The 143,803-nt window shown below is 46.9% G+C and overlaps 8 protein-coding genes across 8 annotated transcripts; 3 read left to right on the top strand and 5 right to left on the bottom strand.

The window, feature by feature from the left end:
* Nucleotides 1-26,654: 26,654 nt before the first annotated feature.
* Nucleotides 26,655-28,413, bottom strand: PtA15_7A794 (uncharacterized protein; the record flags this gene model as incomplete). Its single annotated transcript, XM_053171438.1, has 2 exons — nucleotides 26,655-26,986; nucleotides 28,392-28,413. 2 exons carry the CDS (start codon nucleotides 28,411-28,413, stop codon nucleotides 26,655-26,657), a joined length of 354 nt encoding a protein of 117 aa, XP_053022620.1.
* Nucleotides 28,414-38,112: 9,699 nt separating this feature from the next.
* PtA15_7A793 (uncharacterized protein) lies at nucleotides 38,113-40,487 on the bottom strand (the record flags this gene model as incomplete). The annotated part of the gene is made up of 8 exons (XM_053171437.1): nucleotides 38,113-38,429; nucleotides 38,524-38,650; nucleotides 38,743-38,814; nucleotides 38,971-39,116; nucleotides 39,212-39,410; nucleotides 39,510-39,824; nucleotides 39,894-40,098; nucleotides 40,171-40,487. 8 exons carry the CDS (start codon nucleotides 40,485-40,487, stop codon nucleotides 38,113-38,115), a joined length of 1,698 nt encoding a protein of 565 aa, XP_053022619.1.
* A 20,720-nt stretch (nucleotides 40,488-61,207) lies between these two features.
* On the bottom strand, nucleotides 61,208-61,405 carry PtA15_7A792 (uncharacterized protein; the record flags this gene model as incomplete). The annotated part of the gene is made up of 1 exon (XM_053171436.1): nucleotides 61,208-61,405. One exon carries the CDS (start codon nucleotides 61,403-61,405, stop codon nucleotides 61,208-61,210), a length of 198 nt encoding a protein of 65 aa, XP_053022618.1.
* Nucleotides 61,406-77,056: 15,651 nt separating this feature from the next.
* On the bottom strand, nucleotides 77,057-80,355 carry PtA15_7A791 (uncharacterized protein; the record flags this gene model as incomplete). The annotated part of the gene is made up of 6 exons (XM_053171435.1): nucleotides 77,057-77,123; nucleotides 78,165-78,377; nucleotides 79,364-79,492; nucleotides 79,590-79,721; nucleotides 80,001-80,121; nucleotides 80,247-80,355. 6 exons carry the CDS (start codon nucleotides 80,353-80,355, stop codon nucleotides 77,057-77,059), a joined length of 771 nt encoding a protein of 256 aa, XP_053022617.1.
* A 23,267-nt stretch (nucleotides 80,356-103,622) lies between these two features.
* PtA15_7A790 (uncharacterized protein) lies at nucleotides 103,623-104,441 on the bottom strand (the record flags this gene model as incomplete). Its single annotated transcript, XM_053171434.1, has 4 exons — nucleotides 103,623-103,629; nucleotides 103,706-103,860; nucleotides 103,946-104,111; nucleotides 104,293-104,441. The coding sequence occupies 4 exons, from the start codon at nucleotides 104,439-104,441 to the stop codon at nucleotides 103,623-103,625; spliced, it is 477 nt and encodes a 158-aa protein (XP_053022616.1).
* A 1,018-nt stretch (nucleotides 104,442-105,459) lies between these two features.
* Nucleotides 105,460-106,919, top strand: PtA15_7A789 (uncharacterized protein; the record flags this gene model as incomplete). The annotated part of the gene is made up of 6 exons (XM_053171432.1): nucleotides 105,460-105,935; nucleotides 106,005-106,032; nucleotides 106,103-106,226; nucleotides 106,291-106,374; nucleotides 106,441-106,526; nucleotides 106,593-106,919. 6 exons carry the CDS (start codon nucleotides 105,460-105,462, stop codon nucleotides 106,917-106,919), a joined length of 1,125 nt encoding a protein of 374 aa, XP_053022615.1.
* Nucleotides 106,920-129,640: 22,721 nt separating this feature from the next.
* PtA15_7A788 (uncharacterized protein) lies at nucleotides 129,641-130,314 on the top strand (the record flags this gene model as incomplete). The annotated part of the gene is made up of 3 exons (XM_053171431.1): nucleotides 129,641-129,903; nucleotides 129,992-130,191; nucleotides 130,271-130,314. 3 exons carry the CDS (start codon nucleotides 129,641-129,643, stop codon nucleotides 130,312-130,314), a joined length of 507 nt encoding a protein of 168 aa, XP_053022614.1.
* Nucleotides 130,315-130,651: 337 nt separating this feature from the next.
* On the top strand, nucleotides 130,652-130,976 carry PtA15_7A787 (uncharacterized protein; the record flags this gene model as incomplete). The annotated part of the gene is made up of 2 exons (XM_053171430.1): nucleotides 130,652-130,840; nucleotides 130,962-130,976. The coding sequence occupies 2 exons, from the start codon at nucleotides 130,652-130,654 to the stop codon at nucleotides 130,974-130,976; spliced, it is 204 nt and encodes a 67-aa protein (XP_053022613.1).
* Between the last annotated feature and the right edge of the window lie 12,827 nt (nucleotides 130,977-143,803).

Below are 143,803 nucleotides of genomic sequence, written 5' to 3'. Positions count from 1 at the left end.
CTTCTGAATACAGCCATCCTACTGGTCCAAAGTTTACAACTTTGAGTCTTTCTTCTGTTATCTTAGTGGTTTCCTGGAATTCCGGTGGAAATGGAGTAAGTGGTGTTTTGTACGGGTCTCTTGAGAGTGGTGGGCGTTTGAGGGGCGGGTTTATTGCTTGTGGCATTGGTTTGTTTACGGGTTTGACTTTTTTTCCTACTGGTTTGTATTTAGTCATACACCATACTTGTCCGTGCTGCCAGTTTTTGCATATTTCTGCCTGTGCATTAGCTCCAAGACCCCTTCCAAGTAAGTTTTTGAAACTTTTGTCAGATCCAGAGCCTTGGAACTTTTCTTTTATTTCTTGTTTTAGTACATTTCCAAAGGAAAGGAGGCTGCTGAAACAACTGAATTGATTAGTAGTTTTATCTTCTGTTTTTGTTAATTTTTGCTTTGTAGAAATATATAGAGAAGCTAATTTGGATGAAATTTTGTGTTTCCAACCTTGGCAAGCAGGTACTCCAGAATTAATCTCAATGGTTGGTATTGAGCTTAATTCTTTTAAGGGAGCACCTTTATTTATGAAAAAGGCTGACTCTTGAGTTTCTCAAGAGCGTCACAGGCTGTCTCACTAAATTTACTCGAAATTTCACCTTTAGTTTGAGGATTTTCCAATTTGAAAAGACAGCTGGCGGTCAGGGGTTCGTCAAGACACTGTTTCCTCTTTTCCCACCCATATCCTTCAAATGCCTTTGCCAAATTGATTTTCACTCTTCTTTCCTTATGACCTTGGAAGGTGAGTACCTCTCCTTGTGAATGATACTCCAGCTGACATTTATTGTCAAACAAAAAAGGTCTTCCAAGAATAGGCAAAGTTGCCTTAATTGCTGTAAAGAGGTGGATTGGGCCTGAAAAGCTCCCAATGGTTATTGGGCAGAATTCCACAACTCATTGCACTGTTCTCCTCCTACAACAGACAAAGGAATCTCTATGTGAGTAATTTCTAGACCTAAATGAAACGCCAAACCTTCTGGGATCATGTTGACCATGGAATACAAATCGACCAAGAAATTTATATCCTGGTTGCCTAATTTGGTGTTGATGAAGCCCAGGGCGCAACTGTAAAAACTGGAACCATCAAGTCCCTGTTTATCCTCATTTAGCTTCATGGATGCGGACAAAAGGTTTTTTTCTGCTTCTGTTTGGGGTTCTGAAGATAGATAGGTTGTAGCACCAGCTTTTTGTGGTAGCCTTTCTGATAGTTGTTTGATCATTTCCTCTGTAAATCTAGGTGCTATATTACTGAGCTGGGAAAATGTGACTGAAAGCTGTGCATTGTCAAATTCATTAGCAATTGTATTTTCATTTTTGGGTGCCCCTGATTTTGCTTTGGGCTTTTTGGCCGCTATTTCAGGAGGTTCCATCCGGTCTATGTCCATTCGGTTATCTTCCTTAACCTTTGTCAAAATTTCAAAGGGTCCCACAGGTTTAGAAAGTGTGTCAGACTCGCGACGTCCAGAGAATCCTCCACCTCGGCTTTGTACCCCATTTGAACTTAAAGGAAGCTTGTGAGCCTGAGTCTCTATAGTGACAACAGGACACAAGAAGTGGGGGGGCAATAGTTGGATTTCTTGGGATAAAGAAACTAAAACTGTAAGAGAAAAAGAGAAAGAGAGAGAGAAACCAAGCAGGATAAGGAAAAAGAGAAGTACTAGGTTATTCTAGTGGGAATGCACGTCCACTGGCAATGCTACTCTTCAGAAGAGTGCTGGTAATCTGTGCTAGAAGTGCTACAGCTTCCTCTCAGGGATTGGATAAGCTTAATCCAGCCACAATTTTTTAGCTTCCTTCTGGATAGTCAAGGTTCTTAAAGGGAAACCTGAGGGACAGCCCTGTAACCTAGATTTGAGGCAAAGGCCAAGTGATAATAAGGGACAGCCCTGTGATCAAGATAGAGGCAAAGGCCTGTGGATTTGGAGGGACAGCCCTGTGATCAAGAAGGAGGTAAAACCAGAAGAAAGAGCAGATCAAGCAAGACACAGAGTTGTACCTCTGAGATAAAGAGGGTTCAGTGAAAGAGGTTACTTACTGTCAATATCCTAGGCGCCTGTGACGGTAGGTATACTGGGAGTATAGTAGGCTCTTTGGTGGTGATCCTGGAGTTATCTGGGTGGTGGTTCTGGTGTGCTGAAGTCTGTAGATCCGCCTCAGGCAAGGGGGATCCTGACTACGAAAATTTTCACAGTTTGCTTATGTAATTTACATATGTACATGTGGTTTGGCGCGCCTGGTAGCGCTGACACGTCACAACTGCGCAAGCGCGCCACAACTCAATAACTCAGGGAAGGAGTATAGTTACAATGAATTAATAAGTTGTAACTAGGGTTAAAATTGCATGAGGAAACAGAATATGAAGTCAAAACAAGGTTATCTCTTAAGATGAAAAAGATATAAAGTAATTTATATGTAACAAAGGCAGAACAGGCAGCTTTTAGGTCAGCTGTGATGACTCTAAGGCTGACAAAGCTGGCTTATGAAGTTTTTGGCTCCGGTGGTAGGTGCTTTCCAGTTTTTCCAGTGAATCATCCCTACAGAGGACACAACGTCTTGAGAAGGTTGGGCTTCTTTTTCCTTCTTTAATATTGTTTTAGCTTCGGGTACCGGAATGTTATTTGGAAAAGTGGCTGGTCCAAAGGAGGCTAGCTGAGCAGATAATTGCTTCATTTTTGGGTCAAATGAAGAACCGGCAACTACTGTTCGGATGGGGCGAGCTGGGTCATATGGAATTTTGTCCCCGTTTGGTAAGTGGAAATTGTGTCCAATTCGCCGTACCAGCCCTTGTTTTTCATCCTCTGCTAATAAGAAACATTTTGGAAGTGTGTGCCCTTCTTTGCTACAGTAATAGCAAATGGGAGACCTAGATTCATATAAGGCTTTTCCGGATGGTCCCGCATCTCGATTGAATTCTCTGCCGGCAGTTGTTGGAATTTTCCCCAGTTTCTGGGCTAGAGATAGGATACCCTTGGCAATATCTTCAACCTTTTATTCCAGAGCACCAGCAGGGCTCTCTGAAATCATCTTCTGACAGAGCATTTTGCCTTTCTTGGATCCTTTCTTTGCATCTAGTGACTTTTGCATTACACAATTGGCTTCCGTAAAGGCGCCTCCGTATCCAAATGTGTCCTGGGACCTGGCCTTCATTTCCATTTCACTGAAGTTGATGAGATCCTTAAGCTCTGGTGGTTTGCAGTAACCGTCCTTCCCGTATGTGATCTTGTTTCCCTTGATTAATTCTCGCTTGATGTTTGTTTGTGATTCTGTGGAGAAAGCTGCCAGAAACAAATAGACTACATCTTTTTGTGAGGTAATATGTTCATTCGTCACAAGGTATTTCACAATCATCATGAATTTTGAAACAAATTCCCTGTATTTGTGTAAGTCTTTTAATCCTCCTTTCTTGGCAAGTTCTTCAGACAGGGTGCGGAGGTCATGTATGGTATACTTAATTTGGACGTAAAAGTCGCCCCAAACTTCCTTCATACTTTCCTTCAGCTGTTCCCAATCACGCTCAACGTAGCTGTCCAGGTTTTCCAGTTCCTCTTTGAGTTCCTCGCCAACCACAAACTTGTCAATTTGCATCACCATGTCCCAGTCGCTGGCACCACATGCTTCTGCTGTCCTCTTGTAACGTGATAAGAAAGTTTTTAGTTTTTCTCCTTCAAATTTGAGGGTGTCATTCTCAATCTTGACAACTTTTGTCTTCTTTTCACGCGTAATGTTGGGTTGACTTATTTCCGGTGTTTTGAGTTCAGTTTGTGTCTGGGGTTTTATGCAATATCTTGTGGGTGTGATTGTCTTGAATAATCTTTCTGCCATGTCTGCAGCCGAGGTTGAAGGTGCTCCGGATCCTGACGCAAAAGCTGTTCCTCTTGCCTTTCCAGGTACTGATGTACTTCTATGTTTGTTAGTCTGCATAAAATGTGGCTGGTCTATTGTCATACTAGTGTTTCCTTGGTCTGCCATAATTCCATCCAAATCTCCTGGTATAGTATAACACATTGTTCTTTAAAATAAGAGGTTCCTGTAAAAAATATAAAAAAAGTATTTTTGGTTTATAATAGAAGTTGATGTAGACTGCTAGACAATATCAAAGATCCTAATGATCAAAAAAAATATAATAAACTGATAGTCTCTGGTTCTCTTTAACCAGGGCAAATCTGATTTATCCTTAAATAGTATAAAATCTAGCTTATTCCCCAGTACTCACTGCAAAGGAATAGCTAGCCTGAAACAAATGGTTTGTCTAGAGAGTACTACAAAAAGCTTTTAGTATATCCAAATATATCTAATTTTATATGTTTTTAGAGTCGCTCTTTTTTTGTAATTCAATGATCTTTAAAAAATACAAGGTTTTCTGTAATGAAAGTCTGGTTTTCAAAGTAATAATATAACAACTGATAATACCAATTTATGCGTGAAGAGAATATTCAACTAACTAGGCCACTGTTGGGACACCAGTTGTGAGACTCCAAAGTGGTTTGCACCTCTTATGGCTGAATTTAGAGAAGTATGTGTGGGGAAACCCCTGCTTCTCTGAAAGACAAAGACTGACAACACCCCCAGCTAGGCTGGAAGCAAGAAGACAGTGGTCTAGTTTAGTTGAATACTTTTCTCACAAGTGGCTCACAATGGACTGTGTATTTCAAAATATAAAGCTAGTATTTTATTATGTGGCAGAGAGTGTGAGGGTGACAATTTATTTGAATCTCGTGGGGGGGATGATCTCCTTGATTGGATGGGGGGAAAAGGAAGAGAGAGCCCCTCCTTATATAGGAAAATGTGAGGCATTTATGCTGGTGGTCTATGTACATGAGGGGTTTTGGCTGGTGTGCCTTTACAAATGCTGTGCAAATACAGCTATGTACAGTGTGGCAGTGTATACATGAGCAAATTTAGCTGGTGATCTAGTTACAAGTGTGGCTTACAAAGCCCTCTGGTTGCTATGGAGTCTTCTCAAGTGACCTGCACAGCTTCCTGTATTGCTGTGTAGTCTGCTTAAATGACTTGCACAGCCCCATGGTTACTATGCCGCTTTATTCATGTGGCTTGTGGTTGCTAGGTTACTGTAATTAGTGGCTTGTGGTTGCTACACAGTCACATCTGAGGCTGGCTGGTTGCTACCTAGCCGCATATATACACACATATATATGTAAAAGGGTAGTATGTAAGCTATATACATGCAGTTTTGTAAAACTGTGTATGTGAGCTGAAGGGAGTGTGTGTATCACTAGATGGTGTAATGTAACACTACATATGTAAACTAGAAATTTTTGAATTTTTCCATCCAGAACTAAAGCGTCTACCACAGCGGTTACTTTCACAAAGCTGGATCGGCGGAACGCTTACGGGAACTTAAGGGTAGCCAAAGGGGACAAAGAAAAACTTGCCTTTATCTGTAAAGCAGGCCAGTTTGCACCATTGAAAATGCTTTTCGGCCCGACTGGAGCTTAGCCAACAATGGTCCAAAGCTGAGCATCATCTTGGAAAAGGCTTGTGCAGAGCTTAGGATCAGCTGGGACAATACTTTTCCAAAGATTAACACCAGCTGGGCCAAAAGTTTTCAAAAGCTGAGCATTGGCTGAGCCAATGCTGGTACAAAGCTGAGCATTGGCTGAGTCAGGGCTGTTCCAAAGCTGAGTATCAGATTTTTTGAGACTATTCAAAAGATTAATATCACCTGAGCCAAGGCTGTTCCACAGCTGAGCATCAGCTGAGCCAAGGCTGGTCCACAGCTGAGCATCAGCTGAGCCAAGGCTGGTCCACAGCTGAGCATCAGCTGAGCCAAGGCTGGTCCACAGCTGAGCATTGTCTTAGCCAAGGTTGGTCCACAGCTGAGCATCAGCTGAGCCAAGGCTGGTCCACAGATGAGCATAAGTTGTTACAGGAGTGGTCAGACTCAGAATCTGAGCATTGGCTGGGCCAAGATTTATCCAAAGCTGAAAATCAGCTGAGCCAATACTGGTCCAAAGCTGAGAATTGGCTGGGCCAATGATATTCCTAATCTGAGTCTAAGCTGAGCCATGACTGGAATGAAGCTGAAAATAAGCTGGGACAGGACTGGTTCTGATCTGGGCAACAAAGCTGAGCATGAGCTGGGCACCAAAGCTGATCATAAGCTGGGAGCTAAAGCTGAGTATCAGCTGACAAGAAATGGGGATCAGTGGTGCCCAGCAAAAACTGAGGATCTCCTGTGGAAATTCTGAAACTGGTTAGATGGTGGGTAGATGGTGGGTAGATGATGGGTAGATGGTGGGTAGATGGTGGGTAGCGCGCTGGAGCTGGAATGATGTCACTTGTCATCAAGTGACTATTTTTTTTTTCCTGGTGATATGGCGTTTGACTTGCTGAAAACGGCTTTCACCACAGCACCCGTTCTAAGAATTGCCAATCCGTACCAACCCTTTGTACTAGAGTGTGATTGTTTCGACTTCGCACTAGGGGCGGTGCTGTCACAAGTATGTGACAAAGACCACAAACTTAACCCCGTTGCGTATTTGTCCCGTTCCCTCATCCAGGCCAAATGTAATTATGAAATATTTGACAAGGAACGTTTGGCAATAGTAGCTTCATTTAAGGAATGGCGTCATTACCTGGAAGGCAAACCCAAAAGACTCAAGGCAATCATCTAGACCAATCACTGCAACTTAGAAAGCTTTATGACAACTAAAAAGCTTACGCGCCGACAGGCACAATGGGTGGTGTGGAACTTCTACGCAAGGCGTGATCTGAGCTTGGAAGGGAATAATAGCAAAACTAAGTAAGTTTAAACTATAAGGTGCTTGAAGGGCTGCCTTCCTTAATTAACCTCTGGGAGAAATTTACACCAAGAATTTCAGTGTGGCGCAATCTGCTGAAGTATTCTAATATCTAGCTATTTCAGAACCTAAGAACCAGGTTTTGTGCGCATAAAGAGAGATGTTATAATTTGACGTGATTGAGTTTGTTATTAAGGGCAAGTTGTATTTATCAATTTCTAAATTTATGATCTAAATCTTAACTATGATTATCTAACTATAATAATGTGATGAATGCGGAAGTAATCTCTTAATATTACTATTTAGTGCAAGCATGGGGAAAAAGGAAACAGGAAGGGGCAAGGAAGGCCTCCTTTTATAGATGAAAACTCGTCTGAGAGCGGTTTTTGTGATGTGCAATAATGTATGTAGTGTGAAATAATAAATCAGAGTGTGAAAAAGAAATTAATATAGCGTGAAAAGGAATTAATGTATTGTGAAATAAAAATGGCTACTTTGGGAAAGATGATCACGTCTAAGATGAGATTTACCAAACATGTGAATGCAAATCATTGATGGGAAATATGTGTGAAAACAAAACAGACTGAAGTGGCTGTGCGCCCAGTATGAGTATGAATCTTAGTGTGAATCTGATGATTTACTGTGTTAATTTGTGGCGTGATTGATTCCTGCTGAGTGGACTATCACAGGTTTTCTGGGTGATAAAAAGACGTGAAATCTGAGTGAAAAGATTTAATGTAAAGTATTTGTACTAGAGATATTTAATATGTAGTTTGTATTGTACTTTATTATATAAAACTATACCAATTTGGCGCTGTTGATGGTTGATTGATCTCACCACAGCGGAGACAATGGGATGTTTTGATTTCAACATTGTGTTCAGGCCCGGCGGACAATCAACAAAACCTGACGCGCTGTCACGACGCCCGGATTTAGCGCCGCCACGGGAGGATAAGCTCACATTTGGCCAGCTGCTCCGGCCGGATAACATCACACCCAAGACGTTTGCGGAGGTGGCCAAGATAGACAAATGGTTCCTCAACAAGTCCATCAAACTGGACGATGCCAGCCGTTGGTTTGAAATCGATATCCTGGGAATTGCCAAGGTAGAAGGGGACGGACAGGTCATATCAGACACAGAGCTGATAAGTCTTATCCGTGAGGCTACACAAACCAACAAGAGACTGTCCAAACTGATTGATGCATGTCGACATGAACCAGCCAACCAGGAGCAGGAATCTCCCGGCTTGTTAGTGCACAATGGTGTCCTGTATGACAAGGGGTTTGTTCAAGTTCCGGCAGATAATTTCATCAAGACTGGAATTCTACGCAGCCGCCATGACTGTAGATTGGCGGGAAACCCAGGAAGATTCAAGACCCTATCTTTAGTCCGACGCTGCTTCAACTGGCCAGGGGCGAAAAAATTTGTCAACAACTATGTTGAAGGATGCGGGTCGTGCCAGAGAGTCAAGCCGTCTACGCAGAAGCCTTTCGGAACACTTGCCCCATTACCTATACCAGCAGGTCCATGGACCAACATCATGTACGATCTAATCACCAATCTACCATTGTCAAATAACTGCAACAGTATTTTGACAGTGGTAGACCAACTGACCAAAATGTGCCATTTTGTGGCCTGTCGGAAGGACATGACGGCGAACGGCTTAGCGGATCTAATACTTAGGTTTGTATGGCGGTTACACGGCACACCCAAAACCATCGTGTCAGATAGGGGCAGTATTTTCATCTCACAAGTGAAACAAGAGCTGAGCAAACGACTGGGAATTTGGCTATGCGCGTCAACTGCATTTGTCAGCCGGGCTACTATAATAAGTTAGAGCCCGGCTAACTATTGTAGCATAACAAAAATTATATGTAATAATAGCGGCGCAGAGCTCCGCGTACAAAATATAGTTCTTTCTTGTAAAAAGACCTAGCTGCGGCGCAGAGCGCCGCGTACATAATAGTAAAGGTTCCTTAGACGAGTAAGGAAAACTAAGCTCCGGCCAAAGAATCGGCAAGAGAAAGAACATTAGTTCAAACCCGTTCTCAAGCCAAGAGAACGGGTCATCAGACACTCTCAAGAGACTACTAAACAGAGAGTAGTCTCTACGAGAAATAGAAGCCCTTCGGTCGGGGAGGAGAGAAACAGAATTATACTACTCCTCCTCCCCCGGCCGAAAATAGAACATAAAAACCACGCTATTCCTCGCACTGAGGAATAGCAAATAGATCATATGACAAATAAGAAATGAACGGGAGTGAAGGGACTAATAGAATCCCCCTTCACTCCTGTCACCCTTGTCAGAAGCACGCTTCCTCCGGCCGAGAAACCGAGGAAGCCTGTGCAATAAGAGCTACAACCCTACCGGTCGTAGCTCGAATATATAAACGAGGGCCTTCGGGCGAAGGAAGGCCCCTCAGATACCTTTATAACCAGTCCGACGCCTCGCCAGTCTCGCCACTCGTCTCTTCGACCAGTTTGCCAGCCTGACCTCGCCTCGACTTCGGTTTTTTGGATCGATTGTGTTTTTTTGCCGCAGACTTCCTTTTACAAGTAAGTCTGCGTTTTTTTCCTTTCTACTGGGATTTTTATCCCCTATATCTCCTGGGAGCGTCTCAACGCGCAAATACCCCCTTTGTTAAGGGCCCCAGACGTCACAGGTCACAAACACCCCTGCGCATCCCGTGCGCAGGCCCTGTAAGAACTGCGGAGGGCACTAAAACACCCCAGGCGCCCCTGGCCCCTCCGTTAACCCCTTTTTTGGGTTCATTAGAAATAGCTTCTTTAGCTATTTCGCACTTCTTACCGCGCTTTTGCTGCGCGCGCTACTGTACCGTGCTCTGTCGCCGGCGTAGCTAGAAGAGCACGTGCTCTTGGCATCACCGAGCCTGACAATTGGGGGTCTGGCCGGGAATTTACCCTTATAAACCCATAAAACCATAAAAACTAAGTTTTTTCGTTTATCCAACGATTAAAACCTGACCAAACCTACTCTTAAGCTTACTTAAGCTTACTTAACTTTTACGTTAAGTCTAAACCCCCGCGCTTCGAGCGCAGTAGGCAATATTGCCCCTTAAAACTTAATTTATTAAGTTTATTACCGCTCCCTACCCGCTCTCGATAGCGCACCACCCGCGCTACCTAACGCTAACCTTAGCCGCTACTTAGCGCAACCCATCCTGCGCACTTACGCGCTCTTTACCTGCTCTCTGTAGCGTACCTCCTGCGCTACCTCGCGCAAACTAACCCAGCGCTCTCCATAGCGCCACCGAAACCGCCTTTTCGCGCGTATCTTCAGAAGCCACAATCCTTCTGCATAAAAAACTTGACCTCAGAAAAACCTCGAACTTTTCTGACGTTTTCTTTTTTCTTGTTTTGTTTTTTTCAGTGGAGCTACAGAAAAACGCCGAGCTGATTGAATATTACCTTCGTTACCTTAAGGATAAAAAAGAAGAACGAGCCCGAAACCACGTCCCTACCGCGTGGGAGCTGCTTTCTTACGAAGAGCAACTCAAAATCGCCACCGATCGAATCGAGCGCGAGCAAAAAGCGAGCCTAGAAGCCCGAATCCGATTTCAACTCTTCTTGCGCGAACATTACGCCCGGAAAGCCCAGGCTCGCCAAGAAAGAAAGAGTAAGTTAATCTTTTTTTTTACCTTATTGTGGGCTGGTAAACAAACTTAACTTTGGTTCCTTTACATCTAGTGGTCCGAAAGACTCAGTCAGAAAGGAACTTGTCAACCTCTACCGCGCCGAAACCCGAGGTAGACACCCCATTGAAGAAACCAACGAGTAAGCGTTAATTCCTTTCTCTCTTCCCAAAAAACCTCCATAGCGCTGACAAAATCGCGCTCCTGTACATAGTGCCGACTTCTAAACCCAACTACGTCGCCGGTACTATCCGCCAACCAAGAGATACGCGTTAGTAACTCTTTTTTCTGCGAAATCACTCGCTTAAACTTCATTACTGACTAATTTCTCATTATTCCGCAGCTGAGATAGAATTAGCTCCTGCCGATGACCTCGCGGACATCGACATAAGCAACTCTGAACCAGAAATCAACGGTTAGTCAATTTTTTTCTTTCCTTATCAAAATCTATAATAAACTTATAGAACATGTCCACTAGATCTTCCAGACCCGACCTCGAAGGTCCTCTCCCTACTCCGAAACGAGCCAGCCGCAAAGGGTCCGGCCTTGGAAGCCCTGTCCTCGGAGGACCAATTAGCGGAGGATCCGACCGAAGCGGAGGTAACCATCCCTCTTTGGTTCAAGAAGAAGACCCCCGCTCCGAGCACTTCGAAAGCCCGAGCTCTGAAAAAGACTCCAGAAGAGCTGGAGGAGGAACAGATCCAACTCATCAAGGATCTGGTGTACGCTCACCGGGTGAACTGGAGAAATTGCGTAGCCCTCCAAGCGCGCGGGGTTCCAAAAGAGGAGCTCCTAGCCGCACTGCGCAAAGCGCAAGAGACTCAAAAAGCGGCTCAGAAATATCTAACTCGACCAGAGCTAGAATTCTTGGTCAACAGGTGGAATCCCTGGACGGTGATGAAGCAAATCAACCCTCTGGCGAAGAATTCGAAAAAACGAAAGAATCCTCCCACCCATCAATCCAACAATCTCCGCAAAGACCGCGGCAGATGGGCTCAAGTCATGAAGGCAGCAAACACCTTGAAACAAGCCTACAATCAGATGTAGATAGAGATTTCATTTTCCACATGTTTGATAATTTGTATGGAAATTTGTCTACTTTGCATAGTAACTCTAGTAACCAATATAAATTTACAAACTCTAAAATTGTGGAATGTCATACTTCTATTATTAACACCCTTGAATCTGCTGTGAGTTGTGCAATAAAAATGTCTCAAGAATACTTTGTTAAAATTCCTGAGTTTCGCCAAGACATTGGAGAACTTAAGAATAACCTCATAATGTAACAACAAACCTAGAAACTCAGGCTGAGAGTAATCAGAGTCTTCAAGACAAAATTACTGATATTGATATTGGTATGGCGGACTTTAAAAGTCAATTGTTAACCACTTTGAAAACTGAGGTTATCAAAGAAAACAGAGAGCGTGGAGACCACCAATCCGCCCAGTTACAAATCTTGATAGATTTAGTAAGCCATCAAGAGGATAACATGAAAGAGATGGTGAATAAAATCAATATCTCTACTGCGGAGCAAATTAGCTCTCTAAAACAAGAGATAAAAACTCTTAAACAAAATGTAGCGGGAATACAAACTCCCCTGCACCTGACTCGTGACCCTGAAACTTCTCAGACGGAGGAGGTCATCTTCAACAATCCTCTATTAAATACCAGAAGTAGAGTGTTTCAACACCAAGAAAGATCTTTACCTCCCAAAGAAGAGGAATCCACTGCTCCGCCCAGGCAAAATGCTGCTAGCAATTCTCAACCGTATCAAGAGCAACCGAGACAGACCACTTCTTTTCTGAACAGTTTGGATGCAGTAACTAAATGCAAACTAATGCCGCCAATGAAAGAATGGCCTAAGTTTTCCGGAGAAGGGGAATATGATCATATCTACTTCATGGATTATGTAGATCATCTCCTTGAATGTTACGAAGCTACTGATGAAGTAGTAACCTCCAGATTGCCAAGGTTGTTTGAAGGCGTAGCTTTAGACTGGTTCATCAGAAAAAAGAAATCTGTCGGAAAATTAAGCTGGGAAGCATGGAAAAAATTGATCCACAAACAGTTTGGTACAGATGTCTGGGAGGATAAAATGCTAGCTGCATATGAGAATGATTTCTTTGACCCTACTAAAGATGATCCATACAAATGGTGTCTGAGTCAGAAGAAAAGGATTGATTGTATCTATAATCAACCAGCTCAGAAATTTGTCACTAAGAAAATCTTGAAAAAGTGCCCTAATCACTTACACCAGGAAAATAAAATAGTCAGTTGATGACAAGTGACATTACACCAGCTCCAGCCAGCTACCCACCATCTATCCAATATCTATCCACTATCTACCCCAATCTCCCAACCATCTCCTCAACTTCCAAAATTTACCAAGGAGGTCCTGTTCAGTTTTTGATGAGCCCAACTGATCCTCAGTTCTTTCCAGCTGATACTCAGCTTTGGTACCCAGCTCATACTCAGCTTTTCTGCCCAGCTCATACGCTTTTTCACGCAGCTCACTCTCAGAATTGAAAAAAAGCCGTTTGACCATTCCTTGCCCAGGTGATGCTCAGCTTTGTACTAGTCCTGGCGCAGCTGATGCTCAGCTTTGTACCAGTCCTTGCTTAGCCTTCTCCTAGTCCTGTCCCAGCTGATGCTCAGCTTTGGCCCAGTCCTGGGCCAGCTGACCAGCTGATGCTCAGCTTGCTGAGCATCAGCTGAGCCAGACCAGGGAAAAAGATGGGAATCAGCTTGGACAGGACCAGAGCTGAAAATCAGCTAGGCTAGGGACAAAGCTGAGCATCAGCTGAGCCATGGACAAGGCTGAGCATCAGCTGTGCCATGGACAAGGCTGAGCATCAGCTGTGCCAGGGCCAAAGATGATCATCAGGTGGCCAGTTCCAAAGCTGAGAATCAGCTGGGCCAGGGGAAAAACTGAGCATCAGCTGAGCCAGGGTAAAAGCTGAGCATCAGCTGGGCCAGGGCCAAAGCTGAGCATCATCTGGTTTTTTCACATTGAGTGCTTTGATCCTGACACCTATCATGTGAGCCCTAGATGTGCTGGTGGAGAGGAGCAGCATTGGAGCAGTGTTGGAGCTGAAAACAAAGCTGTGTCATGTCACTTGCCATCAAGTGACTACTTTTTTTTCCTGGTGTTAGAACATGATGTAATGTGCAGGTTGAAAGATGCAGACGTTGACTTGTCTGAATTAGTAGCCACAATAGAAATAATTATTGTGGCCAAGAAATTAGACAGGAAACCCAAAACGTACGAAGAAAGGCGTAATCTAGCTCCTAAAGAGAACATGGCCACAGACAAAAAGAATACAGAAATGCCTCCCAGGAAAACAGCTGGTATTAAGTGCTATAATTGCGGAGAGAAAGGCCATAAGAGACCTGATTGCCCTAAACCCCGTAAACAAATCAACAATATTGAAGTGGAGTCAGAAGAAGACGATTTATCCAATACTGGCTCCCAATTCAACATTGTCAGTATGGAACCTGAGATCAGAGATTGCTTGGATGAACCTGAAATTAATGCCAAATGCAATGTGATACAAGCTGATCTGGGTGATCCCTTGCATATCACTGTAATCCAAGGAGATTCCAATTTGCCACAGAAATGGAACTCCTCGCTAGGAATCGGTCACGTATCAGATGCAAAACTGATGACAAATAAGCCAGAGGAAGGCATGAGTTATACTCTAGGAAAAACTAGCTATACAACAGTTATCTTTGATGGAAAAGAAGTTAGAGCTCTTTTAGACATTGGAGCATTTTGTTCTTGTACTAGTACCAATTTACTGGACTCTTGTTACCCTGACTGGAGGAAGAACCTTCTACCCACGCCCAAAGCTAAATTTAGCAGTTGTAACTCAGCCCTCAAACCAATAGGGATAGTTAAGTTACCTCTTATTTTCCCGCACACAAAAGGATCTTTGAGACTACACGTTGAATTTGTAGTCCTAGAAGATGCTGTGTGTGAGTACCTCATTATTGGAAATGATACATTCTGCTTGTACGGAATAGATGTAATCCAAAGTAAAAGCAGATACTACACAATAGGTGGTGATTGGAAACGAAAGTTTGAGATATGTAACATCAGCTTTCAGAATTCTCCGAGACAAGACCAGGAAGACAAAGAATTGAGGAAGTTCCGACAAGATTATATGTCTCAAGCTGCCATTAGTAGTAACCTGACCGCGGAGCAACAATCAGCTGTGTTAAAAGTCTGCTTTGAGCATGAAGAAGCTTTCTGTACAAAAGAAGAACCCATAGGGAATATCTCAGGACACGATATTGAGATAGAACTTACGTGTCAACCCTTACCCTCCTGCGTTACGGAGAGCAGCTTATCCTTTGAGCCCTAAGTCTCGTGAAGCTTGAGAAATTCACATCAAAGAACTATTAGAGCTTAAAGTCCTGAGAAAAGTAGGCCACAACGAACAAATGGAAATAACTACGCCAGTAATTATAGCATGGCATAACGAAAAGTCCCGTATGGTAGGAGACTTCCGAGCCCTCAATAATTACACCAAGGCAGATAATTATCCTATCCCAAGGATAGATCATTCACTCCATAATTTGGCGAAAGCTAAATACATTACCACAATGGATGTATTTAAAGGATTCCATCAAATACCCATTAAAGAGGAAAGCAGACAATTTATGCGTATAATCTGTTACCTAGGATTTTATGAATATTTAAGAATGCCATTTGGTATCAAAAATGCTCCTTCGCACTTCCAGCGTATGATGGACACAATATTTGGATCCTTTATTAGACAGAGTTGGATGATGATATACATAGATGACATTATCATCTATTCTACCGACTGGGAGGATCATTTAGAAAAAATAAGTCTGGTCCTCCATAAAGCTATCACAGCAGGCTTGAAAATGTCAATCAAGAAATGTAATTTTGGTTTTCAAGAACTCAAAGCTTTAGGTCATATAGTCTCCGGATTATCTTTAGCCATAGATCAGAACAGAGTAGCCGCAGTTCTGCTTAAACCTATGCCGCAGACAATGACAGAAATGCAGTCATTTCTAGGATTTTGTAGTTATTACAGACAGCACATACCTAAATTTGCAAACATCTCAAAAAGCCTATACGAGTTATGTAGCAAAGACGTCTTCTTTGAAATGACGTACGGAAGAGTAGAGCAATATGAACAATTAAAAAGGCTCATTACTACAGCCCCCGTACTAGCGCAACCAGACTACTCTTTGCCATTTATACTATACATAGATGCTTGCTTTGAAGGTATAGGAGCGGCTTTACATCAGGAATTCATAATTGATGGAATTCCAGTGGAAAAACTAGTCCTGTTTATTTCTAGACAAGTCCGGAAAACAGAAATGAGATATGAAGCCAGTCAAATGCAATGTTTATGTCTTGTATGGGCCTTGGAGAAACTACACTACTACCTAGAAGGTTGTAAAATCATTGTAGTTACAGATTGTGTAGCAGTGCCGACTTTAATGAACATGAAGACGCCTAACCGTCACATGCTCAGATGGCAGATTGCAATACAACAGTACAGAGGACATATGACCATCATCCATAGGGCTGGCGCCAAGCATACTAATGCCGATGGATTGAGTAGGTGGGCTTTGCCTAATACGCCAGATAATCCTGCCTATGATCCAGAAGACAAGGATGTATTCCCCATTTTAGGAATCCATTTATGTGATATTGACGACGCATTCTTTGAAGAAGTCAGAATCAGCTACAGTGAAGATTTGGAACTTCTCAAGTTGATCAACATCCTGGATTATGAAAACAGTGCTCCAGAATTAATTGCTAGCTTACCAGAATACTTATTGACCCCTTACAAGGCAGGACAGTTTACTCTGTTAGATGGCATAATATACTTTAGACATAGACATTCCAGTGTGATAGTCCTGAGTAAAGAAAATCACATTAAGAATATGCTGCATGAATGCCATGACAATGCTGGCGCAGGTCACTTCTCCGAGGATAGGACCTTGGAAAGGATCAAACAGACAGCCTGGTGGGTTGATTGGAAAAATCAAACTAAAGCATATGTCAAATCGTGTGAAACATGCCAAAAAGCCAATAAGCAAACTGGAAAAAGATTTGGATTATTGCAGACAATAGCAGAACCCAAGACTAGGTGGGAAATCATTAACATGGACTTCGTGACAGGACTACCACCGGGAGGAGCCTTCTCTTATAACTCCGTCCTAGTGGTAGTAGACAGATTTTCTAAGAGAGCTAGGTTTATACCACATCACAAAGATGATACCGCTATGGAGGTAGCTATGTTATTCTGGAACAGAATTATGGCTGAGGTGGGTATCCCAAAAATTATTATCAGCAACAGAGATCCAAAATTTACGTCAGAATTCTGGAGAAATCTTCATGATATGTTGGGTACCAAATTAGCCTTCTCAACCGCGTATCACCCACAAACGGACGGTCTAGCAGAAAGAATGATACAGACACTAGAAGATCTTCTAAGAAGGTTTTGCGCCTTTGGGCTAGAATTTAAAAATAGTGACGGGTATACACATGACTGGGTTAATTTACTCCCCGCCCTAGAAATGGCCTACAATAGCAGTAAACACTCTACTACTAAAGAAGCGCCGTATATCTTAGAAAGGGGTTGGATTCCCAGACTACCTAAAGATACTCTTAATGACAAATTGCCACTAGCACATCCTACAGCTTTAGACTTTAAACAAATGCTGGAGGCTGCAAATAAACATGCTGCTAAATGCGTTCAAGAAGCGGCTGAGTACAGTAAGATGCGGTGGGACAAGAGTCACAAAGAACCAGAATTCCGTATAGGAGAAAAAGTCCTTCTTTCAACAGTAAATTTTAACAATTTGGGCGGTTGTAGAAAACTCAAACCCGCCTTTGTAGGACCATTTGTAATCAAAAACTTACACGGTAAAAATGCAGTGGAAGTAATCCTTACAGAGGAATTCAGCAGGAAACATCCCGTTTTTCCAGTGAGCCTCATAAAAAGATATGTTCACAGAGAAAATGAACCAGCCCCTAAACCTCTGCCCGTTGTGGTGGCCCCTCTCGTGGCCAGCTAGTCAGGAACAACACCGCCGCCAGCAAGAGCATCAAGGTCCCTCTCTCATCAGGATTTCACTTCAAGATCCTCAAGACCTCAAGAATTCACCTCTCCCCATCTCTCCTCATCTTCCAACCTCCTTCAAGATATTTCCCCCTTTCTTCCTTCTTCCTCCTTTCCACCTTTCCATCTCCTCTTCCCTTCCCAAATCCCCCTTCTCCTCAGTCTCCATCCCTGTTTCATCTTTCTTGGTCCTAACACAGCATCTGCTGTGGGTTTATTCCCTGTTTTTGTTTCTGGCTCTTTCTCTTTTGTTTGATTTTTGTCTGTCTTGAGTGTTTCTTTCTCCTCTGTTCTCTTTCCCTTTCTGCTCTCTGGTTCTTCTCCCTCTGTCTCATCTCACTGTGATTTCCTCATTTCTTTGTGTTGTGTTTTCTTTTTTTTCCTGCTTCTGTTGTCTGTTGTGTGTGCGCGCGCGTGTAGCGCGCGGAGGAGATGATGAAATAAATGTGACATGTGGCTCTCCCGGAGTGCAAGTTCGCTGAACTTGGATGATGGGAGAGGCATGGCATTCTGATCCCCAGAATACGGACCATCACTGAGCTTATAGATCATACCTTCAGAGTTTCAACTTACGGGCTCCGCCCGCCGATCATCTTTCATCCAGAATTCCAGATCCCTTTTCCTTCCCCTCTTTAAGATCACTTCTCATCCCATCAACAACAAAAACAACCGCCGCCGAGGATCCAAAAAAAAAAACCCGGCAAACCTCTCAAAACCACCCCAACCAAAAGGCTATCCCAGATCCCTCCCATTTCAGCGCTCAATCCTGACGGACCACCCACCTTGAGGGCAGCCTAAACAGCACCCATCCCCTCACACGACTGCCTCCGCTTGTACGGACAGGAGTCCCTCACCGTACCAATAGAGGAGCCACCTACAAAAGAGCAACTTAAAGTACATAAAATCCTCAAAGATAAAAAAGAGATAATTTTAGGTAAAGATACAAGGTTATACCTAGTCAGGTATAGAAACCAGTCAGCAGATAAAGATGAATGGCTACCTGAGAATAATATTCCGGATGGAGCAATTCACCTGCGTGATTACAGAGTTTCTAAGCGTAAATAGCTCAGCTAAGTTACGAGTAACTTATCTTGGTGAGAGGGAATGTCAGCCGGGCTACTATAATAAGTTAGAGCCCGGCTAACTATTGTAGCATAACAAAAATTATATGTAATAATAGCGGCGCAGAGCGCCGCGTACAAAATATAGTTCTTTCTTGTAAAAAGACCTAGCTGCGGCGCAGAGCGCCGCGTACATAATAGTAAAGGTTCCTTAGACGAGTAAGGAAAACTAAGCTCCGGCCGAAGAATCGGCAAGAGAAAGAACATTAGTTCAAACCCGTTCTCAAGCCAAGAGAACGGGTCATCAGACACTCTCAAGAGACTACTAAACAGAGAGTAGTCTCTACGAGAAATAGAAGCCCTTCGGTCGGGGAGGAGAGAAACAGAATTATACTACTCCTCCTCCCCCGGCCAAGAATAGAAAATAAAAACCACGCTATTCCTCGCACTGAGGAATAGCAAATAGATCATATGACAAATAAGAAATGAACGGGAGTGAAGGGACTAATAGAATCCCCCTTCACTCCTGTCACCCTTGTCAGAAGCACGCTTCCTCCGGCCGAGAAACCGAGGAAGCCTGTGCAATAAGAGCTACAACCCTACCGGTCGTAGCTCGAATATATAAACGAGGGCCTTCGGGCAAAGGAAGGCCCCTCAGATACCTTTATAACCAGTCCGACGCCTCGCCAGTCTCGCCACTCGTCTTTTCGACCAGTTTGCCAGCCTGACCTCGCCTCGACTTCGGTTTTTTGGATCGATTGTGTTTTTTTGCCGCAGACTTCCTTTTACAAGTAAGTCTGCGTTTTTTTCCTTTCCACTGGGATTTTTATCCCCTATATCTCCTGGGAGCGTCTCAACGCGCAAATACCCCCTTTGTTAAGGGCCCCAGACGTCACAGGTCACAAACACCCCTGCGCATCCCGTGCGCAGGCCCTGTAAGAACTGCGGAGGGCACTAAAACACCCCAGGCGCCCCTGGCCCCTCCGTTAACCCCTTTTTTGGGTTCATTAGAAATAGCTTCTTTAGCTATTTCGCACTTCTTACCGCGCTTTTGCTGCGCGCGCTACTGTACCGTGCTCTGTCGCCGGCGTAGCTAGAAGAGCACTCGTGCTCTTGGCATCACCGAGCCTGACAGCATATCACCCCCGCACTGAAAGCCAGTCAGAAATTGTCAACAAGGCGGTCAAACAATTTTTACAACACTTTTTCGGGTACCAGTAAGACAATTGGGAACCTCTCTTGGCAATGGCAGAATTTGCCTACAACAACAACACTCATATATCAACCGGCATATTGCCTTTCCGGGCAAATTACGGGTTTGACTTGACTTATGGCGGGATACCTTCAGCGGATCAGTGCGTGCCAGCTGTGGAGGAGCGATTGAAGAAAATTGATCAGGTCCAGGAAGAATTGAAGGCAGCCCTTGAGGAAGCGCAAACCACGATGAAAGCCCAATTTGACAAAGGCGTAAGAGAAACATCAGACTGGAAGCCGGGGGACGCGGTTTGGCTAAACAGCAAGCACATCTCCACGACGCGACCTAGCCCAAAGTTATCCCACAAATGGCTAGGACCATTTTTTATCTCTGACCAAATATCGCTGTCAGTGTATAAGCTGACACTCCCTCTTTCAATGCAGGGAGTACACCCCGTATTCCACGTGTCAGTCCTTAGAAAACAAAAACCGGATACAATAACTGGATGTGGCACGGAAAAGCCAAAGGCAGTCGTCGTGGAAGGAGAGGAGGAATGGGAGGTGGACAAGATCCTGGATTGCAGGCGGAGGGGGAAGAAGACCAAATATCTCATCGCGTGGAAGGGCTGTGGACCGGAGGACAACTCTTGGGAACCAGAGGGCAATTTTGGCCATTGCAAGGAGCTGCTTGAGGGGTTTTTGCAAAGGTTTCCGGGAGCGGTGCAACGGCACAAAAGGAAAAGGAGGTTTAAATGAAGGGTTAAGCTTTTTTACCCACGTGGTTTTTTTAATGCTACCCAGGGGAGGGCGCAGAGCCGGGGGCTTGGGCGTTAAGGGCGGGGTAATGTTATGAGCTGTGAGGACGCGCCATAGCTTACTTCAGGGACATGTTACATTGTACTCACATGTCACAGATCCCATAGTCATAGGGGAGCCGGGGAAAGATCATTAGCCTTTCCCCATTCAGCAATCTACATACTCATTGGACAAGACCCAGACAGCGCCTTCTTCCCCATCACAACCATTACACTTTATAACTATGGATTTACTTAGCGCATGGCGTAAAACTTGTTGCGCACAGGAATCCCTGTTGACTCAACGTTGCCTGAAGACAAGCCCCCCTCTGTGCGCACCACAAGCTTCGCCCAAAAACACTTTGCACACAGGGTCCCCCATAACAATAATTTCCTGTGCGCAGGTGATTGTGGCCCGGTATCACTTTGCGCACCTGACTAGTAAAGAGAATTTTTTCCAGACTTGTCCATCAAAACATCCAAAGACAACCAGCCAATCCAAAAATGACCAACCAGAACGAAACACCAACCCCAGCCCCTCTAGAAACCCCACCAGCAATTTCAACCAATCTGAACCCAACAGCTGTTGCAGAGACTCCCATGGCAGTTCTGGCTGCCGCAATTGAGGATAACATACAAGATACATTTCCGATCATTGCTCCTCCTCCCAAACAGACCTCCCAAAGCAAGGAAGAGCTGAATCCAATCCTCTGCTACCGTTCCGCATAGGGTTGAGCTGAGTACTGGGATGGTACTCAGCTTGTGTGGGTTTCTCTTTGCAGCCCTTTGTTGCTTAGGGTTGCCTAGGTGACCCGGGAGTTGTTTCTCCAACTCCCCAAGCCGCCTGAGTGTGGGAAGGGTTCTCTCTCATCTCTCCGGCGGTTTTGCCGCGCTTCTCCCCTCCATGATGGAGGGCGTGGCACAATGGACAGATGAGCTGGAGGAGTGGCTACTGCTCCTTGCGGAGTGTGGCCTCTCCTCGCCTATGAGCACTAAGATGTGGGGGTCTGAGCCCGAACCGCTACTCCAGGTGGCCTGGAGCCTGCTCATACCCAACACTCCAGGAAACCTGGACCTAGTGAAGGCTAGGTGCCTTCCCCTTCCCCCCATATTGCAATAAAACCTGGATTCATTGCAGTTGCAGACCGCCCCTCTTTGCCCCAACCATGCCGCCTACATAACTTTACACCTCTGTTACCTGCTCCATTAGTTCCTCTAGATCATAGGGGACCTTGACCCGTAACTGATAGCGGTTCCGATGATTCCGCCTGATCCCCCTGGATAGCTCGTTGGCCCAATTCTCGGCCGAGGTGACGCGCTTTGCCACAAGATTGATCTGGTTCTCAATCAGTGTTGCTTGGATCTTTTTCCATTAGGCGTTGACAAACCAATCCTTGGATTTTTGCTTGGTGATGACGCTCTCTGTTGTAGTGTTGTTGGTCCAGACAATGAAAGTCTTCCCTCCCCTTGCCCCAAGTTTGATTAACATCAGCAGCCCTAGCCGCACCGCTATGTTTTCAAGCCTTGAAATCCTTTCCTCCTTTCTTCTCCTTGTCAATGTTCCTATCCAGCTCCGCCATTGATTGCAGGTGGAATTGTGCCCACCTTTTACCAATGAGTACCCCCACCCCAAATCCGGTTGACGCGTTGCCGACCCATCCTACCTTTGTCGGTTCCTGTCTTGCGATCAGCCTTGTTGGTTTGAAGTTGGACAGTGTTGTGAGCCACGTGTGCAGGTCCTCTTTGGCGTCTGGGGGTAGCGGGCGGGATGTCTCTTGGTGCACCCAGTCTTTGAGTCACCCATACAGACTACACAAGTAGCATCTTAGTTGCGGTAAGATGTATGCTACGTGGTTCAACCTTCCGGCAATGACCTCCACGTCGTTGTACGTGAAAGTTGCGCCTATCTCTAGGAAGTCCCGGATCTGGTTGATCCTCTTGGCTAGCTTCGCCTCCGGGAGCCGTACGGTCCTGTTGGTTCCGTTCCAAATGAACCCAACGAACTTCTGCTCTTCTAGAAAGGGCGAGTACTTCTCTATATTTGTTTTTAATCCCAGCTTGTCAGATCTCTTCACAATGTCGGCCATTAGGGTTGCTGAGCTCGGTCTTTTGACAAACAAGTTATCGTCGACCCATCAAAATATGTTTAAAGCATCGAATTCGGAGATCATGAGTTCCTTTCACGCGTCTGCCGGCCGGCCAAAGGACCCGCAGCCCGCTACTCCTCCAAAAGTTATCCGGGTATCTGACAGGAGCATTTTGTCGAAGTCCCGCACCATGAGGTACGGCCATTGACTTGGCGCGGTTGGGATCTGGCTGTAGGCCTTTTCCCAATTGAATAGAGCCAACAGGACCGGTTCCTTTTTCTCTTTGAGGAAGCTGGCGACCGCGTTGAAATCATCCCACGACGTTTTGAATTCATCCGCGTCAATGAAGGAGTTCACGGAAGCGATTTGCATCTCTCCGTGCGGGAACAAAAGATCGTTGATTGGCTGGAGGGAGCCGTTGCTGTTAATCACTGCTCCCAAAGGATTTGTCCTAAAGAAGCTGAACCGCTCTTGGACTTGGTCATACGTGAACGGCCCAAACATCCTACCGGCATCTAGTTCCTTGCGGATGGAGGCCTCTATCTTGCTCTTTGCCAACAGCGCGGAGGTGTGATTAGGGGGTGTGAGATAGGGTAAGTCCCTCAACAGCTCGTGCTCTGGGATTCCTTGGTTGAAACCGTCTTGGAAGCCGTCTAGAACGTCTTGGAATCTTGGGAGGAGGTCCGCCTTCCATAGCGCGACCTCCCAGGCGTTGATATTCATCTCGCAGGAGACTCCTGTTGGCCAATTTACCTTGCCTGACCAACGGTTTCCGGTCCCCTCCTGCATGTGCCTTGGGCGTGTATTCTGGCCCTTTGGCTTACCGTTTGCCATGTAGCTGTCTAGGTTCTTGCTCTCAACGCTTCTCACAGAGGGTCATAACAGCGGTGGGCAGATACGTTACCCATCTGGGTAACGCTGCCCGTAACGTAACTAATTACGTTACGTTATCGCCTAGTTACGGATAACTGGGGGAGCGAGTACGTTACCCAATTCAAATATGGGGGTAACGCAGGACCAGTTACGATAACGGGTATCGTAACTGCACTACTTATTCGTTATCCAGTGCCTTGAACAATGTGATATAGTCGAGTCAGCAGGGGTCAGTCTGGTGCCTGCTGCCTCTGCTGCGCTCCGCGCGTTCAATTCCCCGCTTTGTCGCTCATTAATCAAGGTTTTTTGGACCCCGGTTCCCACCAGGACCATAAAAGCGCTGTATTTTAAGTTACGGGTATTGTAACGCGCCAAATTTAAGTTACGGGTGCAGTAATCACCACACCGGTACGTTATTGGGGCTGTAAAAACTGGCATGGGAAATTTAGTTACAGTACGTTACTTTACTTGCATAGTGGGGTTACGTTATCCAAAACAAAGCAAATTGGATATTCAAAAAAGTTACGGTATCCAAAATGACCACCGTAACGTACCGTAACGTATCTGCCCACCACTGGTCATAAAGAGATCCAAAGTCAGGTTATGTTCTACCTCAATGTAATTAATTTCCATGTAAAACAATAATGGCACCACCCCCCCGGGCTTGGTGCTGAGCGTGCATGAAGGCGTGGTTGTGGTTTATCAATTTTTTTTTTAAAAAAACGCTAAATAATAACCTTTCCCCTTCCCATAACCGCCTCCTGTCCCTCCTCCTCCCCCACCGCCGCTGCCCGCGCCTCCCCGTCACGGTCGTAGCCGGGCGCCCATTTGCTTCCTTTGAAGCCACCATCCTTGCCGCCTGTCCCTCTCTGGTTGCTAGGGCCTCTCGGGGTTTCTGGCCCGGGTTTGTTGGCGGGGTTGATTGCCTTACCTGGTTGCTGTAAGTGGAGCGGGGTCTTTTTTACCTGTTCTTCCTTCTTCCGGTTGGTTGTCCAGTCGTGGGGTTCCAACCAAACCGGCAGCCTCCAGCAGCGTAGGGGTTGTCGGTGAACTCAGTCTCGCCAAACCTGACCGTCATGGTGTGGACTTCTTGTACAATTTTGGTTTGGAAAATCAAGATATTTGCAACGGAGAGTTGCCCCCCTGGTACCGGTACCCAATGGCACAAGGTGTTCATCCGTACATGGATGTCATACCAAAGTGCGGTCATGAAGCACTCCCTCCGTATGATGCCATCTGCGTTCCTCTTGTGTATTACCAGCCAGTGTGCCAGGTTCGTGTGTGAGGGTATCTTGCTGACTGCCCAAAGAAATCCTTGGTGGTTGACTGACCATTCCTGGTACGTCTGGAGGTACTTGCTTGGATACGGGAAGCCCGTGTAGCACAACCGATCCCCGCTAGCGTCGTCGGATTTGTTCCTCTTCTTGGCGTAATGGAGGAACGCTTGTTCTTGCCACCACTCGTTGAAAATTGTCAAGGGTAAGGGGGCCCGGTGTGGAACTACTCAAAGGGGAGAATAGAGCTTGGAAGGGAGATGGATAGCAACAATAGTACTAATGTAAGCTATGCAAGGGTGCTGATGAGGCTGCCTTCCTGACTAATGCTGAGGGGATGAGAGTAACACTAAGAAAAAGAAGAAAAGGTGTGGCTGATTTCTGCTTGATCTTAGGAGCTAGTACTATGAGCTTAACTACTGACTACTGAGGGTAAGAGAGTTAGAGCAATGGTTGAAAGGGGGGGAAAGCAATGGGCAATGGTTCAATGGCAATGGGTTGATGAGAATGGGCACTTATAATTTCTGTATCTAAAATTATCTATAAATTCTGCATGAGGTACAAGTGAGGGGGGGTGAAGACAGTTCTTATAGTAAGGAGGGATGAGCACAGACAGTGGAGGCATTCTGGCTATGGGAATAAAGGAATGTACAAATGGGGAAGAGTGATGTGAAATAGTAACAGTATGTAATGATGAGCAATGCTGAAAGGGGAATGCTGGTTATGGGAATAAAAGAATGTACTAATGGGGAAGAGTGATGAGAACATAGTAACTACTTGTAATGATGAGCACTACTGAAAGAGGTAAGCACAGATCTAATGATGTAATGTGTACAATAGGTATAGTACATAATGAGAAATGTATGTAAAGGGTTTAGGATGTGAAAATAATTATGTAAAAGTAATGTACTGTAATGATTTGAGTAAGTTACTAATGAATTGAGTATTCTAACTAATGAAGACTGTAGGTTGTCTGTAAGTCTTATATCCTCTATAACTACTGAACCATTGAAGATAAGGGTATACTATGCATGAGTGACTATATGTGAAATTTAATGTAGAATCTGAATATGAAATAATAATGAGGTATTTGTGAAGGGTTATGGGGAAATGTTCAATGTAATGATGAATATATGTAAAGGAAAGCAATAAAATACTACTTATGGTTTGGAATGGAGCACCACACCGGAACCCTATGAGATTCTTCACAAAAAATTTGGGAAGGCCGATGTTGTTGTTGTTTGGGATTGCGGCGTCATTGTAAAGGACTGCCACCTCCCGCCGAGTGGATCCGACCATCTCGTTGTAATCTCTGACCCTTGGGGTGACTGCCGACGCTGGAGTTGGCACTTTGAACCCGTGGAGTTGGTTAGAGGTGGCTGGGTTGAATGGGGTTGTGGCTGGCAATGCGAAAGAGGGTGTGGTGATTGACCGAGTTAGAGTCGTGGGTATCTGAGCCGCTAGGGTCGGGGGTTGTGGTACTGGGGTCGCCGGGTTGCCCGCAATGGTGTTACCCAAGCCTTTGCAGATTTGAAGAGCATCGTTGCTTTGCCTGACTGCCCTGCCGCCTTGGCCGCTAACGCCCTCCCAATAACCTCCAGCATTGTACCCTGTAGGTCCACCTTCCCCCTTTCCCCTCCTATGACCCAAATCTCCTCCTCTGCGTCGAACAGATTATCAGCTAAGCAAAATAAAGCGCCGCAATCCGTTAGTCCTGACCCTCTACCCCTAGCCGTACCCAGCCCCTCCTGTCCCCATCTCTTTGCTTACCAGTTCCCTTGTACCCCAATAACCTTCCCTACCAACTCCCTGAATTACTCCAGCCCTGTCCCCCTTTCCTCCTTGTGATCCTCCCCGCCCCTTTGGTCGTCGTCCCTCTCCTGCTCTCCTGGCCTCTTCAAAGCCGCCCGGGTTGACCTTCTCACTGGTGCATTCACGGTGCCCTTTTTCAGTTTCTTTGGAGGGGCCGGTGCTGGTTCGTCGGCTGCGCCTCCGCCGGCTCGTTCTTCCTCTGGTGGTGCTGGCGCCTCCGATTGGTCTTGCGTCCCCGTGACCCCTTGCGACTGGCCACTCGCCTCCCCATCCACTTGTCTGCCTGTGTTGCCTGTTGACAAGCCTGCCGCCATTTTCACCGCCAAGTTCGCTGCTGCGATCAAGTTGAACATTGAAATTAGCGTGATTTGATATCAATCAGAAATGACTTAATTTGGCGAAATTTCCAGGAAAGTTTCGGCGCTGTAGTGCTTGGCGTGTCGTGCTCTGTTGCTGGTTCCGGGTGCTAGGTCTTGGCCGGTACCGGTTGCTCCTTGACCAACTAGGTTTGGTCTGTCCTGGCGCGCCTCGGCTGCGCGCTGCAGGTGCCTTTGCGCACGCGCCACGCAGGTGCTCCACAGCCGCCCTCCTTGGACTCGGCCCACCGACCGCTGCGCTCCCAGTAAGCGCACAGGAAAGTATACAGAACTGGGCCTTTCACCACAGCTTTGCGATTGCAACCGCTAACTCTGCTTTTTCTCGAGGCAAGATGAAAATTATGTTCCAATGTGATCGCTCTGGAAAGTACTGTGGTCACCGCGCCAACGTTTGTGCAAAGTGAAAGATTTAGAGCAACTAAAATAGATTTCTTTGTCTTAATAACTCTTCTGTATATACACGTATTTTCTGGATAAGAAAAGTAAAGTTATTAGAGAGGAAGTTTACCTAAAAGCAGCACTAGGTTATGCTGGATTCTGGATAAAGCTTCCTGGTTGCTTGCGCTGATGCTTTGCTTGTGTGTGACGAGTTTAACGGGTCTGGAGCGATAGAATGCGCATCTGTCAGAGACATCTCCAGACTGGTTTTGCTGCACTTTTTCTGTTTCTTTTAACTCACCGATGCAGGGACTAGTTATATGAATAACTTAGTCTTTTCCTGTCTGTACGGGTGGTCTTGGTCTGGGTCTGTAGCAAGAAGCATGATTGGCTTCGCTTTAGTTCTATTGCTTTCTTTGTTTGCTAGATCTCCAGAATGGGATCTGCTCACCTTGGTCGGTGCTGGCCGTGATCCTGGCTAGGAGTGAGTTCTGCGCCTTGTTCCGAATACGCCGCGCGAGGTTTCTGTCGAGTATAAAGTTGGTCAGCTTTGTCTGCATATCAACTTTATCTCTTCTCGGCTACGTACCCGGAGGCGTGTTCTATTTTACCTTTTTCCTCTGCGGTTGCCGTTGCGAGTGCCGTGTCTGCAAAGGACCGTGCGACTTGCGTCAGCTAAAGCTTTGGTTTAGGGTTTGGCTTGACTGCTAGAGGGGCTTACCTCTTTGCGCAGCTGGGTTGTGGTTTGGGTCTGTCCGCGCGAGCTCTCTGAAAGATTGCTGCGGGTGGTCTGGGTTCTGGTCTAACCGCGCTAACTTCTGCGGGGGTCGTTGCTGGTCTGGGGCTATAATCTCACACAAAGGCCCAAACTACAAGTTCCACGAAGATCGGCTGTCCTTTCAGATTGACTGCAACTCTAGAATTGTCTGGCTTGTTGGCCTTGAAAGTGAAGAACCCCCAGCAAAACCACGGTCCTTCTGATACCCCTGGTGCCCATCAAATGCATTGCCGTTACACCAAAGATCAGGCCTTGGAGATATCAAAGCTTACCGCCGCCGGTGTCAGGCCTTTGAAAATACAGACCGCTCTTCATAACAGCAGCTCAACTCCGTTTCACGTCCCCTTGACCGCAATCTATAACAAGAATTATTGCGACAATAAAGTATCTCTTGGAGGTAAACCTGCAATGGAATCTGTGATCGAGTGCCTCAAGAAAAAGGAGTCCAAATACCAAGTCAAAGCTGATAAAGACGGGCACCTCAATGCACTCTTATTTGCGCTTCCGGGATCAATTGAGCTCGCCAAGATTCAGAAGCATCCCTGGATGATCCAAATGGACGCGAAATATAAAAAAAAACAGGTACAAGATGCCTTTGTTACATATTGTGGGAATCAACTCTTCAAATAAATCCTTTACATTTGCTTTCTGCTTTGTTTCCCGAGAGCAAGAAGACGATCATCACTGGGCTATGCAGCAGCTGAAGATTTCCCTGGCGCCGCATACCCTGTCCGTTATTCTGACCAACAAAGAACAAGCATTGATGACTGCAATTCAAGATGTATTCCCTACCGCGAGGAACCTCCTTTGTCAGTGGCACATCGGAAAGAACCTGCAAGCAAACTGTCAGTCGAAACTTGGTGATGAAGTTTACCCGGCATTCACCAAAGCCTGGAACTTTCTACTTGCGTCAAAATCAGCGGCCCAGTATCAACATAACTTTGCCAATCTGGCAAAGCTATGTCCTCCCGAGTTCATGGACTACTTGACCAAGAATTGGATCCCCTTGAAGAATTGTTTTGTGTGATATCTTCTCAATGATACTCTTTACTTTGGAAACCTGAACACTTCCCAATGCAAAAGTCTCCATGCAGCCATCAAGAGATTCCTCCAAGGTTCAACACAAAATGTGAACAACAATCTCTGATATGTACAATGCGGTGTGGTGAGCAAAATGGTACAGACAGTCCATGGTTCAAGATCCAGATGAAGACTCAAGATTCAAGTGACCAGTTATCAAGATCAAGACTTCAAGATTCTCCATCTCAAATCTCAAGCTCAAGATTCAAGATGTTATTATTGATATTGATGATTGTTGTTGATTTTTCTCTCTGTTCTTTTTGATACATTGCACCCATTCTCTTATGTTACTCTCCTCATTTTTCTATGTATGTGGTTGATCTTTCTTTGTGTGTGTTTTTTTTTGTTTGTGTTGTGCAGAGCTTGTTTGTAGTTAGGGATGTGATGAACATGTCTGTGACATGTTCACTTCCTGGAGTCTGAGTTCAAAGTTTGGACTCAGATGAGGGGGAGGCATGGCAGTCTTCTGATCCACGAAATACACCATCAAGATTCTCAGATCCTTATCCTCATCACCTCATCAGATCCTTATCAACCCTCAAGATCCTCATCAGCATCCCTTTCCAGATCCCCAACCCCCAAACCTGCCAACAAGTCTCACTGACATTGTTGTTCAACCCCCTTTCTCTGGTTTTCCTCAGATCTCATTCATCCTAGGACCTCACAGGAAGGCAGGCTCATCACCACTTTCCCTTCCAAGCACTGCCTACCGCCTGGCACGGTAGGAGTTCCACAGCGGTTTGACACCAACTTCATGAAATGTTAATCAGCACTGCCACACAGAAGAACGTCTACCTCAACAACCTGCCTAATGTGTTAGGCCAACTCTTGGGCCAGATATTGCATCACGCATTGAAGGAAGACCTATGCAACTATCTCTCGCCAACGAAGACAAATGAGTGTGTCAACTGCAGTTACGAGTCATACATGGGAATCCCCTGTGTCCACAAGCTGAAAGCGCTGGAAGCAGCTGGTGATTTTGTAAAGAAAGAAGACTTCCACCTCCAGTGGCACCTAATTGATCTTCTGGTAAGCTTTGTTTGAAGTTCATTTTTTGTTTCAGACAGTTAATAATTGGCAATTCCTTGTTTTTGTTCTTCTAGGGGATTGAACCTCTGCCGCAATTAACCTCACCGGACCTAAGCAAGCCCTGTGATGAAGATTATGAGACTGAGTTTCTCGGCACGGTTTTTGAACGATTCCAGAAGCTCCCCACAAGCGAGAAAGCTCTTTACATTTCAATGTTTGGCAAGCTGCTTGATCAGAGCCATGTTCTCAAGCGACTTGAAGATCCGGTAAAAAAACCTCACAAGGGACGTCCCAAAGGAAGTAAAAACAAACCAAAACAGCCCAAAAAGTCTATGAAGCGCGATCCCTCGGCATGGGAGCATCAACTACCCCCGAAGAAACAAGGTCTTCCTGCAAAGTCTGAGGCAGTTAACCCTCTTTCCAAAAAGAAGAGAGGTAGGCCTGCAAAGGTTCCGGTGAAGCAAAACCCAAAGGTGAAGTCTGTTTGTTAGCTATTCTACAGGGTTGTCTCTCTATCGCCACTGACCTGTTGTATCTGCGAATATAGAGAACCACAAAGACAAAGGTTCAGATTGATACATACGAGGACAAAAGCACCTCGGAATCTACTGACTATGGCTCTGATGCAAGTCTCACGGATCTAGACAACCTTATAACCAAGCAAGCCACCTCCATCACTGCCAGCATAATTGGCTGGGTTGAGGTTATCCCAGTTAAACTGGGATGCACTCAACCAATTTAGACTTGGGCAATCTCAACTGATGAAATATAACTCCAAGGTACCCCCCTTGGGTTTATATTAAATTGGTTGAGATCAACCAAGTATAAATTGGTTGAGTGCATCCCAGTTAAACTGGGATGCCTTCAACCCAGCCAAATATGCTGGCAGTGCATCAAAAAGGAGGTCTCACCGGCCCCAATTGAAAAGGATGGATCACCGGTCCCGTTCAAGGGGAATCCTGACATCCAGCCTTGTGATGCTGAAGGAGATCTAGAAAAAAGCTCTGGATTTGAATGGATGATATTCAATCAGGTATGAATTTCTTTCTAACATTGTAAATCAATGTGATCTTCACTGATGCTTTTGTAACTTTTTTTAGGCATACAGACACTGGAGAATCATTCCAGCCCCAGTAAGACAACTAATAGAGAAAACACACAATGTCAATGGTGATGGACACTGCGGTTTTTGAGCAGCAGCAATAAGCATGGGCCGCAAGAGTGGCGATTGGTGCGATATTTGACTTGAAATGATAATCAAGATGGAAAACCAGCCAATCTATAATAATTCAAAATACCTCAATTTGATTGCTGATGGGATCTCTCACAAAAAACTGAAGGATAAGCTGAACTTCTTGGAGTCGCCGGCACCAGTCCCTTATTGGATGACCTTCCCGCAACATGGAGATCTCATGGCAGATACTTTTTGCCGGCCGGTAATCCACATCTCTCATCAGATGAAAGTAACTTTCCTTCCACTCTCACATCCCCCGACTACAAATCCCCCAATCTTTATGCTGTTCTTAGAAGAAGAAGCACAATATAATACATTTATATTCAACGGCAGTATCTATCCAGCTCCTGACATAGCGACTTCGTGGCATAAGTACAGATTAAAGGGTGGGAAGAGGTAATCCAAATCAACCGCAAGCAATGGATCACAAAGGTACCCAGGAGAACTACCAGAAAGACGGTCATTGATTTAGAATAGTACATTAATAAATTTTGAGTCATTCTCAGCTTGTTTTTTTTTTTACTTTCTTTTCAGATACACAATTGTTCCTTCATTTTTTGAGATATCTTTTTTCTCAGAGCTCACGGCCTTCCAACCGTCAATTTCTGCCAAAAAAATGCAATACATTGCAGTGCAACATTTTATATTTTTTCAATGCACGGATTAGGCAATTGTTTCTTTGTTTTTTTGCAAGAACTTATTTTACCAGAGCCCACAAGGCCCCAGCTGTTAATTACATGAAGAGAATCCAAGATGAATCCAGGCAGAACTGCCCGTGCGCGAACAGGATAAGTGGTTGTATCCTGCTTGTGCACGGAGGGGGGTTCAATGTCAGGCGACGTCGAGTCAACGGGGATTCCCGTGCGCAACGAGTTTTACGCCGTGCGCAAAGTAAATCCAAAAAATATATTATTGGAGGACTTCCCGTCAATCTGGGAACCCAGATTTTTCCAGATTTTGCGGGGAAATCTGGGCTCGATCTTCCCAGATTTCCCTGCGAAATCTGGGAAAATCTGGGTTTCCAGATTGGCGGGAAGTCCTCCACTGGCAGTTATTTCAATCCTCTGGTTCTTCACCACACAGGACCGCCGAACCGATGCCCTAAGCTCCCCGACTCCCTCGACGGCCACACAGGACCAACAAGACAATCTCACGACCCCCCTCGACCCTCTCAACCTCTAGCTCTCGTTGTGGCCCTCCTCGTCGCCCTCCAAAGACTTCATTGCCTCGCCGACGACCTCTGGGACCCGCCAATGGCTTGCCAGACCCGCCGATGGCTTCAAGGACCCGCCGATGGCTTCACGGACCCGCCGATAGCTTCCTGGACCCGCTGATGGCTTCACGGACCCGCCGATGGCTGCCTTGACCTCTCAACGAATTCCCTGCCCTCCCCAATGACTTCACTGACCTCCTACCTACCTCGCCCATCCAAATAACCACCTCCATTCCTTTTTCATCTTCATCAATCACCACCTCCATTCCTTTTTCATCTTCATCATACTGAACACCAAAAACCAACTGAACACTGAACCCCACTGAACAAAAAACCCACTGAACACTGAACCCCACTGAACAAAAAACCCACTGAAAACTGAACCCCACTGAACACTGAACCCCACTGAACACTGAACCCCACTGAACACTGAACCCCACTGAACACTGAACCCCACTGAACAAAAAACTGATTTTACCACTATCTATAATCTTCCCATTTGATAACCTTTCTCCTGCCCTTTTTCTTTTATAGGAGGGGAGACTGTAAGCCCCCTCCTTTGGGGTCTCACAAAGCTGTCACAATTATCATTGTTAGATTACATAATCCACCGGTACTTAGTCTCAGCCTGTTCCTTCCCTAGCTCAGCAGAGATCCCTGTAGACTGACAGATCTCTCTGAGCTAGGTAAGCCATTCACCCCTTTCACTTTATCCACTCTTTCTCTCTTCTCACCAGTTTTATAGAGCAGAGATCCCTGTAGACTGACACATCTCTCTGAGCTAGCTCCCGCTCATCTTGAAATACAGTCCTTGGTCATAGAATCCGTGCCTTTGTGCTCCTCTTGAGCCACTTCATCAGTGAAGGAGATTCCACTCCTTACACCCTGGTTGTTGAAATAAATAAGGTTAAAACATGTCAAATGGGGCTCTCTACTCTATCAACCCATTGTGAAAAGTTTCTTTTTTAGATACTAGTACCGGTGTGGTGATTTATATGGGCATGCCTGGTAGAATGTCCACTTGGGGATAGCGCGGGCGGGAATGCACAGAGCGGCTCAGGCAGAGTGCATTGCTGTGAAATAAGCACTAAGGATGATGTCAGAAAAGCACACTAAGAAAGCTTACGGAAAGTTGCGCATGGATGGAATGCACGGATTGCGGACCGCGGATTTTGGATTGAGTATTTGGAACGGAGCAGAAAGACAGGGCTGGACTGTGGCGGACTACACACGTGGACTGGTAGCAGCGGCGCGTCATCAGGTGAGCCACAGCTGCTGAAGCGGGTGGAACTGGGGCAGAGGTGGTGGCAAGAGACTGACTGGCGGTGTGGTAACCCTGCTCCTGTTCATACCACCACTTCCATATAACCTAAACACTTCATAAATACCTCATTATTATTTCATATTCAGATTCTACACCCCATTTTACCCCTAGTCACCCACTCATTTCACCTAGGATTTCCAAATGGATCAGAGGTTATTGGCATGTATAGTTTTGGCAGGTATTTTCTTCATACATATCTTTAGCATTATTATATACATCATTCATTTATGGTGTTCAAAATTGCATAAGATTTTTTTACATAAAATTATGAACTGCAATTTTGGCTGGGAGATGTGACTTTCAGTTTTATGCACGCTGACATCTCCCAGCCAAAATTGGCTTTATGATTTTATGTAAGCCGTGACATATGCAATTTTGAACACCATAATTAGTATCATAGCTACATAGGACTGCAGATCTTACATAACTTCATTACTCATTTTCCCCTTCATATGAATCAGCAGTACATTCCTTCATAGCTCTTGTAGTTATTATCAAATGCTCATCTTCATTATGTACATTCTTACTTCTGCTCATCATGATTTCATCTTCTACATAGTTACCTTTCATGTACACTCCTTGGTCATTGCACCTTCATCATTACTGCTCATCTTCAGATATTGTTACTATGTGCTCATCATGTATCACCCCCTGTTGGGATTTCAACTTTTTGCCGGCAAGGAGAAAGAGAAGAGCTCTTGAGGGTGCTTGAGAAAAGGGGCGGTGATGATGGATGAATCACCGGATGCGGCTCAGAGGTGGAGCGGAAAAAGAAGGAGAGAACCAATGAGTTGATTACTCTGGAATAGGCTATGGTTATATAGACTATGTACATGGCATCAACTTGTGGGTGAGAGAAAAATGAATAAAAAATGATAATGAATAAGAAACTTCTCAACTCATTGTAACATGTCAAAAGGTACATCAATATCCCCAGCAGAGAGTGCGCACACAAGAGGATAAGAAGGATTTGGGAAAGTTTGACAAACTAATCTAGGCAAGGAGCAAAGTCAACAAGGCTAGTACGGTGAGCAAACATGACCACTAAATACAAGCAGACCATAATATGTGGACTCATAAGTGTAGAATATCTTTGATCTGAAAACAAGCCCGTAGAGGAGGATAAAGTAGGTGGAGATGGTGTGAGGAGAAAGTGAAGGGGTTTTAGGGATGTGTGGAAAGACAGAAATCCAACACCCCCCTGTACTACTCCTCACATATATAAACAGCCCTCTAGATGTTGTATCCCCATCATGCACTTTCAGTCACTACACTTTGTATGAACCTTTCCCCACATACACTCTGTAGCTACCCTTTTACACACCCCACTTAGATACCCTTTCACCCCATTGAAATATATCTCCCAGCATATATCTCTTTAACCTTTACCTCAAGAGCTTTGAACCACCTCCCAGTGTCTCAAGAGCTTCTGCTTTTTCCCCTCATCTCACTTCTCCTCTCTCACTCAGTAGGGTTGATACACCTCAAACCCATTAGTTTTAAAGCCATCTAAGTCAAAGAGAATCATCAGCCACACCCTTTTCTTTTTCTTAGTGTAACCCTCTCTCCATCAGCATTAGTCAAGAGGGCAGCCTCACCAGCACTTGTAGCCTCTTCTACATTATTAGCAGTGTAGTTGACTATTTCCCCTCACAGCTCTTTCCTGATCTTTTAGGAGTTCCACAGCGCTCAACAGAGGAAGGTGGGAGGTCAAGCGTTGAAGAGGAGCGGAGTCTGGGACAATGACGTGCGGAAAGCAGGCAGAGCTGAAGGAATAGTGCGGGAAAGTGTTGGATCTGCGGGATGGGGTGGGAACGGCAATGTGTGTTGTGGTGTTCCATATATGCAACAATGCCAAAAGCACATTGCAGAGGTATTTAAGGTGTTCAAAGTTGAAATCATAAAATTTTCAATACATAAAATCATAAAATAATAAAACTTTCAAGTGATGATTGCATATGTACCATTCTAGAAATGTTGGTGTAATTTGAGTGTTTGGGTGGTACATATTTTTTTCAGTTTAGAATTTTATGATTTTATGGTGTTATTATTTTATGCAAGTCAACTTTGAACACCCTAATTATAGTATAGGGAGTGGGTAATACGGTGCAGGGGAAGAAGGGAGGAGAGGCCTTGACCCCCAACATTGGGAATGGAACAGGCTAGACAGTAGATGCAGAGTGTGTGGAAGAGGATGGAAGGTGGCTTGGTTGCATAGCAACACATGACATCATGCAGCGCAGTACATGCATGAAAGTGCTGTGTAGCTTAAGCGCCTCATGCAGCAAATATCCCCCATTGTTTGTACATATAGTACAGCATATTCAGGTAGATAAGCTGTACAGGAAGTGTCTCCTGCAGCATAAATCCCTCATTTTTTCCACATGTAGCACAGCATATGCAGGTAGATAAGATGTACAGGAGGTGTCTCCTGCAGCATAAATCCCACATTGTTTGTAAGGCAGTGCAGTACAGGCATGCAGATGCTGTGTAGCTGAATGTCTCCTGCAGCATAAACCCCTCATTGTTTGTACATGCAGCGCAGTACATGCATGAGAGTGCTGTGTAGTTGAGATCCCCTGCAGCAATAATCCCTTGTGAGCAGCTTACCGGGAGCAAAAATCCCTCACCCTTCAATATACAAGACTTTCCCCCATCAGCCTACAGAGGTTTGGTCACATATGGTAGTTTAGTCTGCAGTGCGGTTATTAGCGGTATTAGTGGTTAGTACAAGTAGCGTAGAAGTTTAGTAGCAGTATTAGTGTTTTGGAAGTAGTAGAACCAAGCATAACACAACAAAAAATTTGAGTTAAACAGCATATTAGTAACATGTAGTACAAGTATAACAAAGTAAGTATATTGCCTGCGTGCAAAGAAGTTATAACAGATTTGCTAGCCTGTTGAATACAGTGATCTAGGTCTGATAGAGATTACTATATGAAAGTAAGATCTATCTTGGAATCAGCCATATCCTTATAAATATTGATTACAAGACTCTTAGGTATTTGCATAGTATTATTAGAGGGGCAGGTCTTTCAAGCCACCCGCAAGTTGTAATAGTCTTTCAACCTATTAAGCAATTTATTTCCCCCTCAGCGGATATTTCACCAAATTATATTTAGTTTCCCACACAAGTCCTACGGCGTGGAGGGAAGGATGGGAGGGGAGGCTCACGGTTTCTCTTCTCTATTCTTTTCTATCATCTTACGGACTACTCATCATTGTACTTACACTTACGGACATACTAGAGTATTAGGAGAGTTTTGTGTGACCTTATCTTTACTTACGGAGTTACTTGCGGATTCTGTGCTTGCGGAGTGCAGAGCTTTATTCACTTGCGGATTATTAAGCTATAGATCAGGCTCAGAGAGGAGTACTGAAGGCTAGCGGAAAGTAGCAGTGCGGAATTCTTGAAGAGGGCGGTTAGCAGACATTTCTACCAACATACCAGCCTTTATTCTCACACCAGTCAAGTACCAGTGATTATAAAAACAGATTTACTATACTGCAAGGGCCCAGTTACAGTAAAGTAAAGGCCCACTGTTGCCCCTATGTCAGCTATCCATGACGCCTTGAAAAATACATTGCAGATGAGAGATCTGGAAATCCCTGTGAAAGTTGGGTACAGCCCATCCCCTCTCCGCTCAAGGTGTTCTCAATCTTCCTTATTTCAGTCTTCATGAAAAGACTGAGGACTTCTTCTAGTTGATAGTAAGCTGTCCATTTGTGACTCTACTAGATGAAGATCACCACAGCTTGGGTAAGAATTGAACTCCTAGGCAGTATGCGCTACATCATACTGGTAATTTTCAAACCATGATTGATAAAGTCACTGTGAAAAATACTCAAGAAACTTCTGCCAGTTGACATGCAATATTGCAAAAACTGGCTGCAGTTTCTTGAGTTTTTTTTTACAGTGAAGTAGGTATAACAATGGCATCAGTGGATGCAGCAGAGGTGTGAAGTAACATTCTAACAAAGTATATAGAAAGATACATAGCTTTGTGGTATACATAGCTTTAGGGTATGCATGCATGCACACATTATTCAAGAAAATAAGTCAAGCTGTGATTTCAAGCTATCAACAAGTTTGAGATCGTTAAAGATCATGATTCCATCCCCATCGTGGCAATCATCATCCGAACCCAGTGGTGTTAGTGCCTTTTTTCTTGTTGATGATCCACCGACTACCCATGAATCAGGCGACAAAACTCTAACTGAGCTATGCGGCCAGTCGTTCAAGAAATCCATGACGTTTCGGATTAATATGTTTCCAGATCGTTCCTCGACCTGTGCTGCAACTGGGGATGCTGGAAGTGGTGGTGGAGTGAAAACCAAGACCCAAATCGCATCATACCCTCCAGCTGCCCCAAGTTACGGACAAGAAATTATTTAGAATCTCAGAGTGCAGATTTGGACTTGATTACAAGAAGCGAAGTAGATTCAACTGGGTCTTACCACCGGGTACTCCACTACCAACAACACCTTGGCGTCTTTCGCATTCGTCAAGCAGGTGAGTTTGACTATCTGGCTCGATTGGGACATTAGATTTGCTTCCCATTTTTTTCATCAACTGACGAATCGCCTAGAGGAACACATTGAGATGAAATCGGTCAGGCCTAATTTGATTTCTTGGACGCCCGCCTCTTTTCTTCTGAGAAGACCAACTGTACACGCCTTGCTTATAGAGGAAACTTTAATAAATAATGTTCGAACATCATCCGTTTCCGTTACCGGGCTAGGATCTTGCTAATGATATTCATCACCAAAACCAAAGAAATTAGTCTGTACTGTTAATGAAGTGTTAAAAATACAATGCTTGAGTGGGGGTATTCGGCCAGAGAAAGATGTGGCTTGTTCTTCTTGTTTCTGATTCTTGCTTTGTTAAAATACTTTCATATTTACCTGTAGATGAAAGCCTGAGTCGATCGACAATTTGAGTACTTCGGACAAATAATTCTTTTCATCCATGTTGGAAAGGCTGGTTAATCTTGCGAATGCTACTTTTATTTGGTTATTCTGTATTGACAGTTCATTCCATATTTGACCGGCTAGGTAATGAGTAAAAGCACAAAAGAAATGGTTGAGTTTGTAGTTATATTTGAAACAGGCACATCCGCAATGGTTATACTTTCACCTAACTTACCAATTTCGGTTTCGCTGTTTTTCCACTTAAAAACCTTGCCAACCATGCTAGGAGTATGACTTCCCGCATCCACATCGGCGAGCAAGAGAGTTGTGAACTTAGGAATCGAAAATCGTTCGATTGCCCCTGCTGTCGATGGATCTACCCAACTAGGATTGATTTTTGGATCAAGAGCCTTCCGAAGTTGTTCTGGTGCCAGCTTTTTTAGGAGGTGAATGTAAACAAGAGAAAACCAACTTGAGTACCCTTGAGTACGAAATCTATGTGAGAAATGCAGATGAGTATAGTGATTGCTGACATCTACTTGGTCCCCAGAGGAGGCTAATAGCCCATCCAAACAAGAAGGAGAGAATCGCCGGTAGACATGAGTTCCATAAACAGCGGCGCTCACATCGAACCCGGACCCGACTTTTCCTTGGGCAAGAGAATGGACATATTGCGATAAATTATGGAGCAGCAGTTTTGTCGATCGGGATTGAGGGTCGACGGAGGGGGAGAAATGGACCAAGATCGCTGAGCAGAGGGAGGTCACCATGGCGGCAGATGATCCGAGACCGGTCTTGTGGACATCTTTCAAGGTGGTGTTCAATCGATTAAAGGGTGCAACACGAGCCTGACCAAGAAGAATCATCATTCAATATTTTTTATTTCCCTTTCTGACATCAAATCCGGCTATCCTTACATCATCGTGCCGTGGTTGGGAATAAAAATCGTTGTCGCCCAGTATGGTGATGGTCATAGGGTATGGCTGGTTCACCGAGCGTCCATTTTGATCAGATTTTCCGAGTGGTCTATGGAGAATGAATTGATCAAGGGTCTGTAGGGCCAAGGATAGTTTGAGCGACTCCCGAACAGCCAATTCGACAAAGGTATTTTGCGAAGATGATCTACAGCGGAGAGAGAAGGGTCAGTATTGGGCTGAGAAAGAACGTCAATTGGTTTCGAAATACAACACTAACGTGTCTGGCTCAACAATTAAGTGGTCTTGAGCAGAAAGACTTATGAGATAGGACCATTCCGCATTAATGAATTGGGGTGATCGAATCGAAAGCCTGATCTGTGGATACTTCAAATCGGCTTGTTCTAGAGATTCATCTGGGAGTAACGGGGCAGGCTTGATGACAGTGTAAAACCTTGAGGAAGTTCCAACGACGATTCCAGGGTAGGCCCTATCGAGAACCAGGTATCCACCAGCGATTAGAACTTTTCCTGGACACGAAACGATTGTCTCTCGAGAGTGAAACATCTGTTTCCGAGTCAGCATTTGGGGGTTCATGTCAATCCTGGAGGAAAGTTCTTAATAATCTGACCTCGAAGCCGACGCGCAGCCAGCCAGTATCGGCTCGATAGCTAACACATATTTATTGGGAGTTACTGGCGCGCAGCAGAAGGGGCTAAGGTCCATGTTAGGCGCCCCCCTCCCCACTCCACAGCTAGGTGGACACTCATACGAACCCATGAGACCGGACACCTAGCCGAACTACAACCCATGATATGCGCACGTACGACAAAGCGGAGTTACGCGATACGACCTCGGACTGGGTACCGCGGAGGATCCCACAAGCGGGCTAGAGGACCGACCACAGTGACACCCAAAGGCGCGCCAGGGAAGACAGATGAGTATTTAAGCCACTGGTACGAGTCACGACCAGCAGCTTCCACCCCACCAGTCCCACTCAGTCCTTTGTTCCCATCTCAGAGCGCGTATCACTCATCACCGTTGCCCTTTTCTTTCAATTTTCTTGTTCTCCATCAGAAGTTGACCGCTTTCCTTTGAACCCTACAACTCCACTAGCCCAATCACTTTCCCCTTCTGAAACTTGACTTCATCACCCTCAGAAACACCGACCCAACCTCGTTCCACTGACTTCAATCACACGCCAAACCATGTCCCAATCCCTCTCCAAGAATTCAGTTCCCAAGGCTTCAGGAGACAAGCTCTCAGACCTCCCTACCTTTGCCGGAGGGATGGCAAATCCAACAACTGCAGCCATGACTCAACCCCTGTTGACCGGTGATGACTTACCTCTCACGTCTGCTGGGGAGGCTTTGCAGGTAAAAGCACAGAGTATTGCGGAATTTCTTGTCCCCCAGGGTAAGCTAAAAATTCATGACTTGAATCTGCTCCCTTACTGGACTGCATATCAGATATTCCAGTAGTTGAACCCATAACCAGTCCTGCTAAGAACACTAGAGCCAAAGTAAATCCTGCAACAAAGCAGAAGAAGTCGGCAAAGAAACAGCCAGATCAATCTGAGAAGCAGGCCATCCCTAGAGCCCCCAGACTCCCTGCCAACGACCAGGCTGACAATCCGGAGCAAGAGATCATGGAGTTGCTTGGAGAAAAGATTGTCAGATTGCCGCATGTCCTCCCCCAATAATAGAAACCCCTCCAGTCAAGAAGTCGGGCACTCGGAATGACAACAGAGATGCGATATGGCTGAAGGCTATTGAAGCTGACAATGACGGCGACGTAGAGCGGGCCAATTTTTTCTACAACATGTACGCTTCTATTATTAACAATAGCAAGACCCCATCAGCTGTCATCAACAACACAACCGTCAGACCATCCCCCTTGTTGAGCCTCATTGCAACCAACCCGTGTAAGACTCCTAAATAGGGGTCTTCACTGATGGGTCAAAAGGAGGCACAAGGGATAGGCTGAAGAGCCTGGAAGTGATTCTAGTGCCAACATATACTGGATTTCAGGGACTAGCCAGTAGAGAGAAGGGATCCAAGGTTCTCTGTAAGTACAACTAGAGTGATGAGAGAGGAGAAGGAAAAGGCTTACCTAGCCAGTAGAGAGAAGGGATCCAAGGTTCTCTACTGGACTAGGGAAGAGAGGAACTGAGACTAAGTACAATAGGCTTATGTAATCTTGTGAAAGGCTATGTGAAAGTCTTGTGAGAGGATCCTGTGAGACCCCCAAAGGTGGGGCTCACAACCCGTCCCCTATCTTAGCCCCTCCGCTAACCACTTCCAATCCCATCTTGGTTGAACAGTCAGAGACCAAGTCAAAGCAGAAGGGCCTCTCCTTTAAGATAGGATGTGCAAATCAGCACATCAGTGTTGGTTTCACTCCATTTTTTGACAAGAATCTCAAAAAGCTCAAAGCCCCGATCCCGCTCACCATCTTCAACCGGAAGTGGCAAGCCAATGCAATGTCATACTACGCTTTCAACCAATCCAGGTTGGAAGAGAACAGCTCCAAGAAAGGATTGGGATCCTTTGGTTTCCCCTATCCAAGCAAATGGTCCTTGTTGTTAGGCGCTTGGACGGTTGCTCACAGGGAGTTCCATGTCTGCATTTGGGACATCTACGGTTTCAAGATCTTTGCTGAATGGCTTTTAGCTCACAAAGCTAACTGTGATAGGATTCATTTGAATGTGTGTTTCCTTGCAGCCCTCTGCTACAACATCCAGATGCGAGCCAACACTTTTGCCCATCACATCACTGTTGGAGAAGAAACTTTTGTTCCCAACATCTCCGTCTTCCGTCAAGACATCGCCAACCAGTGCTACAACAATGTGAGGAAGAAGAGCGAGCTGGGGTTTGAAGACAACCCATACAGTGCTGGGGGAGAGCGCAGCGGCTGGGACCCTGCGACAGGCGCTTGGAAGGGCCGATCAGACTTCACCCAGTCAAGTTTGGTTCAAGGATTGTCCCGCAAGGGTTTTTCAAGGCCAAGAGGCAGGCGCTTGAGAGGTTACTTTGGAGGAGACCAGGCATTCTACAACCCTTTGGGAGGAAGATCCAACGCCCCTGTGAACTTCAGAGGCCGGCAAAGCGGACCTCCTCAGAGCAACCTGTTGAAACTCCACATCTCTCTCTCCCGTTTTCTCTCCCTTTCGCCCATATGTCACTCCCTTCTCTCCCTTCATATGAATATGCAGTTCCACCTTCTGCCCACAACCTGGCCCCTAGTTGTAATATTCATATAGTGTGCACATCCTGACAATGAAACATCATCAGTTCCTGCGCCTGTTCCCTGAGACCTGAGAGTCTCTTGTAGTGAAGGGCCTTTTTCCCCTTCACAGCTAAGCAGCTTAGCCCCTTTGTGGGCTTCCTTGTTTTTGTTCTCGGCCTTGAGCTTTCCTCCTCAGGCCTGTTTTTCCCTCGTGTTTCCCCAGCCTCTGCTGAAAATTCATCACAACCCAGCCCCCTTGTAGGCCTGCAATAGTTTTTCCGTTTCCCTGTTTTTGTCACCTACCCTTGCTACACACTTTTGTTTTTGTACTACATGTTATATATAGACACCCCCCCTTCTTTTTGCATCTTTATGTACTTTCTTCCTATCCAATCCTAATAATTTTTTCCACACGCTTGTTTTTGGTTGCTTACGAATGTCTCTCTTTCTCATGTATGACATTGTATGGAACTATCTGTTTAAATGAATCATGACAGGCCCGTTCCACTAAGCAAAGAAAGTGCCACCCAGTGCAAAAACAGTGCCCCTAAGAATAAGAATATGGACAGGAAAATTATGGAGAAGAGAGAAGTAGGTCATCTCGGTAAGTTTTTTTTATTATTTTTAAAAAGGGGGTTACTAAAAATACCCAGTTTTTCCGCATTTGTACCCGGTTTTTTTATACCCCCTTTTCCGCATTCACAACCAGATTTTTTCTACTCATTTCTACGCAACACAAATAGGCTTAAAATCCAAGTTTATTAAAATCACAGAAACACAGAAGGCAAGATCAAAGTTTTTGCCTCTGCTCATTAGCAAAAATCCCATAAAAGTTTAAATTAATCCCCAAACACCCCAGAGGGCACCTTGGATTGACCCTTAAGCCCATGCCGGAGCAACAGGCAAAAAAACGTCAGTCAAAAATGTAATCAAGGAGGCCCTAATCAAGTGATTAGTGGGCTCCAGGGAGGGGGTGGGACAAAACCAGATCCCCTGGGGGGACAAACAGCTTCCCTCACACCCTTCAAGTATCCAACCCAGCTGCACAAGACCCGGGTCCTCATGCTTTGCACCCTGAGCACCTCAACTTTGGTTGCCAGGGCCCTGCGCCTGGGCAGACACAATGCTGGCCTGTACACACTTGTCGAGTGGTTACAGGTCAGCTTGAGGGTAAAGAGGGGACTCAGTCGTCAGTACATATGCAGTACAGTTATGTCTATGACTGATCTGGACCGGTCATTGAGGGGACTCACATCTCCACTTGATGACTGGTCTGTACCGGTCATCGGGACTCACATCTCCTCTCCATGACTGGCCTTTGCCGGTCATCAAGGTGACTCACATCTCTGGATGACCGGTCAGACCGGTCATCAAGGGGACTTGCATCTCTTGATGACCGGTCTTTGCCGGTCATCAAGGGGACTCACATCTCCTCTTGATTACCGGTGTGGAGCTCCTACCGTGCCAGGCGGTAGGCAGAGCGTCGAGGGGAAAGGTGCTGTTGAGGCTGCCCTCGTGGTGGTCCGGATGAAGAGCAATGAGGATCAGAAAGTGATAGCGTTGGGGGGGGATTTTTGATAGACGACGGGGATGGAATACCGTCGGCGGTGGTTGGTTTGTTAAGGATCAGATGATGATAAAGGATCAGGATCAGAGATAAAGGATCAAGAATAGTGCTGGGGATACTGCCAGCGGATCAGAAAAGGGTGATGGAATTTCTCTTGGATCAGAGCAAGTCCCATGCCGTCCCATCCTCCAAGTTTGAACTCGAACTTGGACTCTGGGGAGTGACATGTCACAGGACATGTCATCACATCCCTAACTACAAACATCAAACAGGAAAAGAGAAAAAAGAAGAAAGAGAAGAAAACACCACAACAATCAAAGATAAAGCAACACCAATGAGAATAAGGAAGAAAAGAAGCACACAATCAAATAATAAAGAATCTAAAAAAAAAAGAAAACAAAACAAAACAAGACAAAAGAAACAAAATAAAACCCACATGACTCATGTGTTAGGACCAAGAAAGGAAAAGAAAGAATCTGGGAGGGATTTAGAATCTTGAGGAAGTGAGAAAGTGAGGGAGGGGATCATCTTGAGGATGAATCTTGAGGATCTTGAGGCTGAAGGGTCTTGAGAGGCTGGATAATTCTTCTCTTGAGGATTTTCTGATGAGTGATCTAAAATCTTGAAATCTTGATCTTGAGGCCCTGTACCAGTTTGACCACCACATCCACCCACCATTTGCAGTCTGTCCCTAGACTGCGCCACGCATTCCTAGATCAAGAGAAGACAAAAGGGGAAGAACCCGGGGGCCGCTCACGAATGTGGCAAATTGTAGAGTTTTTGACAAAGCGGTAGAAACTACCCGAGAGGTGCATACTTTGGGAGGACTTACTTTTATACTCCTATGCCTCCGCAGAAAACCCAAACAACACGGAACTAGTTTACCCTCATTGCGGAGGTGGACTTGAGGAGAGCAGAGACATTCTGCAGGATCAGGATCGGCTAGTTTATTCTCATTGCGGAGACGGATCTGAGTTCGAAAGAAAGGTTGTTGATTGGTGGAATCAGAGGAGGATCGGGAAGCTAGTTTAACCTCATCTCGGAGGCGGATCGGAGACGGTGAAGATAGTTTAACCTCATCTCGGAGGCGGATCGGAGACGGTGAAGATAGTTTAACCTCATCTCGGAGGCGGATCGGAGACGGTGAAGATAGTTTAACCTCATCTCGGAGGCGGATCGGAGACGGTGAAGATAGTTTAACCTCATCTCGGAGGCGGATCGGAGATGGGGAAGCAGATCTGGAGAGGCTGGATTTAGGAGAGGATTGAAGATGGATTTGAGATGAGAAGTATGGTTGAGGATCATGAATGTCCGCCTTCGAGCGGAGCTGGCCAGTAGAATTGTGATAAGGATCAGAAGGTAGTTTAACCTCATTGCGGAGGCGGATCGGAGTCGTAGAACTAGATTGGAGCTGAATCGGGATCGAAGATAGTTTTACCTCTTCTCGGAGGCCGTTGGAACCAGGAATGGCAAAAGATAGTTTAACCTCATTTCGGAGGAGAGGAGCTGGGATCGGATTCTCCGTTGATGTGCGGAGCTGGAAAATTTGTTTATCCTGACTCGAGCCAGAACATGAGAAAGCCTTTGAATCCGGGGCTTGAGGGTGAGAACATTCAACTAGCTTCCCAGGCACTGCCGCGGACGGAGCGACGGCAGCGGATGCAGCTGTTGATGAATTCTTCTTCGCAATCTTGGACGCAGACAGACCAGGGCCTAGCATCTCGGAAATCTTCTTCAGGACGGGATCTACTGCCTGCGCAGACGGAGTACAACGTGGCAGGGACACCGAATCGGATAAAGAAACTTCAGATTGACTTGACTTGCGGATCGGGCGGCAAAGATGAGTCTGGGACTCCAAGATATGCGGCATTGGAATAGCTACGCAACTTGATCTATACGGCGCATCAGCTGGACTAGCAGGGGATCTTGAAGCTTGAAACAACGCCACCACACTATTTATTGGGCGACTAGGGTCAAACGGAATCAAAGCACCGCTCGGAAGGAAATAATTTTGCCCCTTCTGATGAACGAGGCGGCCTTCTTTGTCCTTCCGAAGCGCATCACAGCGGGCCGTCCCGTGGCCTTCCCAATGACAGTAATAACAGATCACCCGCGGTCGACCGGCGGAGTGACAAGAAAGGAGCTTCTTCAGCCTCTGCTCCAAAGACTCGAGCTTCTGCAGACGGTCGTCCAACAACCGCATCATCTTTGAGACTTCATCCACGATAGGAGACGATTGAGTGGGAAGGGTTTCCAGAACAGGGCCAGGGTCTCGAGGAGATTTGACAGTCGGGGCAATCTGGCCTAGCAAAGCTTCCTCCGCCGCCGCGCGGATGTCCTCAAAAGGCGGGAATTTGAAAGACTTTTCACTGACAAAGATCAGCTTGTTGCGCTTGAAAAGGATTAACTGGATCTTGTCTTGACATCTTGATGAAAAAGCCTGATAAAAACACGAGCGGATCTCGTCAACCGTTTTGATAAGCTCTTCCCGCAGCATACCAGCCTGAATCGGATCCCAAACTCTCCGGAATGCTTCATATTCCACGGCATCGGAGATTCCACCTTTCCGCACCCAAGACTGGACTACCGCGTCCAGATCGCACCATGAAACCATCTTTAAGAAGAGAATCTCCCCCTGATCCTCGAGATTGCAGAGGCGGAGACGGATTCGGGGACAATGACACTAAAAAGAAAGACCGTAACGTTCCTCGCGGCTCACGTATGTGGCAAAAGTAATGCTTCGACGGTATGTAGAAGAGCCTCGGAGGTGCAACTGAAAAGGATGAGGCTTACTTTTGTCCTCTTCTGCCTCGCCAGTAATCTAAACAATCCTCCCCAGAAGAGCTCGCGTAAGGAAACCTGAAATTGATTGCGTTTCAATCACGATCGCGATCCTGAAAGAGGACTAGCCCTGTTCCTGACTTGGGTGACTAGAACTAAGAAAGACAGAGACGGCCGGAAGACCAGGCTGGCGTCCGATTGCTCGTCTGCAGATCAGAAAGAAATGGCCCGACGGCCGTTCGGGTCCCTAGAGATCAGAACAAGGAAAGGGAGGCCGGTATGACGCTACAGAGATCGATGGGGGGGCTCGGCAGTGCTTGGTCTGAGAACAAAAGGAGGAAGGATCGGTTGACTTCGTAGATGTCTTCGAACCGTCAGACAGCAATATTTCTCCCCAGGGAGGTATGCAAGCTGGCGAGGTGGGTAGATGATCTTGGGCTCGGTCGAGCGCCCGAGGACGAAGGAAGAAAAAAGGAGGGGCGCCGGACGTTCGTTTGGCCAATTGATCGAGTACGAGAGGGCCGATTGAAGGAATGCAAAGGGTCCGCTGAAAGAGATCCCCAAGAACCAGCCGTCTCAAAATCCTGAGGCGAGACTGTAAATCTTGAGGTCGCTGGTTCGATCCCGGCTCGGGGGACCAAATGTGGAGCTCCTACCGTGCCAGGCGGTAGGCAGAGCGTCGAGGGGAAAGGTGCTGTTGAGGCTGCCCTCGTGGTGGTCCGGATGAAGAGCAATGAGGATCAGAAAGTGATAGCGTTGGGGGGGGATTTTTGAGAGACGACGGGGATGGAATACCGTCGGCGGTGGTTGGTTTGTTAAGGATCAGATGATGATAAAGGATCAGGATCAGAGATAAAGGATCAAGAATAGTGCTGGGGATACTGCCAGCGGATCAGAAAAGGGTGATGGAATTTCTCTTGGATCAGAGCAAGTCCCATGCCGTCCCATCCTCCAAGTTTGAACTCAAACTTGGACTCTGGGGAGTGACATGTCACAGGACATGTCATCACATCCCTAACTACAAACATCAAACAGGAAAAGAGAAAAAAGAAGAAAGAGAAGAAAACACCACAACAATCAAAGATAAAGCAACACCAATGAGAATAAGGAAGAAAAGAAGCACACAATCAAATAATAAAGAATCTAAAAAAAAAAGAAAACAAAACAAAACAAGACAAAAGAAACAAAATAAAACCCACATGACTCATGTGTTAGGACCAAGAAAGGAAAAGAAAGAATCTGGGAGGGATTTAGAATCTTGAGGAAGTGAGAAAGTGAGGGAGGGGATCATCTTGAGGATGAATCTTGAGGATCTTGAGGCTGAAGGGTCTTGAGAGGCTGGATAATTCTTCTCTTGAGGATTTTCTGATGAGTGATCTAAAATCTTGAAATCTTGATCTTGAGGCCCTGTACCAGTTTGACCACCACACCGGTCTGTGCCGGTCATTGAGGGGACTCACATCTCCACTTGATGACCGGTCAGACCGGTCATCAAGGGGACTCACATCTCTTGATGACCGGTCAGACCGGTCATTGAAGGGACACACATCCCTTGATGACTGGTCTGTGCCGGTCATCGAGGGGACTCACATCTCCGCTCAATGACCGGTCTGTGCCGGTCATCAAGGGGACTCACATCTCCTCTTGGTGACCGGTCTGTGCCGGTCATCAAGGGGACTCACATCTCCTCTCAAGACCGGTCTTTGCTGGTCATTGAAGGGACTCACATCTCCTCTCAATGACCGCTCTGTGCCGTTCATTGAGGGGACTCACATCTCCGCTCAATGACGGGTCTTTGCCGGTCATTGAGGGGACTCACATCTCCTCTCGATGACCGGTCAGACCGGTCATCGAGGGGACCCACATCTCCTCTCGATGACCGGTCAGACCGGTCATTGAGGGGACTCACCACCTCTTGATGACCAGTCAGACCGGTCATCAAGGGGACTCACCACCTCTCGAGGGGACTCACCACCTCTTGATGACCAGTCAGACCGGTCATCAAGGGGACTCACCACCTCTCGAGGGGACTCACCACCTCTTGATGACCAGTCAGACCGGTCATCAAGGGGACTCACCACCTCTCGATGACCAGTCAGACCGGTCATTGAGGGGACTCACCACCTCTCAATGACCCGTCAGACCGGTCATCGAGGGGACTCACTACCTCTCAATGAACGGTCTCACCACCTCTTGATGACCAGTCAGACCGGTCATCAAGAGTAGATGTGAGAATTTGACTCCCCCACCCTGCCATACTGCTCACGAGTCAAAGGCCCCCTCCCAAACTTGGCTACAAAACTCCCTCCTGGGCGCTTCACGCCCGCCTCCAAAGGGGGGACTTCTCAATCAGTGAACATTTTTGGTGTGACGAGTTTTTCAGATTTTGCAGAGAAAATCCTAAGTCTACAATAACTTTTTCAAAACAGAAGCTATTGTGGCACTGTAAAGACCATGATTGTCAGCTCCGGTCTCTTATGTGACACGGAGTTGATGGGATTTTGGATACACGCTGTAGCGGCCAATGAAGCGGCCAGCGGAAAAAAGGCCACACTATAACCTTAAAGGCCAATGGGAATAAACCACGCCTCGACGCTGGACAGCGGAGGGGATAGCACCCTTATGTAATAAGGGGACGCGGCGAGTTTACTCGAGCCGGGCGCCGTGGCTACACAAGGAATGAGCCTCCTGTCTTCTAGGATACAGGTGTTATAACACCCACCTGTACCTAGGGGAAAAATACACGAAGGAGGAAAAAGCTGTGAAGTAAAAAGGTTAGTAGATTATATAAAACCCCACTCACTTTATGTTTCAAAGTAAGGTTAGCAGGTTTGTATGTGTAATAATCTTAGGGGGGGAAATCTCTCCAGGGGAAAGATCCCCCCTTTTATATTACAGGATCAGCTCCCTCCTTCGAGTCAAGGTCCTGAGGGATCCTTAACTCCAAGGAGGAGTGAACACGGAATTCAGAAGGGGATTTACACAAATAGGTATGTAATCACCCTATTTGTACATATATTAAGCTTAATCAGGATAAATACACAGAGAGATAAGATTATCTCTCTCTGTATAAACAGATATGTAATCAATGTGAAATAAGCTTAATTACATACTCAAAAGAGTGTGAAATATGTATTAAATACATAATAATAGTACATTGAAATAAAAGGTACATAATTAATGTAATGACAGGAAATTGAACTCTTGACTTTATGTACATGAGTCAACCATTAAAGAAGTCTTTAACCATTAGGCTATAAGACATGTACTCTGCATTGTAGACACATGGAGTTAGTGTCTCAGTGTCTGACAATGATGAAGGTCCACACTTGGCCTACAACCTCACAAAATTTTGGGGATGTACCACCCCTACTTCAACAAAAAATCAGCATCAGAAGATGACCTGTGAGAAACTCCGCCAGGTACCCCAATACAGTGAAGTACACACAGTTCCTTTGAGGCAAAAAAGTGACACATCTGTCTGTTTTTTTCCATAGCTCTGACAGGTGTATGTACAGAGGATGAAAAGCAATTTTGCTTTTTTTTGATGACACTGACATCAAATGGATTGCAATCTGTGAGACAATGCTCCTAGGGACCCCTGTCTGACCCATTATGGGGCTTTCTTTCTAGCTGATTTCTTAACAATTAGGGTGGGGTGCTATATAAAAAAAGAAATACTGATAGATGTGCAGGCTTCTTGCCTGTTGATGTGCATACATTGAGCAAACCTGTCATGCCAAAAAGAAAAGAAAACTCTTTTTTTTAAGTCCCTCCTTTGGAGGCGGAGGAGGGACTTAGTTAGGTTCAGCCCACTCCGACAAAACCCTCTTCCCCTGCGCAGGTGGTACTTGCACAGACCAACTTGCAAGTGTCAATGGCAATCCCTGCCGCCCCCAATCCCAATGCTTCTCCCTGGGGCCCTCCTCCCGGCAACATTGATCAAACTCCAGACAGACAGGGTCACACAAGAATAGTGGGGATCATGGACAGAGCTTGCTTGGATATGGAGGAGTATGAAGTGATTAGATGAATCATAACTAAAGTGTCCTTGGATTTTTTTAAATTGTTTTTGCTATATATTAAGCAGTCCCACAGAAACATCAGGGCTTGACTTATTCAGATTAATTAAAGACTTGTGCAATCCAATTTCTTTGCATGGAATTGATTTGAATGAGAAATATATATTTGTTACATGCATGGGATGCAATGGAGTGTGTGTTCCTTAGCAGGGAATGGCAGATGCTTCACAACAGCCTACTTAGCCAAATTTAAAATCATTTTTGCCTGTCTAATATGGCTAGCCTGTCAAGGGAGGGGGGGGGGGGTAATTGAAAGAGGCAGGATGGCCATTGAATTTGCAGCAGCGGCAAAGCCGCCTTGGCCTCTAGTTCATTACAAAGACATGGTTGTACTTGGTTACAAGTTTCTGTCTTCACATGTAGTAAATATTTGGAGTGCATGAAGCCGGCCCCCTTTTTTAGGGGGTCGAGAAATCAACTCCCACAAATTACAAAATTCACTCCCAAATGGAGTTTACGTTGCGCAGAGCGCTTTGAGACATCTCCCCTGGGTCCTCATGACTAAATTTTGACCCAGGGGTGTTTTTGCAGTCGGAATTTTAATTCCGCAATCCCCAACAGGAGTCGGGATTTCAATTTTACAAAAGATCCCACAAAATAAAGAAATATTCACATCTCCTCACTGGAGCACCCAAACACTCCCAAAATTTTACAGCCATGAAGATACACTTTCTATACAATAGGGGGTTTCAAACATGGTGCAGGTCCCAGTTCAGGAACGCCAATTCAGGAAAACAAACTTCCTGCAAAATGAATTTTCAAATTATTTCTGTATGTTTTTTGGGTAAAATTGGGTGGGTGTGTTGCAGGTGCCCTGATTTTGTGAATTGGGGGTTCCTGAAACAGGAACTGCACCATGTTTGAAACCCCCTAATATTTTAAGATTGACAGCAGTAGAAAACATCAGGAAGGCCTTGTGGGACAGGGGGTTAATTTGGCAGATTTCCTTAATAGGAAATCCCCCAAAACCTTAGCTACAATGCTCCAAACATTCCAAAAGATTTTCTTCATTAATAATACACTGTCTAGAGCATAATTTAACCTGGTGTAGCCGGGGGCTGATTTGGCTGATTTCCTACTAAGGCAAACCCCTGAAACCTTATCTACAATGCTCCAAACAGCCCCAAGTTTTTCTGCCATAAGAATACACTTTTTAAAACATATGTTAAGCTTCACAGAGTTAGAACACCTCAGGGACACCTTGTGTAGGCAGGGGCTGATTTGGCAGACTTCCTACAAAGGCAATCCACCAAATCCTTTATAGCTACAGTGCTCCAAACACCCCCAGATTTTTTCTGCCATACGAATACACTCTCTAGAAAATATACTCAGCTTCAAAGAGGTATTGCACATCAGGAAAACCTTCTATTAATTTGATTTCCTACTAAGGAACTGCACCAAACCCTTAGCTACATTGCTCCAAATAACCCCAGATTTTTTCTGCCATATGAATACACTCTCTAGAAAATTCATTCAGCTCCAAGGAGGTATTACAAATCAGGAACACCTTGTATAAGCGGGGGCTAATTTGATTTCCTACTAAGGAACTGCACCAAATCCTTAGCTACAGTGCTCCAAACACCCCCAGATTTTTTCTGCCATATGAATACACTCTCTAGAAAATATGCTGAGCTTCAAGGAGGTATTGCACATCAGGAATGCCTTCTATAAAGCACTGTGGATAAGGATTTGGTGCAGTTCCTTAGTTGGAAATCAAATTAGCCCCCCACTGTGAGAATAAAGGTTAATCAGTGGGTAGAAATGTCCACTATCCACCTTCTTCAAGAATATATGTGTCCGGGCTGAGTGATTATTGGTGTCTTGGATCCGCACTGCTATTATCCGCTAACCTTCAGCGCTCCTTGATGAGGCTGATCTATAGCGTAAGAATCCACAGATGAATGAAGCTCTGCACTCCACAAGCACAGAATCTGAAAGTAATCGCGTAAGTAAAGATAAGGTCACGTAAAACTCTTCCAATACACTTGTACCTCCGTAAGTGTAAGTACAATAATGAGTAGTAAGTCTGATGATAGAAAAGAAGAGAGAAGAGAAACCGTGAACCTCCACCCCCGTCCTTCCCTCCACGCACATTGCCATTCCCACCCAATCCCACAGATCTGACACTTTTCCATACTAGTGCTTCAGCTCCGCCCGCTTTCCTGCATGTCATTGTCCCAGACTCCACTCCTCCCCAACGCTTGACCTCCCACGCCCTCTGTCTAGCCCCCATCAGTCAGTCTCTCGCCACCGCCTCCGCCCCAGTTCCCCCCGCTGGTGGAACCCGCTTTGGCTGCCGTGGCTCACCTACCAACGCGCCCCTGCTACCAGTCCACAAGTGTAGTCCGCCACAGTCCAGCCCTGTCTTTCCGCTCCAGCACTGCCAGAATATTTGGCTAGGATGAAGTCATACCAGTTTAACTGGGATGCACTCAACCAATCTTGAATGGGTTGATCTCAACCAATGAAATATAAAACCAAGGGGGGCCCCTTGGATTTGTATTTCATCAGTTGAGATCAACCAAATTCAAATTGGTTGAGTGCATCCCAGTTTAACTGGGATAACCTCAGCCCAGCTAATTATGCGGGCAGTGCAGTTCAAATATCCAATCCAACATCTGTGATCCGCAATCCGTGATCCGTGATCCGTGCATTCCATCCGCGCGCGACTTTCCGTAAGCTTTCTTAACTTGCTTTATGAAATTATCCTCAGTCCTTATATGACTGGAATGCATTCTGCCTCAGCCGCTCTGTGCATTCCCTCCCGCGCTATCTCTGAGTGGAAATTCTACCACACATGCCTATATAAATCACCACATCACTTATAGAAGGTTTTCCTGATGTGTAATCACCAGGGGAGATATGTTCCCACTCCCCAGGGAGTGCCTTACCGTAAATTTTTTCCATAACTGTGCTGGAGGCCTTTGGTAAAGCAATATTGAATAGGTATGAACAAGACTGGAAGTCAGCGTGGAAATCAGTTGGAAATCATCCTGAAATAAACCATAACTTGCCAAAAAATCACCCAGAACTCATCTATAATTCATCCAGAACTCATCTATAATTCATCCAGAACTCATCCAGAATATAGCCCCTTCTTGGCTCCATGACCAGTGTGTCCTTTCCATGGAGATGTGAAAGGCCCAGCCTGTGATTTTTTCCCCCTCATGTACTCGCGTACATCAGGGGGACAATTGGTGTCTCAAAACAAATTTTTTACTTTTCATGTGGCTGTGAAAGGCCCATCCTGTGATATTTCCACCTCAATGTACGCGCGTACATCAGGGTGACTATTAGCAAAGTGCAAAAAGGTTAACTTGCATGTGCACATGTGAATTTTGAAAAGCAAAAAAATACAAAATTCACTAGATCATTTTTGTGAGGAGGACAGGATATATGGCCAAAGTGAATTGGCACCGCAATCCAACCTTGACTTAACTCAGACTTTCACCCTATTAAAACAGTTTTTTGTGATTTTTATCAGCCAAATTCAAATTAATTCCCGCATTTCCAAGAAAATGGGTTTCAATTTCAATGACTGCAACATTAACACATTCCAAAAATCTAAACCCAATAATACCAAGTCGACTTTTAGTTTAATTTTGTACATCAGGGCATATAATGTGAATTACAAGAAACCCATTTTTTTGGAGGAATTACTTTTGAGAATGGACGTAATTTTGCTTTGCTATCCTTAAAAATCAGTAGACAGGAGCAATTGATGATTTGGACTTTGGTGAAATATCATTTCATCATATTTCTTCCTACAGTTGTACATAGAAAACAAAAGAATTCTACACAACATTGTGTTGACTTCCAAATCAATTGTGACTGACTTTTCACTAACTTCTCCATCCAATTTACTATTTTGGGGATGAGTTACTAATCCACATCAGGATCACATCCTACCAAAACTCACATAAAATTCAGCTCTGGCACTCCCTGGGGAGTGGGAACATATCTCCCCTGGTGAATCCCTCCTTAGAGTTCAACATATTTTCTAGAGAGTGTATTCATATGGCATAATAAATCTGGGGGTTTTTCAAGCACCGTAGCTGTAAGGGTCCGATGGGCCCTCACTGGATAGTGGCTCAAAAAGGTCACAAAGACAATGGGTGATACGCCTAAGAGCTCCTAGGTCCAAACTTGGTGGGGGATGGATTGCACGACTAGCCAGGAGAGAGGAAGAACTCTCTCTGTCAGTTCTAAATACATGAGGAAAGAAGGAAAATGAAACAGGATTGAACTTACCTAGCTGGGAGAGAGGAAGAAATCTATGCCAGACTAGGGAAGTGGGCAGCTCAGACTAAATATTCAGTGCACGGGGGTCAAGTTATCCCGTGTCCCTTTGCATGGAGCCCCGTTATCAAGGGGGGATTCACAGTCTCCCCTCCTGAATGAAGATTAAGATAGGGGGCAGATAAAGTTGAATAACGTCGCGGTCTGAAGGGAGATGGAGGTCAATAGCACGGAGCAAGAGAGCAAGAAGTATTGATGGAAGAAACGTGAGTATATTGGAATTAATAACCGAGAAATCAAGGGATTTCAGTCTTGATAGTGGAAAAATTGTGAAGATCTGTTGCTGTAATGAGTGTTGACTTGTGTTTTTGACTTTGAGGGGGCTGCGCATGCTGCACAATAACCAGTTGATTTGAATTCAATACAATTGTTGGGTCAGGGTTGGTGGGGAGGGAGCTTGGGCAGGCCAGGAAGGCGGGGACAGTTGAATGAAGAGGGATGAAGAAAAAAGGGATTGTTGGATTGTTCAAAATAACAATGTTGCTAGTACTGGGCTTTGGCAAAGGTGGATGGCAATAGGGAGGTGGGATCTTAGGGCCTACAAGTGGGGGTCCACGTAAGCATCAGCCCACATGGGCGCGGTGGAGTACCCTTGACACTGCAAGGATAATTAAATTTCCCAAAACAAACACTGTAGGGGAAACATAAACGTCAGTCGGCGTCTCTTCTGCACATGTCTCCTCGTCCTCGGGGAACCAGGTGTCCAAAATTGAACCTGCTTCAGTCTCAAAAGTATTGATATTGATGAGGTGGGCGGTTTCGCTTGGCAATTTTGGAAGTAGAGGAGCTTCCTTGGTGTCTGAATGTGGGGCCAAATCTTCCTCCCGTTGAATTTCATCGAGGGGGTCGTTGTACTCAAGGACCATAGCTTCTACTTGTCCATCAATAGCGGAAACAAGGGAGACTTGGGACTCTCCAAACGCGGGAGCAGCCTCATCAATTCCTGCTACTCCTGCTGGTTTTACAATGGGTCTGCCTGCCAAGGATTAATTGGGTTGTTGATTTGGGCCGGTCCAAGCTCTGGGTGCGACGTAATTAGCTGGTTTCGGCGGGATTGGGAAGGAAGGGGGAATTTCAACACGACTATAATTGGGTGGCCCGGGGCAAGACCCGGCGGGGTGTCCGCAATGCTTCTTACAGAAGTGACATTTCCCGACAGAGTTGAGATAAGCATGCATTTTCCAAAGATATAGGTTGTGATTGAGTTGGTTCAAGCCTCCAGGGACAGAGTTTGTGTTGCTGCGGTTTGATGGGGCGCGGTATCATTGCATATCGATGTAGAACCCATTCACCAGGGGGGAATGTGTGGCACTCTCTAGAGAGTGCCAGACCGTAATTTTATCCTTCAAATGGTGTGATGTGAGTTCAATTTCAACTGTAACCCTTTGCTCAACTTTCTTCTCAATCCAAGCGTAACTTTAGGTGAAGTTGTTTCCAACTGATCTCCCTCAACGCCAACACATGAAAATCTCTCTTGTGAAATTGTTTTTCTGGTCAATCTGGATCACATTCTGGATGTTAAATTCAATGCACAAGATGTGGTGCCAAGAATTTGACTATACTTATGCTAAAAATATCCTTGACTAAGTGAAAAGGAATATTTTGGAGAGCTGATTTCTTTCATTCAAAACACATGTAAAATGAGATTGTGGAAAAAAAATTGTAAAATTTAGCAACTCCAAATTCTCAACCAAGTGGTAGATGAATCCTTCCGGCATGTTTCTGTCATGCCTATTCCTGTGAAAAATCGGGAGGTAAGTGATGTTAAAACCAAATGTCTATTCTTTGAGTATCAAACAGTGCCAAAGCTGGGAAAAGCTGTGTAACTTATAACTTTCCACATTGCAATGCCATGAAATGTGAACAATGACAGGGGCTGTTTTCCCTACCATGTTTAACAAAGGATGGAATACTCATGAAAGGTAAAGTTTGAAGTGTCATCAGCTGTTATTTTTGTACTACACCTGGCATATGAGAATACACATTGCAAAATTTTCGTAGTTTTACCGCCACCTGACTACAAAATGTGGCTAGTTGTGAAATTAATCAAGTTTCTCAAGAGAAGGTGGGTAGATTGGTGGATATCAACAGGTTCATCAATATTTCAGGGATCCTGGAACCAGCAAACAAAAAATTTCAGAAACTGGTCTGAGAAATCCAAGGTGAACAGTGAATTCTGAAATGCCCATGCATATCCCAGCATTGGTAAAACCTTTTGTCTTGTAGATTGAGTATCTTCACATCTTTTCCCTGAAATTTTCCGCCAATTTGTTCCTACAGGTAGCATGCTTTCATCACAGGTACCATCATGTTGATGGGCATTGTGCAATAACATGGTGTTGATTGCTATTATGACATGGTACGTAGTTGCCAAGTTCTTAGATAACACTTATGCACTTTGTAGTAGTACCTGCTTTAACCAGATCAATCAACATAATTCACATTGGAGGAGGAGCATTTGCACCCATGTATATGTGGTGAAAAGCACCAAAAAAATTAGGGAGTTTCAAGGTGGGCATAAGTCAACAGCAGCTGCCGAGGGACAACAGAGATCAGCCCTGCATCCCCGTGTGCCCCCGGGGAGTGTTGATTTTTTTCTGCAATGTCCACCGTCATGTTTGGCCAAACATCAGGGAGGACATTTGCAAGGTGCCAATGTACCCAGACTCACCGAGCCCTGCTTGCTATCATCGAGCTGGGAAAGCCCCCACCCTCAACAGTAAAACACATACTGGTCATTGAGCCTGGCTTTCCCAGCCCCCATGACCAGTATGTGCTGCCTACAGAGCTCGGAAAACCCAAGATCAATGACCAGTATGCTCTGGTCATCGATCTAGGCCTCCTCAAACTTGATGGCCAGCACAAACTGGTCATTGAGTGGGTAGAGGCCGCGCTTGATGGCTATAATGCCCCAGTAATCAATCTGCGGCGTCTCCGAACTCAAAGACAATGGCCAGCACCTGGTCATCAATCTAGGGAAGCCTTAGCCTGATGACCAGCACATTCTGGTCATCAAGCCAACCTTTCCGAGCATGGTAGGCATATATACTAGCCACCTAGCTCAGAAAAGCGCAGCCGGATGGACGGTATGTACTGCTCATTGAGCCTGGACTCTCCCAGCGCAATGTACAGCATGTACCTCTCCGTCAAACATGGAAAGGTAAGGCACAATGACTCCCATGTAGTGCTGGTCATTGAGGCGGGTTATTCCCACCCCAGTATTGGAGGGTGTCTCCGCTCAATGGCTGGTAGACACCAATCACCTAGTGGAGAACCCCTCCACTCAATGTCCGGTACACACCAGTCATTGAGTGGAGAATCCCTCCACTCAATGGCATTCACCACCAGTCATCAAGTGCAGTATGTCTTCACTTGATATGCAGCTGGTAATGTGCATATGTTAATTGAGTGGACACACCCTCCACTCAATGGTTGTCCAACAGTCATAAATTGGAGGGTATCTCCACTCAATGGCTGTACACCCCAATCATTGAGCGGAGGGTGTCTCACCTTGATGGCTGATACACACCAGTAAGTGTAGAATCCAAGAGTTTACCAAGCATCAAGTGGAGGTACCCTCCACTGAATTGCCAGTGTGTACACCATGGAGTGAATCTATGATCAGCCTTAATTGAACATAAGTTCAACATATTTGAAGCCTGCATCACACATGCTCACACAGTTGAAATCAATCAGCTTTCCCAAAGAAACATACGGCTTGGCACTCTTTAGAGAGTGCCACACATGTGTTCCCCCCTGGTGATTGGTGCGGTTCTCAAAAGTGCCATATTTGAATGGTTTCTGCAGGGGGAGTTGGAAGTCTCTTACCTTACTCTGAAGAGTTTGAGGCAACCCAAGGACGACAAATTTGTCAAGATCAAGATAATCAAAAACATCCTTTTCAAAATTAACTAGTGTCTGTAGAGTAAGTGCTTGGCTGCTGTATTGGAGGAAGGATTCAGAGCTGTTCATTTCAAGGCCGACTATCCATTTTCAAAGGTCCACTCGCCAGTCTTCTGGAAGGCAGAATTCAAAAGTCTTTCTCGGAATTCTTCCCACGACTTGCCAGCAAATTTAGGACTCTTGACCCGGTAGAAGGTGGGCAGGTTTGTGTCTGCAATTAGGGAACCAAGAATGAGACTTTTGTTGTCAGCATGGGTGACTACTTTTGTCAAAAAGAAGATCGTGACAGCCTGAATCCATGTCAGAAAATTTTTGGCATTTTGAAGGGGACCCTTAAATTGGGGTCCATTGGAGATGAAAAAGTTGGAGCAACTGAAAAATTTTCTTTGTCTTAATTCATGTGTATTTACAATTTCATAAATTAAGAAAAAGAAAGTGCGACTGGAGAAGAATGTCTTTTACCTGAAAGCAGAGCAAGATGTTGCCTGGCTTTGGTGAAATTCTTCTTGGTTGCTTCTGAGTTCTGAAGCGGCAACGGTCAATGCTCAAGACTAACAAAGGATCTTCTAAAGAAAACACCTTTGTCAGCTTTGATCTTGGCTACGCTTCTGGTCTGGTCTTTTACCGGGCTCACCAATGCAGGAACCAGCTATCTAAGAAGCTTGGTCTTTTCCTGTCTGAACAAGTGAGCTGAGTCGGTATTTGCTGGTCAAACATTGTTTGTACACAGTCAGTCTTACAAGCTGTTTCTACCAATCCTTGAAGAGGACGGTCTACTCACCTTGAGCGGCGGTTGATGCAATCCTGTTGGTTCTGGCTGTTCTGGTTACCGATGTGGTCTGCAAGGTTTCTACAAGAGTTAAGTAGGTTAGCTGTTGCTCCGACTTTAACTCTCCTTGAGGTACGTACTCAGACACTGAGTTTAACTCTAATCTTGCCGTTGCGGTTCCCGATGTGGTTGCCGTATCTGCAAGTGATTGAGCAGAGCTCGTGTAAGCGCTTCACTAGACAAGGTCAAGGGGTGAGGACAAGGGCACAAGGGACGAAGGGCAGCTTTTCTAGAACCACTGTTTATTATATTGCAGGGGGAAGAGCTAGCTCAGGGAAGTCTCAGTACTTCCCTCTATATACAACTTTGGGGGAGAGAGAGAGAGAAGGGAAAAAGGGAAGAGGAGAAAGGAGAAAGGATGGTTGCTCACCTAGCTCGGGGGAAGTCTCAGTACTTGCCTGCCAAGCTAGGAGCGGCGGGACTGGGGGGACTTATAAGTAGGGCACTTGGTGTCGGTCCGTGATACACTTGTGATACTTGCTGTGAGGCCGCGGGGGCCGCGGCTCACATACCTCCCCCCTATAAAAAAATTCTTTTTGGGGGGGGGGGGGGGGGGGGGGTGTCGCCAATGGTGGTGACAGTGTGGGTCGGTGTTGTGGGTGCCGTTGTGATGTGTTGATTCCTGGTATTAATGCGGCTCCGGGGTGAGATCCGGGATTGGGTCGGCGGGTAGGAAAAGTGGATGTTGGTCAAACAGGTGGATTGTTGGGGTTTGGGGCGGTGTGGCTATTGGGAGAGAGTGATGGCGGTCCGGTACGTTGGGAAGCGCGGCGGGTTTTGTCGGGACATTTGAAAGGGACTTTGTCGGGACATTTGACAGGGACATGATTGTCGGGGATGGACAGAAAAACATGGGCGTAGTCGGGAGTGTGGAGTGGGATAAGAATGTGGGATTGCGCAAGACTGAAAAGCTGCGCTACGCTGCAGAAAGCGGCAATTTTAGCACAGAGGAGCGGGCGTCGCTAACTACCCAGCCCAAAAAGCTGAAGCAGTAGCGTCACCGCGCTGCGCTACCGCTTTCTGCAGCGAAAAATCGCTATTTCCCTAGATGACATAGCGTAAGCGCAGCTGAAAAAGCGGCGCTTTCGCTGCGGGAAAGCGCAGCGATAGCGGTGTGCGCTTTCAAGCGCTACTGGGGCGCTTTTGCGCGCTGCATCAATTTTTAGCTGATACTTATTCCGCACTTTTGGCGCTGCGCAGTTAATTCAGCTCAAAAAGCGAAGTCTTGGCCCCCGCTTTCCTTGCTCCGCCTCCGGATCAGTCCCACAAGCGCAGCAAAAGCTGCGCTTGTGGGACTGAATGTGCCAATTTTTTTGCTCCGGCAGTCACCGACTGCTTTGTCTCATCCCAATTGCAGATTTCCCAGGACCCACATCACCCACCCAACTCAGTTTAAATTTCCAAATTCTATTTCCATAACCTTTTTTACCATCTATCCGGATAACCTTATTAATATACAAGCTTCATTTTACAACCAAGACTCAGGGGGTATAGTTCACTTTTTTAGTTTCTTTTTGAGTTGATTTTCTCTCTATTGCCGCTAACATGCAGTAACATTAGCTATGCTGCACTCATAAAGTGCTAAAAGCGGAAAAGCGCAAAAAGCGGGAACCCAGATTATAAAAGCGGGATCTGCCGCTGCAAATCCCACTTTTTTAGCGAAGTGCCACTGCGCTGCGCTACCACGCAGCGGCTTTGCGCTTTTGAGGCGCTTTTTTGGTCCGCTAAAAAAAAGAAATTTTCCCTCCATTTTCAAAAAGCTGAAGCGGTAGCGGAAAATCGCTATAAAAAATTGCAGCGCAGCGAGCCCATTTCCGCTGCGCTGCACTACTTTTAGTGCAGCGGTTTCAGCCTTGGATTGCGGACTGATCTGGGCGTAGGGGCGTTGGCGTTGCTGTTTGTCAGCTATGTTTATGAAACTCAGGGTAAAAACCCGTCAGAAATAAGGGTTCTTGCCCTAGTACTATAACTGTACTGAAATAAAACACTGGCAATAATGTGCCAAACTTGTTACGTGGTATTTGACCACTACAAGGGTTTAAACACTCTTATATACACCAGGAAAAAAAAGTATTCACTTGATGGCAAGTGACATGACACAGCTTTGTTTTCAGCTCCAACACTGCTCCAATGATGCTATTCTCCACCAGAACATCTCAGGCACACATTACAGGTTTCAGGATCAAAGCACTCAATGTGACAAAACCAGATGATGCTCAGCTTTGGCCCTGGCCCAGCTGATGTTCAGCTTTTACCCTGGCTCAGCTAATGCTCAGTTGTTTCCCTGGCCCAGCTGATGCTCATCTTTAGCACCGGCCACCTGATGATCATCTTTGGCCCTGGCACAGCTGATGCTCAGCCTTGGCTGTGGCTCAGCTGATGCTCAGATTTGGCCCTAGCCTAGCTGATTTTCAGCTCTGGTTCTGTCCAAGCTGATTCCCATCTTTTTCTCTGGCCTGGCTCAGCTGAAACTCAGAAAGCTGAGCATTAGCTGGCCAGCTGGCCCAGGATGAGCATCAGCTGGGACAGGAATAGGAAAAGGCTGAGCAAGGACTGCTACAAAGCTGAGCGTCAGCTGTGCCAGGACTAGTACAAAGCTGAGCATCACCTGGGCAAGGACTAGTCAAAAGGCTTTATTCCAATTCTGAGAGTGAGCTGCCTGAAAAAGCTGAGTATGAGCTGGGCGAAAAAGCTGAGTATGAGCTGGGTACCAAAGGACAGAACTGAGGATCAGTTGGGCTCATCAAAAACTGAACAGGACCTCCTTGGTAAATTTTGGAAGTTGAGGAGATGGCTGGGAAATTGGGGTAGTTAGTGGATAGATATTAGATAGATGCTGGGTAGCTGGCTGGAGCTGGTGTGATGTCACTTGTCATCAACTGAATATTTTATTTTCCTGGTGATAAGAGGAGGATATTTGTAATTAATAAGGTTTACTTATTAATAACAGGGATATATAAGGTTTTGACGTAGAAATAGCTGGTAAGCGCTTAAACTGATTGGCTGCGCGTCAGAGGCGGGAGTCTTACAGCAACTATTTATAAAGATTTAACTGTAATAAATGCTTATAAGGGATGTTGGCAATTTTAGAGTTAAGATCTAGTGGGTTTTGTGCCAAAAAGGGCAGAAATAAAGGAAGTGGTGGCTTTAATAAGCCAGAGGAGAATTTTCACGAGTTAACTTACAGGTTAATGGGTGGTGAAATGTCTGGGGGGCCAATTCCAGTGGATCAATTACCTCCTTAAATACTGGAGAGGTCTTTGAGGGCGCCGAAATATTCTCATTGGTTTTGGCTATGGGTAAATGCCAAGAGTAGACGTGTAATCTGCTTTGGTTATGGGTATTTTATTTGTACAACTAGAGGCCAAGCGGCTGCGCAGCCGTGGGTCTGCCCCGCACCTCACGTCAAAACCCGTTACCCCCTCGCATTTCACCTTGGCCCGCCCACAGCCAGGTCCCGATACGCCACCCACCCAATCGACCACGCGGCAAACACAGGCGAAATCCACCGCCCCGCTACCGACTACCCGCGCAAACCGTCCGCCCCCACCAGGGCGCCCACGCGCATCATCAGACGACTCGCTAGACCAATCAGCCCGAGCCCGATCAGCCGCGCTTACCACGACCAACAGGCGAGTATCGCCACCCCAGGCCAAGATGATTGCGGCTCGCCACGATGACCAACCTGGACGCGACCAGCCCAGCTACTATTCGAAGGGCTGCATGGCGGCAAACCCGAGATCCAGCCTGCCACCGGAAGGTATAAATTCAACCCGTTATCCCAACAGTAACCTCAAACCTCTAAGCACCAATCCCAACCCCCTCGCTGCCCCCCTACACAACAAAATTAAACCCCAATCACACAGTTTCCCAACAACCATGCCCCAGGCCAATAGAACAATTCAGACCACCCCTCAAGACACCCAAATGGCTGATAGGGTTGAAGTCCGCGGGGGAATATACGTTCAAGAATGCATGAGTCCAACCACCCCTGCAACTGAGCCGCGATATGTCCCACGCTGCCCCAGCTTACGCACCAGCACTTTGGTCAGAACAACTCGCCAACCAATTGCCTCCCCGCACGCCCGTCAGCCGGCCCTTATTTTTTCCCCATCAACCTCAGAACAGGTTCCTCCCTCGGAGCAACCCACCAAATCCAGGGAGCACATTGTGGTGCTCCATTGGCGTGACAATGCCAAAAAGCACATTGCAGAGGTATTGGGACAGCATAGATACAGCTATCATTCATTATAAGAGGAGGAAGTTATATATAATACAAGCAGTGTATGTGTACATGTGAGGGATGGAGTCATTACAGACGGATGGATAATGGATAGCCTTATCACGGATGGAACGGCAGACTAGGATTATGTAGGATGGATGGTGTGATCAGGGATGGAATGGAGGACCATGACTAGGTAAGATGGCAGGGAGGTGGAAGGATGTTATCAATAGAAGAGGTGGAAGGTATTGGGAGCACATGTCTCAACAGGGAAGGAAGAAAGGAAGGAACAGGAGGCAGAGGAGGAGAGCCCCAGACCCCCATAATTCTGGACAGGAAAGGGTACTTGCATTCTAGGAAGGTTTGGTCATGGAACCATTTCTCAGGAGGCTGTGTTGTTTGGGAGGTGGAGATAGAAGGTATCTAACACAGGCTGCACAGCGTCTTTGGCTGGAGTCTTTGTATTTGTTTGTTCAGGGAAGATTCTATCAGAAGGCTGTGTTGTTTGGAGGTGGAGTTAGAAGGTATCTATCAGGAGGCTGTGTTGTTTGGAGTTGGAGTTAGAAGGTATCTATCTGAAGGCTGTGTATTTGTTTGTTAGTTTGTATATCATAGATGTTTGGCTGTGGATTTAAAGTGTATCTAGCACAGCAAAGCTGTGTTGTTTGTATTTGTGGCTGTGTAGAAAGGCTGTGTAGGTGAGAACCTCTGCAGCAGAAATCCCTCACAAGGAGCTTCCTGCAGCAGAAATCCGTCATCCTCCAACATAAAAGGAGGGCCTCTCCCCACTATAATTTTCTTTTTCCCCATCAGCCTATAGAGGTTTGGTCACTGTGGTTAGTTTTAGTTTGTAGCAGCCTAGGAAGTTCTGTTTTATTGTGGTTATTAGTAGTGGATTAGTGTAGAGAACTGTAGTGTGTGTTAAGAACAGTAGTAGAACCAACAACCAACCAACCAACAACCAACATCCAACCCATATATATATATATTTACTTTGTAACAGATTATTTATAACAACATAGTGTCAGCAATTTAACATCACAAATTCTTACAACATATATCAAACTTTATCGCACCCACCACATTAAACCAAGTTACAAAAGATTCACCTCAACTATTGATGCAAGTGATCTAGGTCAGATAGAGATTACTATACAAAAGTAAGAGCTATATTTGGAATCAGCCACACCAATTTAAATATTGATTACAAGACTCTTGGTTATTTGCATAGTACCATCAGAGGGGCAGGTCTTTCAAACCACCCGTAAATTGTAATAGGTTTTCAACCTATTCACAACTTATCTCCCCCTCAACGGAACTTCGATTACCACTCATCCATCCCTTTGGAGTCCCTACAACATACTATCAGAGGATCAATTCTTGGGCTGAGTGCCGACAGCCGCCTCGAAATGAACTTTACGTGTGGGACGACCAATGAGCGCCGACCGCGCAAGCTCTTGAACGAAGAAGCACCACTACTAGTCAATGCAGTTGGGACCATCTGCGAGCTGTCAATCACAAATATATTAAGTGGCGAACCAACTTGCGCCATAACACTCGAACACAAAACCCCAGTGAGTCGCACCACCAACACTGATTCCAAACAGTTGGCTAATTCTCCGCACCAGAACCTTCCGTCAAAGCTCGTCATCGACTACTTAATACCCGCGGAGATAGCCTCCATATTCGCCCTAGATGCAGATCACATTGGTCTTTGTGCGTGGTTTTACGGCAATTTGGCGGGGGTCAATGCTACAAAAGGTCAAGCTATCGTCCAGGTACGCAATCACAGTCATTCTCATTTCCTGCCCAACCTGACCCTTCCATTACTCGCTAGGTTATTTCGGGCAGAGTCTTTGGCGTGAAAAAGTGACCCTCATGGTCAGCCTTTGTTACAGACCATTATCCACCCGCCGAATTGCCATGCGCACATTCACAGCTTGACTTCAATAAATGAACAATCTTGCCAGCAATTAACCTTGTGACAATAATACAGTTGAAAAATTATTAACCCAAAAGCCACTGTACACCATTCCTCCATAACAATCAGGCATCATTAGCTTAGACAACCAGTAATTTTCCTTAGCCTTGACCCGAGCGCAAGTTATTTCATGGTGATGCACGCCAAAGTAGGAAACAAATCGCAATTCTCTGTCCCGTCATGAAAGCTTGCACCAATATCCCCTCGTGATCCACGCAGATGAGCAATTTCAGGCGAGGATCTGAGTTCCAAACGACAAACAGTTTGACACTCATTAGCATTCGCGACACGAGCTACATCCAACAGGTGATCTGACCATCATTTTTTTTCACAAATAAACGCGTCCCTGCCCTACTAAGGGTTCAATTCACGCCCGACCCGCGTCTCTGGGCCAATTGCCTGTGAGTTAGGTCTACGCTTGTCAGAGCCATGACCCAAAGCTCCTACCTGAGCCCGATAGTTCCAGTGCACACAACCACAGGCAGAGCAATCATTGGGACACGACATGATGACAGAAGGAAGCTTGTAATTGAAGGGCCGGCCTATCATTGCCATCCAATTACGCCTCGTATACTCTATCATACTTTCGCGCGTTTCAGCCATGCCGTTATGTTTGTTGCTCGTCTTCTTCAAACCAATGCACAGACCTTGAAACATATCAAGCAATAATGGAGAAGATATGAGGTTAGTACCAAACAAATCTGTCATCATACGCATAAGATTTATACGGCCATGGACGTCACGTTTAAATCGTTAAAGCGTTCCTGGGGCGACAGGACTCGCTAACAGAGCAGCTATCCACTTGAGGTTCAACGAACAGTATACAATACGATAAAAACACATGCAATTAGTGAGATTCATCACACGACGCGCAGACGAGCCTAGTCCCGCGGGTACGTGATTATTAAGGCCCTTCGCCGTTTGGGAGCTAATAGTACTACGGATCGGACCAATGCTTACGCGTGATGCTATTAATTGTCTGATTTAAGACCAAGTGATGATTTTGACCCCAAACACACAGCTTTGGTCGATTAACGTACAAAGATGGCCTAAGATGAGTGAATGATTTCGAAATCTTGAGACCCTTATTATAATGGCGCGGGCGCAAGCAGATACAACACAGTTGGCGGGGAGAGTCACCACGGATGGAAAAGAATGAGGGCTTTCCCCATTCCCGCTGATTTAAGACCAAGTGATGATTTTGACCCCAAACACACAGCTTTGGTCAATTAACGTACAAAGATGGCCTAAGATGAGTGAATGATTTCGAAATCTCGAGACCCTTATTATAATGGCGCGGGCGCAAGCAGATACAACGCAGTTGGCGGGGAGAGTCACCACGGATGGAAAAGAATGAGGGCTTTCCCCATTCCCGGCCTGCGAATAGCTCGCGGATTAAACCACTCTGGCGGTTTCCAGCAGGGGTACCTCTCGATTAAGGGACCAACTCAATGACAAAGTAGTTTCATTAATACAGAAATCCACTAATAGGTCACTTGTTGAGCCTAGTGCCGTGCACTCGAAGACTAAACCTCAACCAAAATCCGTTTATTGCGCGAGTCAATGGGCAGCCTTTGTGCCATCAACCCGACGTCGCAGTTCAAGATCGGGACCGAGGTATGCCAATCTGTATTTGCCAGCAATCACCATAAACGCTAACCCCAGTTGACATCAGACTATTTAAACAAAATCATTTGCATACCCGGGTGGCAGTCACCGGAACAAAAACACAGGCTAGTCGCGCTGATATTTAGCATAAACAAGCAAACGTAACAACAGGCCAGTTATCAAACAAGGAAAACACAGATGTATGACAGATCCATATGACTATTATTCGCCAGCGCCGTGATCCCGCGCGCTCCCGGACCTAATGCCAAGGACAAGGAAGTTCATTCATCACTATCTAATGCGCCCGATACTCAACCCGAGACAACCTGCAGGTAAGTCAAACGTTAATTTAATCCACCATGTTATGCGTTTTTATGAAATCGGCTCACTCTAACAATACAGCGGCCTCTACATGTACTGACCCCCACCAGGTATCCGGAAAACCAAGCCCGACAACCTAAAATACTCGAATTTAAGCCTATCGTTGTCAATAGCGTCGGGGAGACAATGAAGTTGACAGTGACCTGCTTAAAGTTCACCTTTATATGTGCCTCAGTTTATGTTCACCAGGATTAGAGACAAGGCCACCATACCTCGTGTCTTACTACGATAGCATATTCGGGACCCAGGCCAGGATGCTCGCCGGATGTGACAGAAACCTCTACGATTGTTCCCATCGCGTTGATAGTAAGCGGCTTATTTCCTGGTTGAGTAGTAAAGTCATGTGGTGGAACAGGAATCGCGGATCTGAACTTAAGTTCAAGTGCTCCGTCTCGACTGAACCCAGTTATGGCACCCTTCATCGAATAAAAGCAACGAGACGGTATATTTGATCCATCAAAAGCGGCCGCACTTAGGTCAACTGGGAAAAAAGACATTGGTCCACGCGTGCTTGATCTCAAATAAGCCCACAGGAGATTATTCTCCACGACTCCTAGCCTGTCAATATCGTCGGAAATCTGCAAACCAGCATGAGCCAAACATCACAAACGCGATCCAACGTCGACTCACGTCCTCCTGAACATAAATTTCGCCCCGGAAATTGAGGCGGTCTGGCCCGCTAAGCGAGTAATTTGTCGATTTCAGGGCCCGATTAGTCTGTATCATACTTCCGCGCAATCAAGTCGTGCTAAGGTTTGTTAGATTTGTTCAGTATTGTGGAGCTCGGTGAATGGCAGCAGGCCGGGTCAATTGTTGAAATGATATTAGGCGGCCTTCAGTAACGTTATATAGCGTCACGGTATTGCATGTTATTCTGGGTCCCATCAAAGGTTGCATCCATCGCCTGGCCATGATTGCTGTAAGAGCTGGCCTGGCCTTGTAAACAGTCCCTCGCCCCGGTGCGGGCGTAGGTTGAACAACTGCCCTGCCGTAGTGCATGAAACAACGGGGTTAGTCCAGCAACGTGACGGCATGGCCTGCAGATTCCGCTTAGTTACCTCGTAACCATGACGGTTGGGCACTCGAAATCCCTCGTGTCCAAATGCCATGCCAATAGCCAATGAGATGTATCATCTTGCCGCGCCGAGGCATTGTCATGGTGTGAACCCGCAAAAACAGAGCACCCCAGTCAGGCCGTTCAACCCAACCTATGTTTAAACATCAGTAAGGGACGGCGTAACCTCAACCCATGTTACACGTTGAGGAACCAAGATAATATAACAGTCGGTTGGGGCACAACGAGCCGGTCGTGATGGCACTGATTGAGCGCAAACCAGTTCCAGGCGAGGCCCTCGCGGCTAGACTTCATACAATGAGTTGAATGACAGTTCAGATCTAGGGCAAATAATTGTTGTTTGACACCCAGGCCGCATTCATCATAAGTTGCAGGCCAAACAGTCCCAATTTAAGTTCATCCTCAATAATTGATGAATCAACAAGGAACTGCCATTTATGTCAGGTTCAGAGGAGACGCTAACATATGATAATAAATCACAGCATGTTAATTTAACCCTTTGGTGTCACTTTCATGATTTTAATTCTGAAGCGATGATGTAATTAAAACCGGCCATGACAGCAGCAGAGATTTGATTGTGGAAGATTATCGAGTGTCATAGAGCACAACGAGGAGGAGCAGCGCACGAAGCTTGCGTGTCTTATGGAAAACGGAGCGCGATTTCGAATACATATCATCAAGCTAACATTCATTTATGTAGAAGCACGCGTACCAACGGGGATAAATATAAAAAAGGAAAAGATCACAATTTCGACGTCGCCTTCCTGGATAACCACCTCCTAAGGTTTGTTTCGATGACTTTAGGGGTCCAATCACTCAATCAACCATGGCGTCCGCAGCATTGATGATGGTATGATCAAACAGCGCCGAAGATTCCTCACATTCCGGGCCTGGCGCCACTGCGGTACAAGCACTTGTTTATCATCTAAGCAACAATTACTAGGAGAGGATATGAACTCACGCTTCAAGTCCTGGGTGAAGATTATCTTATGCACGACGTTAAGGATACCGTCTCGTGAATGCGGTTGCACAACGAGAAGGTCTTTTGCATTTGAAACACGGGACAGGGCGACGTAGAGTTGCCCATGTGAGAATACGTCCGTCTCCAAATATATGCCGACTCGACTCAGCGTTTGTCCCTGGCTCTTGTTGACGGACATGGCGTAGGCAGGGACAACTGGGAACTGATAGCGAAAGAATGAGAGCCCTGACCTGGCGTCGCCCTTGTTGTGCAACTTGACCCGCGGGAGCGTTATCTCGTTCCCAGCGAATGGCCCGGACATCAATTGGCCGATGATGTAACTTGAACCGAAGTTTTCGACGACAATCCTTGAACCATTACATATTCCTTCTTTAATGGCCATGTTCCGGATAACAACGAGGGGCATGCCTATCTTGATCTCGATTTCGTGTTCAGGGAATCCTGAAATTGATAGTTTGTTAAGGCATTCCTCCGGGAGTGCCCCGAAGCAATCAGGGTCCGGCGAGTCGATCGATTTGAGGATGTGGACCTCTCCAGGCAGGCGAGACAGGATTTCATGATTAAGCTTCTTGACGTCTCGGTTGAGCGGAGCTAGAATACACCGGGAATTTAAGTATTCCACCGAGGAGTTGATGCCTTCCGAATATACACGTTCAAGGTCACAGTAGACAAATTCCCTGAGCTCTTTCCGCATGGCATCACTTGTGTCGAAAGATAAGATGTCGATGGCGTCGGGTTTGATTACACTCATATGCTGGCTCTGAGTCCTCCCTTCTCCCAATGCTAGAAGGGATTTACTGAATTCTAGATTGATATGAGCATTTTCGCCTTGCAGAGCATTGGCAAGTCGCATATTTTCGACTAACTCACGCTGAATAACTTGAGGCCATATGGGCGATGACTTGATCGTAGCGTGGCAGGCGGGAGGGTATTCATTATATTTGACAACAGGGAGTATTTGGCGAAAGTCGCCGGAAAAGATGACCACTTTACCCCTGAAAACTTGCGTCGAGCCGCATATTCTCCGTAATGTTCGGTCAACAGCGTCTATAGCATTCTTATGGATCGTGACTATTTCATCCCAAATGATAACGCGTGTTTCTTTGAGAGTTATCCCCAGGATTGTATCTTCTTCGACTGGACATTCACTTCCTTCTTGAGTATCAATAGGTATGTTAAAAGCTGAGTGAGCGGTCTGCCCGCCTTTCAAAAGTAAGGCGGCAACTCCCAACGACGCGACGGCCGAAATTTTGATGCCTCGAAGGGAACACATGTCTATAATACTGTTAAGTAGATATGTCTTTCCAGTCCCACCCGGGCCGTCCAAATAGAAACACCGTCCACGCAGTCCCGCAGTCGCCAATGAGACTTCGTCGTAAAAAGACTTCTGGTTTGTGTTGAAAGACAATTTGATTGATTGAAGACGCGCCTTGATTGACCGTTTGTCTTCTGTTTCCGCGGCCTCAGCGGCCATCCGGGCGAGTATACGAACTTCACGTTTCTTCACTCGCAAACCCGCTGTCAAGAGGTCGCCTCCCATGCCTTCGAGTAGGTCCTTGAGGCGAAAAATTGCCATCACACAACGTTCTTTATCCGTCAATGTTCGTGAAAATCGTTTCGACATATCAATTCGGATGCAATCGTCAGTGAAGTTTAAGTAATGCTTTTTGAACAACTCGAGGGGGTCTGAGGGCCGGGAATGGATACACATCATTGCGAAATATCGAGTTAACTGGAATCCTGTCCGGACCAATGATGCTTCCAAAAGAGCTTCATCGTATAAGAAGTCGTTGACAAGGAGCCCGAGTGCATTGCAAGCGGATCGGTAGTCGTCATGAAATTCACCATTTACAAATTTCAAGTCTTCAAATGAGGTCATCGCTTTCCAATGGAGTAGGAGAGTTCGGAGGTAGAACTTCTCGCCTGCCAAGTACGACACGGAAAATATTCGCCCGACAACGTCGACTTTATGCTTTCGGGGGATCCACTCGCGCTTTAACTTATTCCAAGAAAAATACGCCGGGAATTCTTCGTAAAGGAGGGTACGGGCGCGCCTGCCATCCGCCCCTATTGCGTCTTCAAGATTCTTGACAAAGTACTCGGTCAGGCTTGTTTGGCTCGCCTTCCCAGTGTTGATTTGGCCTTCTGCACCTTCCTTGTTGTCGAAGTAGACCAGTTGCTCATCTTTATCGTGTATGTTCAAGCGTGTCACCAACGGCGATCGGCCTGAGAGTGGGAATTTGAACAACCGCCAACATCCTGCAGAGCAACAAGTAAGTAATAATTCTGCGATTAAACCTTGGATAGCTTACCTTCAGGTGCGCTCACGTACCGGCCCTCCACGTAAGATTTCACTTCGTCGCCGTCTTCCACCGACATCGTCAGCCTGTCATGCCCCTTCGTGATGTATTTATACAGGTATTTGATCACAGAAGTATTAACGGGGATCTCGACGTTTATATGGCAATTCAAGGCCCGAGTCAACAGTGGACAATAGGGGACAACATGACCATTGTTGAACGTCGTGGTGTGCTTTGTTATAGACCAACCTGAGTCCCGCCAAAGATAGACAGGATACGCGCCTTCGACGTTGACTGTTCGTTTGGAGAATGGTTTCGGGTATCCTAGCTTGCAGTTCTTGCCATTCCAACAAGGCCGCCCTTTGCATGGGCCGTGGAGCATGAATTCGCACACTATTGCATGCAACTCGGGAGAACGCACAGGGTCGGTGTCAGCCTTAGAGTCATCACAGCTGACCTAAAAGCTGCCTGTTCCACCTTTGTTACATATAAATTACTTTATATCTTTTTCATCTTAAGAGATATCCCTGTTTTGACTTCATATTCTGTTTCCTCATGCAATTTTAACCCTAGTTACAACTTACTAATTCATTGTAACTATACTCCTTCCCTGAGTTACTGAGTTGTAGCGCCCTTGCGCAGTTGTGACGTGTCAGCGCTACTAGGCGCGCCAAACCACATGTACATATGTAAATTACATAAGCAAACTGTGAAAATTTTCGTAGTCAGGATCCCCCTTGCCTGAGGCGGATCCACAGACTTCAGCACACCAGAACCACCACCCAGATAACTCCAGGATCACCACCAAAGAGCCTACTATACTCCCAGTATACCTACCGTCACAGGCGCCTAGGATATTGACAGTAAGTAACCTCTTTCACTGAACCTTGTTTATCTCAGAGGTACAACTCTGTGTCTTGCTGGATCTGCCTTTTCTTCTTGCTTTGCTTCCTCCTTGATCACAGGGCTGTCCCTCCAAATCTATAGGCCTTTGCCTCCATCTTGATCACAGGGCTGTCCCTTCTTATCATCAGGCCTTTGCCTCAAAATCTAGGTTCAGGGCTGTCCCTCAGGTTTCCCATTAAGAACCTTGACTGTCCAGAGAGAAGTCTAAAAAACTGTGGCTGGATTAAGACTTATCTAATCCAGATACCCTCCTGAGAGGAAGCTGTAGCACTTCTTGCACAGATTAGCAGCACTCTTCTGAAGAGTAGCATTGCCAGTGGACGTGCTTTCCCACTAGAATAACCTAGTACTTCTCTTCCTTCTTATCCTGCTTGGTTTCTCTCTCTCTTTCTCTTTTTTTCTTTTATAGTTGTAATTTCTTTATCCCAAGAAATCCAACTATTGCCCCCCCATTTCTTGTGTCCTGCTGTCACTATAGAGACTCAGGCTCACAGTCGGGGATTTCAGCAGACACGATCGAGTCGATTTGTTCTGGAGTGGTTGGGCGGTCATCTTCGTGCAACGTCAACATGAGGTGCAAATGTGGGAGTCCTCGCTTTTGGAACTCGACGGTGAATACAAAGGCAACGACGCGCCCGAGTCGATCCATCTTGAGTAAAACGAATAAAAGGTAACACATTTTGAGGTAGAACACCCGGGTAACGACGGTCGAATGATCAACTGAGTGGTCGTTAGCGGGGATTTCTGCCCGAACCTGATCAGGCCAATTCGGGTTGGCGGTCATGGTAATGAATAGCGACGGCGGCCCATACTTGCGCGTGATTGCCATGGCGTCATGGTATAATTGGTTCATACCTCGTGGACTGCCAATGAAGGTGGCTGGGAGGATGACACATCGCCCAGTAATATTCGATTGGTTTTCTAGAGATTTAATGAGGCGATTGTATTGGCTCACGCAAAGCTTCTTCTGATTTTTCACAATAAAGCTAAGGCGTCCCCCCTCGACCGAAATGTACATGTCAACTATGATTTCTTGCTGAAGCGCACGGCCGGCGAGTATCGGATTAAATTTATTCTTCCGGCGGAAGAGCATAAAAGAAAACCATTCGAGCGCGCCTACTTTTCTTGCCTTTTGGACTAAGAAAAAATATGTCAGTCAGTGAGAGTTTGGGTTCGGGTAAAGCACATACCTCGAGCGGTAGTTGTTGAGAAGAGATTGTCCCATTGCTGTTCGCCAAATGGAAAAAACAGAGGATAGCGCAGAGGGAAATAAGAAGAGTGACTGGTAGATATGGATTCGAGCACGTTATCCTTCCGGTGAAGAACAATTTGACGCGGATGAACGATTTCACCGGCACCCTGAACGATAGCCGCAACTTCGTCAATGGTTGGTTGGTTGTAGCGTTTTGGGTCCGCGCCGCGAGTCGGAACGCCCTGAAGTTTTAGGGTCTTGGCATTTGAACGTTGCAAGACTTCCCTCGCAGTTCGGAATCGTTGCGCGTATGGATTGTTGGCTGAAAGGAACTGCATGAGTTTGAGTACAAGCTGTGGGTCCATGTTGGAAGCGTTTCCACGATCACCGTTAAGGCCGCGGGCCTTATCAACCCGGAGTTCAGCTTCGCCAAGACCCTTATTGCCTACAACGTAAATTTGTGAGAAGCCCGGCTCGGCCCCAACACTTGGCTCTAAGCTTGATATTAAATGTGTTAATGCGCCTGACACCTTGAAGAAATTTATTCCGTATTGACCCTGAACAGTTGGGTCGATGTTCGCTCCGAGTGACGTAAAAGAAACGGCATTATTGTACATACGGATCAAAGATCGGAAACGCTTTGATTCTGTTGTAATAATCTGTGTCAATGAAACATTGACAATTGAAGAAATAGACCCCTCACCTTCGTCGTTCCGAACAAGTAGGCTATGCAAAAATTCAGGGTATTGGCGAGCGGATGTATGTACAAAAGGAATCGTCACCTTATTTTTCTGGCAACACATCGTGTAGAATTCCTTTGGTTTTCCGCGGTCGACGATCGCGGCTTCCACATCCCAATGAAGCGCGGAGCAGCCAAGACATTTCTTGTTGCATGGCCCAAGGTGATGGGGAACACTGTAAGATGAAACGTGACGTAAAGATTCCTCCCAATCTGGAGAAGTGCTGTTCGTCACCCTTCCCTTCGTCTCAATCATCTTGCGGCGGTTTGATTGATTGGACGAGTGGGGGACGTGGCCACAGATGCAATATTGACGACGGGCGCGCGCTCAGTATTGGAGGCTATAGTGCAAACTGTATAGGTTAAGGTTCCATACATTGAGGGGCGAACAGTCACAGCACATGAGTTTTTTTATTCAAACAAATTTGGAGATGATGAGACCTACGTGATCACGCTAGCAATACGTGTTACGGGTAAGGAATTTACGCCCCTAAATTTTCGATTTATAATGTCCTTGATAACTGGACCGACTGCGGATTGACCGGATTCGTGTGTCAAGTTTGATGTCTGACGAATAAATCAAATGGGTTGAGATGCGTTAGCCTGAGGATTGAGCGAGTTTTATGACAGCTGACATCACAGCTAACATCTGACTGACAACCTTGGTCTCACTTGTCAGCCTCCGCACCAGTTTGTCCTTAGTTCCGTGTAGACAAAGGCGTGAGGTGCCTTCGGCGGAGAGGTCAAGTTGGAGGTTATCGTGAGTGTTTGATTGCTGGGTTTAATCTTTGTCAGCAGGGTGCTGTGGGTACTGGTTGATGAAGCCGGGTCGTGTAATCAAAAACCGTTGAAGCTGATGGGAGTTGACGGTTGGGCGTGGGCTCGCGCAGTGCTGCAAGGTCTGGGATTTGCCGGGCAAAGCGTAGACAAAGTTACTTGGCTCAGTGGCGCCAAGACGGGGATATGACTTCGGCTGAGAGACTGGGTTAAAGCTTATCTCACCTATCCTTCAATTTAGTATTCGGAATCAATTAGCTCGTGAGTGTTGTGCGTTGCCTTAGTAAATTAGTGATTAAGGCGGATGAGCACACTCAAATCTTGCCGGCATTGATAGTTAGATAGCTCGGCGATTCATGCCAATGCCATGGTAGGCCGGTCCTAAAGTGTTAAGGGTTACATTAGTGATTGTTCCTCGGCCCACCAAGATGAAGGTAGTTTAAACACGAATTGTTATGCTTGCGCCAATTGACTGATTTAAGCAAAGACCTACAGGACCGGGCAATTCAAACGAGCTTGGGCGGTTAGACACTAAGTGTCCGGGCGTACTTAGATTCATGCAATCTTGGTTAGGATCGTGGTCCATTCAAGCTAGCGTATGGTTCGTCGAGAAGTTGTCTCGCCAGCGGAAAAAACGTATGCTAACATAATCAAGTGGTCTAACACGGGTCTAGCATTGCGTTTTGATTTCTTAGAACAAACTGCCTTTCGTTGGCATTGATGGCCGTTTAATTTAAAGAAACTTGGCTACTGATCTTGTATTCTGGCTCGGGCGGTATCCGTATGGGGATTGGGCGCGAGTCTTGTTTGATGTTAAGACAACAGCTACCAGCTTAAAACAAGTTCACGGTCTACATAATGAATTGTTGATCGCCGGCATAGACTTAAGTGCTTAGCGTACTGCGCATGTCAACGCTTTTTGCTGACAGCCCCGGGTTTGGGCCTGGAGGCGCATACATTCAGGCAACGGAGAAGTTTAACTTGGCCAGAGCGCGGATTGCAATTTCCCATGTAGGATGGATACAGTTCATGAATTATTTACAAGAATTTTAAATGGAGGCATGTCGTTGGTAAATTTGTTATGATTAGTACAATCATTGTACAAAAGGTGGATCAAATTGGAAGGGGCTAAGTGGGTGTTCGGTCGCGAGAAATGGAAATGAAAACAGGCGGTTAAGATTGGCAAAGCAGAATGTTAGGCCCACTTTGCGCGTAATCAAAGATACATTGTGGAAAGCTGAAAAGTTAAGATGATGGCCCGCCGCCGGCGGGTGTCCAATGGTATAGTACAAGCATTCGACGGTACGGGCTTAACATTTCTTGAGGTGTTTGGCGGCTTCTTGGAGGACGGCTTTTCTTGGGCGTCCCCGCTTGGATTTCGCGGGAGGGGGCGGAGATGGTTCATCATTGGTATCGTCCGACGAATCGTCTTCAGCCTCGTCTTCCTCGTCAAGGTCGGAATACTCATCTGCTTTCTCTTTGCCCTTGCCTGATAATGGGGTGACAGGGATGGGCGCCGTGTTTCTTGCGGTGCGGGGCGTCACCTTAGTGTTCGGTAACTCTGTTGGTGGTTTGATAGGTTTGGAGGTTGACGCCGATGGTGAGGCGGTCAATTTCTTGGGGCTGAACTTCGTTCTGAGTCCTTGCTTCAGTACAGGAAAACACAGTTTGTTTAAGAGGGACTGACAATTGGACAGCACCTCCCGTGGGCGTGTTGTTGATTCCAAAGCCCGCGGTTTTACCAATCTGATGGCCGTTGGTGACACTGACGTGGTGAACCTGCAAGGGAATGAGTAAAAGGGCTGATTGTTGTGTTGACGGAGCACTTACGACGACGACGGCGGTGTCTAACTCCATGTCGAAGTCAACAAGGCGTCCATAAATGTTTACCTCGCGTCCGACGACGTAAAGCGTATGAGTCTTGATGAGGTTCTTCGTTCCGGGGACTATATACTTGATGTTGAATTTTTTTATGCATCGAGCCTCCAGGCCGGGTGTCAGCATTGTGAATTGAATGAAGGTCAAACAACTCACTTCGGCGTCCCAGTCGGAGTGAGCCACAGTAACTTCGAGTGATATAGCTGTGTCGGCTGACTCGGCGACAACTTCTTGTCGGTGAGTGATCATCCCGAGGCCAGTGACGACGGTCTTGTTGACGAAGTCTGGTTGGTCTTCCCCAACGAATCCGACTCGGGTTACAACGTCGTGTGAATACGTCAACAACGGGGCTGACCCGTCATTCATCGCTATCATTTTACCAGAAATTGAATAAATGGAACCAGTCTCGAGTACGTTATTGAGTGCGGTATTGGTTGACAATTCGACTTGAAAGTTCTCCCTCTTATCGTTCCCGACGCCGCCGCATTGGAAAAAGCTAGGAGTTTTGACGAAACCGTATTGATTTGCACGTACGGATTCCGCGGTGGACTATGGGTTTTGTAAGGTGAAATCAGCTAGGGTCTTGCAAGGGGGAGATGGTATGGCTCACACTAGATAAGGGTTGGAAGTGCGAGGAGAACGTCGCAGGGTGATTTGGGGCTCTCAACAAAGTCATATTTTAAGTTTGGATTTATTCAGTCGGTCTAAGGCAAGTGTTGAGTTAGGATGATGTTTGTGCTAACGGGTGGTCGGGCTGAGTTGGGTTGGACGGGATGATCAGGGGCTCAGATGATTTGGTGGTGTTGGGCTTAGGCTTGACGGTGAAGGTGAAGAAATTGGAAAAGGGGTGGTCTGGCACTTGAATTGTGTTGCTTGTGGGAAGTGAAGGTAATGGAGACGGCGCGAGGGGATGATATTTATATGTGGGTTAGCATGGGGGTAGTCGTTAGGTGGTCGGCCTATGAGCACGATGGCATGATGGCCTGGGATGGTTGTGGCTGCTTCAATTGAAATGTCTCATTTGTGAAAGTGGAGGAAGGGTTTGAATTGGCTGGGCTAGGCGGGTCGTTGGTGGCAGTAGGGTAGGACTGGATGAAACGACTAAGGGCTCAGTGCAGGGCGGGTCGAGTGAATCAGTGGGCGAGAGGCTTAGTCTGACGGTGGGCTTGGCGGTTTCAGGGTCGAATACAGCTGATAATCAACGGTTTAGTGGGTAGGAGCTGGTCAAGCCTATTGCTGGTTTCGATGGTTAGGACCGGTGGGAATCAGGGCCGTTGGCGAGGTTGAATTGGAATTTACCGATTGTGAGAATGGAAGATGTGGTTGTATGTGCTTGGTTAGGCTGGTCATTGATGCCTGTATGATAGGACTGGATGATACAGTTCAGGGTTTGGTGCAGGACGGGTCGACAGGTCGATTGCCGGGAGGGTTAGTCTGACAATGGGTTTGGCGGTTGTAGAGACTTCAGAGTGGAAATTCGAGGCTTTTAGGCGGTAGGGCGCTGGTTAAGCCCGTTGCCGGTTTCGATGGCTCAGACCAATGGGAATCAGGGTGGTTGGCGAGGCGTAGCGAGGGGAGTAGCGAGGCGGAGTGCGATTTTTGGGTGTAATCATTCCGTTTGGGAACTGGTTTTGGGTTGCCGTGGTGGGGGGCGCAGGGTTTGATTTTTCGTCGACGTGCGGTCAGGGGGGTGATTGTTCGAGCAGGAGGAGGCAGGTTGCGACGGTTGCGGCATGGGGATGGAATGGCGTTGTGATTGTGGGCGACATGTCGGGTCCGAGGCAGCTGGGTGCACTATATAAGGAGAGCCGGGACAGGACTTGCTTCCCCAGACGACTCGAAGGCTGTGTTTTCCAGCTGAAGGGTCGTCTCACCCCCGTCCGCTGTAGCATTTGCGCAGTCCGGCGGGGGATATTCGGGGGCTCCCCTGTGCTTTCGGGCTGGGAGTCCTCTTCCCAACGCTTTTTAACCCTGCTAGACAGGGATGGGCGTTGGGCCACGGTGCGTCAGCTTGCTGTGCTGGGTGGCTGGGTGCGGCATTTTTGGGAGTGGGATTATTGAATTGGTGTTTTTTTTTTTTTGTAATTTGTCTATTTGTATGGTGATTGCGGCTTGTGCGGTCAATGTTTTGTAAAGAGGGGAACCTCTGACATTTTTTTTTGTATTTTGGCAAAATGTAGGGGGAACCCTTGAATTTTTTTTCTACAAACCTGAGACTTTAATATACTTGGATATTACACAACTTCCCTTACTCCCACACGTGACATTTGTATAACCAATTGTCATGTGAAATAGCTTAATATGAAGTGTAATATCAATTTGTACTAAGTGTTACTTTCACCCGTGGTTCCTGTTTCACAGGGGAAAGGTACTTTACTAATTAATATAATTTTATGTATTTTAATTTATGTAAAGATTTTTTATGTAGTTTTCCTGCTCTTTGGAGCGCTTTATGGCTATATGTACATATATGAAAAAAATGTATGAAGGAGTAGGAATGAGGGGTTACTTTGAGTGGGTGACCCCCCTTAATTTAACACGAGGATTCTGAATATTCAATAATATTTCAGGATTTGTAAATAGTTTACTAGTTTTTGCAGACTTTAGGATACTTGTTGTATCTCTAAGGCTGACACTGTTGGTGATCAATCCGAGGCGGCGTTGTTGGCCTGGGGGTACCAAAATAATCAAATGCCCTAAAAGATTCAGTTTGTACCTTGAATGACCACAAAACCCCCAAATGTACCGGCTACAATGTGATTGGTTGCCAAATTATAATATCACTAATTTGGTTGTTTATTGCACTGCAAAAAAAACTTGGTCAACTGCTTTCAGTTGACATGCAGGATACTCAAGCCAAGCTGCCATTGTAACTCCACCTGAGTGCACAAGTGTCTTTGTTGGCACAGTCACTGTGCAAGGTGCACAGTGACTGTGCATTAAAGCTTGGGTTGAGTCAAACCTTGAGTAAGGCTGGTGTAACACCACAAGCTTCCTCAGAGTTACCCCATGTCAACTGCTCACAGTTGACACAGTTTTTTTTGCAGTGTTGGTGTTTCTGCCACTATATATCAGCGCAGCGTGGGATTTCTTCCATGATATTGGTACCAGAATGATCAAATGCCCCCAAAGATTCATTGCGTACCTTGAATGACCACAAAACCCCCAAATGTAGCAGCCACAATGTGATAAGTTGCCAAATATCACTAATCGGTAGTTTCTTGGTGTTTCTGCCAATATATCTCAGCGCAGCTTGGGAGTTCTTCCATGATATTGCTATCAAAATGATCAAATGCCCTCAAAGATTCATTGTGTACCTTGCATGACCACAAAACTCCCAAATGTAGCAGCTACAATGTGATCAGTTGCCAAATATCACTAATTTGGTAGTTTCTTGGTGCTTCTGCCACTATATCTCAGGGAAGCGTGGGAGTTCTTCAATGATACTGGTATCAAAATGATCAAATGCCCCTGAAGATTCATTTTGTACCTTGAATGACCACAAAACCCCCAAATGTAGCAGCTACAATGTGATCAGTTGCCAAATATCACTAATTTGGCAGTTTCTTGGTGTTTCTGCCACTATATATCAGCGCAGCGTGGGAGTTCTTCCATGATATTGTTACCAAAATGATCAACTGCTCCTGAAGATTCATTGAGTACCTTGAATGACCACAAAACCCCCAAATGTAGCAGCCACAATGTGATCAGTTGCCAAATATCACTAATTTGGTAGTTTCTTGGTGTTGCTCCCACTATATCTCAGCGCAGCGTGGGAGTTCTTCCATGATATTGGTACCAAAATGATCAAATGCCCTCAAAGATTCATTGTGTACCTTGAATGACCACAAAACCCCCAAATGTAGCACAATGTGATCAGCTGTCAAATATTACTAATTTGGTAATTTCTTGGTGTTTCTGCCACTATATCTCAGCGCAGCGTGGGATTTTTTCCATGATATTGGTACCAAAATAATCACATGACCTCAAAAATACATCTTGTACCTTGAATGACCACAGAAACCCCAAACTTATCAGCCACAATGTGATCTGTTGACAAATATCACTAATTTGGTATTTTCTTGGTGTTTCTGCCACTATATCTCAGCGCAGCGTTGTAGTTATTCCATGACATTGGTACCAAAATGATAGAATCCCCTCAAAGATTCATTCTGTACTTTGAATGACCGCAAAACCCCCAAATGTAGCAGCTACAATATGATTGGTTGCCAGATATCACTAATTTGGTATTTTCTTGGTGTTAAGACCCTGACAAAAATATGCTCAACCATATTAAACTAATTTTAAGCGGGCACGAGGGCTCGTCGCGCGGCATGTTGCGGGCCTGAATCCAAGTTCAGCCGAACTTGGAGGGAGGATCCGCATGGTATCCACCTCTGGACGACGAGGAATATCATCATATTTTTGAGTTCTGAGTTTATTGATCCGGATCGTGAAGATCCCGAGTCTCTGAGTTTTTCTTCATCTGATCACCCTCTGATAGTCCGACAAACGCGCCGGCCTTCCCTCCATTTTCTTTCCTTCTTCTGATGAGCTTCTTACCCAACCAAACCGCCGAGGGTATTCCACCCCCTCGTTCCCTCTCATACAAATCCCTTCCCCCCCCCCAACCGCTATCACTTTTCTGTTTGACTATTCTCAATACTTTTCGCAGGACCACCAACGAGGGCAGCACTCGAGCACTTTCCCCTCACCCGACTGCCTCCGCCTGGCACGGCCGGAGTCCATATTTGGTCCCCCGAGCCGGGATCGAACCAGCGACCTCAAGATTTACAGTCTCGCCTCAGGATTTCAAGACGCACTGGCGGGCTTAGGCTGGATTCTTTCGAGCTTTTCTTTTGGGGCGATTTGAGAATCATCTGAAACTGGTCCAGTTTCCTCGTTTCAGGATCAAGACCGGAATAATTTTATTTCTTTGTTGTTGTAGGATGTCAGCCGCGGGGCATAGGAGAGACAAAAGTAAGTCCCCTCCATAGTAGCACCTCCGGGCATCTCTACACACGTCGAAAGCATTACCTGCCACGCTGTGAGCCGCACCCCATTCGCCGTTTTCGTTTTTCAGTCTGAAGATCCACCGAAGCATCATGGCCGAACCCAGCGTCGTCGAATCCGTCAAGATCAAGCCGCCGCATGGCAAGAGTCTGAAGTTCGATGGCACCAACGTGGTGCGGTTTCTTAGTCAATATCAGGTTGCCGCACGCTTGGATAAAGCGTCTGGCTGGGACATGGCCGAGCAGTTATTCTTTTTTGTGGACGACAGTTTGCTCGACGTACTGGAGACTTTGGAAGGCTACGACCCACCGGATTGGCCTAAGCTAAAGGCATCTATGTAAGAGTCCTCAAGGGACTCTTCACTAACTGGGCTGGCACGAGGCACGAGGCCTAAAAGGTTTCTATGAACCACTCTTGTATTGCAGATAGAACTAGCCCAGGAGAGATGTATCAGTTTCTCTCTGTACATACAACTAGGATAATGAAATGATGAAAGGAATATGCTCACCTAGCCCAGGAGAGATGTATCAGTTTCTCTCTGCTGAGCTAGGAGGGCGCGGGGGAACCGAGCTTAAGAGACTGTTGGGTGGCTTATGTAATCTCCGCTTGTGAGCTCTCGAAGGGGGCTTCACAGTCTCCCCCCCTATAAGACCTTGAGGATGAATGTCGAGAGTGATCAGAGAGCGTCGAGACAGCGTCCGAAGTGGTATCCGATTCGCCACGGAGGGGTTTGATTTTTGAAATGTGGAATGTCGGATGGCGTTTGCCTCCAGCAGGTAGAGCTAGTGTCACAGTTTGGCCGTAGTTCAAAACTTTGGTGACCGTGTATGGGCCCTCAAATCGATCTTTCAGTTTGTCGACGCCAGTTTGATGTTTACCGCGCCAGTCGGCCGAATTCAGTAGTACCGGTGTACCAATTGTCAAAGGAGGAGGATTTGTGTGTTTCTTGTTGTGCTGAATGGCCTGTCGGACCCGGCTGGCACAGAGCACATCACGGGCCTCGGCCCAAGCACCTTCACGAAGTTTAATCCATTTATCGAGGGCCGGGAGGTCCGGAGGTGTGTTGCTCAGAGGTTGGGGTCGGGAGGGAAAAAGCGAGGGCTTACGTCCGTAGAGAAGCTCAAAGGGGCTGATCCCCGTAGCGACGTTCATTGCCGAATTGATGGCGTATTCTACAGCAGGTAAGGCTTCTAGCCATTTCGTCTGGCGTTTGGAGGTGAAAGACCACAGGATCTGACCTACTGTCTTGTTGGAACGCTCGCTACGGCCGTCAGCTTGCGGGTGGAAGGATGTCGACATATGAAATTTAATGTTCAACCGGGACATAAGAGACTTCCAGAACCGTGATGTCCAGGTCTTATCACGGTCACTGATGATGGAGGCAGGTGGGCCAAATCGGGCGATCCACCCATTGAAGAATTGGCTCGCTGTCTTTTCAGTCGTGTCTGTTTGGAGAACCGGAATAATTTGAATGAATCCGGACAATCGGCAAGTACACGTGAGAAGCATATCATAGTGGGACGCCTTGCGCAACGGTCCCACGAAATCAATCGCAATGTCTGTCAGCGGTTGACGAGGGAAAGAGGGAGTGAGCATTTTTCCCGCCGGTGCTGTAGTGGGAGCCTTGGTGCGTTGACAAGTATCACAGCGCTCGAGAATTTGTCGTATGTCGGTGGACATCCGTGGCCAGAAAAAATCCCGCCGGAGTTCGGCGGTCGTTTTGAGAAATCCGAGGTGGCCAAGGCGCAGGTGCGCTTCATCAATGAGTGATCGGCGTAATTTGAAGTTTGCTGGGATGACCAGTCGTCCATCGATGAAAAGGAGACCATTCTCTTCCACGCAATCTGTCCGGAGAGGAAGAGCATCACGTAAGGCGATGCAAAATTGGTCATGTGCGTAACCGGTCAGAATGGCCTCTCTGAGGGAAGGTGCAATTGACAAACCAAGCTCCGTTAATGCGGCCACCCAAGTCACTTCCTCTGTGAAAGGTTCGTCGTCGGGAAGATCCTTCCTGGAGAGGGCGTCGGCAACAGAGTTGTCTTTGCCCCGAATGTAGTTAAAATTGAGGTCGAAGTCCGCCAAGAGTTCAGACCAGCGCGCTTGTCTCTTACTCAGCGTGCGTTGTCGGGGAAGGTGAACTAGAGAATGATGATCTGACATCACGTTGATCTTCATTCCAAGAAGTAGCATTCGCCACTTTTGGAGTGCATGTACGACAGCTAACAATTCTTGCTCATGGACTGGATAATTGCGCTCCGCCGGTGTCATCTGGTGCGACTCGTAAGCAATCGGGGAAGCGATCTTCCAGTCTTTGCCTTGAAACAAAGCCGCTCCGAGTCCCGAACCGCTCGCGTCCGTGAAAAGCCAGAGCGGGTCGTCGGATTCGTAATCGACATTCTTTAAACAAGGGAGTGTTGTCATGATGCGCTTGATATTCTGGAAAGCCTTCTCTTCTCTAGGGCCCCATTTAAAAGCTTTATTGTCAAGTTTTGAACTTGTCAAAGGTGTGAGCGTGCCGACATAGCGTTGCAGGCCCCAGATAAATTTCTTCATCCATTGCACAGTACCAAGAAACCGTTTTACCCCCTTGGCTGACTGCGGCAACGGCCAGGATTGGATATCAGCTATTTTGTTGTCATCAGCTTCGATTCCATTGGCTGAGATCCAATGGCCCAAAAACTTCACACGACCCCAGAAAAGCTTCGTCTTCTTCGGGCTGCAGTAGAGGTTGGCTTGACGAAGTTTACGGAGGACCGCGCGCACGTGTGTTTCGTGTTCTTCAAACAAGTTCGAAAAGATGACAATGTCGTCAAGGTACACCACGCAGATGTCGTTGACGAGATCGCCTAACGCTTCCTCAAGCCTAGCCTGGTGAGTAGCTGGCGCATTCGTCAGTCCCATCGGCATTACCACCCATTCCATAAGTCCCCATGGCGTCTTGACCGCTGTCAGCGGAATGTCTTCTTCTCTCATTCTGGTCTGAAAAAACGCATTCGTTTGATCCAAGATCGAGAACACCTTGCCGGAAGCGACTAAACGGACAAGTTCGTCGACATTGGGGAGTGGAGAGCGGTCGCGAACAGTAAGACTATTGAGCTTACGATAATCACAAACCCAATGGGGAAGAGCCGTTGGATCTTTCTTTGGAATGATGAGGCTTGGGGACGCATATTGGCTAGTCGAACGACGGATACGACCCGCCTTAATGTGTTGATCCAGGAGAGTCCTCCACGCCGCGAGATGTTTGGGTGGATAGGGGAATTGACGCTCATTGATGACGGCGTTGGGATCTGTCAGAACAATTTTATGTTGAGTGCGGGACGCCGCGTCTTGGAGTTTTCTCGGAAAAAAGTCGTCCAACGCCCGAACATCCTTGTCAATCTCACTGCTAACCGCTGGGATGCCGTCAGGGAAAAGGTCCGCGAATTCCTTCAAGATTAACCGCTCCGAATCTGCGCAGGGGTACTCAGAAGATGAGGTGGACACCGCGGCTGCTGACTGAGGCGTCTCAGGGTCCACTCGGTAGTCGTAAATCAGGGTATTTGAGCGAGAGCACTCTACTGCCTGCAGTTCTACGGACACCGAAAGTCCATGTCGATGTAGGAACGGAGTTCCGAGGATAATGTCGAAATCTCCTAGGACAGGTCCAACGCGTAGCGGTACGTCTTCAAAAATGAAGGATGGACAAGCGATGCGCAACGTAGTCGTCACGTAATGTCGAATGGTGAGGGGTGTTGCTGAGCCATCTCCAAGCGCCAGTCTGATTGAGCTCGGTTGTCCCAATGGCCGACGAGCTAAGAAGGATTCGTCCGCGGCACTATCTGAGATAAGGTCGATCTCGGAACCCGTGTCGACAAGGGCCCTGAAGCAACGTCCTGCTAATTGGAGCTCGAGAATAACCCGCGCTGGTTTAATGGGATTCAGAGAAGGGTCGCTGGTGGATGGTTCGGGAAGAGGGGGGGGAAGCAAGGCCGAGGGCGAAGACGAAGGCAAAGACGGAAAACGAGCCGAAATGCTCGACAAAGATGAAATGATTGAGGAACCCATTGCGAAAGGGACCTCCAGGAGTGGTATTCGAGAAAAAAAAAGTGTAAGAGTCCTCAAGGGACTCTTCACTAACTGGGCTGGCACGAGGCACGAGGCCTAAAAGGTTTCTATGAACCACTCTTGTATTGCAGATAGAACTAGCCCAGGAGAGATGTATCAGTTTCTCTCTGTACATACAACTAGGATAATGAAATGATGAAAGGAATATGCTCACCTAGCCCAGGAGAGATGTATCAGTTTCTCTCTGCTGAGCTAGGAGGGCGCGGGGGAACCGAGCTTAAGAGACTGTTGGGTGGCTTATGTAATCTCCGCTTGTGAGCTCTCGAAGGGGGCTTCACAATCTATGTTGCCATACTGGGAGGATGTTGATGCAGCAAAGTTCACTACCAGCGACATCAAATCATTAAAGGACGGCTGGTTAGCTAGAGGTGGGGTATCGTCGGTCGCGGACTATCAAGCTCTTCGGAAAGAATGGGAGCCTATACAGTCATATCTGGTCGCCAAAGGACATATCGAATCTGCAGAAGAAATCCGCAACAAATTCTACCAGACATTCTTGGTTGGCGTTCAGGAAAGAATAAGAGATCAACTGTTCAAAGACGACACTATGATCACTACCGCCGACAGACGTTTTAAGCTGCCGAAATTTGAGGTCCTTAAGAAGGCGATTAACGGAGTAATGCAGCGCCAGACCGCTTTGATTTTCGAGGATTCAAAAGCCACCAAGCCAGCACCATCGTCAACGATCCAAGAAGCGAACGAAGTGATGAAAAAGATGGGAACCGATCGACGGACCAAGGACGTACCTCAGGCGGACAAGCCCGTCCCTACCATGGACGACCTTACCAGAATGTTCGAGGCTTTCAAACAGAAGTTGGATCAGAAGTTAGCGGCTGTTTCGTCTAAATCTCAGGGGCCGCGAGGGCCTATGGTGTGCTTTTATTGTCATAGGGAGGGCCATGGGACCGCTCGCTGTTTTGAGCTGCAAAAGGATATCAACGCCAACCTTGTGGAGCACCGAGGGACAAATTTCTTCCTCCCAAACGGAGCTATGATCCCTTGGGATTCTAGCAGGCCCATACAACACGTGGTAGCATCTTTTCAACCAGGAAAACCATCTACCGGACAGGCAGCGACAGAACCGACCCCTGGATTCAAGGCAGGATGCGGGTCTCTCCAGCCTTGGCGTCCCCCTGCAACTTCTTCGCAGTGTTTCGCAGGAGTCTATGAGGCTGATCCCGTGGGAAGAAAGAGGCACGAGGACCCAAAGCCCTACAAAGCCCCTCTCGCCCCGTCAAGTGCAGCTAAGCGTCCCGCGAGGCGTCTGTTGGTCGTCCCGGTTCCAGAGGAAGCGTCTGTCATGGATGAGGAGCCGGTGTTATTCGAGCGTGGTGCTGAGGATTCCAATACTCAAGAGACGCCAAAAGACTCGAGCCCCAAGCGGGCTCCAACCCAGAAAACCACGGGTCCTAAGGTTCGTTTCGAGAGGGAGGTTTCCCGGGAGCATCCTAATGCAGTGGATGGCGTGTTACGGAAAATTTCGGTCTTGCCGGTACCCGACATCACAGTCTCTGAACTCTGAAAGAATGTAAAGGACTAAGAGTTTTTTATTCCCGTTAGACTAAGTTGTATTGTAATTACAATTAAGAGATGGGAATAAATAAAAGGGAGTTGTCTTTTACCTAAGAGCAGAACCTTGGCCGCTCTCTACTTAAGGATAGAGATGAAGATAAGAGAATATAAGAAAGGTATGAATCCTCGTTGATGGTGACGCAAATCTGCTCCAGAAGAGAGTTCAGTATTAGCTTTTGCCACTTCACTCCTTGTCTCTCCTGAGGTTTGCGTTCGCCTTACTCAAAATGGTCTTTCGACTCAGGTGATTTTTCACTTGGCGTCGGCGATTTGGCGCAGAAGAGTTGCAACGTTATCTATGTTATAGTTTTGTTGCTTCAGCATCTGCGCCTGGTTCTCGCTCTCTATGCCTGGAGCACAGATCACTTACCAATATCTTTTCCTGCTCTTTGAGAGGTATTGGTGTGATTGGCCTTTCTTTCTTCAACAGTTTTGTCTAGATTGACAAAAAAGGTCTTTAGCACCTTTCTGATCTGTTCTCTTGAGTTTGTATACAGCCGCTTACCTTTGGTGCTAGCCGTAATTCTCTCAATGAGCAATCTTGGGCCGGAGTTCTCCTGAAGCCTAATCTTGCTGCTCACGTGCAATGTCCCTGCTGTCATCAAGAAGATGAATTCAGTTTCAACGCCCGCGGCGCTGATTTTGGACTGCGGAAATGGTTTGCTTTGCTCACCTTTTTCCGCAGCTAATTTAGTTCCCGATATCTTTCTCAATTTATGAGAAAGACACCGTTCACCTAAGCTGGAATTCTCACAAACTCATGGCCATCTCACCGTCAATAGCAGAAGGCATGAAGAAATGGGTTTCAAGACAAAGAGTGGAAGTGGGGAATGACAAACTGAAAGTGAACTCCGGAACGTTGGCGGAAGTATCCGACAGGGATTTGGGATTTGAACCCAACCTCTACTCATGTCCACTGGGTTATCTTCCATGTCTCATCGGCGACAACAAAACTGCGGCCACCCCGTTAGTCAACTTGGGCTCTCGGCTGAATTTAATCTCCAACACGATGGCCAATCAATTTAATCTAAGCCCCAGAGTAAATTTCACATTAGCGGTCTACGGTATTAATAATCAGGCTTGCAAACTGATGGGCGTCGCTGAGGACGTGCAAATCCAAATTGGAAAGTCACTGGTCAAGACCTGTCATTTTTGGATTACAAAGATGGACGGTCCGTTGATCTTAGGCCGGCCCTTCTTGATGGATGTGGCGGCAACGCTGGCGCTCTCTTCTCAGACTGGCGAGAGGCTCATCATTCCGGATGCGACAGGAAGAAACATTGAGGTTTCTCTGTGTGCAACGGGAACGGGACGCTGGGAGCGTGATTTCCCGGGGCACGGTCACAAGGGCGTGCTGAGTCACTCGGCGCGATTCTTTGACAAAATTGTGGAGGAACGTCCTTTTTTATGAACAAAGTTGGTCCGGTTCTCGGCAGTCTTAATCTAGATACTTGCATTCTCGCCAACGGATCAACTTTCCTTTCAGAGTATTACCGGACTTCAAGTTTTTTCGACTCAAATTCAAATCATCGTAAACAGAAAACCCAAAAACATTTCAAGATAATTGAAAATATCAAAAAGAAGATTTTCCTGCACTTCCATTTCAGCTTTCAATTTCAGTTGGACGTTAGAAGAGGTACGGGTGAGGAGGAAAAAGGGAAGTCGCGGGACATGGGGAGAGTAGAAGTAAGTCCCATCCATTGTGCACCTCCTGGGCTATCTACACACGTCGAAAGCATTACATGCCACGCTGTGAGCCGTCCCTTGCCGCCCCATTTGTTGCCCAGTACTTTCGACCACGTAAATCCTGCTCTGCGTCTTTGAGAAGAGAATAAACTATCTTCGTTTCATTTCGCGGAGGCCTCAGCCCCACCTCGGGAACCCTCCACAAGCTCTCGTTTCCCGTCTCAGAAGAATGCTCAAGAGCCAAACCTTGGTAGTCTCCGCGAAGAGAATAAACTACTCCCCCTCCGTGAAGAGGCTAAACTATTTACGTCTTGTGATGGCCTCCGTGATGAGGGTAAACTATTTACGTTTTGCGACGGCCTCCGTGATGAGGTTAAACTAACTTCTGTAAAGAACTTAGATGCTTGGGCATGCGGACAATCGCGGAGGATTGGGAGTAACAAAGTAAGTTCCTCCCAATATGCACCTCCGAGGCGTGATGCTGCCTTAGTTTCAAAAATCCTATCTCGTGCCACTCTGGTGAGCCACTCTCTGGATTTTGGCGCTCTTCTACTAGGACTTGGAATCTCCGACTGCGCGAAGCTCCGAGACGAGCTAAAACTATGCGGACATCATGTGGATTGCAAAGAGGGGAGCTTGGTGTTTGGGCCTTTGTGGAGAGCTCATGGCGTGAAAGTAAGTTCCGACCATGATGCACCTCCGAGGCGTGATGCTCCAAAAACGTCGAAAACCCTGCCTAGTGCCACATACGTGAGCGAAGAAGCTTTGTCTGGATTTTCCCTCGCAGATAAAGTAGCGTTCAAGGATTGGTCGGAGCATCGGACAAGTCTCTTGGTGGAAGCGGGACTGAGGTGCGGCGCGCGGGCGGTGCTAGCGAGAGCCTGGCAAGAAGGCGAATACTTGGCTATGGCAGCCAAGTATAAACCGGTCGCCAAGAAAGTCAAGCCAATGAACCTGCCCATGCCTCAGGAGCTGAACCCCCCTCTCTGCCGTCCGCCGCTCACGCAAGATCCGTAACAGGGTTTGTCTCGCACCTTGGCCGGTCCCTTTGTGCCCAAAGGAAGAGTGACCGGAGAGCGTCTCTCGGTGGTTAACTTCGGACCCGAGGGGTGGCTGTATCCCGATGAGCTGGCCCTAATCAAGAATGTGTTAGCGGAACGAAACCTTTCTATTGCGTTCACGGAAGAGGAGCGAGGCCTGCTGAAGAACGACTACGGGATGCTGTATATTATCCCGGTGGTTGAACACGAGCCTTGGCAGCAACGGAAGATCCCCATCCCTGCTGCTAAGATGGAGGAATATGTGCGCATCATCCGGGAACGAATTCGAAATGGCCTATACGAGCAATCCACCTCTAGCTACTCAAGCCCCGTCTTTTGTGTGCTCAAAGGGAACGGGAAGCTTAGAATTGTTCACGATCTTCAAGCACTAAACAGGGTGACAATTTGAGACGGGCACGCCGCCAGCAACCAAAGAGTTCGTGGAGTCGTTTTTGGGGCGCGCGTGTTATGGGTTGGGGGATATCATGGGCGGCTACGACGAGCGCGCCTTGGATCCTGTCTCCCGGCCTCTAACGACCTTTGATACGTCGCTTGGGCGATTTCAGTTAATCTGTCTTCCGCAAGGTGCCACAAATTCTGTGGCCGTTTATCAGGCCCAGATGGTCTGGATACTACAAGACAAAATTCCGGAACACGCTGGGATCTTCATCAATGACGGGGGCATAAAGGGGCCGAAATCGGACTACGACGGAGAGCTGCTCCCTTGGCATGCTGGTATTTGCAGATTTATATGGGAATATGCCGAAGTTCTGGAGAGAGTCTTATTCCGGATCGAGGAATCAGGGTTGACGGTGTCGGCCACGAAACTCGCGGCCTGTGTTCCAGCGCTGGAGATAGTAGGCCATGTGGTTTGCAAGGAAGGCAGGAAAATGGCCGCCAGCAAAGCAAACAAGATCACCTCTTGGCCAACGCCGGTTAACGCCACCGAAGTGCGCGGGTTTTTAGGAGTTGTGGTCTGAGGAGGCTCCGTGGATTCGACCAGCGCGCGCTTTCTCTGTGACGGAGAAGGAGTACACTGGTCATCAGGAGGGTTATTGGCGACAAATGGAGCTCTTCCTCACTACTCTGCTCAAGCCTGAAGGAATGGACGGTGTCGAGTTTCGTGCGTTGAAGCGGAGGTCGGCGGATTTTTTTGTGCAAAGCGGACGACTGATGAAGAGGGGCAGCCCACTGCCCCGGATTGTCATCACCATTCCATCGAAACAGGAGGAGGTTCTGCGGCAGCTGCATGAGGACTTGGGCCACCGCGGGGGGACGGAAACGTATAGGAGGATAGCCGATTGGTTTTGGTGGCCATTGTTGAAGAAGACCGTATTACGGTGGTGCCAGAGCTGCGACGCCTGTCAGCGGCGCAGTCTGCGGAGGCCTTTGGAACAGCGGTACCCAACCGGTGAATCAACGGTTTTCGGACGGGTAGCTATGGACGCCGTGCATCTGAAAGCTAGCGGAGCTCAGTATCTCATCGTGGCTCGTGACGATTTCTCTGGGTGGGTAGAAGCAAAAATCCTGAACAATCTCACTTCAGAGGCGGTAGCCGTCTTTCTTCAGGAAAATTGGACAATGCGGTACAGGCCGGCTCAATCTTACTCGACAGATGGGGGTTCCGAATTTGGAGGCGCATTGGCGGAGATGTTGCGTGGTCTTCCTGGCCAACATTGGGTGTCAACTCCCTATTATCCGGAAGGGCAGGGAATGGTCAAAAGGGGCCATGCTCCTTTGAAAGCGGCTTCGGTAAAACTGGCGGGGGAAAGTGGAAAGAACTGCCGTAAGTTCCTACCCTTGGTGCTCTTCACCGACCGGATCTCCACCAAGCGCACCACGGGTTATTCTCCCTACAAACTGGTTTTCGGGAAACGGGCGGTGCTTCCAATCAATCTTGAGATGGAATCTTACCTGGGTGTCGACTGGGAGTCGGTACGCACAACCACGGACCTGCTGGCGGCAAGGTCGCTGCAGTTAGAACGCAGCGAAGAGACTCGAGGGGTTGCTTACCAAAAAATGATGGAAGCAAGGGATGGTTCAGTCCGGTATTGGGAAGACAAACACGCTGATCGACTTCGCGACCCGCTCAAGGAGGGAGAGATGGTCATGGCGTATAACCGATCTTTGGAGACGCAGTGGGGCCAGTTATTCGCGAACAAATGGAACGAGCCCTACCGCATCGTTCGCCAAGTGGAAGGAGGCTCCTATGTCCTGGCTGAGTTGGATGGCACCGAACTCAAGAGGCGGTTCGCGGCGGATCAAGTCAAGAGATATTTCTCTTGTGAGGACATGGAAGGACGAAAGTAAGTCCTCCCATGTGTATGCATCTCGAGGGTTCTTCTGCACACGTTGAAAGCATTACATGCCACTCTGTGAGCCACTCTTTGGTTTTCTCTTTCGGTCCAGCTGTGAGCCTGAGTCTCTTATGTGACAGCAGGACACAAGAAAAAAGGGGGACACTGATTGAATTCCTTGGGATAAAGAAATACAAGCAGTGGAGAGAAGAGGAATAGAAGAGAGAAACTGAGAAGAGAGAAACTTGATCTGTTTGAATTATGATTTAACATGGGCCAAGCTCTACCTGGAAAAGTAGGCTGCCAACTGTGCTAGAGATGCAACAGTCTCCACTCACACCAAGGAAACGGTGGTGGGATTCAGAAGTAGGTTGACTACTCTGCTCTGGTTTTAAAGGTCTTAACAAGAGATAACCTGTGGATCTTTTGTAGCAGAAGAGAGAAAAAGAAGCAGGGAGAGAGCAGTCAAGAGCAACAGAGTTTCCTCTGAGATAAACAAGTTCAGTAGAAGAGGGTACTTCCTGTCAATATCCTGTGGTGATACTGGGAGTGAAGTGGCCTCTGGTTAGTGATCCTGGGTGTCTCTGGGGTATGGTTCTGGTGTGCTGAAGTCTGTGGATCCTCCAGCTGCATGGGGGATCTTGACTTCAAAAATTTTCAAAGTTGGATGACATAATCACACATGTACATGTGGTTTGGAGCGCTCAGGCGCGACTACACGGCGCTGCTGCGCACGTGTGTCACAAACCACAAACTCTATGAAGGAGTAGAGATATTGGAAAGTGATCAGTGAACACTAGGGTCCAAATTGCATGAAAAATCGGAATCTGAAGTCAAAACAACCTTATGTATTAAGTTTAAAAAGATATGAGCACATTTAGTTATAAAATGGAGATAAAAGGCAGTTTTAGGTCAACTGTGTTGACTCTAAGGCTGACACCAGCGGCAGGTTTCAGCGAGGCGATGCGCAGTCTAGGGATAGACTGCAAATGGGATGGGGATGTGGTGTTCAGGCGCGTACTCCGGATCAAGACACCAGAAAAAGGGCCAGAGGATCATCAAGACGCTTTAAATCCGACGGCGCGGCGCACGCAACCCCCTCAAGATCTTTCAAGCAGCTGTTATCATTCTTCCCCCTTCCTCTCTTTTCCTTTTTTTTTCTTTTTCTTCTTTTCTCTTTTTGTTTTGTTTGGTTTTGTTTCAGTTTCCACTTTTTACATTTCTTTTACACATGTCTTTCTTTTTTTTTCTTCTGTTTCTAGCTGGCGCGCGTTGGAGAGTTTGAGTTGGAGGAGGGTTGGTTTATGGTTTGTTTGTTTTCTTGGCCTTCGTTTGTTGTTTTGTTGTCTCTTTTTTTGGCTGTTCTCTCTTCCATGCTCATCTTAGTTGTACGGGCGCGGCGGGCACGAGGGCTCGTCGCACGGCATGTTGCAGGCCTGAATCCAAGTTCAGCCAAACTTGGAGGAAGGATCCGCATGGTATCCACCTCTGGACGACGAGGAATATCATCATATTTTTGAGTTCTGAGTTTATTGATCCGGGTCGTGAAGATCCCGAGTCTCTGAGTTTTTCTTCATCTGATCACCCTCTGATAGTCCGACGAACGCGCCGGCCTTCCCTCCATTTTCTTTCCTTCTTCTTCTGAGCTTCTTACCCAACCAAACCGCCGAGGGTATTCCACTCCCTCGTTCCCTCTCATACAAATCCCTTCCCCCCCCCCAACCGCTATCACTTTTCTGTTCGACTATTCTCGATACTTTTCGCAGGACCACCAACGAGGGCAGCACTCGAGCACTTTCCCCTCACCCAACTGCCTCCGCCTGGCACAGCCGGAGTCCATATTGTAAAACTTGAAATGTCTTTTTTTCAGGAAGAACAGAATGGTGTGTGTAGAAATTGATGGATTTTATTAGGGAAAAGAAAAGAAAAGATTCCTGTGGCTTGAAGCTAACACAGGGGGAAGCTGAGAGATTATACAAGAGTGTTAGGGCAACATGAAACACAGACAACGGTATCAAGAGGAATAAAAAAAAATTGATCAATATAATTTGATCAATACACGCTATACTGATTAATATACAACATCACAAATTCATCCATCTTGGTAGTGATGGAGGGGTTTGGCGTTGTGGTGGCTGGCTGGCTTTTGTGGCGGGTGGTTCAAGGTTGTTTAGGGAGGGTGTCAAAGAAGATGCGGACCCGCTTTGCAAAGCGGTTGTATTCGAAGGGCTCCGCCTACAGTAGTTCAAATTTGAGGACGTCGCCCTGGACGTCGTCGGGCAGTCCTCTGGTGAGCCACTCCGCCAGACTGAGATACAAGATAACCAGTGGATCATAATTGTAGTTGATCATGCGTTGTAGCGTTTGTGCTCAATTCTTGTACTGTGCAAATGTTTTGCCTTGGTCCATCTTGATGGATTGAATTTTTTGTTGGAGGCCATGTCGCCAGCGTATGGGTAGCGCCGCGCCAAAGAGGGTGGTTTTGAAGCTGTCCCACAATCCGTTGAGGAACTTTTTGGCATCGTTTGAGTAGTAGGACAGTAGATTTGTTTCTTTGATCAAATTGCAGGTGATGCGGATTTTGTCGGCGGTGGTGTGGACGGCTTTGGTATCAAAAAAAATTTCCAGGCTGTGTATCCAAGCAAGAAATGGTTCCGTTTCTTGATATGGGCCCAAGTAGGTCGGTCCTTCAGACGTGCGGAACCGTCGGAGATCAATGTGGTTATCCACTGAGGTCGTGATTGGGGGAGGTGTCAGACACTGAGACACTAACTCCATGTGTCTACAATGCACAGTACATTTCTTATAGCCTAATGGGTAAAGACTGCTCTAATGATTGACTCATGTACATAAAGTCAAGAGTTCAATTCCCTGTCTTTACATTAATTATGTACCTTTTATTTCAATGTACTATTATTATGTACTTACTACATATTTCACACTCTTTAAAGTATGTAATTAAACTTATTTCACATTGATTACATACGTGTTTATACAGAGAGAGATAATCTTATCTCTCTATGTATTTGTCCTGATTAAGCCTAATATATGTACAAATAGGGTGATTACATACATATTTATGTAAATCGCCTTCTGAATTTCGTGTTCATTCCTCTCCTTGGAGTTAAGGATCCCTCAGGTCCTTGACTCGAAGGAGCGAGCTGATCCTGTAATATAAAAGGGGGGGTCTTTCCCCTGGAGAGATCTCCCCCCAAGATTATTACACATACAAACCTGTGAACCTTACTTTGAAACATAAAGTGAATAATCTACTAACTCTCTTCTTTTACAGCTTTCCTCTTTGTGTATTTCTCCCCTAGGTACAGGTGGGTGTTATAACACCTGTATCCTAGAAGACAAGACGCTCATACCTTGTGTAGCCACGGCGCCTGGCTCGAGTAATCTCGCCGCGTCCCCTTTACATAAGGGTGCTAGCCCCTCCGCATTATAGCGTTGAGGCGTGGTTTCCTCCCATTGGCCTTTTTAGGTTATAGTGTGGCAATTATTACCGCTGGCCGCTACTCAAGCCGCTACAGCGTGTACCTCAAACCCATCAACTCCGTGTCACATAAGAGACCGGAGCTGACAGGAGGGGTCCTTCGCGGCGCTGAAGCTTAGATAAGGGTTTCTTCCAGGCGGGCTAGCCGGTCTGCGTCGAACTTTGCCCGTTCTTTGGCTGCCTCCTGTGCTGCCCGGAAGCGGTCTGCGTCAGCCTTTTCTTGTTCTTTGGCAGCGTCCTGCGCTGCTTTGCTCTCGCCTCTGCGGCACGTTGCGCGTCCAAGTTTGCCTGTTGGAGGTTCAACATGGCGCTTTGGAGCTCTGCGATGAAGTTCATGCTATCCGCTGCCGGGTTCATGGTGGTGGAGGGCGCTCGCAAGGTGTTTGGGGCTGGCTCGGCCGGCGGGTTTGGTGTCTCACTGGGGGGCATTGAAAGAGGTCGGGGGCCGGTGGTGGTGGTGGTGAGTGGCTCACTGCACTGCCAGCATAATTAGCTGGGTTAAGGTTATCCCAGTTAAACTGGGATGAACTCAACCAATTTAAACTTGGTTGATCTCAACTGATGAAATATAAATCCAAGGTACCCCCCTTGGATTTATATTTCATTGGTCAAGATCAACCCATTTTAAAGTGGTTGAGTGCATCCCAGTTAAACTGGGATGACTTCATCCCAGCCAAATATGTTGGCAGTGCTGGTTGATGAAATTTGGGCAATGGGACGGGGGGAAGGGGGGAGAGCTGGCGGGGCAGATAAGGTAGGGTTAAATGGGCCTGCTGGTGGCGGGGGCGGTTTCACCAAATGTGGTTTGACCGGAGACCACGCTTGAACAACAGGTGGAATTGAGCTGTCCGTTGAAAAAAAAGGAGGTCGCTGGGCTTCTGGGGAAGCCAATTGCTTGCGGGAGGGTGAGGGAGGTCGATAAGGAGGGGGGGGGGCAGGGTGCTAAGGGTGGGATGGCCGCCAAGGCCGGTTGCGAGGTTGAGAGTGGGGCTGCGTGCAAGGTTGTTGCTGCGGGTGGCGGTAGAGCGGTGTGGAGAGCCATTTGACGTTGTTTTTCCGCTGCTGCTGCCACTTTCTTTGATTTGTTGGCGGCCTGTATTACCGCCTCGGTGTCTGTCAGTGGGAGAAGTTGGTCGGCCGAGGTCGTTTGTCTAGTGGACATGAGACAAGGGTGAGGCAATCTTTTCTCGTAACGATCCAGTGGTCGTTTGGCGGGACGAAGTCAATCAAATGATAGGTTCAAGAAAAAGTAAGTGTAAGTGCTTGCTGAGGAGCGCTTCACTAGACAAGGTCGAGGGGCAGCTTTTCTAGAACCACTGTTTATTATATTGCAGGTGGAAGAGCTAGCTCGGGGGAAGTCTCAGTACTTCCCTCTATATACAACTTTGGAGGAGAGAGAGAGAGAAGGGAAAAAGGGAAGAGGAGAAAGGAGAAAGGATGGTTGCTCACCTAGCTTGGGGGAAGTCTCAGTAATTCCCTGCCGAGCTAGGAGCGGCGGGACTGGGGGGACTAAGTAGGGCTGTCGGTGTTGGTCCGTGATACCCTTGTGATACTTCCTGTGAGGTCGTGGGGGCCGCGGCTCACAGCTTGTCAGCTAGAGAAAGTGTTAGGTTCTGGACTGCAGAGGGGGCTTACCTCTTTGCAAAGCTGGTTCTGGGTTTGCTTCTAGCCGCGCCAGTTTCCTCAAGGGTTTCTGGGGGTCTGGGTCTAGATTTTGATGTAACCGCGCAAGCTTCCTTGAAGGTTGCTGCGGGCCTGGGTCCTTAATCTCACAGGAGGTCCTGAACCTCGGTAGGTCCACACGTTCAGGAGGAAGGATCAGGGTTACTTCCCGTTTAACTCCACCGTCCAACGCTGCTTTTTCAAGGGCCTTAAAGTGGTCTTGGTCGATCTTGCGCTGATCAGCAAAACGGTCTGCCTCATCTTTCCGTTGTTCTGCGTCATGTCAACTTTGTTCTGTGTTAATGTGGTGTTGTTCTTTGGCTTGTTTCTGTGCAGCCTGGAATTGCAGTGCAGTGTTCTTCTGAATAGTCAGAACCGCTGTGGTAGACGGAAAAGTGGAAAAATAAAAGGTTTTTTTATATGATTCAGATTTACTCATACTAGGCCTCAAGATACCAACAAATGGACCTCAGAAATGGATTCTAAGGCCGATTTTACCCTTAGTCACCACTGGAGGCGTTACCGGAGCCCCTCTGGATTGGAACCTACACCTATTTAGACCACTGGACACCCATCAAATGTTCAACATACTCAGTCACCAACCTGTCACAAGCCATAAGCCAAGGATCACAGCATTTCACAGGATACAAACATACATCTCCCCATCAGACTACAGCCATTAGATATTATCAAGTACTCTTCTATTCCCATATTATGACATCATCCCAAACTGACTCTGCAGCCTCAGATTTCATTTATGCAACCCCTGCATCCACCTGTCAACTTATGCAGTCTACTGTCACTTTACACAGCCTTCATGCGGCCCTACTTGTAAGGACTCCAGATGAGTCCTTCACTGTTCGTCGAAGAGGGGCACAAAGACCAGAGCCAGGAGGCCTCTGAGAGCAATTCTAGTTCACGGGTGTGCTTCTTTGCAGGTGAGGGAAAGAAAGGTTAGCCGGAGAGATGTGGGGAACAGGATCTCTAGCGGCTAGGAAGGGGAACAGGCTTGAACTAAGCGGGCATGGAATGTCACAAGCTGAGGTGATCTTGTGAAACCCCAAAAAGAGGTGGGGGCTTCACACTACTGCATTCTTCTGAAATCATTTATGTAACCCTGACATATTATGACATGACTTGTATCTACTCCCACCAGCTAAAATCCCTCAGACCCCTGTTCAGGCCAGCTGTAATACCTCATCCAGGGTACCCCTTGTAGCTAAAATCCCTCACACTTGTCTATATGAGGAGCTCTCTCCCCCCCAGTTGCTTTTTCCTCAGCTCAGTACTCCCCAGTTATTTTGTCAGCCTTGGTGATGCCAAGAACGGAGTTCTTCTAGCCACACCGGGTGATAATTTGAAAAAAGGATATATTTGTTTTGTTTTATCTCAAGGAAATGAAGAATAAGATATATTTTTTAAGGGAGGGGCCTGCAAACAGGGGTTGTTTAGATCCCTCCAAGGATAGCTGCTGGGGCCTGCTAGCAGGTGTAGTTCTGTTCCCAGTCTTACGAGTAAAGGGAAATAGCGTCAATAAGAGAAAAGGGCTTTTTACTCACTTTATAAAAAAGAACCAATTCTTATTGCTGCAAAAGAAAATCAAGAAGTTTCAACAGGCTAGAGACGGCAACGGTTCAAAGACTAGATCGATTGAAAGCTGGTAGAATATCAAGGCAATGCAGGTGTTAGAATGTCGGTGGTTTGTCTTAAGCTGAGGAGAGCAATGATACAGGAAGAACTGACCTTCTCAAATACTATTTTGCTCTCCTTGGTTGTGAGTCTTTCCGCTAATCTGGCTTGTTTCTATGGGGCTGTTGATTTCTGTTGGTTTATTACTCGCGAGCTCGAATGGGGCGGGTAGTTATCGGTGTCAATCGGTTTATTACATTCAAGCTTGGATGAGGCAGTTGGTTTTCCAGAAGATCTTAGATGGGGAGGATCTCTTGAAAGTCATTGGATCTGTGACACATGTCACTTGAATGTCCTTGACAAGTATGGCTTGCGCACCTGGGTTTAGTTTATTATTCACCCGGACTATATTTCTGATACTCAATAGTTTTAAGGATTAATATCAATTTAAATTATCTGTACATTATTAAGGCCCCGTTTGGAGCCAATATAAATATAGATGATATAATCATTGGTTAATTCAATGAAAACTACAAAATTCAACATAAAGCCTCCAAATATTTTTTCTAGGCAACCTACAATACTGGTCTCTTCAATTATGAAGTCAGATTCAAATGATTCAGCCATATTCAGTACTGTAGTACCATTATATTGCTTTTGACCAAAACAAAGCAATATAATGGTATTATGGTGCTGGAGATGGCTGAATCAGTTAGATCCGACTTCATAGTTGATGAGACCAGTACTGTAGGTTTCCTACAAAAAAAATTGGATTCTTTATGTTGAGTTTTGTATTTTTTATTGAATTTACAAGTGATTATATCACCTATATTTATATTGGCTCCAAACAGGGCCTAAGTATTATATATTTCTATGTATTTCTTATATATTTATATTATATGTGACAGATCACATAAATACTAGAGGCCAAGGCGGCTCCGCCGCTGTGGGGTCTCAAGACAAATGGTTGTGTTGCTGCACCGGTATGCAATAGGCAAAACTGCCTGAAAAGCCAGCATGACCTCTGGAATCTCCACAATTAATGATGAAGTCTCACCATCTTGTTTGGGTATTTATGTAAAACAAGTGGTCACATTCTTTCCAACACTTTGCAATATGGGACCAATATGAAAGTTTTATTCAATTCTGCTTATCAATAATAGCACCCATTGAAGGGCTGGGCAGATTGTCTGCTTTCCCTTTGTGTTCTTCGACCGTGCTGATTGGTTGGTGCTCAAGTTTATCCCCTAGCCGAGCTGGCAAATCTAACTTCACAAAAGGTCGGGGAGCTCTATTGGAGGTCAATGTCAAGGTTGTTGTTTTTAATGCTTCTGGATCCAAGCTTGGAGGGGTAATTTGCTCAGGTGAAGCTTTTGGAATAAAGCAAGCTTGAGGGCAAAACCTGGGACAACTCTTCATGGATGGTTGATGGCTGCAAGACTGTGTTGGGGTTATTGAGTCAGTGGCGCTGACTGGGTGGTGCCGGTCAGCTGGCTTGGAAAGGGGGGGGGGGGGGGGGGGGGGGGGGGGGGTGATGTGGCTTCTTAATTGTCCTGGTGGGATGATCAGACAGATTCTCAAGAATTTTATTCCAGGTTAAACTTGGACGGCACTCTAGTTCTCCCGCAATCAGCATTGGTCGCAGCGCAAAAGATAGACTGTGAATGGGTCATCAACCATAAGGTGCTGTAGAGTCTTATCAAAACAGAAATGTTGAGATTCACCTATGCCACCGGCAAGTTGTTTGGTCAATTTTCTCTTTGGGTCTCAACTCACAATCCGGCGCTCCTCTGGTTTAAGGTAAAATCTTGAACCGTTGTGAGAAAGCGTCTAGTCATCACATTTGTACTACCCAGTTGCGTAGACACTAAGCTTGCTGTATTTGAGGTTGCTTACTTTTAGCTCGCCCAAGATGAGGTATGAAATGTAGATGTCACTGGCTCAGGACGAGATAGTTTAGATTTCTCGACGTATAATTGTACCCCTCTTCAAGTCAGGCTTGGCTTGGCTTTGTTTTCTGGAATTTCAACCTTTTGATCACTGTATGTTTGATAAGAAAGTAAGGCCGTCAACCTTTTGCCCTATTGCATTGGCGCAAAATTTTGAGCATTTACTATGACATGTTTGTGTATTGTGGGACTTCAATGTTGACAAGGAACCATCAGCCTTGATGATTTACGGGTAACAAAATAGTTACCAGGCAATATTGATTGGATTAAAGGTTCCCTGCGCACACTAACTTTCCTCGCCTGATTCAGAATTAGCTTGTAGTCCATTTGCATGGTAATGTCGAGTAGAGTTCCAAAAATGTGGGGGACAGGATTTAAAGAACTTATATGCTGTAAGAAACCTGTAAACATTGGCGTGTTGACAAGAAATGATACGGGAATATATTTTTAATGCATTTTTTTTATTTATTTTCATCAGCTGGACATGAATAGTAGGTGGCGCCATGTTGAAAGACCTTTCCCGCGCCGTTTATGGCTAGGGTTTCCCATTAAGCACTGAAAAAAGACCGAGGTCAGCTATTGCTAGACCGAAAGCAGCTGATCAGAAGATGTCAGACAATTTGAAACTCACTCTTGCTTGGCCATTTCACATATGAGATCAAAGACCCGGCAAGAGTACCCCCACTTGTTGTCATACCAGCTGACAAGTTTGACAAAGTTGGGGTTCAGGCTGATACCAGCCTTGGCATCAAAGATGCTGGAATGACTGTTGCTGACAAACGGCCACTGAGAAATTGGCAGTTGGGACTCGGAAAGCCATACCAGTAATCTAGAATAGATAAATCCAGTTGTGCATGAGTCTAAATGAAACTGAGATTAGCTGCTGATCAAGAAGAACCTTGCCATTGAGATCAGGGATGACTTTGCCGACAGCCTTGGCAGCTCTGGTGCTTGAGGGAATGATGGTGGCAGATGCACCACAGCCACCACGCCAGTCTTTACCCAAAGGCCCATTGACGGTCTTTTGGGTAGCAGTGCTGATCCAGAAACTGGTCAGCTTATAAGCAACGCATGTACATCGGTGAAAAAAAAGGATGTACTCAAGCCAAACTGAATTATTTGCCAAGGGAAATATAAATGGGGAGGGGGACCAGATTTCAATGCATTTATCTCACTTTGGAATGGAAGAGAAGCGAGTGAAATGCTCAACTGTAGAACATCCATTTTGGCGGGATCTTGTCTTTGAGACCCATTTGTTCCAATTGCTCCAAGACGCAATCTCTTTTCATCCTGAAATGTTTCTGGAGAGCCAGCTTATCTTTTTTAACCCTGTTGAACTCGAGTAATGGGATAGCTGCCATTTGCATGATGTGAATAGACCCGCCATCCAGGAAACTTCCACTCTGTGATAGAGCTCCAATCAATGGCTTAGGCCTGGATACATAATCAGATTGCAATATTGGGTCAACACGTTTGATGAGAGCTAAGCAAGCAGAGTGGTTGGTTGCTTACCCTATGACCCAACATACTTGCCAACCTGGACACCGCCTTTAGTGCGAGCTTAACAAAGCCTCACTGTGAGAGCCCCAAAGAGCCAGCCCCGCAGGGTCTCTGTCTCACAGAGAGGCTTACCTGGCCTGAGAGCCCCAGGAATATCCGCCTGTATTAGGCTTTTTTTCACATTTTCCTTTTTTAAAAATCAACCATTCATCTGTTGAAGTCGCCCCTCGGGACTTAAGGAGTGCTTGGCATTGCGCTTCTTTTGATGCAATTTGAGCCTTGTAGCTCCCGATATAAGGCCTGATCCTCCCAGTTGAAATTTCCAATCACGGAGGAAAAGTGGCCATGTAGGGAGTGAGATTTACTGTACAGAACTGTACAACTCTATTAGTCATCTCAAAGGATTCGTGGAAAGTGAGCTCTTTTGAGCCCATCTCCAGCTCATGGGAGGAGGGCAATGGTGACATGCCTACCACCAATTTGAAGAGGAGATGCAGGTCTTTCACCGGTTCAAGAGGCGGGCAACATGCCCTCTGGGAAGTGGGGGATTTGGGGGCACAAAGTTGGCCACCTGCAAAAAACACCAACTGCACGCGGGGCTCTCACGCCAGGAATCGTGGATTGCACGCAAGTCCCTCCCTGACGGGAGGTCGCACTTCGTGCGAGGCGCTTCTGCCCCCCGGCAGGCGAGGGACTTGTGCTAAGTTCGCCTTTAGTGAGAATTATGTAACAAAGCTCCTTTGTCAGATTCCACGTTGGGATTGGAGTATGGAAAGCTGGATCGAGCTGACCAATTTTTTGGTCAATCCGTCGATGATTAATTGACATCTGGCCACAGAATATGAGTCCCAGTCGCTCAAGATAGATTGGAGTACTTTCGGGTGAATGCTCACCTTCGACGTATCTGGCAGCCGGAGCGTTTCTTGTTCTGGCGACGTTTACCTCGTGGATGTGGTGGTGGGACTGCTGGGCTTAGACTGGATAAGTTTCCAGCAGAACGGGTGGCGGATCTACGACGTGGTGATGATAGCGGGGACGTTTGGGACGACGGTGCCGACGATTGTGTTGCCGGGGCAAGTGACGAACGTGACGATCCAGTTCCAGAAGTTCTTCCTGGTGGCGATCGCGTTCAAGCTGGTGATGAAGAACAACGAGCTCAACCAGCTGTTCCAGACCGCCCTGTCCAGCCTGCCCTCGATCGCTAACCTCATGAGCCTCTGGATCGTCTTCTTCCTCGTCTGGGCTATCCTCTTCGTCGAGAACTTCAGCCTCACCCGCGCAGGCCCGACCTCCCTCACCCGCTACTCCAACTACCAGAGCCTCGCTAACGCCCTCGTCATGCTTGCCATCCAAAGCACTGGGTCCGTCTTCTCACATTCCCTCTCTCTGTCACAAACACTCTCTGAAACTTCATTCCCACTGTCTCTCAGGGAGGGATGGACCGCTTTCATGCACGACGTCAGTTCCTCGCTTCTCAGCACACTTTTTTTTCACTATGCGCGGCCGACTGACTTCTTCTCCTGCGCAGTATACCGTCGAGCCGCCGTACTGCGTCTCGTCGCCCTACTTCTTGTTCAATGATTGCGGGAGCGCCGCCGCCGCTTACATCTTGTTCATCTCGTGGAACGTCATCTCGATGTACATCGTCCTCAGTAAGCTGGCCTCCCTTCCCCCGTCGGGACAGATCTCCGTGCTCATTGAGCCTGGCTTTCGCAGACATGTTTACCGGGTTGGTCGTCAATAACTTCGCTTACGTCTTCCAGTTGTTTGGAAAAGTCAAAGCCGTCGATCGCGAAGAAGGTGCATCATTGAGTCTGTTGCTGGGGGATTCAGAGGAGGCTAATTCATGGTTTTGGGCCGGTTTAGTGCGCAGGTTTAAGGAAGCTTGGGCCGAGGTGGGTCGCGACCGGACGGGATACCTGTCTCGGCACCAATTCATCCCCTTCTTCTCGGTAAGCACAGACCGCCCGTATTCAAGACCAGAAAGACTGACAATGTGAGATGGGATGTTTTGTTAGCGTTTGAGCGGGGCGTTTGATGTGAGCATTTACCCGGACACCCTGAAGATGAGGAACCTGGTCGACGGGGCCGCCGGGATCGGCGCCGAGGCCAAGCGGGGCGCGTGGACGGTCGCCAGTGCTGTCAATCCTGCACGCTCGCTCGACGTCGACGAGCTCAACGCCCGGCTCGCACAGGCCGATTGGGCCAAAGTCGTGGCGTGGGGGGCGTCGGTGGCGCAGGGGCCACGGCGAATAAGTATGGTGCAAAAAAAATATTGCCTTGGCTGGGCTGTAAACTTGTCGGAGGGAGGTGGTCTTGAGGGCTTGTTGCAAGGGCCGAGGTGAGGCTGGAAGGGTCAGGCCGGCTCGGGGGCAATGAGCAAAGGGTTAGACGGTATTGATTGGGTTGCACGTATGTCATTGGGAGGGGGGGGGCGTGGTTGAGTGGTTGTAGCTGTGGTTACAAGATGTGGATTGTTGCTGGTTGGTCGGGCAACGGTCTTTGGAGGACGCCCGTGGCGAGAGTTTTGGTGGTGTATGGTTGTTGCTCAAGGTCTGCATTGTTGTTGGGTGGATGTTTTGGAAGTAACGGGGCGAGGAGGAGTGATTATAAAAGGAGAGGTGGGTTTGGTGTGATTTTCCTCAGGCGACCCACGAGCTGTAATTCCAGCCAGGGGTTGTCTCACCCCCGTCCGCTGTTGCAATTGCGCAGTCCGGCAGGGGATATTTGTGGGCCCCCCTTGTGCTTTAGGGCTGGGGGTCTTCCTCCCAACGCTTTTTAACCCTGCTAGACAGGGATGGGTGTTGGGCCACGGTGCGTCAGCTTGCTGCGCTAGGTGGCTGGGTGCGGGCGCTTTTGGGTTTTGTTCTCTGTTGTTGTTATTTGTCTGGTTTGGTGCAAAACCTCGGCATTTTGTCAGCCTTTTTGTATGAGGGAAAACCTCTGATTTTTTTTTTTGTATTTTAGATTATTGTAGGGGAAACCCCCTTTTTTTTTCTATGAATCTGAGACTTTAATATACTTGGATCTGTCACAAAAACCGTAAAACATTAATTTAATATTATTTATAATTATTTATAATATAGGTGTTACGCTGGCTTGCGCTGCGTAGCCGGCTGACATATTTACATACCACCTTCACACTTACCATCACATCTATACCTCACCACAACCCTCATATTTGCAAATAACTACTAAAATCACCCTCAACTCTGACATACCTGTCATCAAACAACTTCATCTAGAACTAGACCAGACCTACACTGCCAGCATAATTGGCTGGGATGAATTCATCCCAGTTTAACTGGGATGCACTCAACCAATTTAAAATGGGTTGATCTCATCTTTCAGCCTTAGAGTCAACTCAGCTGACCTAAAGTCTGCCTTTTTCTACTTTTTACATATGAATTAATTTATGTCTTTTTTGTCTTAAGAGATAACCTTGTTTTGACTCCATATTCTGTTTACTCATGCAATTTTAACCCTAGTTACAACTCATCAATTCCTTGTAACTATACTCCTTCCCTGAGTTATTGAGTTGTGACGCGCATGCGCAGTTGTGACGTGTCAGCGCTACCAGGCGCGCCAAACCACATGTACATATGTAAATTACATAAGCAAACTGTGAAAATTTTCGTAGTCAGGATCCCCCTTGCCTGAGGCGGATCTACAGACTTCAGCACACCAGAACCACCACCCAGATAACCCCAGGATCACCACCAAAGAGCTTACAACACTCCCAGCATACCTACCGTCACAGGTGCCTAGGATATTGACAGTAAGTAACCTCTTTCACTGAACCTTGTTTATCTCAGAGGTACAACTCTGTGTCTTGCTTGATCTGCTCTTTCTGCTGGTTTTGTCTTCTTCTTGATCATAGGGCTGCCCCTCCAAATCTACTGGCCTTTGCCTCAATCTTGATCACAGGGCTGTCCCTTATTATCATTTGGCCTTTGCCTCAAATCTAGGTTACAGGGCTGTCCCTTAGGTTTCCCTTTAAGAACCTTGACTATCCAGAAGGAAGCTAAAAAATTGTGGCTGGATTAAACTTATCTAATCCAGATACCCTCCTGAGAGGAAGCTGTAGCACTTCTTAGCACAGATTAGCAGCACTCTTCTGAAGAGTAGCATTGCCAGTGGACGTGCATTCCCACTAGAATAACCTAGTACTTCTCTTTATCCTGATCTTGCTCAGTTTCTCTCTCTCTTTCTCTTTTTCTCTTATAGTTGTATTTTCTTTATCCCAAGAAATCCAACTATTGCCCCCCCATTTCTTGTGTCCTGCTGTCACTATAGAGACTCAGGCTCACATCGTCCAATGAAATATAAATTCAAGGGGGGTACCTTGGATTTATATTTCATCAGTTAAGATCAACCAAGTTTAAATTGGTTGAGTTCATCTCAGTTTAACTGGGATAACCTCAACCCAGCCAATTATGCTGGCAGTGAGCTATCACTTGATTAAAACTTGCCAAGCTTAGCTTGATGGGTCATGTTATCTGATAGCAAAAGGGCAGAGCTTTGCACCTCCATCATACCCTTCACCATTCAGCAAAAGGGTTTTGCAACCACTTTTGAGTCTTACACCGCTTTGAGCAACGGTGGGTCACTACTTTACAGTTATTGGTAAAGTAGCGTTATCCTAGCAATTTTTGGTCACTCTACGATAACCGGACTGGTAACCACTGTGAAATATGGTGCAATATCAGTAACCCACTCAGGGAGAGTTTCTTTTACAAGGAAGCTATGATATCTATGCCCAGAGCAGCAGTTATTGAGCAAGATATTGAGCAATAAAAGGCCATTTGAGGGCAAATTTGGCCTTTCATTGCTCATTAATGTGTTCATTTACCAGTAACAGCTGTATGAAAGGGCCATTCTAGGGCAAAATTGGCCTTTCATTACAATAACTTGTTAATTTACCAGTAACAGCCTTATGAAGAAAGGCCAGTTACAATAACCGTGACACAGCTATCCGCGCGCTAGCAATAACGATAACCGTGAAAAAAATAATTGAAGGTCACTACTTTACTCTCCTGGCCTGGTTATCGTAGAGTAAAGTAGCAACCCACCGTTGCTTTGAGGCAGTTTTTCTGTTATGAGCCGTAGCGTGGGCTCCTCAGCGCAGACTCACATGTAAATAGACTACACATACATTTCACGGACCATACTCAAGGCTCAAGAGGCTGGAGATCCAAGCCTGTTCCTCATCCTGCAATCTACCATATTTGATCCAGAACCCCTAGACTCCATCTTCCTCTCCCCAGAACAGACCATAACATATTGCAGGATCTACTTCACAAAGACAAAGATAATTAAGAACCCAAAAGACCAACAGAAACCAGATTGCTCCACCTCTAAAACCTTGAAAACCCCAATTCCAAAACCTTGAATATCCCTACTCTGCTCTTAGAAACCTTGAATACCCCAACTCTGCTCTTACAGAAACCAGATTGCTCTGCCTCCAAAACCTTGACTATCCCAACTCCGCCTTTAGAAACCTTAAATATCCCGCTCCAACATCACACCCTCCGCGGTCCCAGCTATACAATGGATGCCTCCAAAGCCACCAAACTCTGACAACAACTGGCCAAAATCACTAAGAGCATCTGCATTGGTTCGGCTAAAATCTAAGCTAAAATGGCGCACGTTAAGAGCCAAATGTAGCAATGCGGAGGGCACTCCACACCGGTTGAGCCAAATTCAACGCTAACTTGCCTGACTGCACCAACAACACCCACCACCAGTTTGTACCGGTAATCAAGAGAACTCAGCCCCTCTCAATGACCGAGTTTTACCGGTCATCAAACTCCACCCCACCTCCTCAATGACCGGTCAGACAGACCGTTGAATGGTCTGTCTGAGAGGCAGGAGTTTCCCCAATGAACTGTCACCGTTCATCGGGGAAACTCCTTCCTCTTGATGCCCGGGTTGTCCTGGTCATTGGGAGGGTAGATTAGTTATTGTAACCTCTCAATGACTGGTCAGAGCGGTCATTGAGAGGGTCAATTCTTTTGGATAACCTCTTGATAACCGGTACAAGCTGGTCATGGAGAAGGATGTGTCCTCTCAATGACCAGACAGAATGGTAGGAGATGCAGTAAAAAATTACAGATGGATTTCAGTTGAGGTCATTGTTCAATGATTGGAAACATGCTACATTGCGCAACTCCATCCAGGCAAGTTGATAGCTGAAGCCCTTGCCAGCCTGATCTTGAAAAAGCATCTTTGCCTGAGTGATCCAATTGGACGGGCTGCTTCCAGAGGGCGGGTTTTTCTCAATAGAAGTGTAGATTCCACAGAACTTTGTGACAGCCAGTCGGAGACCTGCCCATCTGCTCTTCAACAAAAATAAGCTATAAAGAATGGTGTTGAGATTGAAAAGAGGACTCACCGAGTTCTGAGGCTCTTTGAATCTTGTTCCTGACCAGCTGAGTTCTCATTAAAATGATTGGCAACCTCCTTCCAGAAGTGATCCATTTTCATTGAGTTCGATATTTGGCTCTGCGATATGTGAAGCCAGCTCCTCGCGAGTTGAACATCTTCTGTGTTGATAAAGTTTGTTCCGCAAGCCATTGGGAATTTGTTTTTGATTGTTTTTGAAACAATGGAAGAGATGTTGTGAGGGATGTGTGAGTCTGTTTGATATGGGTGATGCAAAGCTGCCTGCGGGAGGAATGCGCAGCTATAGCTTTGTCAATAAGTGTTGCCAGATTTGGCAACCTTTATCAACAAAAGCCAAAATATTTAACAATAGCCCGGGACTTACCGACACCGGTGTGGTGTTTCTGTCGCTAAATTTGGCTTAGCGCAGGGTTTAATGCAACCAATGCGGATGCTCTAAGAAGTGAGGTTAGATAACTAGTAGGTGCTAGTGACACAATTGCAAATGAAAGAACAATTATTTAAACTTTGGGACCAACTCGTCCATCATCATATTCTTACAATTTCACATACACAGCGGGTCAAACCCGACGCCCCGGGGGCGGCTTCCGGGGCGTCGCCGGGACCCTGCAAGATCGGAACGCCCGGAGGGCGCTTGGTAACTTACCGCCCTAGTGACGCCCTGATGGGGCGCATCGGGGGCGAGTCTAATGGTCCCAGGAGCGCCCCGCCGGGTCGCCCATGATGCGTTTCTCACTTTGAGGGGCGCAACTGTGACGCCACCCAGAGCCAGCTCCGCTGGGCCGAGAGGGAGCCCCGAGGCCAGCAAAGCTAAAAATATGGCTACTGCGGGGCTCAAACCGCCTAGTCTGTGGTCCGAACTAATCAAGAGGCCGCTCCTGACAGCTGCACTACACAGCTACCACTGCAGGCATCTCGATGTCGCTGCAGACCGCAGCAACATCTGACAATTCAGTGGGGATTCGAACCCCGCGCAACAAGTATGGTGTATCAAGCCCGTCTGGGCACTTGGCCCAGTCCCGCTGGGCACTCGGCCACGCGAGCTTGGGAGAGCGGGCTGGATTGGGTGGGTTCCGTGGGGCCCAATTCTTGGCACAGAGCCAAGCCCCGGGTGAGCCTACACAACCGCTGGGCCGATCCAATCCATTGGCTTCAAGCTCCTCCGGCCACCCTCTAACCTCAAAAACACAAAACAACCACCAGCACAACTAGCAGGCCACTCGAGTCAGGTGAGCAGACGTGTTGCATCCATCTATACACACTTTTTTTACAACTTTTTTCTACATTTTTTTCTTCTGTTGACCGTCATTTTTCTTCTTTTTAATTTGTTGTTCCAGAGTCCGTTCAGCGATCCCACCAAGTCGCCACTGAAGATTCAGGCAGACGTGGGGAGGACTCTGCATTGCAGAGTGATAAACCCCTGAGCTGTGGGGTGCATCACTCATCGTACAAGCCCACGGTGATACATTGCTCGGCGTGCGTGGCATGCTTTCTTGGGTATTGGCCCAGCGGGACTTGTCTCTGGACCCCCCAAACTTGGCTATGTGCCAAGTGGGAAATGTTTCTTGGCCACGCGCGCTTGGGGCTTGGCCCAGCGGGCTTTGGCCTGGGCACGTGAACTTGTTGATTTACACCCGGAACTTGGGCAAGTGCCCAGACGGGCTTGATGCACCATATTGCAGCGACACTTGGCCGGCTGTCCATCAGCCGGCCACCGGGGTGTGTACACACACCGCACCTCTCAATGGCTGGCACAACGACTGGTCACCGAGAGAAGTATGCACTCCTCTCAATGGCTGGCCCAAGGACCGGCCATCAGGAGCAGTCCTTGTGCCTGCCGTTGAGAGTTGTCCACACTCCTCTTGATGACCAGCATAACGACTGGTCATTGGGAGGAGGAATCCACACTCCTCTCAATGACCAGCACAAGGACCGGTCATCGGGAGGAGGAATCTATACTCCTCTCAATGCCAACACAGGCCGGTGTTGAGAGGAGTACATGCACCTCAATGCCCGGTCTGTGCCCTCCATTGAGGGAAGTGTGTATGTGCTCCTCCCGATGACCGGGCCTTGGGCCAGCCATCAAGAGGAGTGCGTACTCCTCTTGGTGACCGGTCGTTGTGCCGGCCATCAAGAGGTGTCTGTACTCCTCTTGACGCCAGTGTGTGCTTGCATCAAGAGGAGTGTGGACTCCTCCCGATGACCGGTCCGTGAGTTGGTCACCAAGAGGAGTGAGAGGAGTGTGTAATCCTCTTGATGGCCGGCACAAGGACCGGTCATCGAGAGGTTGTTATGTACGTACTGTGGTGGCCGGCTGTCCAAAGGCAAATCAGCCGGCCAGATGTTGCTGCAGCTGACCTTGCATTCTGATATGCAGTGTCATGATGTCGCTGCGGGCCGCAGCGACAGCGAGAAGCCCGCAGTGTACTTCGATGGAGGTCAACCGTAATTTGAGGGTTCATAACGGACTTCCCTGTGTTTTGCAACACTTTTGGGAGAAAATCATGACAAGTCAAAAAAAAAGTCAAAAAAAAAGTCAAAAAAAAAGTCAAAAAAAAAGTCAAAAAAAAAGTCAAAAAAAAAGTCAAAAAAAAAGTCAAAAAAAAAGTCAAAAAAAAAGTCAAAAAAAAAAGTTCAAAAAAAAATTGTTTTCTCGGGCTCTCACGTGGCAGAGCATCTTTTGAGGTGGTTGTGAGAAGAAAAAAAAAATGAAAAAAAATGATGCAAGAGGCCTCGGCAACCTGCATCGAGGCCGTGTTGTTGACTTGCAGTGGTCACAAGGTGATTGTTAGGTCGTACCTGAGGCTGTGGGGGGTGGAAATCCCTTGGGGGTCAGGAACGCCCTTGGGGCGCTTCGGCAGTTTGCAGGGCCCCGAGGGTGCAACAGCCCGACCGCTGCCGGGGCAGCGACCAGGTCGCCCCCAGGCCGGCACCGGTCTCCAAGGCATACCGAGGGCACACCAGTGTCGCCACCGGCCCCGGGGGCGAGCCTGGGTAGCCCTGGGTGCGTTCAGGGAGCGCTGACTGTAGGGCCCCGAGGGCGCAACAGCCCAACTGTCGCCGGGGCAGCGACAAGGTCGCCCCCAGGCCGGCACCGGTCTCCGAGGCGTACCAAGGGGGTACCGGTGTCGCCACCGGCCCCAGGGGCGACCCTGGGTAGCTTTGGGTGCGTTCAGGGAGCGCTCACTGTTGGGGCGCGAGTGTGGCGTTTTGGGGGCGCGCAAGTGGCGCTTTGAGGCTATGACACCTGCGGGGCGCGCCGCCAATTCTCGATTTGCCCTGCTGTGTAGAGAATCTTCCCGGTAGGCCCTGATGAACAGTTCTGATTTGATTGAAACTGGAAGAAATGCCACTTTTTTTTTCTTTCTGGCGGGATACGTGGGTTTTTGTTCTGTAAGCTTTCAAAATCAATGCTTTATGTTCACCCAGACTGGCTGGTATATTTTCTCCAGACGTTTGTTGTAAAAGCAGATGTGGGAAAATGGAACTTGTTTGATATGATGTCCAGTTTATTTGTTCAACACTCTGTGAAGAGATGCCCCATTACCATCTTGAGTCTTCCGCAGTGATGTCTGATACCAGTGATTTTAGAAGTGAAACCAAACCCTGTTCATCATCCAGTAGGTCTGTGTGTAAGCCGTTAGGAGTTCTGTTCCAAGCCCAGAAAATTGAAACACTAGAGGCCTTGACGCAGTTTTTTAGGGAGGTTATCATAATCGACCCACGATGAGGAAGTAGAGGTTAAGTGGTCCTTGTCAAGATTTTCTCTGTTGGTGTGGCTTGGGATGGAAACTTTTGAAACCAACTCCGTAATCAGAGCTGAAATTAAATCCAAATAAATTTTGAGTATTTACAATAAGGAAAGCTTTATCCTGCCTTACAATGAGTCTCCTAGTGGTTCCTCATGTGGTGTAAGTTCACTTGCATGAAGTTAGATGGGATTCCTTGTGGATAGTTCTGCTTGGCCGGCTCATTATAATTGGCGTAGTCTTCTAGTCAATCTTGTGGCCCTCATCAACATGGTACCTGTCCACGTGGCTCGGGAGGAAAGATGTCCAAGTAAAATTGTCAATCGGGGCTGAAGACGTGAGGTGGGGAAGGATTTCAACAGCAATCACACAAAATAGAAAGTATACTCAAGCATAATGACTGACCATATGTCTGCCTGTACTGGCTATAGCCGGAGTTGTGGCTGAGGTAGGAATCCTAGGAAGCTGATGAATTCTCCCAAGCTAGATCACAGCCATCAAGTCAAATTTGATGAGAAACGGGCAAGAGGATGCGCACAATCACATTACATGTAGAGAAACTGAGAGACAAGTTTATATACATGTAGATTGAAGGGGGTCTAGGAGAGCCCTAACGGTGTGGTGTTCAATCTTGTACACGCGGGGTCAACTTTAGAACTCGCGACAGCGCGCGGGAGCTTTCAAGACGCGTGGAGGATCAATTTTCCCGGATGTAACCCGTTTCAGGACTCAATCTTTCCGGATCTTTGGCGCGCTGGTTCCCTTTCTACAATTGCTTTTGGATCTTTTCTTTTGTTTCCTTGCTTTCTTTTATTTTTATTTTTTTTCGCTCTCAGTTGTTGTTTCATTTCTCATATGCGCGTGTTGGATGGTTGTGCTATGTGCTGGGTTGGTTTGGTTTTGTGTTTTGTTTCCTTTTGTCTGTTTCCTCTCTTTTGTGTTTGTTGCGCGCGTGGGTGTATGATGAAGGTCCCGCTGCGTGCTGCGCCCGGAGTCTAAGTTCTGTTCGAACTTAGACGATGGGACGGCATGGGAGACACTCTGAACCGTATTTTTCCATCAGAATTTTATTGATCTTCAGTATTGATCGCGATCCTGAGCATTTTCTCCGAGCTTTATCCATCCCGCTGACTCGCGGGACCCTTATCACGCACGTGGCGTAGCTTTGTCGATCATCTTCCTGTCTGACTCCGCCTTCCGGCGCCCTTTCGACGATCCCCAGATCCTCAACTTTCCTCATCCTTCCCGATTTTTCCCTTTTCTTTCTCTTCTCAACCCAAAACCCCGCCGACGCGCGCTCAACGCCGTCGTAAATCAAACACTCCCCTACCTCATCGCTTACAGATCCCCCTCTTCTTTCCGCGACCAATCCCCGGAGGGCATTCCCCAACCTTATCCCTCCAACAACTGCCGCCGCCTCGCACGGACGGAGTTCCACATTTGGTCCCCCGAGCCGGGATCGAACCAGCGACCTCAAGATTTACAGTCTCGCCGATTTTTCACGGTCTCGAGACGCTTGGCGGTCCTCTTTCTTCTTTCTTTTCTTTCTTTCTTTCTTTTTTTTAGTGTTCAGCGGCGGAGGCATAGGAGCTTAGAAGTAAGTCCTCCCAGTTTGTGCACCTCCAGGGCGTCTGCTACACAAGTCAAAGCATTACTTTAGCCACCGCTGTGAGCCACTCGAATTTTTCGCATACTCTTTTCCAATCAGGTCTCTTTTCCTCGCTTGCGATGGCCGACCCAGTAGAAGGCGCAAGGCGCGTGAAGATCAAGCCTCAGGACAAAGGCTTGGGTTTCGACGGTACGCATGTCGAGCGGTTTCTAGCGGATTACCAGCTGGCCGCGGACTTGGACGGCGCGTCAGAGTTTGATATGGCGCAGCAAGTGCGTTTCTTTGTGCGCAAGGTTGAGGTCAAGGACGTGTTGGAGACTCTTGACGGGTACGACCCGCCGAATTGGACTTCGCTCAAGGCTGCCATGCTCGCGTACTGGGGCCAGGTCGACACGGCGCGTTTCACCTTGCCGAATTTAGAGGCCTTGGCTCAATCGTGGATTGCTAAGGGTGGGGTCTTGTCTGTGGTGGATTATCAAGACTTTCGGCGCGTCTGGGAGCCGATACAATCCTATCTTCTTCGCAAAGCCCATATTGACTCAGTGGAGGAAATTCGGACTCTCTATTATCGATCGCTGTCAAGTGGAGTTCAGGAGCGCGTTAGAGATCACCTGATCAAGGCTAACACTATGATCACTACTCTTGATAACCGATTTAAGCTTCCCGCTTTCGAGATCTTGAAGACCGCGGTCGCGGAGGTGATGAAAGGCCAAACGGCTTTGACTTTTGAAGACGCAAGGACTTCTTCACCTGTTCCCGCAGGTCCTTTTCAGCAGGCCAACGACGTCATGCGGAAGATTGAGCAAGATCGTCGCCCTAAAGCTCCCGCCGCGTCAGAGAAGCCACCCGCTACCATCGACGACATCTCCCAGATGCTGCAATCTTTTGAGCAGCGCTTGGAGAAGAAATACGGTGCTCAGCCTCCTCAGTCCTCTGGCAATGTACCGCCGGCGGAGCGCGGTCCTTTGGTTTGCTACTACTGTCACCGTGAAGGGCACGGTACCGGACGCTGTTTCGAGCTCAAGAAAGACAAAGAAGCCAATCTGGTCGAGCAGAAGGGCAACAATTTCTTCTTGCCCAACGGGGCACTTATCCCTTTCGATTCCTCGCGGCCCATTCGTCATGTGGTCGCCTCTTTCCAACCTCCCCCTACCGCTAGCGTAGTCACGCCGGAATTCCGCGCTACGTGTGGCTCCCTCGATCCCTGGTACCCCCCGGCTGTCACTTCGCAGTCTTTTTCTGGATCCTACGAGGCGGATCCTGCGCGAAAGAAGCACGAGGCTCCAAATCCTTACAAGGCGCCTGCGGTTCCTCCTTCAGCCGTGCGGAAGCCGGTTAAAAAGTCTACGGCGCGTGCTCCCAATTCTGAAGTAGATGACTCAGATATGGAAGCTGAATTGTTTGAGAGGGTTCCTGCTTCTCCGACCGCGGGCCCTTCTTCTCCCGAGCAGTCTTCTTCCGAGCAGCCAGCCAAGCCTGCTAGCGCTGCGCCCAAGGTGCGCTTCGAGCGCGGTATCTCCAAGGATCATCCAAACGCCGTCGAAGGCGTGCTCAAGAAGATCTCCGGTCTCAAGGTTCCGGATTTGTCGGTTTCGGAGCTTTTAGCGGTGGCACCGTCTGTCGCTGAAGGCATGAAGCGATGGGTATCGCGCAAGCGCGTAGAGGTTGGAGCGGAGGAGCTGAAGGTCTCTTCAGGTACTCTGGCTGAGGGCGTGGATTTCAAGGCGAACGGATTTGAGCCGCGGCTCTACTCGTGCCCGTTGGGCTATTTGCCGTGCTTGGTGGGAGACGAGGAGAGTAATGCATCTCCTTTGGTGGATTCCGGATCCCAGCTTAACCTTATCTCGGATGCGATGGCTAACAAGTTCAATATTAGCCCGCGCGTCAACTTTAGTTCAGCAGTCTACGGAATTGGCAATCAAGCCTGTGAACTGGTTGGTGTCGCTGAGGACGTTCCGCTCCGCATTGGCAAATCCATCGTGGGCACGTGTCACTTCTGGATCACTCGAATGGCCGGGCCCATGATCTTGGGGCGGCCCTTTCTCATGGATTTCGACGCCACTCTCAACTTTTCGGCAGAAGTAGGCGAGAGGATCTTGCTCCCGGACTCAAATGGGAGGAGGATAGAGGTTTCCCTCTGCGCGACGGATTCGGGACGGTGGGAGCGCGAATTCCCTAGCAATGGGAAGAAGGCGATCCTGACGCACTCAAACACGGCGCGCGACGACCCTGTCGAAGGGCGTCATTTTTTATGAGTAAAGTTGATCTGTCAAGTGGCCGTGTTAATCTAGGATCTCGCCCACGCGCCGCTGGATCAACTCATCATCAAGAGATTCACCGGCTTTGTTCCATTTTCTCGTCCAATAATCAAAATATCAAATCGAAAAAACATGAAGAAAACACTAAACCTCTCAAAAACATATCTTCAGATCTCAGGTCACTTCTTTTTTCCGGCTCTATTGGCGTTCTTTCTCACGGTCTTTTTTCTTTCTCTGGCGCGGCTCTTGGCGCGTTTTCTTTCAGCGATGGTTTATTGGAGCAGGGTGGAATGGAGGATATGGGAAATTCGCGGAGGTTTGGGAGACAGGAAGTAAGTTCCTCCCAGTTATGCACCTCCCAGGGTTCTACTACGTCGTCATTAGCATTACATGCCACATCTGTGAGCCTCGCCGGTTGTTCGCCTCTATCTCCCGTTTTAGGCGACTTCCCATCTTCTCAAACTCGTCTCCGCGACGAGAATAAACTAGCGTCTCAATCCCCTCTCTGCGAAGAGAACAAACTAGATACGTCCTATGGCGTCCTCCGCAATGAGGGTAAAACTAGACTCCGCGATGAGTCTAAACTCCCGAGCCTCTGCAACAAGGAAAAACTAAAGATCCTCCGCAATGAGGTGAATCTACGATTTTCTTTATTTTGCGAGGGAGGTGAAGTGGAATTTGGGGCACCGCGGAGGGACTTTGGACTGAAAGTAAGTTCCAACCAAAGTGCACCTCCGGAGCGTGATGCTATACCAAGTTGTTGTACCCTACCGCGTGCCACAGTCGTGAGCAAAGGACATTCGCCTCGTTTTTCGTTTTCAGACAAGGCACCCTTCGAAGATCGCGCCGAACACCGCACGTGGACACTGATGGAGTGCGGTTTGAAGTTCCAAGAGCAACTTGCGCTGGTGGATGCGTGGTCGCGGGGCGAGTTCCTCACGTTTGCGGCGAAGTATAAGCCGGTTTCGAGGAAGGTTAAGCCGGTCAATCAGGCCATGCCTCAAGGTCTAAATCCTCCTTTGCGTCGACCTCCTCTATCACGCGATCCTTATCGGCCCCTCCCGCGTTCTCTAGCCGGCTCTTTCGTACCGCGCGGACGCGTCACTGCAGACCGGCTTGAAGTCGTGAATTTCGGACCGGACGGGTGGCTATGGCCTGATGAGTTGAATGTTATCAAGAATGTCTTAGCCGAACGTAATCTAGCCATAGCCTTTGACGAGTCAGAGCGTGGCCTCTTGAAGGATTCATACGGGTTACCCTACATCATTCCCGTTGTCGAACACGAGCCGTGGCAGAAGAAAAAGATACCAATCCCGGCCGCTATGTTAGACAAATTCATCAGCCGTGTCCGTGAGCGGGTTACTACGGGCTTGTACGAGCAGTCTACCTCAAGCTACTCATCTCCGGTCTTCTGCGTGCTTAAGAGTAACGGTAAACTGCGTATAGTTCACGACCTTCAGCCGCTAAACAAGGTGACTATTAAAGATGCCGGAGTTCCCCCTGCTACAGAAGACTTCGTCGAATCCTTCGCCGGCCGTGCTTGTTACGGTTTGGGAGACATAATGGGAGGATATGATGAGCGCGCGCTCGACCCTATCTCTCGTCCTTTAACCACTTTCGATACTCCGTTGGGGCGTTTTCAGCTCACTCGCCTCCCTCAAGGAGCCACGAATTCTGTGGCCGTGTACCAGGCTCAGATGATGTGGATCCTCCAAGAGGAGATCCCTGATCATGCTGGTATTTTCATCGACGACGGCGGCATCAAGGGGCCAGCGTCCGACTACGACAATGAAGTTCTCACTTGGCACTCTGGTATTCGGCGTTTCATTTGGGAGTACGCGACAACCCTTGAACGGATTCTTTTTCGAATCGAAGAAAGCGGACTCACGGTTTCTGCGGCTAAATTGGCAGCTTGCGTGCCGGCTCTCGAGATCGTGGGCCATGTAGTATGCAAGGAGGGCCGGAGAATGGCGAAGACTAAAGTTAATAAAATTCTCTCTTGGCCAACTCCGGCTAACGCAACGGAAATTCGAGGTTTCCTGGGGGTTGTGGTCTACGTTCGCATTTTTATTCCGGCACTTTCGGAAATATGTCTTCCGCTGCGACGCCTTACGCGGAAGGACGTGGATTGGATTTGGTCGGCGGAGTGCGACGCGGCGTTTGAAAAGCTCAAGTTGATTGTAGGCAAGGACATTGTGCTGGTCAAAATCGAATACGGCCCGGATGCAGGCAAGATCAAACTGGCGGTGGATTCCAGCTTCCACGCGGCGGGTGCGGTTCTCACCCAGCAAGATTCAAATGGCCTTGATCGCCCCGCTCTCTACGAGTCTCTTTTGTTTTTGGATGTCGAGTCGCGTTACTCTCAGCCAAAGCTCGAATTGTGCGGTGTAGCGCGGATACTCAAGAAGCTGCAGACCGTTCTTTGGGGGCAGCATTTTGAGCTCCAAGTCGACGCTATCTCTTTGATCCAGATGATTAACTCCCCCAGCTTACCCAACGCCCCGATGACGCGCTGGGTGGCTTTTATTCAGCTTTTTTCCTTCGACATCGTTCACCGTCCGGGTAAATCTTTTACCATGCCGGACGGGCTGTCTCGACGACCGATGGAGGACGATGAGTCCATCCCAGATGCTGAGTTCGATGAAGACGCACCTCTCATTCATCCTCGATACGTCGGCGCGTCTGGTGCTCAAGGAGAGTATACTGGGTTTCAGGAGGGCTATTGGCGGATGATGGAGAGTTTTCTGGCCACGTTATCTAAGCCTAAGGAGATGAATGCTAAAGACTTTCGTGCTTTGAAGCGCAGATCAGCGGAGTTCTTCTTACAGTCCGGGCGTCTCATGAAGAGAGGAAGCCCCCTGCCAAAGATTGTCGTAACCATTCCCGCAAAACAGGACGAGATCCTCAATCAGCTCCATGAAAGCCTGGGCCACCGAGGCACTACGGAAACTTATCGCCGTGTGGCGGAGCGCTTTTGGTGGCCTTCGCTCAAGCAGGCCGTAGTGAAATGGTGTCAGAGTTGTGACGCATGTCAAAAGAGGGACCTCCGTCGGCCTCAAGAAGTTCATTACCCGACTGGAGAGTCCACGGTCTTTGGTCGCGTCTCGATGGACGCAGTTCATTTGAAAGCTAGCGGCGCCAAATATCTCATTGTCGCACGGGACGACTTCTCTGGCTGGGTGGAAGCCAAAATTCTCAATAATTTGACCTCAGAGGCTGTGGCTACATTCCTACAAGAACATTGGACGATGCGTTACGGGCTAGCACAATCATATTCGACTGACGGTGGATCGGAATTCGGCGGCGCGTTGGCCGACATGTTGCGGGCACTTCCCGGGCACCATCGTGTTTCTACTCCTTACTACCCTGAAAGTCAGGGTATGGTTGAGCGCGGGCACGGGCCACTCAAAGCCGCCCTGGTGAAATTGGCTGGCGAGAGCGGCAAGAACTGCCGGAAATTTCTTCCCTTGGTGCTCTTTGCGGATAGAATCTCGACCAAACGGACCACCGGCTATTCCCCATTCAAGCTGGTTTTCGGCCAGCGGGCCGTTCTTCCCTTAGATCTAGAGATGGAATCTTTCTTAGGCGTCGATTGGGAGTCGGTGACGAATACTACCGATCTGCTGGCGGCGCGTTCCCTTCAATTGGAGCGCAGCGAGGAAACGCGTGGCAAGGCGTACCAGAAGATGATGGAATCGAGGGGCGAGTCAGTCCGGTACTGGGAGGAAAGGCGCGCGGGTCATCAGCGGGAACCTCTCAAGACGGGCGAGCTAGTTTTGGCGTACAATCGATCTCTCGAGGTTCAGTGGGGCCAACTTTTCGCGCATAGGTGGAACGGTCCCTATCGCGTCGTGAAACAGGTCCAGGGTGGATCCTATGTCCTGGCGGAGTTGGATGGGACGGAACTTAAACGACGATTTTCGGCGGATCAGGTGAAGCGCTACTTTTCGCGTGGAGGCACTGGAGAACAAAAGTAAGTTCTCTCCAGTTGTGCACCTCCGGGCTAGATGCTCTTAAGTATTTTCGAAAACTCTACTCTACACCACATTTGTGAGCACCGCGGCGGCCCTTGGTTTCTTTTCCTTCTCTTTCTGGACCTCTTAGGCGCGGATTTTAGTTCAATTTTCGGCGACAGGCGCGCAGCAGTCTAGGGACAGACTGCATTTGGGGAGGAGATGTGGTGTTCAATCTTGTACACGCGGGGTCAACTTTAGAACTCGCGACGGCGCGCGGGAGCTTTCAAGACGCGTGGAGGATCAATTTTCCCGGATGTAACCCGTTTCAGGACTCAATCTTTCCGGATCTTTGGCGCGCTGGTTCCCTTTCTACAATTGCTTTTGGATCTTTTCTTTTGTTTCCTTGCTTTCTTTTATTTTTATTTTTTTTCGCTCTCAGTTGTTGTTTCATTTCTCATATGCGCGTGTTGGATGGTTGTGCTATGTGCTGGGTTGGTTTGGTTTTGTGTTTTGTTTCCTTTTGTCTGTTTCCTCTCTTTTGTGTTTGTTGCGCGCGTGGGTGTATGATGAAGGTCCCGCTGCGTGCTGCGCCCGGAGTCTAAGTTCTGTTCGAACTTAGACGATGGGACGGCATGGGAGACACTCTGAACCGTATTTTTCCATCAGAATTTTATTGATCTTCAGTATTGATCGCGATCCTGAGCATTTTCTCCGAGCTTTATCCATCCCGCTGACTCGCGGGACCCTTATCACGCACGTGGCGTAGCTTTGTCGATCATCTTCCTGTCTGACTCCGCCTTCCGGCGCCCTTTCGACGATCCCCAGATCCTCAACTTTCCTCATCCTTCCCGATTTTTCCCTTTTCTTTCTCTTCTCAACCCAAAACCCCGCCGACGCGCGCTCAACGCCGTCGTAAATCAAACACTCCCCTACCTCATCGCTTACAGATCCCCCTCTTCTTTCCGCGACCAATCCCCGGAGGGCATTCCCCAACCTTATCCCTCCAACAACTGCCGCCGCCTGGCACGGACGGAGTTCCACAACGGTAACCCAGTCTGGAGTTACAACACTCCCCCCTTGCCTAGACGCCTGAAACTATTATCCTCCCATAATCCTCCCCCAAAAAAATTTGAAAGCCTCTCTTCCCAAAGCCTTGGTGAAAATGTCCGCTAGTTGCTCTTTGGTGGGGACCCAGATAAGATCAGTTTTCTTCTCATGTAGTGCTTGGTTTGTGAGGTAGAATTCACGATCTACATGCCTTACTATTTTGTTGGCCAAATCATCTGTGTTTACGCGTATGGCCGCTTGGGTGTCGCAATGCATTAGGCCCATGTAATTATTTTTAAGGACATCACTGAGGAGTTGCTGAACCCACAGCACCTGTCTTGTGCCTATCCCTAGCGCCATGTACTCAGCCTGGCACTTCGAGGCCGCAATCGTTGCAAAACACCTTGAAGACCATAGGATTGAGCATCCATAGAAGGTCACAAGAATTCCATATGAGGGCTTAGCAAATTCATCTCCCCACAACGCGTCAAAGAAATACTTCAGTGGACGGTCTTTGCTGTTTGGGTACAAGTCTAAAAACACGTCTTGAGAGTCAGCTAGGTAACCTATAAGGTGCCGTACTGCTTTCCAGTGAGTTGGTCCCAGGGTAGCTGAGAAGCGCGCTAAAAGGTTCACTGCAAAACAAATGTCTGGTTGGCTGCCTACAGCCAGGTAGCTGAACATGCCAATAATGGATAGATAGTCGTTAGATGTGGAAGAGTCACCAGAGGTGTCAGTAATCAGATCCACTGAGGAAGTTAGCGGTGTTTTTTTCTTGAAGGCTCCATCCCAATGGAGATCCAGAATGTTGCTGATGAGTTTTGATTGTCAGAGGCGGAAACCGGATTGATTCCTATTTATGTCAAGGCCTACAATTGAATCTGAACCGTCAGACCACTTTATCTTTAGTAGGCCTTTCAAACCTTCCTCCAAAGACCTCAGCAGCGCTTCAGAGGATCCTGTAACAATGCCATTGTCCACATGTATCCAAACGATACCGTGTTTATCTTTGTGTTTCACCTTGTAGAGCAAGTTGTTGTACTGACTTGCTTCAAAACCAAGGTCTTTTAGGACTCCTTAGAGATGTAGCCACCAGCGGTGCGCTGCTTGCTTCGTGCTGTACAGAGCTTTGTGGAGAAGAAGGGCTTCTCCCGGTTTGACTGTCATCCCTCGGGGGCCTCAACCCACACCTCTTCATCAATTGGGGCGTTAAGATAGGCTGGAACAAAATCAAAAGAATACACTCTCCAATTAAATTTTGCTGCTAGGGTTAGTACCAGCCTCATTGAGACAAAAGTTGCAGTGGGTTCAAAAGACACAAGTTAGTCTACATCCACTACTTGTGTGAAACCTTTGGCTACATACCATGCCTTAAAACAAATGGTCCTTCCGGTCTTGTCGGTTTTTTCCGCAAAGACCCAGTGGCCTTTGAGAGGTTTTCTCCCGCGCAGGATAGGTCTCGCCGACCATACTCTCATCACGTCCAAATTGGAGAGTTCCTCTTCGATTGCCGCTTTCCAGCGCAGCCAGTCTTGGGATTTCTGAGCCTGCTTAAAGGTTTTGGGAACATTTGTTGCAAAAAATGTGCACTCCAGGAGGACGCAATCTACAATCAGTTCCTGTTGCTCAAATCTGATTTTTTCAGTAAAGTCTCCAAGCTCCATGAGGTTTACAATGTATGCAACATCTGACTTCTTACAAGCTGCGGGAGGACAAGAAACCTGGAACCCTTTTTCCTGTTGAGCTGGTTCAGGGCCTGGTTTTGGGGTGGTTTTTGGCTGCTGTGTCGTCGGTGTTGCTTCCGGTGTTTGTACTTTCCTGCAAATTGTTGCTGTGGTCGGTGGTTTGTCTGGCCATTCAACCACCACTGATGCAAGCAGTTGGTTAGTGTCCTTGATCAGGAAAACCCAGCCCTTGCTGTCGTTGCAGTGAGATACAACTTGGCCCTCAAGAGCTCTGTCGTCCAATTTCTTTCGCTTTTCTGACGGAACGTGAAGAAAAGCTTTTTGACCAAAAATTCTTGATCTGTCACACAAGGGTTTAAAACCGTAGAAATCCTCAAAAGGTGTGATCAGTCCGCTTTGCTTGTTAGGGATCATGTTTAGTGTGTCACATGCCCATAAGAAAGCAAAACCCCAGAAGGGTTTTCCCATACTGCTGTCAATGAGGATTTTCCTGCCCATGTCAGCCACAGTTTGGTTGAACCGCTTGATAACTTTGTGTAAGGACTCCAGTTAGGAGTCCTTCACTATCCGTCAAGTGGGACACAGAGGGAGAACCTTGAGGTGAGTTCTAGTTCATGGGCCTATGAATTGCTCAAAGGGGGGAAGGGGAAGGAACACTAGCCAGGAGAGATATGAGTCAGGGATCTCTCATGAGTATATACAACCAGGGATAGAAGGGGAAGGGGGAGAAGGAGAGAGAAGTAAGAAAGGAGAAAATAGGGAAAATGGGGATGGCTTGACTAGCTGGGAGAGATATGAGTCAGGGATCTCTGCCGGCTAGGAGAGGTGCAAGGACCAGAGGATATAGTTGAGTGGGAAATGTGCCTGTGACTGTTCTTGTGAAACCTCGCGGTACGCGGAGGCTTCACAGTCTCCCCCCCAATAAAAAGATGAGGGGGAGGGTCCCTCCAACTCAAAATTGACAAATGAGAGGGAAGGGAAATGGCGGATCAGGTGGACGGTTGGTTCTTCTTTGTTGCAGGATGTTTGATCTGTGGTCGTCTGATGAGTTGGTGACTGCATTGGTCTTGCACGGTGGGGAAGATGGAAAGGGGTTCTGGGATTGAGGAGAAAGTTCGACAGGGGGGGGGGGGTGTTCCTATGACCGGTGACTTTTGCGGGGACATAAGCGTCACAGTTGCGTTCAGGGGGGCCATTGAGGACGGGTGCTTAAAGGTTGGTCTGGGGGTTCGCCATTACAGGATCAGTGGGGGTGATTGTACCCTCCGGATCAGTGGGAGTGGTGGTACCCTCCGGCCTATGGGAGACCCGTGTAAGCATTGCCCTCTGTGAAATTGATGGGTCAATCTGAGGGGAGACAGTACATACACGGCGCTCCCACCTTTGGCGGCGGCACCGCAGGCCTCGAGGAGGGAGGCCTCATCAAACTGAGGGTCTTCAGGGACAAATTTGTTGTCTTGTGTCGCTGCCAAACTACTGAGCATCTCAATTGTGTCAGGGTCTCCCACCACAGCTGCTACTTGAGTGTCTTCCTCCATGGCGGTCAGGTGCCAATTCACGAATCTGTGCGCCAAAGCATCCAAATGCCCGTCTACCCCCGCCAGGCATGAGGCAGACAATTCATCTAAGTCGGGGGCTTCATTTGCAATTCCTGCAACACCCACGGGTTGGCCAATTGGACAGCCTGCAGTCGCTGGATTCGTCTTCGCAGGGCCGCTATTCTTTAATGCTGTCTATGCCACTGGGGGGACATAGTCTGCTGGTTTGGGGGGTGGGACAAATGAAGTCGGTATGTCCACCCAACTCTTGTCCATTGGATTGGGGCAAGCTTTTGGGGCGCTCCCGCAATTTCTCTTGCAGAAGTGGCACAGCCCAACACTGTCCAAGTAAGCGTGGAGGCGCCAAACTGTGTCCGCTATCCTGCTAGAGGTAGTGGTGGTGGATGCGTTGCGGCGTAGTTGTAATGCAGACGATTTAATTAGGTTGGAGTAGAACCCACTAGTGCGGTTTTTGAATTTGCCATACTTGAAGTTCACCAATCAAAGAGTTTGATGGTTGTATATCTTGGCTTGAACGACCTCCGGGAGGCCAATCTTTACTGCCTTAGCTAGCTCGTAGTCATCAAGCAATGTTTGTCAAAGTTGACCAAGCTCTGGAGCGCCCAAGCACGGGTACTGAACTCCAGAAAAGTTTCAGTGTCAGCCATCTTCAGCTGGGCAATATTGTGTTCGAGAGCCGTCTTCTATTCAACGGGGAGAGCAAATTTGGACATTTGTTCCTTGAAGTATTCCCAAGACTTCCCTTTGTACTTCAAAAATTTGTTTGAGTAGAACAAGAGAAGATTTGTCTCAGAAATGAGCCCGCCCACGATGAGGCGCTTATTGTCTGCATGCGTGACCAAATTTGTTGCAAAAAAACTTGAAGGGCTTGGATCCAACGAAGGAAGGCTTCGACATCCTGAAAGGGGCCTTTAAAGTACAGGCCATCCAAAATTTTGAATTGTTGAAGGTCAATGCGGCCCGGTGCAAGTTGCGGGGCCGGAGTGGACTTGGTCTTTGGGCTAATGTTCTTGCTCCAGGAGTCCAGTGCAGCCTTTACATTGGCTCAAGCTTGGCTTTGGACCGCTTTTAATTCTGCTCAAGCTTGCGCCACTTCCTGGGCCGCAAGGAGCTGCTTGGCTGTGTTTTGTTGCAGGACCAGGATTGCCTGGATCAAGTCGTTGTTGGACATTTCCTCTGGCGCCGCTGGTTCGCCGGAGGAGCTTTGTTGATTGGATTGGTTCTGCATTGAATCAGTGTTGGGGTCAACGGGTACCCGTGTATCAGCTGAGGCGCTTGGTGATGGGACGTTAATAGCAGTGGGTGCGGCGAGAGCGGCTTCTAGACAAGCATGGCGTCTGATTTCCTGATCAAGTTGTTCTGGATCTTGAAGAGGAATAAGGGGGTTGGTGTTTGACTGGCGGGTGCTCATAAGAGGATAATTTGACTCTTCAATCACTTCTGTTTGGGATTGAAGCAGTGGCAAGAGAGATGGCAGTAATAATAGATCAGTGGGCAGTGAGGAAGGCAGTTGCAGTTGCAGTGAGCAGTGAGGGGGGCAGTCGCAGTGGCAGTGAGCAGTGAGGGGGACAGACGCAGTTGATTGAAAAAAAAAATTGCTTGCCAAATTGAGGAACCAGAAAAAAAAAGTGTAAGGACTCCAGTTGGGAGTTGTTCACTATCCATTGAGTGGGACACAGAGGGAGAACCTCGAGGCAAGTTCTGTTTCACGGTGTGGTGCTCCATTCCAAACCATAAGTAGTATTTTATTGCTTTCCTTTTCATATATCCAAGTATATTAAAGCTTCAGGTTCACAGAAAAAAAATTCAAGGGTTCCCCCTACAATTGAGCAAATCACAAAAAATAAATTCAAAGGTTTCCCCCTTTCAAAAACAAGCAAACAGAAGGTCTAATTCCCCTTACAACCCAGAAATTAACACAAAAAAACAAGCCCTACATACAAAATGATAAAAACAAGGCCCGCTCCCCACCACCTAGCGCAGCAAGCTGACGCACCGTGGCCCATTGCCCATCCCTGTCTAGCAGGGTTAAAAAGCAATGAGAAGAAGACCCCCAGCTCGAAAGCACAGGGGGGTCTCCGAATATCCCCCGCCGGACTGCGCAAGTGCAACAGCGGACGAGGGTGAGGCGACTCTCAAGCTGGAAGTACAGCCAAAGATTCGCCTGAGGAACAAACCCGACTCCAACCCCACCCTTTTTATAGTCTTTCCGACCCCCACCTCCACCAAACCAGGCCAGACCCACATCATCACCGACCGCATAAAGCCACAAACTGTACCTGACCAACGCCTCCGACAACCCCCCTTGGTAACCACATCAAACACACGCCGCGCAACTGAAACCCTATCCAAATACCAAGGTACATATACCCCAGCTCAGCACCCCAAGGTACGCCACGATCATACACTCTCCCCTCATACACAATCATACAACCCACCTCCACATCTACTGACAACACCAATTCCACCTCCTGCTATACAGTCAACGCAGTGTACTCACGGAGCGCCCTGAAGGTCCTCAAAACCTCGCCCATCCTTCCCCCCTCTTCGTTCCTCATTGCCCAGTTCCATCGGCTCGCTGCCCGCCTCAACCAGGCGTGGCAGGGCTTCGTCTTGGTCTGCGAGACCCTGGTTGCCTGGAATGGATCACTCACGCTGTTGCCGCGCCTGCCGCCAAAGACTCTGTCTCTGACACCGAGGTCGAGGCGCTTGTCCAAGTATCTATTTGTGCGCAGTCTCCTCTCTTGAGGGCTTTCCATCAGTCCTGAAGAAACCCAAATTGGAATGTGGAGTTCTGAATGTTCTGTGGGCAGTATCTGGCGATAGGGAGGCTGGATGGCTGCGTGACGATCGTCGACTTCGAGACCAAGAGGACAATCAAATTCTTGATGGGTCATGTCAAGCCGATCACCTCATTGGACTGGAGCCGTAATTCTCGCTATCTGTTGAGCTCGAGTAGAGATTGGAACGTGATCATTTGGGACTTAAACTCCGGTGAGCGCAAGCAGACCGTGCGATTCGATGCTCCTGTCACCAGTGCCCAGTTCCATCCAATCAACAGGTAAGTAAACCTCGGTCAGACCATCTACTCGACTCTGTTTCTCATTTTCATCACTTGAAAAGAAATTGAAAAATTGAAGATCGCACAGATTTCCAGAAAATTACTCGTCGTCACTCTTCAAAGTCAAGAGGAAGCGATTTTTGTGGATCTTCGCTCTCAAGGTGGAAGATGGGAATTGGACGCGCGACAATCTCACCAGTCTACCAACCCAGACAAAAACCCATCTACCCACAAGAGCCCGGAAAAGGACCAGGCTTCCTCTGGCAAGCGTGCATCGCGTCGGAAGAGGTATTATTTGATTCTGATTCTCGGACTTCGCTCCCCTGAAACATGTCTAATCAAAAACATGATTTACATTTCGATTCAGACAGGCTGCTACCGTTGCTAGATTCAATCCCAGTGGTGACCTGATCTATGTTAGAACTTCTCAGGGCACGTTACATATATTTGATTGTAGAACTAAAATCGTGCGTTTTTCTTCTCCTGAATGTTTGAAGAGAGGTGATTTTTACAGTTGATGCACGAATCTGACCCAGCCCATGCCCTGTTGCGCTCCTTGTATGAAATTATTTCTTGAACAAAAAACTATGAATATGTAGTAGTTAGTGCACATCGAACAGATCTCGAATAACAACACCATCAAGTCGATGGAGTTTGACACTAAGGGCAGCTCAATAGTCTGAACTCGAACGATCGATTAATCCGGGTGTATAGTTTGAAGTTCAAGGCCGGAGAATTGATACCGTCGATGATTTTGGACCACAAATTCCAGGATACCATTGTTTGCACTCCCTGGCAAGGCTGCGGATTTGGCTCGGAGTATGTCGTTGCTGGCGCAGGCCATAAAGACTCCCACCAGATATTCATTGGGGATTGTAGTTCGGGAACGTTGACTAAAATCTTGGACGGGCCTAAAGACCCTTCGGAAGCTTTTGATGTACGTCAGCGGCTGTAATTGCAGCTATACCACAAGATTTTCTGCAATATCTTGTAAACTGTACTAACCCGCTTGGAATTGGGCCACTTTGATGACTCTTTTTTTTTGCCCTTATCTTCAGTGGCATCCCACTTGACCGATTGTAGCGTTGGTCTCAATCTTGGAGTTGATCCATATCTGGGTCACTGGCGTGACTGAGAACTGGAGTGCGTATGCGCCTGGGTTCGACGAGCTGGATGAGAACGTTGAATATCGTGGAAGGGAGGACGAATTTGATTACGTGAGTCACAACCTGCTTACAAAAGCGAATCAGCACCTTCACAGACACTGAGAAGAGTCACTTGCGACATGTTATTTGTTCATCACTGTGTTATTTTCTTGGTGACTAACAAACTTTTTGAAACTGACAGGAAGATGAATTGGATCTTGAAAGAAGGCGAAAAGACAAACAAGAAGGATCCATCGAGATTTCCAAGGCTGAAGAGAATGTGTACTTGAACCGGTGTGGTGAGCCTAATCAAAACCTTATTACATCACTCAGACACTCACCAGGAAGGGATCACTGCCCAACGCCCTCTAGAAATCACTCTGGTACATGTAATCCACGCCCACAGACACTTTATAATAGCCTAGAATCATCTCTACAAGGCGCCTCAACTTCTCAGTATTCACTTTCATGGATGGCCCTCCACAATGGGTAATAAAATATGTACAAAATCAGGTTCAAAGTGGGAGAAAGTCCACCATCAAACAGAGCCAGACTATTAGGAAGGACCCTGAGTGTTCACTAGAATTAACTCCTCTATATTCCAGCAAGGCGTAACTCTTTCTCAGATGCATGGCGGCTGATGCGCCATGGTTATTGTTTTCCTCTTATGTCATCCCAAGCCATGTAGTAGATGCCTTGTTGGTTTGTTGCCTTGTCACCTTGTTGGAGGCTTTTTGTACTCTGTTCCCATCTTTCTCTTCGTCTCAGAACCACCTGTTGTCCCCTCACTATAAATGTAGAGCCTTTTTGGCCCATTCTGTTTGTCCCCCATCAGATTGTCACTTTGCATCCCTGGTCACAGAATAAGAATTACATAGCCTATTTTACCACATATTTTACAGTATATTTTCCCCCTTGATTTTGTCTAGAAAGCACTATTCTCAATACTTCATCAGCCACACTTTTCTTTAAGAGTCCATACTCTTATTCTTGTCCCATATTACTCTCCCAACCTGAGAGGCAGCTTTTCACGCACTCATCCCTCTCTAAACTCTATTCCCCCAAAGAGTAGTTCCACAAGTGGTGTCCCAACAGTGGCCTGAAGATCTTTAGATTTATAGTCTTGTCATTTCTAGGCTAAATAAATACATTAGTTAAAAATTACTCTTAAAAATTCTATTGATCTTAGTAGAAAAATTACTCTTACTTCTAGTTTAAATTCTTTTCAAACAAAATTCCGACCTCGAATTCTTCTGAAATACCTTTAAACTCGACGCACCTAAGTCTTTCTACCTTAAATAACTATATCATCAACTTAGTAGACTCTAGAAACTTAACCGTAGAAATACCGCAAGAAATGCCTAACGCCGGCAGACGAAGCTCTTTCTCCGGACCGTACCCTAGGTTCCATTTATCTAATATGGAAATTCCGCCGTTTGGAGGAAATACTAGACAAGCAAATGTTGGATTAGCGCCTGCGCCGATGGACGTTGGATCGTCGGTTCCGCCGGGGAACGTTGGATCGTCAGTTACGCCGAGGAACGTCGGAGCTATGCCAATAGTGAATAGTGGGCTTACATTTTTGTCAAATCAAGCACCCTCAGTGCCATTTAATCCTGGACCAATGAGAAATACTAGCCCTTCGACCACAGGAAGCGCAGCATTGGATCCACTCCTAGGAAATAACTTCTTAAACAGTCAATACCGCCCTGCGCCGCAATACGTAAACCAGACTCGCCAATCAGGCGCAGCAGCTCAAGTTACGCCACATTTCTTACAAACTAGCATTCAGCTCCCCGCCTATAACCCAGAACCATTTGGAAGGAAACCAGTTAAAATCAAAGCTGGCGCCAAAGGACTTATCTTTGATGGTACAAACATGGACATTGGAGATTTTATTAAGCGCCTGGAATACGCGGCTAGATTGGATGGCGCCCAAGGATCTGATATTGCTCTACAAATTATATTCTTCTTGGAAGGGGAATCTTTAATCAAAGAAGTGCAGGAAATGGCGGAGCGGGAAAGACACGACTGGGAAAAACTCAAGCTTAAATTAGTTCAACGTTGGGGAAAAATGCTTCCGCTTCTGCAGTACACAAGGAATGATTTGGACAAACTTATTTCAACCACGATGGCGAAGGGAATCAAAACCCAGAAGGAGTTCCAGGATTTCAGTATCCAGCTAGAAAACTTAGTAGCCTACTTAGTACGCTGTCGACACATGGTTAGCGCGGAAGAAATCAGGCACTCGGTTCTAAATTGCTTATCTTTTCCTATCCGGATCGCCGTAAACCGCGAACTCATAAGAGATAACCACATGGAAATGGCCTTGGATGGATCTCACATTCTTCTGCCGTATAACACTATCTTGGACTATATTAATAGAGAGCTTAGGACTATGGCCATTTTAAACGACGAAAACATTCAGAAAGAAATTCAAACAATTCAGCCGCCGGCGCAGAAAGCTCAACCAAAAGACAATGCTATGGATCAACTTACTAAAAGCCTCTCTAGCTGGAATGTACAAAAGCAGCCATCTCCATTTGTGTCCTCAAGTCACGTTCCTTATAAACCCGCCCAACTAGACCGGTCTCCATCTAGCTATAAATGTAATTACTGTCACATGATTGGACATACCATCCACAGGTGCAATCAAGTTAACTTGGACAAAATCAACGGATTAGTAAAAAATGAAGGAACCAATGTTATTTTACCAGACGGAACTCAAATACCTTATGATAGAACCAGGCCTTTTAAAACCGTAGTTGACACTTATCACCAAAGCAGAGGACAAACAGCGGGGGTTATCAATCTACCGCCAGGAACGCATACGGGAAAAAAGGAAGATAGCGCACCAGAAGTCCAGACCTCTTTTGGAAAGCTTGAGGAGGTTGAATACGCGGAGGAAGACACTTTCGACTGCGACATTGGAAAGAGAACAAGAAGTGGAGCAGAATATCCTGAAGAGTCAGACAATTTGAAAACAAAGAAAGTCAGAAACACAAAGGAAGAGCTCATGGACGTCGACGACGAGAGGATCCTGGAGATTGCTCGACAGGATGATTATGACCCAGTTCCGCTTCCCGCATCTTCAAGAAAAGAAAAACCCACACCAAAGAAGGTTAAAATCCTCACGCCTCAGGACTCTACCAGCGCGCCAACAAAGGAGAAACCTGCCCGCAAAACCTATGTGGAAAGACCATTAGCTACACAGTTCCCCGACACGGAAGAGAAGTTGGTCTCACAAATGTTAAATGAGAAAATTCAACTCACCATTGGAGAAGTTTTCGCCATATCTAACGGCGCCGTGGATGCATTCAAAAAGAAGATTAGTCCTAAAAGAGTTCCTATAGATCAACCTAAGACAACCAATGCTGTCGACGTCAACTCTGAAGACAAAGAGGAGGAAGCGCAAGATAGTGGTCCGGCGCATTACGCTTGCCCCTTAGGATATGTTGCCGTCACCATTAATGGAAAGCAAATTCAGGCGCTCTTAGACAACGGTTCTCAAGTTAATCTTTTACCCAGGGATCTAGCGGGGAAAATGGGGCTTATAATTACTCAAAAACCTATGAAACTGCGCGGTATCGGCGGACACAAGAGTGACATTCTGGGAATTGCGGAAAATGTACCGGTTAAAGTAGGAAATATTACAAAAGAAGTGCATTTCTGGGTCTCTTCTGCGACGGTACAGCCTATACTAGGAAAACCATGGTTGATAGACGTCTCAGCTACTATTCAATTCAAGGACAGCGGTGTGGAATCCCTCTCAATAAATAAAAATGGTCAGACTTACCTGGTTCCAATTTTAAACCCATCAAACCAAAAATACGAGACCACTTTTCCTGTCAATTCAGCCGCAACCTCGAGTCATTTTTTAGCTTCTGGCACCTTCCAGAAGTAGGTGATTGGAAGGTGCCCAAATATAGTGTAGAAGAAAAGTTAGTGTTTGCGGCAAAATATAAATCAACGTCAAAAAAAATCAAGCCAGTAAATCAGTTCATGCCGCAGAACATAAACTCACCCTTATGTAGTCCTCCTTTATCTAGAGATCCTTATGTAACACCTTTAACTCCTCACCCGCCTAATTTTACCCCTACTTGGAAAATCACAGAAGACCGCCTTAAAGTCATTAATTTCGGTCCACCCGGGTGGCTCAAACCTGAAGAACTTAAATTATTCAAACATATCATTGTAATGCGGCAGGGAGGACTTGCTTTTCGGGAGGAAGAGAGAGGACTTCTCAAACACACTTATGGAAAACCTTACATCATTCCCGTCATCGCCCACGAACCTTGGCAGCAGCGACCTATTCCAATTCCTGCCGCAATCAAAGATCAATTCATAGAGTTAGTACGGGAGCGCATTCAAACAGGTCTTTACGAACAGTCTTATTCCTCTTATTCTAGTCCGGTCTTTTGCGTCAAAAAACAAGATGGAAGGCTCAGGATTGTCCACGACTTACAAAAACTTAATAAAGTAACCATTAAGGACTCTGGAATACCGCCTTCACCGGAAGAATTAATTGAATCTTTTACCGGGAGAGCTTGCTACGGTCTGGGAGATATAATGGGAGGCTACGATGAAAGAGAGTTATCATTAGAATCTAGGCCATTAACCACCTTTGAAACTCCTCTGGGACGATTCCAACTTACCAGATTACCACAAGGAGCAACCAATTCTGTCGCCGTATACCAGGCGCAAATGATGTGGATTCTACAAGACAAAATTCCTCAAAATGTTGGTATATTCATTGATGATGGTGGTATAAAAGGTCCTGTTTCAGATTACAATCAAAAAACTTTGGCAGAAAACCCTGGCATCAGGAAATTTATCTGGGAGTACGCCGTCACTCTGGAGCGGATCTTGTTTAGAATAGAGGAAGCTGGACTCACAATTTCGGGAAAGAAATTTGCATGCTGCGTCCCCGCGTTGGATCTCGTAGGTCATGTTGTGTGCAAGGAGGGCAGAAGAATTTCGAAAAAACAGCTAAATAAAATTGAAACATGGCCGGTACCGAAAAATGCAACGGAAGTTCGAGGTTTTCTAGGAGTCTGCGTCTATGTCAGGATGTTTATTAAGGGACTTTCAGAGCTTGCCGCACCGCTTAGAAAATTAACCAGAAAAGACGCGGAATGGAACTGGAAAAAGGAGTGCCAGGATGTGTTTGATCTTTTGAAACAGATAGTAGGTCATGATATAACTCTAAAGAAATTGGACTACTCTGAAGGAGCGGGAAAAATAAAATTAGCGGTGGATTCTAGCTACATCGCGGCAGGAGCAGTACTCACTCAAGAAGATAACCAGAAAGACAGGCCAGTCTTATACGAATCCGTGGTTTGTTCGCCAGTGGAATCCAGATATTCTCAATCAAAACTGGAGCTCTGTGGCGTCGCAAAAATCCTAAAAAAATTACAAACTCAGCTTTGGGGCCAGCAATTCGACCTCTTAGTGGACGCTAAAAGCCTTATAGAAATGATTAACTCACCTGATCTTCCAAATGCTCCCATGACTCGTTGGGTGGCTTTTATTCAATTATTCTCTTATAATTTGGTTCACGTCCCTGGGAAAACTTTCACTATGCCCAACGGATTATCTAGAAGACCGCCAGACGATGATGAAGGAGAGCAGCCCAGTTTTGACGAAGATGAGAAATGGATTAAGCCTCACCCCGGTTTTGGCGTCAAAGAGGTTAACACTTTAAATTTGGGGGTGGAGTGCGGTCAATTTCAGCAAGAAGGAATTTGGGGCAAGCTTCAAGAATATTTGCTCACTCTAAATAGGCCAACAGATACCTCTGACGCGGATTGGAAAGTCATAAAGCTTAAATCTGCCGGCTTCATGGTCTCTGACGGCAAACTTAAAAAGAGAAATAAACGTTTCCCGCAACTAGTTATCAGCAATCCAAAATACCAAGAACACATTCTGGAGGCGCTTCACAAACAACTTGGCCATAGAGGAGTGGAAGAAACTTACAAACGGACTAAGCTTAGGTTTTGGTGGCCGCACATGAAAAGAAAAGTCAAGAGTTGGGTCCAGTCCTGCGACGCCTGTCAGAAGAGAAGCCCCTTGAAACCTTTGGAACATAAGCACGCAACAGGGAAATCTACCATTTTTGGGCGCGTCAGTATGGATACAGTACATATTAAAGCGGGAAAGTGGAAATACCTAGTGATTGCAAGAGATGATCTCTCCGGATGGGTCGAAGCTGTGGGATTGGAAACTCTTAAAGCTAAGAAGATTGCGCAGTGGTTTACGGACGAATGGATTTTCAGATATGGCGCACCTCACACAGTTGTAGTCGACGGCGGGGCGGAATTTGGGAAGGAACTTCAGGATTGCTTAAAGCAGAAAGGATCCATGGTAAAAGTCACTACGCCATATTATCCGGAAGCAAACGGGATGGTAGAAAGAGGTCATCAGCCCATCAAAGATACCTTGGTTAAACTGGCTGGGACGGACGGGAAGAAATGGCGCAGCTACTTATCTCTTGTCCTTTTTGCGGATAGAGTTTCTACAAAGAGAACCACTGGTTATACGCCTTATGAACTCATGTTTGGCCAACCGGCGGTTTTACCAATTGACCTCAAACTGGAAACTTTCTTAGGGACTGATTGGGAGTCAGTAAAATCAACCGCAGACCTCCTATTTGCCAGAGTTCGCCAACTGGAGAGGAGAGAATCAATTTTGCAAGAGGCTTACAAGAACATGAAGGACTCCAGGGAAAATTCTGCCGAATATTGGAATCAGAAGAAACCAGACAGAGGACCGCTTGCGCCGGGATCCCTAGTTCTTGTGTACAATAAATCTCTAGAAAGTCAGTGGGGAAAGCTCTTTGAAAACCGCTGGAATGGGCCGTACCGCATAAAATCACAAGAAAAAAGTGGCTCATATACTTTAGAAGAACTTGACGGTCAAGAACTCAAGCGCAGGTATGCGGCGCCTCATGTGAAGCTGTTCCATTCAAGAAAACTCTGATTTTATTCTGGCGTCGTTGCTTTTTTTTGGGAAAGATTAAATTTTCTATGGCTATTCACATTTCAGACGTTAGATCTATAAGGGCTTTCAAGATTTAAAACAAAAAAAAAAATATATAAAAGAATAACTCAAGAAAAGAATAGAAGATGATTTCTGTCAAAACAGGGGTCAAAAAATAAGTGCTAAACCAATAAAAACACACAAAGAAAAAAAAAAAAAAGAAAGAGAAAAAGAAGTGGGGGACTGGTGTCGCCGATAGGAAGCATAAATTAGTAAAATAAAAGAGTTAATTTCAGTAAAAAAAAAAGAAATTAGGGGCTTACTTAGTAGGCCATTTGGATCTCAAAGCTACCATTTATCAGCGCCTCAAATTCGCGCTCAACATGGCGGAATTCCAGGACCACCGGACGACTGCCGCGGGCACGGCCATTTCGACGAGCTCTTCTAGTTGGTTGATTATGTTGGAATTGCGCTCTGGCGACAAGGAGGCGGAGGCGTTGCCAAAAAACATGAAGTTGCGGGAGCTCAACAACCCGAGTAACATAGGAGGCTGCTACATGTGCTCCAGCGATGAAATCTTCGTCGTCGGAGTGGATTAAGATAGGATAGTTTTGTGAACCTAGGGGATAATTATTTACTAAAGATAAGGGAGTATTGGTTTCGCCGTAACCGCTGCGCGTGTTTGTTTGGGAGTTTGGGTCCCAGGCACCATCAACAGGCGATTCAGGAATAAAAGACATGGTCAACAGGAGAAGAGGCGAAGTTTGTGTGTTGGTTTAGCAAGGACTGATAGTAATGAGGAATTTGGGGGTGGATGTGGATTTTTTTCATCATCTCAATCCCCTTTATGTAGCTTTGGGTGCTCTCCTTTTGCTCGGAAGAATCCAAGGACTTCGGACTTTCGGCTAGTTGGGAACAAGACCATCGGCTTAGATCTCTGCGACCACGCCGGACTACAAGCTTTTGTCTAGCCAGTAACATGACCTTCGGCCCATCTCCGTGACCACAAGGACTCACAGCTTTCGGCTGGCCGTAACATGATCTTTGGCCTACATCTCTGCGACCACGCCGACTTCGAGCTTTCGGCGGGTCAGTAAAAATAACATCGGTATAAATTAAAGAAAACAAGTTTCCGGCCTAGGCCGGTCCAAAAACAAAAACATCAAGCATAGCTTGCACAACTTGGACTGGAAATGGTGCTTGAGGCAATAGCGGTAGCGCCGTCCTCAGTCAAAGGTGGCCTTGCTAACAACGCGGCGCACAATACCATCTAGAAGCTAGACCGGAGACGAATCGCGTGGTGCTTGCTGTTTGAGGGGTTTGACCGACCAGCGCACTCCCCAGTTTCTTTCCTCCATCTCGCGAGAGCTTTCTTACCACGACACACTTACATCTCGCCAACCTGTTCGGATAAGCATTTTTCGTGATCAGCTCAGTAACAAACCCTTCAAAATGAGTGAAAATTATAAAGTCCCTTCACATCAGCCAGCAGAAATCTCCTTAGCACAGTTCTGGCCCATCTATCTCTTTAATATCGCGCCGGGAACGTCCGCCGCAGACATCACAGAAGCTCTAAAAGAGCACGGACCTATCAGAGAATCTTTTACGCCACACGTCGGATCTGGGATGGAGTTATTTGCGCTGGTTGTGTTCACAAGTCGGGAGGGGGCTAATAAAGCTATTGGAGCTCTTGATGGCGCGAAAGCCGACGGATTGCTATTGGAAGCGCGAGCAACGACGAAGGAGGAGCGCCGAGATCTGGAACTTCTAGCGCGGATGACATAAACAGCCCTGGAGACGAAACTAAGGATAGCTACGCCGCAAGGATCACACCAATTTGGGGGTGGTTTCTCCACCCATTTCCACTAAAAATTCTTGTTACATTTTTCCTTTAGTTCTTCATCTAGCTATACCTTTTCATTGTCACATTATTTCCTGGAAGATTACTATAAAATCAAACAAGAAAAACAGCATAAAATTCACTAAAGAAATATAAATCAACCAAATCCTATTTCTGTCTCACTTGTTCATATCTTTTCTATTCTTCAAACTCAACTCAATTCTTTTTACGCTAGAAGGAAAATCAAACATACAAAAAAATCTGCCCAAAAAACAACTTGCCACGTCACAGTCTTCTTTTGCCTTGCCCTATTTTCTTTCTCCTCTCTTTGTCACACCTCACTCAAGGTTGGATGATGGGGACATCATCTAATTTGGGGGTGGATGTGGTGAGCCTAATCAAAACCTTATTACATCACTCAGACACTCACCAGGAAGGGATCACCGCCCAACGCCCTCTAGAAATCACTCTGGTACATGTAATCCACGCCCACAGACACTTTATAATAGCCTAGAATCATCTCTACAAGGCGCCTCAACTTCTCAGTATTCACTTTCATGGATGGCCCTCCACAATGGGTAATAAAATATGTACAAAATCAGGTTCAAAGTGGGAGAAAGTCCACCATCAAACAGAGCCAGACTATTAGGAAGGACCCTGAGTGTTCACTAGAATTAACTCCTCTATATTCCAGCAAGGCGTAACTCTTTCTCAGATGCATGGCGGCTGATGCGCCATGGTTATTGTTTTCCTCTTATGTCATCCCAAGCCATGTAGTAGATGCCTTGTTGGTTTGTTGCCTTGTCACCTTGTTGGAGGCTTTTTGTACTCTGTTCCCATCTTTCTCTTCGTCTCAGAACCACCTGTTGTCCCCTCACTATAAATGTAGAGCCTTTTTGGCCCATTCTGTTTGTCCCCCATCAGATTGTCACTTTGCATCCCTGGTCACAGAATAAGAATTACATAGCCTATTTTACCACATATTTTACAGTATATTTTCCCCCTTGATTTTGTCTAGAAAGCACTATTCTCAATACTTCATCAGCCACACTTTTCTTTAAGAGTCCATACTCTTATTCTTGTCCCATATTACTCTCCCAACCTGAGAGGCAGCTTTTCACGCACTCATCCCTCTCTAAACTCTATTCCCCCAAAGAGTAGTTCCACACCGGATCGAAGTTCACAAGAAGCGGAGGAAACTGCTGTTAGCTGCGGGGACCGAGGACGATCGGGAGTTGCTGAAAGAACTGGATCAGGTCGAGCTCGACGATTTCATCATGTTCGAACTCGATGAGCAGGATTCAAAAGACGACTTCTTCATCCCTATCGATTGTCGTCTGGAATTCCAACACCACACCTCCACTCATGATGATGATGAGCATAATAACAACTTTCCTCATTTCTCCATTGACAGCTCATGATCCGCTTTTGGAAAGATAGGGAATGCTAGGCAAGACAAGATACCTGGTAAATATGGAAACAGAGCGGCAGCATTTTTTTTCGATGTAACATTGGTTATCAATAGTTTTCAGCCTCTTGTTTTTGATTAAAGAACCTCAGCCCATCAAGTTGAAGTCACGAGACTTGGTCAAGTGGTGCAAAGTCAGCTCCCAAGAATAATCATGGCCACCGCTATATGAAAAGCGTGTTCCAAAATTATTTTGATTTGCGCAGGCAGCTTGTACCAGTAGAAATTTAATTTGGCCAACCAGACGTTGCAATGACCTCCATGCAACTGCTGACGTTGCAATAACCTCCATGCAACTGCTGAAATCTCATTAGTTTCAGCTGTATCAAGTCACGCTGTGCTGAACCATTGCTAATGATAATCTAGCTGAGCCATTGTTGACTAAAGCATTCTGTGGAAGTGTAACTGGTGCTTGTAATTGGTGCTTTATTGAAAAATAAAGATTTTGGTGTAGTGCCTAATTCACTTTGCTTTCTTGAGTTTTTGACTCTTTCTAGGATTCAAACTCCAGGCCAAGGCCAGAGTTACAGTCTGTCAACGGCAGAGAACTGAATTATACAGAGACAAATCTATAATTTCTCCGGATTGGCTGCAAGCAGTGCAAGCACACATTCTCATGGCAAGCCTGCGGCACCTTTCCGTCAAAATCTACATTGTACACGCACCCACACCGCCCTCCACGTCGCCTTTTGCGGGTCGCCCCTGCGCCGCGGCCGGACCCCTTCAAGGCAACCTTTGAAAACCACCCCATGGGCGTTGACTGGAGGCGCCACCATGGCGCCCATGTATTGCGCGCTTCTGACGCTGGGGTTGTGGCGACGCCATTGGATGTCGCCTCGCAGGTGTTCCCACGACGCCAACACTAGGCGGCCCAAGGGCGCCCTTAGAAATGTGTTGGGGGGGTGTGTCGGCCGGTCCGATATTCACCTTAAACCAGAGGAGCACCAGATTTTGAGTTGAGACCCAAAGGGCAACTTGACCAAACAACTCACCGGTGGCATAGGTGAATCTCAACATTTTGTTTTTGATAGGACTTTTTCATGAATTTTACATTATCATTTGTGAGCTTACATGACCTAACATTTTACTTGAATCTGCATCCTACAACGTGTAAGACTTACTAACACAAAATACAGCCTACTTGAGACATTTAAATCAAGGGTCAGATGTTTCACGTGGTGATAAGAGTATGACTTAAAAAGAGGCCAAACTGTGAATTCAGCAAAAGGTGATAGGGAAACTTCTCTCCCAAAGGTCTCAGAAAACATGATTTGTCATAACCTAGATTCATTTGAGTAGATTTGTGCCATGCCACAATTTTTCATATTGCATGAGCCCATTGGGAGTGGGATTGAAGTGGTATTGATTACCCAAGTAGTTAATCCCCAAAATTTGAGATGGAGGGGGGGATTTAAAGGGCTAGACTGTTTTGTGAAGCTCATAAGATTACTTCTACTCATCAAGGATTTAGTGATATTTGCTCTATGTGTGTTGGGTTAAATTATCTTTGTAAGGAGGGCTTGGATTCAAACTGGTGCCTGGGTGCTTTGCCTTTAATTTTATGAGCCAGTATACATACAAGGACCTAATCCTGCGGCGGCGGAGCCGCTTGGCCTCTAGTTCATCATTAAATTGCCCATTCCCCCATACCTTTCACAAATACCTCATTATTATTGCATATTCAGATTCTACGCCAAATTTCACCTATAGTCACTCATACATAGTACCCCCTTATCTTCAATGGTTCAATAGTTATAGAGGATATAAGACTTACAGAAAACCTACAGTCTTCATTAGTTACAATACTCATTTCATTAGTAACTTACTTGAATCATTACATTACATTTCTTTTACATATATATTCTCACATACTAAACCCTTTACATACATTACTCATTATGTACTATGGCTATTGTACACATTACATCATTGGATCTGTGCTTACCTCTTTCAGTAGTGCTCATCATTACAAGTTGTTACTATGTTCACATCATCTTCCCCATTTGTACAGTCTTTTCTTCCCATAGCCAGAACCCTTCCCCATTTGTACATTCTATATTCCCATAGCCAGAATTCCTCATTGTCTGTGCTCATCTTTCCTTCATATAAGAACTGTCCTTCCCCCCCTCACTTGTACCCCAGCAGAGCAGAGAATCATATGCAGAATTCTAGATACAGAAATTATAGTTAGAAATTACTCATCACCATTGATATCAGTGCAGTTGCTCCTGAACCCATTGCTATTGAACCTTGCCATTGCATTCCCCTCTTCTCATCACTGCTCCAACCCTCTCACCCTCAGTAGTCAGCTCATAGTACTAGTTCCTAAGATCAAGTAGAAATCAGCCACACATTTTCTTCTTTTTTCTTAGTGTTACTCTCATCCCCTCAGCATTATTCAGGAAGGCAGCTTCATCAGCACCCTTGCATAGCTTACATTAGTACTAGTGTTGCTATCCATTTCCCTTC

This window comes from Puccinia triticina, chromosome 7A (assembly GCF_026914185.1).
Source record: "Puccinia triticina chromosome 7A, complete sequence".
Taxonomy (NCBI): Eukaryota; Fungi; Basidiomycota; class Pucciniomycetes; order Pucciniales; family Pucciniaceae; genus Puccinia; species Puccinia triticina.
This window is presented reverse-complemented; position numbering and strand designations above follow the sequence as displayed.